Source organism: Pimephales promelas, chromosome 8, assembly GCF_988280905.1.
Source record: "Pimephales promelas chromosome 8, fPimPro1.hap1.1, whole genome shotgun sequence".
NCBI lineage: Eukaryota > Metazoa > Chordata > Actinopteri > Cypriniformes > Leuciscidae > Pimephales > Pimephales promelas.
This window is the reverse complement of record NC_142776.1, coordinates 7,876,059-7,995,275: the sequence shown is the minus strand read 5'-3', so window position 1 is coordinate 7,995,275 and position 119,217 is coordinate 7,876,059. Positions and strand designations below refer to the sequence as shown.

Genomic DNA, 119,217 nt, shown 5'->3' with positions numbered 1-119,217 from the left:
TCAGGTGGCTCATTCAGATGCCACTATTTTTTTGGAACAGTTTAAGTTCTAGCCCAGGAGACTCAACTCAATGGGGCTGCAAAACTAAAATAATCCATCCCTCCAATGACTTGGAGACAGTTGGACAGTTAAACAGAACAGAACTGTGCATAAATAGCACTCCTCAGTTCATCAACAACCTCTTGTCCATGTGCCATCTGAAGTCAGCGCATCACAGCCCTATTTCAAAAAACATACTTCTTTTATTGGCATGGCAACATGGTTGTTATAGTTGCATGGTGCCCACGATATGATGATTGTCTTTGTCTCTCATCTGTTTCTCAAAATGTTTGGGCAAAATAAAGAATAGAACAACAATTAAGACAATAGAACAATTAGAAGTCAATTGTTCTATTCGTTATTTAGGGGCACAACCCTGTTATGTAATCTGGTCTTATTTCACAAAACCAGTTGTGCAGAAAATCTATGATGGTGCAACCGCAGGGCTCGTCACATATATCACATTGCTTTCATCTGCCTATCCGCTTAAAATGACATCACCCTGAGAGTCCGATTGATGTCACATTAAAATGACATTTGATTCTGATGTACACTTTTGGGATACAGCTCTCAGTTTTCTAGTTCCCTTTCAGTCGGCCACGTTCGACTTACGTCTCCGTTCCATCCTTCAGGGAACGAGGGTTACATACGTAACTGAGACATTTTCTTCATTGTCTCTTGCTCATCTGTTAAATCTGGAACCCTACTGGATCTTCCTCGTTTAAAGGGATACTCCACCTTTTTTTTTTGGAAATACGCTCATTTTACAACTCCCCCAGAGTTAAACTGTTGAGTTTTACCTTTTTTGAATCCATTCAGCCGATCTCCGGTTCTGGCGGTACCACTTTTAGCATAGCTTAGCATACATCATTGAAGTGCACAAGACCATTAGCATTTCTCCCAAAAAAAAATTACCAAAGTGTTTCGATATTTTTCCTGTTTAAAACTTGACTCTTCTATAGTTACACTGTGCACTAAGACAGACGGAAAATGTAAAGTTGCGATTTTCTAGGCTGATATGCAGGGAACTATACTCTCATTCCTGCGTAATAATCAAGAAACTTTACTGCCGTACCATGAGTGCAGCAGGCGCGATGACTACACAAACTTAGTCCCGGTCACGTTGGAAGCTGGGCACTATTTTTAGGCGCTGTGTCATAACATTACGCCTGCTGCACTCATGGTGCGACAGTGAAGTTTCCTGATTATTACACAGGAATGAGAGTATAGATCCCTGCATATCAGCCTATAACGCAACTTTACATTTTCCGTCTGTCTTAGTGCACGATGTAACTATAGAAGAGTCAAGTTTTAAATAGGAAAAATATCGAAACACTTTGGTATTTTTTTTGGGAGAAATGCTAATGGTCTTGTGCACTTCAATGATGTATGCTAAGCCATGCTAAAAGCGGTACCGCCAGAACCGGAGATCGGCTGAATGGATTCAAAAAAAGGTAAAACTCAACAGTTTAACTCTGGGGGAGTTGTAAAATGAGCGGATTTCCAAAAAAAGTGGAGTATCCCTTTAAGGCTGCCAGTGCGTCACTTTATTGTTTTACTGTTTTTGGGGACTTTATGAGCTTCATGCAACACATGCTTGTTGAAAGCAAAGCATCAGGTGAATGATTAAGAAGCCCATTCACGTTAAATTGAGTTGTCACAGTAGGAGAGTGATGTTCGTGAATGGGGGGACCATGTGGAACTGCCCCAACACTTAAAAATAAAGCAGCTCCATTCAGCAAGATGAAACAAAAGAGACAAGTTTCCTCTGAACGTGAGGCTCTGTTACAGTGGTGTGACCCCAGCTCACGTCCCACAATGGGAGGCAAGGGATAAAAGGCTGGAGGAGACAAAGAGGCGAGTTCAATACGGGTGGTGTGCTGCGGGCTACACCGCTTACTGGGGGGCCTCTAAAACCTTCAGGGCCTCCAGTGACAGGCATGAGAATACAATGGAGAGGCCAGGGCAGTGGAAACCGCTTCTGGGCTCTGTAGTCTCAATGTCTGCAGCATGCTTCTTGCCATCACATAAATATATGAGCATGAATATTATTTTGGTTCTTGTTGCCAGGAAGCTCGAGCGGTGTCACTACTAAAGCTATCTGACTGCCTAAAATAAAGTTGCAAAAAATTATGCAACCAATCCCCCTCACCTTTTCTCCTAAAAGACCGCAGGTTAAAAGCCATAATGGAACAGGTGGTGCCACTCACATAGCTGATATAACTGAAATCAATAACCTAAAAGGTGTGTGTGTGTATGTGCTTTAGGGTGTAAAATGAGCATTTAATTAATTTAGTGATGTAAGTGACCATAGGGATTTTACATTGTTGTTTTCGCAGCTTTTATTTGTCAGATGATATAGTCATCAATCTTCAATGTGTGTCTGACTCAAACACACATGCTACAGTGTATTGATATACTTTGTTTTGCATGGATTACAATGCTTGCTTGTGCATCATGAATGTCACCCGAGACTTCTTTGGGGTGAAGTTACAGTTATCTTGAAGCAGTGAATCAATCTTTCAGCTTTCTGACTTGTTTTGAAAAAGGGTAACGAAAAAAAGAAGAAAGAAAGAATTCCAATATCTCAAGGTGTTTATTTGGACCAAAAGAAAAAGACTGTGTGTATTTGTGTAGTAGAACGAACCCCATAATTTCCACCCTGAAAAAAGAGGCAGAGCAGAGGTAGTACATTTAAGACAGTTAAGGATCTGAATAACACAAACATTAAAAGTTCAATTCCTAAAAGAGGTAACCCAGTTCTCATCATATTTCTGCTCGATAAATACAGTATTTTAACTCTGAGAATGACATGAAGTCCCACATTGCTCCAGGGGTGCTGTTATTACAGTTAGTGTGCTATTAGGTGCTGAATGAAAAGTGTCTATCAAATGGCTTGTAAGTCCTTATCCTCAGGAAAACCTGCTCTTTGTCTCCCCTAATTGAAAACATCACAAAGATTTGCAACTCTATAGAGTCAGCACTGAAGTTACATTAAGGCTGAGAGCATTTACAGGTTTGTTCTCAAGTGTCTTACTTTTTCTTTTGTTGTGTTTGGACCTTAACATAAAAATAAAATAAAAACACTAAAAAAAAAGGTTTTTCATACAATAACTAGAATATCGTTCTTGATTAAAATGTAAAAAAAAATAATAATAATAATAAAAATTGTCATTTTAGAAATTGCCCTGTACCTTCTTCACTGTGTTCCAGTCTCCTAAAATATTTAATTTGCTATGACATGGTTAGTTCAGATTGGCAAACGCTGGTATAACCACAAATACATTTCCTAATGACTTCTAGTCAAGCAATGTTTGTAAAAAAAAAAAAAAATCAACTTTTACCATACATGGTAAAATGTTTTTAACACCTTTTTAAAAATGAAAATAATGATTGTGTCTTTGTACAGTACAACTATTAAGAACTTCTTTTAAGAACAAATCATTTAAAAACATTGCACATATAGGCCTAGTTTTTAAAAATTGTCATCTTGGACAATTATGTATCAATGAAAATGTTAAATTACACTGTTCTTCTTGGGCTAATGAATCCGGATTATAGTTTATGTCTCTCAAGCTGCGTGGGAGATGAGAGTTTAATGATTTAATACATCTACCATCTGCTTTATATTTGACTTTCATGCAGAGAGTGACCAAACTGGCTCTTAATTTAGTTTGAAGATGTTGCAAATATTGTTTTCAGATTACTCTGCCCTGCAGACACCGCAACACCTTCTATATGTGAATTGATGAGTGAATCTGTTCTACCCCACCCACTTCACGGCATATGTGTCAGTAGTGCTACCATGGAAACCCATCAGAGGCGCACGCAGTACCACATCCTACACATGGGATTTCTGATCAAGATGATGGAATCTGGCTGAAGCTTGTTGTACTGTATTTTAACATAACGCTTTCGATCTCACTTAATATAATGGATCAGTAACGCATCAAAAGCTCACTATACTGTATGCTTTATTATTGATTCAGAGAATAGCTGTAATTTCTGTCATATATTTCTGAGGAGCCATATTTTCTTCATTTTACTACCGGTATGCACGGTAAAAGGGGCAAACTCAGGGGGTTGTCTTTGCGCGCGGTGCGCCGCCCAACCGGAGATGCGCGAGCGGACACTGGCTCATTTGCTCTGGTGCGGACACCGGAGTCTGCCAGGCATGTGTTTGAACACCGGCGTTTCGAGTAAATAGAAAAAGACACTTACAGAAACGAAACACCTGAGCGTTTTCTTTACCCCACCGGCTGTTTTTTTTGTTTTTTGCCAACGGCCGTTTCTCGCGCCATCATCAGTTGTTCGAATTGCCACCTCACGCAGGACTGCAGCTCCCTGCTCTTCGTAAACATTCGTGAATGGAAAGCAACTGCAGAACAGACATACATCTTGTCAAAGGTTTCTCGAATCCTCTGCAGTTTTGTGACTGATTAGCTGGATCCTCTTGCATCCTCTGAGGGAAGATGGAGACCTTCTTCGCAGAGGTGGGCTCATTTTTATAATGAGGGGAATGTGTCATGTCCTCTGTTGTGCTTTATATATAATGCAAAAACAATAGATTATGTGCTATGTTTGTGAAATAATGTCCTCAGGAGTCTTATGGTGTAGCCTAAAGACCGGTGGATAATTTGGCTGTGCCTCAGGATGTTGCATGTAATGCCGTCTCCTCATATAACAGTGTCATTCCGTTTACATATACATATAAACAGACACACGTTTTACAGTTTGTCATTGAAGTGTTTCATTAAAAGCGACCTGTTCGTTATTTCGTTGACAGTAGTCTGTGGTGATGTCGCGTGCATCGGTGTCTCGCGCTCGCCTGGGCTGTGGCGCGCGTGAGGGGGGAAGGGGCTCGCGCATTGAAGCAGAGGCAGGGTCTCTATCTAATATGATGCTTCTCCAAGGGTGCTATGCAAGGTTTTCTAAGTCGCTCACATTTTCCAAATGGTTGATTTTTACGCATCTAGATTTGTTATAAATCAATGACATGAAATCTCTCAAAGCCAGCGCGTGACTGTGTTGTGAAGGCTGTCCTGACATAATTGGGATTATTACCACATTCCATATTCAGAGCATTCACCTTGAGCCTGATAGGAATTGTTCAGGAACATATATGCAAGGGCTCATAATGAACATGCCACCCTGAGTGAATACATGGTGGTTCTGTTTACTTGATCTGAATTCTGCAGAACAGGCCTCGCGATATCATTTTAAACTGTTTGTTTCATTTTTGCTTATCTCTCTATACCATTAGATTGGGATGCCCAAATCTTACTTGATTGGAGGATTTTGTCATTGCTCCTTTGCTCTGACCGCACACACTCTTTGCACTTCAAACAAACACCTTCATTTGATCTAAAACTGAAATACAGCATCCCCATTAAGCCATTTATCCTCTTAAGCACATGCTATGTTTCTTATGGTTTTAAGCAGTCAGCATTTAATCTGTGTCAGAGTGGAAAGCAGACAAGGCTCAGTGAGTAAATTACATTAATTTATTATGCAAAAGTACACTGGATATTGTACTTACTTACTTGAGAGATGAGTTGGAATCTGCGTTTATTAGAAACTCCAAAAAATGGGCTATATGATGGCCTATAAGAAAACGTCCCTGTCTATGGAAGGCTATTAATTGAATTTATGGAGCATTTATGGTGAAACCTGTCTCTGTATAGTTTGTAATTGCAGGTCTTTCCAAGTGGTCCAGATAACTAGGATGCATGTGATACATCAGCTATAGCATAAGTACAATTAGATAGATGGTTCTTGCCCATGCAAAAAATGGCTGCTAAGATGGGAGTTGCAGGCGGATGGCAGGTGTTTCATATGGGGTTTCTAGGTGTTTTGAGTGGTTTTTGTGCGGTTGGTCTCTGTGTTTGTAAATGCATTGAGAGGTGGTTGTTAACTGGACCAAGTCAACAGCAACTTTTTGATTTTCTGGTCCCTATAGAAATGGCTTGCATCCATTAGTCCATAAGTCCAAAATAATAAGTCATATAAAAAGAAAAAGAGTAATAGCCAGTGTTAATGTAGGGGTCAGAGGTTAAACTTCCCCTTCCCTCTGTGTAAACTGATATTTTAAATGATGTAATACATGCAAGATGCAGTGGAGCATACAAGCCCCCCAAAATACACGCCTGACCCACCCACTAATATCCTTATCTCTGCCCAACATTCTAATGTGTCATCGCCTTAAAGCATCTCAGGAGCCCAGGGGTGATTTTTGAGATACTGAAAGCTCAGTGACCCTTTAAAGAACAACACAGAAGCACAAACTCCTCTTTCTTTCAACCTATCTTAACCCCTTTTTCTGCAGTCTGCTCTGCGGTGACAGTTCAGGTTATCATTTTGGTGACTCAACAGTCCACACCTCTTGTCCCCACAGCAACATTAGAAAGGAGGCATGCTTTATTTTACTGGGTCACCCCATGGTCCTAGTGCCTGGAATGTAATATATATAAGTATACTGACTATATATAATAGATGATGGCCTATAAAGTTTTAGAGGTTCTATTTTTATGCACATTTTTAAAATCTCAGTTCAAACTACAATCTCCTCAAACTCCATCTCTTTAAGATTCTTTATTTTATTTTATTTTAAAGCATGTTTAGCAAAGAAGAGTTTATTGGAAGACTTTTTTATGCAAAGAATACCATTGGTGTTGTTGTAACAGCCAAATCAACTGCGACTGAATTTCTCCCAATCTGGCATCTTGTGTTCACAACAATTTGGCAAGAGTACCAGAGTTCCTCTCTTATTCTTGGCCTTGATGAAATGTCAACACTGTGTGAGAGTAGGTCTAAATCCTAAAATCATGGATGGATATTCTTGTCCATTAGAGAAAATATTTATTTTTTGACAACACTCATTACTGAAAAGAGTGTCCAATTGAGAGCGAGTATATGCGTGTAAAAAATGGTTTTGTAGTCATATATAAACATTTTTCCATGTGCACACAAAATCACCTGAATTGTCCAGTCGGGGCTTTTTTTTTTTTGTGATCAATATTTTTTTAATTTTAAGTTAACATACCAGATACAAATCAAGGCTCACTGAACTATATACAAATAGATGCCATGAAAACTCTCCACATATAAGAAAATATATATAAATAAAAATAGTCAGGGCTTTTCTTTTTTCTTTTTTAGGTCAAATTCTGGCTTTAATTCCTTTATAAAATCTTTGAGTCTCTACACTTTTATTACTTATTTTACTTATAATTACTTAGCCAAAAACAAATACTTTCAGACACAATTGTGCCACTCTGGCATGTCCACAATCTGAAGCAACATCAGCAGTGGTTAGTGGAGAGAGCCAACTCAAACTGTTTCTCACCAGACACAGAGACCTATTTATAAACATGTGCTGGGGGGTAAAGGAGAAAAGGACAGGAAGTCAGAGAAAAGAGTGCTGAAGGATTGAGGGGGAAAATGCAGAAATAAAAGAACAAAGCTAATAGAGCAAACACTGACTATCTATGAACTTCTGAATGGAATGGATGTTGGCATGCCATTTACATTTGTATGGCTTTTGGCTATTTTTATAGAATTCTAGAGTATGAAATTTGATATATAAAAATAGGAACTCATGATGTATTGGTGCAAAATTTTATTTATCCTTTAATTGCTTTTATTTGGATATTTTTTGCATTTAATTTGACCTATTTAATTTTACATTAACTCTAGATTAACAACATCGTCCAACACCTACTAATCCAGTTGTTTTAATATCAGCAGTTACATGATCTCAAAATGAACATTCAATTTTCTTATGGATTCTTTTGAGATTTCAGTTGAAAGTACACCTTAGTCTTTAATGGTGACAAATATTCAGGATATCATCCTTCCACATGATGGTGGATTGTCTTTTTGTATTTTTCATTTGGTATATTATAATGTTATTATGCGTAAATTAACTTTTCGTCCTTTTTTTGATAATTTTGTTTAGACAACTAATAGAATTTCAATATTGGCGTTTTGTTGGTTATCTTTATGGTTATTTTCAGTATGAGGCACAATTGTAATATTCATGTTTCCATACATGAAGTCGTTGGTTAGATAAGTGGTGAGAAATTAAATGCAAAACGTTTATGAATGTGATTTGTTGAAAGGTGGCAGAAGCTTCAGCAGATTTTTACAGAGTAGAAAATAAAGATAATTTGATGTGTTTGTGTGTGTGTGTGTGTGTGTTCTTCCAGGTCAGAGCAGAATTCATGTTTCATGATGACATGAATTGGGTGTCCTCTCTCTGTGTCGCTGCTTCTGACAAAATCAGCCACTGGAGATGTGTGACCTATATTTCCTTAGCAGCTTCATTTGGAAGCGAGGGCCTTGATTCGTTCCAGTGTGAATCTCTCTCTCTTTCCCTCTCTCATATTATTCTCTCTTAACACAACATTATTTTACTGCTGTCTCTCTTCTCTTTTGACTCATCCATTGCTGCAATGCACTAATTTCACAGGTTGTTTGAAGTAGTGGGCTCAATATGCACTGCCTTGTTATCATACTGTTGGGCTTTGGAAAAGATACCATCAATTTCTATTCCACTTCATCATCCACTTCTTCCATCATCATCATTCCACTTCTGTCTTCTTTTTATTTTTTTCCCCTTGCACTTGTTTAGTTGCTGTTGAAAAGCCTAAATGTGATTGTGCATCAGAGCTCAGTGTGTGTATCTCTGTGTGTGTGTGTGTGTGTGTGTTTCCTTTCATTAGGTATTTTATTTACAGTGCCCTCAATGTTGACAACCTTGGTGAGTAAAGGCCGCTGTGAAAATAAATCTGCATTGTTTATACTTTTGATCTTTCATTAAAAAAAAAAAATTACAAAATTCTAACCTTTCATTGAAGTGAAATAATTAAAACATTATGAAATGAATGTTTTTCTCTTGTTCACGTTGGCCACAATTGGCATCCGCAATGTCCTATTCCCAATATAACATATCTAAGTTTTCTCCTATAATGCCTGATGAGTTTGGACAACACCTGAGAAGAGATCAGATACCATTCCTCCGTACAGAATCTCTCCAGATCCTTCAGATTTCCAGATCCATGTTGGTCCTTCTTCTCTTCAGTTCAGCCCCTTGGTTTTACTCATTGTGATGAATGATTAAGGGCATTTGGCCTTTTGTGTTTCCTCATATTTAAACTCCTGTGGAACAGGAAGTCACGGCTGGACAATTTCATGCTCCTATAGTCACCCTGATGTGCTGATTTTTAAAATATGAATGGGAATATAATATACTTCAGAGATATTTTACTCGTAAGATTTTATAGGTGTACCAATAATTGTGGCCAACATGCATTGGAGAAAAACATTTATTCACAATGTGAGTTTCCTCGCACTTTTAATTGTTTTACTTTAATGAAAGGTTCGAATTTTGTGATTTTTTTTTTAATGTATGAAAGATCAAAAGGGTAAACAGTGAAGATTTATTTTCACAGCAGCCTTTGTTCATATTTACAAAGAGTGCCAATATTAGAAACTGATAATTGTTCTCAGACATCCAAGGACTATAAGCTGAAAATATATCTTGTTTGTTTTTTACAAAAGACATTTGGTGGTCAGATATGCGCATGCAATATTTGATAAACTGTACAATAGACTTTTTTTCTACATTGCAGTGCTTGTTTCAAGTCTCTAGTATCACAAATAATTTCAACTCAAACCATAAAAAGTAATACAACTCCATAATTTATTTAAAATGCATCTTCATATTGGTGCAACTAGAAATCGTTTTTCCTGGTATAATGGTCATCAGCTGGAGTGCCCTTCATCCCTGATTGCATCCACCTGTGTTACATTACCTTGTCAGTCTCAGCCTTAAACCATGTACATTAAGGCGGGCATACACTGTGCGATGTCTGTGCGATTTCAGCAAGGTACCTACTCACACTGAACGAGTAAATCGCATGCGATGCAAAGGCAAAGTTCAGGATTTATGTGCTCACACTGTGCGGTCCGATCGTCGAGCTGCGACTTCACTGCTCACACTATACGTGTAATATCTGCGATAACCCCCTGGATTGCGCCTATTTACGTGTATGTATCCAGAGATATTGTCAAAACAAGCATCAGTATCAAGATGATTTAGTATTTTCAATTTATGCATTTAATTATTATTATTATTATATTATCATTATTTGGGGAGGCCTATAGGCTAATTTTACTATTAAATTGATCCGCTATTATAATTAATTTGCCACGCAATATTTTCACATAACCAACGTGCTGTGAGGATAATAAAATATTAATCTTACTCATTAAAAATGGTCTAAAACATTTAGGTCGATTACAATGAATTATATAAAATAACTATTAACAGTCTATAATATGTCCGAACATTGCCATTATTAATCATCAATGAAAATTAAAAACAGGTTTATTTCAAAAACATTGTTTGACAAAATAATAAAAGAGGTGTTACATATCAGGTGGCTTGAAGACGGTGGGTAATATTATCCATTTTGCAACACGAACTGGAGGTAAGCAACAGTAATTTGTAGCTCGTTTTTATTTTAATTTTATTTTTGCTGCAGATGAAATGGTTCTGTTTTCGCGCAGGTGCAGTGAGGGAAAAAACACTGAGTTTAGGGCAATCGGTTCGTAGCGTTGCTTCAACTGTGCGATATAGTCACGAGGAGCGACCAAAATTTCTGACATGCCAGAAATTCATCCGACCATCCGATTGTCGATCGTGAGAGGTTAATCGCCTCTCGTTTCCCCCTGTACACTGCACGAACACTGCACGACAAACGACGCACGACAAAGCTGAAAATCGGTCCGACACGAAAATGAGTCGCACGAGTCAGAATTTGGCTCAAAATCGGACGAAAATCGCACAGTGTATGCCCGCCTTTAATTCATTCCTTGCGAAGTCCTGTTTAGTGTTCATACTGCATTTCTTAGCATTCTCCTTGGTTTCGTTGTCTCTTGGTTCTTGGATTTTTGCCTGTTTCTTGGATTCCGTTTTTGCCTCTGACCCCTGTTTGTTTGTGTCTTTGGACTGCCTTCCTGTCTTTGACCCTTTGCCTGTGTTTGATTAAGATTCTGGATTACTCAAATACTGAATTTGGATCCTCAATCTTTGTGTCTCAGAGCAGTTCGTAACATGCTGACTACATTATCCCTCCCTTCAAATATTGTAGCCAGTTTACAGTTTAGTTCCAGTTCACCCACATAACCGTATTACAGGATTTGGAGTGACTATGAAGGGCATCAAAATCAGGATGGAGACAGAGACATGAAAAACTGAGGTCTACTGCATGTGTGTGCACTTGTGTTCTCAGTTAGAGAGACCAGCAGAGAGAAGCACTGAGCAAAGTTCTCTCTCTCCTGACCCAGATCAGCCGCCTCCGCCTGGCTGTGAAGAGCAGATCTGACAGATCGCTCCAGGGAAAAGTGCAAATCTCTTTCTTCCACAGCTGATGCACGTGTGCCCCTTTCCTGTGTCTCCATTCCTCCTTTTCCTCTCGCTATCTCTGTTCATTCATGGCATCATTATATGGTCCAGTCATTGTTCTGGTCCCTTGTGTATAATTAGAACGGTCTCCTATAAAGTCTCACTCGTCTGGAGTGATATACTTTTCTTTTACTCAAGTCATTGTCTTTGAGGTTGTCAGAATATGATCTAAACCCCATGCAGAGAGAACCCAGGGTGCCTCAATCCCAACATTTAATCTCAGCCTCTGATCATTGCAGGGTTTTAACCTGGGCACATTTTAGAACCTGAGGCTCTTTTGCTGTGGAAAATAAGGGACACGATTATTTTCTTAGATTAGAAATGTCTGACTGCAAGTCAAGTCAAAATACACATTTGGCAGACAATCATGATACAAGCAATCAAGCAGTTGAGATTTGCTATAGTATCGCTTTGACTGTGTGAATGTGGATGAAGTTGGACATACTTATCCAACTTCATATGAAGAACTGGGTGATAATATAGTTACATTATGTGACTAAATAAAAGTTCAAGCACTTTAGATTTGACAGAATAGGTAGTACATCCAAAAATGTATATTTTGTCATAATTTACTCACCACAATGTCATTCCAAACCTGTATGCGTAAGCGTAACACAAAAGAAGATGAAATGCTGGTAACCAAATAATTTATGTTCTTATTGACTTCCATTTTATTTTATACCCATACAGTGGAAGTTATTGAGAACCAAAACTGTTATTAACATTCTTCAGAAAACATATTTTATGTTCCACCGAAGGTAGAAAGTCACAAATGCTTGGAACAACATCAGAGCGATTAAATCATAGATGTTTATTGTTTATACATACATAGATTCCTCATTAGCTGCTGTTTTATAAGCCATGAACCCAGAACATCAGAGAGCAAGTTGATTGTGAGTCTGCAACCGTAGTTATACAAATCTGTGAATATCCAATGAAATATCTAATGAGTAGCTAAATAAATGTTGACCTTTCCAAAATGGCGGTTGCGTCAATGTGTGGAGTAGCTGAATTTGGAATCTAGGTTTAAATATATATGGAGTACATGATGACAGAATTTTTAATTTTTAGTGGCTAGGCAATCATTTTAAATTGAGAAAACAATGTTTGTTGCAACCAGCTGATGGTCCACAATACAGGTCAGTCTGCTCAAGAACTGAAACAGAAAGAGACAGTCTGACCTGATGTGACCATTGAGGCTGAGACTATTTGGCAGGTGCTAATAAATTAATAATACTGACAGAGTTGCTGTTATAAGAGGTTTTTCCACATTATAATATAATGTGGCTAATAATGGAAATATTTAAAGTTAGTTTTGTAATACTGTGTAACTGTGTGATAGTGTCTAGATATACACTACTGTTCAAAAGTTTGGGTTCAAATAGATTTGTTTTTCACAAGTCGTTGGCAATAAAACATTTATGATATTTATAACACTATTGTATAAAATAACTCAAGATTTCTGACTCAAGTGATATTCTTTTGAACTTTCTATTCAAAGCATTTTATGTATGTACCAATTTATCATGGATTCCACATTTTTTTTAAGTAGCACAACTTTTCCAACAGTGATAATAATATGAAATGTTACTTGAGCACCATATCAGCATATAGTAATGGTTTCTGACACCGAATACTCAAAAATCAGCTTTGCCATCACAAGAAATACATTCCATTTTAGAATACATTAAATTGGAATACAGTTATTTTCAATTGTAATGTTTCACAATATTGCTGGGGGGTTTCTTAATCAGAAATTGCGCAGCCTTTGTGAACGAAACTTCTTTCAGAAACATAATAAAACTGTTTAAACCAAACTTTTTACACAGCACTGTACAATATATGAACTGAACTCTCTGTATTTTCATTGTTCAGGAAGATGAACTGAGTAAGGTGAGAGTAAGGTCTTAGCACATGCAGAAGAATAAGTGTGTATGTGAGAGGGAGAAGTACCCGTCAGAAATGAGGCGGTTTACGTCGACAGTACAGACACAAACATGCAGGCTAAAAATATACCCATGCTGCATGTGACTTTTCCCTGCAACCTGAACTAGAATAGTTTTTTTCTTGATCCTCTGCACAGGCATCCAATAATCAGTCCAGTGTTAATCATTATCCATCTGTGCCTTAAATCAGTCCAAATTCCCAATGCAATATTTCAATTTTAATATTCAACCTACTGCCCTGTCCACTCCACTGTTGCCCTAGTTCACACCCAACACCTGCTGCCAGGACCCTGCCCTTCTGTTGCCATGGCAGTCGTCCGCTTGTGCTAAACCCTCAGATGGAGAGGTGGCAGCTCGGTGGGATTATAGTAGCACAGTGGGTTATCATAGTGATTATTGTACCTTTATAATGCTCACAGAGGCCAGGGTCGTCTGTCTGCATCTTCCTAGGGACGTTTTATGGGAAGTTATGTTATATAAAAAATTGCACAAGACTGTCTGTAGCCTTTTGGTAGATTCCCAGCTTGTGTGTTTTCTTTCTTGCTGGCTGTATAGGCCTATAATTATCAGAACGCAAACAGCTAGGCTTGCGATGTAATTAACTCCCTTTGTCATTGCAACTGCAGCTTTGGCTTTCCTGATTTAGCATTGTTTCCCCTGTGATTTCACCCTGCTGTGATTAGAGCCAAAATGGATGAGTTCACAAGACCCTGCTGTGCTTTAAAGGACGAATCTTACAATATGTCCACGTCACATTTTTTCATGAATTATTAGCACATTATTCCCTAGATTCGCATGACTGTAATGCATCTAGATGTGTTACTTTCTTTTGTAATTGCATTTATTCTCAATTGTGAATCACATTATAATCTGAATTACTGTAATACTGTCATTTTTGGATGAGTCTAATCCACATAAGTTAGGTACAATGCATAATAAGTATACATAATGAGATTTGAGGAGAAATTAAAGGGTAAGTTCACCCAAAAATGAAAATTATCCCATAATTTATTCACCCTCAAGTCATCTTAAGTGTATATTACTTTCTTCTTTCAGTCGAACAGAAGGAGTTATATTAAAACATATCCTGGCTCTATTAAGCTGTATAATTGGAATAAATAGTAACTGAGATTTCGAAACACCAAAAAAAGTGCATCCATCCATCATAAAAGTAATCAATACGGCCCCATGCTTAATAAAGGCCTACTGAAGCGATGCAATGTGTTTTTGTTAGAAAAATATCCATAATTATAACTCTATAAACTAGTCGGAGTTCAGTCTTCGTGGTTGAACAAGATGCTCGTAAATGGAAGCTAGTGATTCTAGTTTATAAAAGTCATAATTATGTGTATCATTCTTAAAATGCATCGCTTTGCATTTCAATGCATTTGATAATTCATACTATACATGCATACATACAAAAATAGGAGAACTGAAATTGCATTCATTACAAGATTATTAGTTAAAACTAGGGCTGTGCATTAATTGTGCATTAATTTCAAGATTAATTAAAGATTAATTGCGATTAATTTCATCCAAAATAAAAGTTTGTGTTTGCATAATATGTGAGTGTGTTGTATATCATTATTTTGTATATATAAATACATATGCATTGCATACATGTAACAATATATTTAAGAATTATTTGCATGCAAATAATGTATATATATATATATATATATATATATATATATATACATAATCTATATTATATGTAAATATAAATATTTTATTTATGAATAACATATTTTCTTAAATATATACATGGATGTGTGTGTATTTATACAATTATAATTATACACAGCACACTAAAATATATTATGTAAACACAAACTTTTATTTTGGATGTAATTAATCGCAATTAATCTTTGCACAGCCACATTTCAAATTCCACCTGCAGACTATTTTTCCAATCATGAATTTTCTCTTTGAGGATTTCTATACAATATTGTGCAAAAATCTTGTCTCGTCTCATTCTCGAGAACCCAATCTCATGTCTCGTCTCGTGAGATAAGTGTCTCGTCACACGCCTAGTACCTGTGGTCCATGAACACACATTCCCACTCTGTCCAGCATAGAACATATATCTGCCCTTGATGGACGATTAACTCCTCTACTGCCATGGTGAACCGCTTGACCGTTTAGATCTCTGTCTCGCTCCTTTTCCAGATGTATAAATCTGTCAGCAGGCCTTTAAAAAAAGACATACTGGCTTGGCAGAGAGGGCTTCTCAGAAAGGTGTATCATTTCTTAGTCTTCAGTGTTCTTGCTTTTAAATCAAAATGGGGCGTAGGGTTAAGAGAGAGGGAGACTGTGTGAAGGACAGAGTGAGAAAGAGGATTTAAAAGAGAGAGAAAAGAGTGTGGAGTTAGACACTAAAAACAGCCTGTGAAGTGGATAACCCTACACTTTGTGTTTCACATATTGTATTAATGTACTGATTTCTTCAGTATTTTTTTACTTAAAAATTTGTTTAAAAACCAACTTTTTTGGACCAAAATGTTTTTACAGTCAAGTTTATTTGTGTTTCTCAAATTATATTTATACATTTTTATTTAAAATGTAATAATAATAAAAAAAACTACAAAGACAAAAACATTAAACAAAGTAAAAAGATTATTTAATATGAAGACCATATACTTATTCAATATATTTTCTTAGCCAAATATTTTACTTAAAGCTCCAGTCCATAACTTTTTGGGGTTAAAAAATATCCAAAATACATTTTTGAACAAGTGCTTGACTCAAAACGTTAAGCTCATAATAAGTTTTTAATTCCAGTGGCACTGGTGGATTTCTGTGGATTTACGACATCTTTGCGTCATTACGTCACATCTGTACACATAAAGAAGGTGCCTCGGCGGCTATATTGCAAATGAGGATGCTCATGAGGTGGAGGTGGAGATTTATAGCCTTTTCTCACAGCACTTGATATAATTAAACTTTTTAATTTAATGGCGGATCCAGAAAGGTTCAAACGACAATCACCAGTGACAACAGATTCACCCGTTGTAAAATGCAAAAGGACATCGGAGTAGGCGAAGACAAGGATAAATGCACATCTGAAGGGCTTTAAATGTAGTCATGCAATGCTGAATGTTAACATTAACAATTTGAGAACAAATTATAATTTGCATGGTTTGACGATTGACGTGATATGATAAGTGTTCGTTAGATTTAATCAGCGTGATTTACTGCAATGCTTTTAACCCCTTTAGTTGGTCAGAACAAAAGTGGATGTTACCTACTTGTACTTGACATTTTCCGGTGAAATTCTTATGTCGATCATACTTCCAAATAGAATAATCTCTGATTCTGAATGCCAGTATCCACACCGGCGCGGTGACTGACAGACGCACTCTCTCCTCAAAACATTGGATTCATCCGCGCTGTGCCGTGCCGAGGCACAACCCACATAAAGTTGATAACTCCGCAAATAACTGCAATTGCAGATTTCGAACAAAGATGGTGACAAAGAGGAAAAACTACAAAATTGGCTATAGGCCTAATATGAAAGCAGTCAGTAATTTCTGCAGTCAGTAAATCAGTTACTATGTGTAGACACTCTGGTAGAAGACTGTTTAACACACAGTCTTAACATTTTTTTTTTTCTGTGGGGAGTGTTATTTACTTTTAACTGAACAAAACAGGTTCACACTGGAAACCCTGATTTGCAATTGTTTCAGATGACTTGGGCCAGTAGGCAACCACCTAGCAACCAAAAATAAACATGCTTAAAATCCCTCTGGACATTATAATAACTTAACCTTAGCACCACATGTTTCCTTCAGAAAATCAGAAAATCCATTATGGACTTGTCTCTTGTGTTAGTTCCTCCTGTTCACATCAATGACCTTGTTCAGACATTGTTCTGACAAATAAAATGGCCCATAAAACCTGTGTGTCTTAAGTGTGTGTTAGTATGTAGGCCATAAATTAAAGGAGGAGGGGAGAGGTGTAGTAATGTGTAGCATACTGTAGCAAAGCCTCCTCATCATCTCTCTGTGTTCTTCAATATGATAGGAATCTCTCAGGCACAACTTTTAGCCTAACAGCTTCATCTATCATTAATTTCTCTCACTCTTTTTCTCTCTGACTCTCTCTCCTTCTGTCATGTATATTTGATAGCTGCACAGGAAGTGCAGTGTAATGGCATTTTCACACTGCTATGTGTGAACATCCATGAGGTTAGGAGACGAAAGTGAGATAAAGGAGAAAAGGGGGGAAGTGGAAGGTACCGAATCTATTAGCTAATCATCGGTATATGACATTGAGCAATTGTTTATTAACAACCACTGAGTCAGTTATGTCCTGTCAATCAAAAGAGGGAGGAAAACAGGTTGGTTGGAAAATGACAGAAGAGTTGCGATTTATAGCATGAAAAAACTGTTACTCACTGAAAGGTGACAATTTGACACTTTCACAATCCAACAAATCTTTCTACATTGCAGAATTAATCTCTAATTCTTGTTACTACTTTAAACTCATTAGAAGCAGTTGTCATAATTGAATTAAATTAAATGCTTTGTTTTGATTATTTATGCTTCTTAAGGTGCTTTTCGTTTCAGTGTTTCGTTCACATTTGTCTGTCACCATTATTTTCAATATCTCAGCTTTTATAAAGTTATAAAGTGCTTTATGTGTAAACATATTTACTAGCAAAAACGAAAAGTAATTTAATTCAAAGCTGTGTAATTTATTAACTGTTTTAAAAGCAGCAGAAAAAAAGCAGAAGTCACCAAACTATTGGCAAATGTCGTTCAAAATAACTCAACTGGATATATAGGTATTATTATCTCTTGATACCTATTTTGTATTTATTTAATTTCTTTGGCTTTGTTTGAATATTATAGTTTTTAAAACAGTTTAACAGTTTAAAATTTCCACATTTTACACAGTTGAACTGTGTAAAAGTTCATAATGATATTCTTGCAGACATTAAAGGGACATTGTAAGAATTGCTCCCATCTAGCAGTAAAATTGCATTTTGCATTCAAACAAATTGTGCTCTCCAGCGCCTCGCGTTTTTAAATGCGTGTTGCATCTACGGTGGCCGTTATGTACCAAAAAGCTATGACAGGATGTCTTCTAATAGCACTTTGTCGAGTTTTCCTTCAGGTGAACAAGTTTGTTATTTCAAACAAATTTCAAATGGATACAATGAACAAACAAATGTTAGAGTATGAAGTAATGAGTGTCAAAAACATGAACTATTGTAATTAGTAGTTATGCCTTGTTTACTCGTTATATTTTTTGAAGTACGTGCATTGTTAGATATCATCATAAGATGATTCAACAGTAGGAAGAGGAAGAAGTAGAGGTAGAGGAAGAGAACAGAGAGGCAGTGGATCAGTGGGATCTAGGCGAGGAGGTGGACGACAAGGAAGAGGAGGAGAGCGAGAGTCAATACAATGACGACAAAGATGCCCGGCAGCAACAAGAGTCGATCTTGATAGAATTGAAAGTTTCCAAAGGCAGAGAAGAGAGAGAAGCGACTCGAAGAGCCTGTTTAACTTTTAACAGTAAATGCTCTTCTGTCTATATAATAAACAACCACCAAGCAATTAAAAAAAGCTTGTAATTTAAGGCCAATTTATACTTCTGCGTAGGGTGCGCGCAGTGGGTACGGCGTAGCATACTCACAGATGCGTCCCATATCGTGTACCCTTCGCCGTAGCCTGATGCGCACCTCCTCAAAAATGTAACACAAAACCCCGGGCATTTATAAATCTTCGTCTAGCTACTATTAAAATTAAAATTCATTTACGGTGCCTTTGCTTTGTTTCAAATAAGTATTTACACTCATCACTGCGTTTGAAACAAAAGACCTAGAGGCTTTAGTGGTCCTCCACTTGGGCACTCTATATCGCTTTCCTGAGGGAAGCATCTCAAATTCTAGAAACAAAATGTGGGATCCTCTAGGATAGTTAAAGACTTCCTAGAACACTTCTCTCACACAAAGCAGACAAACTCAACTGCACAGATCATGTAATCTTTGACCCTAAATTAATAATGTGCTGCAGCTGGGATCTACTTTTAACATTTAATCCATGATAAAACCAACAGATCATAGCAAATGTTAAAACACTTTCAATAAAATATCTATAAAACATTATCAATATGGATTTATCTACTTCAAAGGACTTAAGCTTTGATATGTATATAAAGATAATAAATTCTTTGTTTACGAGGATAAATCAGATAATTGGCAGAGGTATTTGTACACCATTGGGGACATATTTATAAATAAAAATATTGATTTTAGATTTTAAATTACCTAAAAAGTTACTTATAGTCCCTTTAAGTATTTTGGAAAACAAGTAGAACTGGGTAAATGTGGTTATTACACTTTTCAGCTTTTGCGTTCTTTCAGGCTTAATTTTAGTGTGCAGAGCTGCTGAAATGAAATCCTGAGAGGAACTCACAGGCTGAATTATAGTCGTTTGTGTCTTCAGGGCATTGTGCCTACAAAAAGGACAGAAGCTGCTTTTCAGATCACCTGAGCAGCTAAAATTCTCCGTACGGGGCAGAAAGATGGGCTGAGTTTTGGCATTATAACTGAATGATGTCTGAAATGGAGGAGAAATATCTCAAAATGGTCATGTTGCAGTAACTGAGACTCCACTAGTGAACACTGAAATGTCAGCATGTTTAGGGCCATGGAGGTGGGTGATGGGATACAGCATTTTTCTTGGGCTAATGAGTTTATTTTCCCTTTTACAGTTAATACTTTCTTTTGCCATTTCCCTCTCTTGTCCAGCTGTAGCCTATCACAATATGCTTCTACTCTGCATTTCCAACACGTTGCCAAGTGTGCCACATCCCTAATGCTGTATTAATCCTCACAGAATCATCCAGGCACTGTTCCACACGCCCTCTGTTTCTCATTGTGAATGTTATAGTCTGGTAGAATTGGTAAATCCCCCCATTGAAGCTTGATGAGATATTAAGAGGCTGCCTGGTGATAAATTACGTCGGTCATTAGATAAAGGTTAATAAAGGCAAGTATCTGTGCAGGGAGGTTTTGAAAGCCATGGTTGTCAAGGTTGTGTAAATGTTTCATAACACTTGATGGGTTCTACGGGTCTCTGTTTTACAACGTGGTGGAAGATGACACTGGGTGGGCGTGGTGGCCATAACTTGAGATTTTTCTGATAAAAAATTATGATTTTGTTTTAAAATGAGATTTAAAAAACAAAAAAGATTTGCTGTGCTTGTTTGTGCAGCACAATTCTACCACAATATTGTGATTATATATCAAAATGGCTATATATATATATATATATATAAATATATATATATATAGGCTACTGTTACTGTAAATATAATGCATATATTTCCATTACTCGAAACACAGTTTTTTTTCAGTGTACATGTATATAGGCACTCTTGCATGCTTTCCCCTTAAGAGCATGCTCTCCTTATTCTCACATAGAGGGGTATATGTGAGTGGTTGAGTGTTGCTTTTATATTTTCCAGCTTTATTATAACTGTTTTCTGACAGCTGTGCGAGTGCAACAGCAGCGATATCTGTTGATGAAGACGTTGAATTCTTTCATCTGTGTTCTGTTTATGCATGATTACCCGCTCCTGCTCTCCATAGGGTCTGAGGCTGAGCTCTCATCAATGATTCGTTCATTCAGATCGGGGAGCAGACCTGCATCTGTGCTAATTAGCGGCTCTTGATCCCCGTTAGAGATGCGGTCTGCGCCTGTGCAAACATAAAGCCAAGAGATAAGAACATGAAGAACACTTGAGAGAAAAACAAGTCAAACATCGCTTGAAGTCACTTTCAGTTTCCGAATTTCTTCCCATGCATAGTGGCATGCGTGCGTAGGGCTGCACAATTAATTTAAATAAAACTAACCGAGTTTGCAAAATGGCTGAGTGAAGCATAGCACTGTGATAATTTACGCGCTGGCTGGGTTTCCAGTAATTGCTCTAAACACATCTGCATCTGCTTTGAGTTTGAGTCGTGAGCTTCTCAATGTGCGTGCGCCAAACATCTTTCTAAACTTGTAATGATACATGCTTATAAACCGTCTTTTGTCAACAAAAGAAAAGCTTTAAGGGCTTCCTGTCATTTCCCACCAAATTTAAAGCTGCTGGTTTAATGTTGGAAAATTAAGAAATTAAGACATAATTATTAGCAGGGCTTAACAACTAAAACTAAAATCAAATGATTCACTCTAAGCAGAATCAATGTTGTAATGCTTCTGTTGATTCGTTCTTTCTGTAATATTATCATTCTGTAAATGGTTTGATTAGAAAAAATATCAGATAATAATGTTTTTTTTTATACTGTATACCAAAGTTAGGGCTGCACGTTAACAAGTTTTTCATTAACCGTTAACCGAGGCCCTTAGCGGTTAATTCTCGGTTAACCAGAGTTTGCGCACCGCAACCTCGAGATACAGACACATGAGAGTTCATTTTTAACACCTTAAATAACTGGTTGGACCACATTTGAAGCAAAATTAATTTATAGAAATAAAATGCAGTGGTAAGGACAGAGCTGTTAAAGTAAAGTGCGTTTCCATTACCCTTCAAATTCAAATTGCCAATTGAAAATACACACTATTTCGCAAAAACTCTGCAATTCGAAAAGGGAATATTTCACAAAACTGCAATGCGACATTTTATTAAATGAGGGGAAAAGAATGAGCACAAAACTACACAGACCGTTTGGACATAATACGAACGGTCAGTGTAGTACGAAGCAGAGTTCTCTTTTAAATTCATAAAAGAAACAAGGAATAGCCTACTGGACAAAACCTCAAAGAAATGCCACAATCAAGACCTCGGAGCAGAAACACCCAGGAACTCTGTCTTTCCCTTTGTATAACACTCCATGTCTCCTTCCTTTAATAATAATAATGTCTAGTGCGGTGGCTCTGATATAGCCTACAATGTCCGTTGCTATTTTTGGAATGACTTATCGCGAGAGGGAAAAAAAGATGTTTTAGTCGCATAATATCGTTAATGGAAACAACGTTATTTTGCAATAGTTTTTTATCGACATTTAGAAAAAATAAAATCGCAAAAGTTTTGTGCAAATATGTATTGATGCCAAAAAGTTTTCACTCGGTTATGCAAAATGTAACGGTTAATCGGTTAACCATGGACACCCCTAATTTAACTTAATACTAAGAGCTTGTGACTAAACCTCGTAACTCCAGTGGATCCTCAAACTGTCGGCACTACCTCATTCAGGAGCTCCACCCGCCTCAATCGGGAATGAAGTCATGCACACATTTCGGATACTGTCACTGTTGCAGTGCAATGGTAAATAAAATAAAAAACTGGTTCTTATAAGTACATCGTTTTCTTTTATAGTCATATTGATATATAATCACAAAAAGTGTGCATTTTAAATTGCAATCACAATTAATTAATTTTTTTAATTGTGCTGCAACTTTTTTTCCTTCGAAAGAGCAGGGAAATCTTGTTTTCCATGATGTATCCCCTTTAATGTCTTAATGCAAATGAAATGTGTAAAAGTGTTTTTGCCCAGCTGTCTGTTCTATGTGTTATTTTTCTGCCTGGCTTGGTTCCTTTACCCAGGGGCAGAGCAGCCTGCCTTTTGTCTTCACCACTGTAGTTCCTCTGACTGGAGGTGGGATTGCCCATCACTGTCAACCATCTGTTGATAAAGAGCAGCTTCTGTTTATCTGCCTGTCTTTCGGTCTTCCTGTCTGTCTGCCTTGTCGTCTAGAAATACATGTGGCGTAGAGGAGGTCATCCTCTTCAGAATCAGTGCGCCTGATGTCCATGTCTGGGAAACTCAATCTCATTGTCTAGTTTGTGGTTTGGGGTGGATTCACACATTATTCTCTGTTTGTTTGTTGGGCAGGAGTGAGTATGTATGACAAATGTGTCCAAATTTAAACTGCATGGATGCTTGTGTTCATTAGCAGTGCTGATTTCAAACATCTATTTCAGTAGAATAATATTTTTTAAGTCTGTCTTCCAAGATAAAACTTGTTACCGTTTACATGTTTGCTGATTTCTGAATTGTCTCAATTGTTTTACTGTTACATTTGGTTGGTTTATTTAATGGCATTGTAACAACCTACCTTACACTGCGACTATTAGGGCATGTTGACACAAAAGGTGAACATGTTTTAAATTAATAAAAGGTGGATGTTTCTTCTGGGTCATTTAATGCTTTGGAAGTAATGTGACTTTCTGCTGGAGCTGGTGATTGTGTATTGAGTATCCTCTCTGAAGCTGAGGGCTTATCGATCCATTTCCCAATTATCAGTAGTTAACTTCATAGAGCTGGTCATAATTCAGTCCGGCCCACACACTCTACCTCTGTGGAGAAGACCAGGAGGACACGTCTGAATGACATCAGTGCTCATTGTGCTGTGTGTTATTGCATTTACAAACTATAATGTGGGAAAATTCAATAAAGCACAAACCTAGTCTGAATCTTTCATGCTTAATTTGTACATTTTTGTAAGGTTTCAAATATTTTTTGTTATAAATGTAAGTTTAAATGAATTGCACTGTTGTCATTTTAAGTTAAATTAAAATATTTTAATGTCAGACAGAATATAACATACACTGATGAAAAATGGTGTAGGATTTACTCTGAAATTGACGAATAGGAAATTTCACAAACCATGAAAAGGCAAGTAACACATTGATTTGTTATTGTATTTTTTTTTTAAGTAGAAAGAAATACTATTTTCCGATAATCTTTGTTTTATTTATTGGTGAAAAACTGTGAGTATAATATAAATCCTGTGAGAAAGGTAACAGGATTGAAAATATGAGAGTGGAACAGCTCATTTAAGATCATGAAACTGTTAAGATGTTTAGAAAGAGAAATTAATTCTGAAATTTTGTGCCTTATTTTCAATGATCAATTGTTGTTTGAAATCATTTTAAAAGTCATGGCATTTTAAGACCATATCATTGTTCGTACATAACAATTTAGAATTTTTATTGTTTTTGCTTTTTAAAATAATTAATAGTTTTAAAATGGGGAAAATCTTATCAGATCAGGGTTGATACTGCACGAGTCTTTTGAATGTTATGTTTTCTATACAAGCTAATGTTTATTTTATTTGTCTTTTATATAGACAATTTTTAAATTAGTTTCCGTCAAGATGTGCATATTTGCTACAGCCAAGTGAACAGGCCAAAAAGATATCTTCATGAAAAAACCCCATGGATCTTCATTTTTACAATTCTGTAGATATTTGTTGATATTTTGAAAAATATAGCACCAATTTTCTAGAATGACCAAGTTGTTTCTTTGGGGAACACTGTGGCTGTTTCTTTTTATTCTCTTCCCTTATATATGCTACTTTCTAATGTGCTCTGAGGGTATCAGTTTGGCCTTCACTTCAATGCTCTGGAATAATAAAAGGTAACAAATTCTGACTCAGGCTGTTTTCTTTCTGAGCTTTGTGTGTGGGCATCTGTGAGGGTATGTGTCTGAAAAGCCACCCTAGTTAACCCTGAAAGTTGTGACCTTCAATAGTGATTAGCTTCATGAAGATTTTGTGTTTTATTGTTCTGTAACTCACACAAGCACCTGGGACATATAATCTGGGATTGTGCTGATTTGTGTCTGACTGCTTTTGTGTGTGTTTCGCAGGGTTCTCGAGTTTGGTTGAATCATAAAGATCAGCTGGTTCCGTCTACAGTGAACTCCTGTGGAGATGGAACCGTGGTGCTCACCACCGACTACGGGGAGGTAAGACTCAGCTATCTTTCCTAAAACACACACACATGCAAACATGCAGATGTTGACCTTAATGGTTGAATGGGTGTCATGTGAGTCATAGATTACTCTGGTTTAGTATTGTGCTCTGAATGTCATCATAACAGAGCTGAAGAGCTGTTTGTGTGTGTGTGTGTGTGTATGTGCCAACATCACATCTGAGGCTAAATCAATACATTCACCCTCCCATGAACGTTCATGTGAAAGAGACTGTATCATATAACTCTAATGTACTCCACGATTCTACATGAGATTCTGGCCTGTCCTGGTGTAATATGATATATGCAGACAGAGTAATAATCACAGAAATCATGAAAGAGAGAGACAGTAGAAGAGAGAGAACAATGCTTTTAGTGCAGACTGCAGAGTTATACCCTAATATATGTTGTCATGGTAACAGGGTTGTCTTTAAAAGGTGATGCTGCTGGAGAAATTGACCTGTTATACAATATACAACAAACCAGCTGGTATAACTGGACCTGCAATATCATACAATATCACTGAAAAACATGCTGTGTCATGTTTTTAAATTAGATAGTCATTTGTTCTCTATAAATAAGCAAATTGCATTGCTATTTACAAAAAATACCAATTTTAGTTTAGAAAGTTGAAAATATAAATAGGGCGATATATACTATAGCAAATCTCAACTGCTTGATTGCTTGTATTATCTATTCCAGTGGTTCCCAACCTTTTTTTGGCTAACGCCAGACCATGTATCATTGTGAATGAGACATGGTCTGGAAACCAAATGTTCCTTTTCTCGTATTTGAGGCGTGGTTTACTAATGCCCAGAGCCGTATTATTGGGTGCTACGAATGTCTATCAAATGCGCCTGTATGTAGCTCATAGCCAGTCGGTTCAATGATACCAGATGACGTAGAGCGACAGAAAATTAGACAAGGAAGAAGACGATGGATCTGAGATTTAGGAGTTTCTGTATACACAAATGCTGTGTCAAAAGGTAACTTTGCGTCCGCTGCCAAGATGGATACATAGATATAAACAAAGTAACTGCTTCGGTGTGTCGGATGTGCGTCGCCATTGTCTTGCTGCTACCCCCAAGTTCTGTAATTGGTTCCCTATCTCAGGCGAAAATTTGGTTCATGGTGTCCAGGCTGCCTAGCAGCGTGAATAAAATCGAGTTGCGGCAAGGCAGCATGGGGAAACCCAGGCTATCTGAGACCTCCTTTTTCCCAAGAAAATATTTTAGGGCCCCCCCTCACATTTAATTATGTTATCGCTCTTGTAGGCTTGCATCAAGGATGTCAAAATATGTTTTGTTTTTGTTTTTCAAACAAAGGGTATGTTTATGCACAGATAATAGCCTATAATATTGAAGATACAATAACAAAAACATCAGTAGGCCCTTTGTAATTTAAATACGTAAGCCTAGGAGAAGCCTATAAATTGGCCCTATTTGAAATGCAAAAACAAAAATATTCACACTGTTGTGAGGCTTTATCAGTGTGTGGCTTTATTTTTTACGCTTTTGGCGCTATAGCGAGCGATAATAAACTTGCATTTATTTACAGAATAATGCATCTTTCGGAAAGAACGTGTAGCCGGAACTACTTCTCTCTGTGTACGTCTATTACGAGTCACGTATGCATAGGTACTGGGCTACTCCACAGCGGTCGCTATCCGAACCAGTGTAAAATAGTCCCAATGTAAACACTTAGGTGTACCATAGTGGTTCAGGATAAGACAAAAACACAGATTGGAAAATGGATTCATGATGAACTCGCTCATTAGATACATTTTGTACATTTTGAACAGAAAAAAGTTAAGGAGTTTTAGTTAACGGTCATTGCTCAAACCTTCAAAATATTATGACTCGACCCCCCACAGAGCTCGCTGAGGCCCCCTTGTGGGCCGCAATCCTCCTGTTGGTAACCCACTCTAATCTGCTAAAAAGGCATGAACTCAGCTAACAGGGAACACTCTCCCAACTTTGGCTAATGTTATGGCAAGGTTTTCTCAAAGTTATGAACGTTCTTCTAGTAACGTTAATAGAACGTTCATTCAAAGTTATCTGGTCTTTAATAACCTTCTCATAACGTTGACATAACTTTATTTATAGCTGGTTCATGGGATGTTTTTTTTTTAATCTGAAACGTTTTAGTTGTAAGTTCAACATTTTACTTGTTTCAGAAAAGTTCAGATAACATTCAAAAATAACATTCGCATAATGTTTGTATAATAAAATTAAATGTTCCTTTAACATTTGCATTACCAAGAATACAAAAATCTAAAATCTAAAATTCACCTCATCAGTTTTAGTTTCTTACTAGTTTTCTGAATGTAATGTAATGCAATGCAAGTCTGTGCACCAACGCTCACTCACATGTTGGTAGAACTGTGATGTCAGGCTAATAATAACAGCTGTGCTGGCCTGGATTCAGCTCTGAGGGAGAAACTGCACAGCAGGGAAGGGTTATCTGTATGTACAGATGTATACAAGAAGCCTGTTTGCGTTTGTTTTTTTGTACAAACAATTTTTGTATATGTGTATGTACCTTCATATGCGTGTGTGTGTGTGTGTGTGTGTGTGTGGTGGTATGGGAGAACGTCATATCATATCATATTTTGTTCAGGTAGGATCATGATCCACAATCTCATTGTGATTTTTTTTTTATGTTGGTCTTTAAGATTATTTTTTCAAGTTTCTGAGCAGTACAGCCAAAGTAATTTCAATATTTACACTAAAAGGTAGGTAACAAAACATAAAATAATGACAATTGAGTCGAAATGACAAGTGGTAAAATGTACTGCAGTCCTACATCTGTCATCTAGAATGATTCTTAAATATGACACTGTTGTTAAATCTTAAGGTCTTTCTGATGGAGATGCACATGCAAACTGGGGGCAGGACTTCTGTTTGACCAACCAATTATAGATGGAGGGTGTGTTGGAAAAAACTATTATTTTTTGCATCACATTTGGTGATGCTGGTGATACAGAAGATTTAGCTCTAAGAGAACAGTGGAAAGAGAACCAAACACTTTTGGTGACAGAAATTGAGAAATAATCCTATGGAGAAACCAGGCTCAGTCCCAGTAGAACTGGTCAGACTGTGGATTGATATCATTCAGAATATTTCATCCGGTTCTTTCTTCTGGAGACATCACGCCAGAATGTGGAGGGAGGATGTGTATCAGTGTATCTTTTTTTCACCAAATTTACAAAGGTTTAAAAAGGACGGAATCACTATACCGCTGAACCCAAGGTGGATTCCAAAAGGCTACATTTCCCAATATTTCCTACTGTATGTGCTGGTAACCTTGATGATTCATGCCCTGAACACCAGAGTGCTTGTGCTGACAATATTCAGTAGCTTTCTCTGCAGTGGTCCAACCCCTCCTCCATAAATCAATACATAGATCTAGTACTCTGCTGGGTCTCAAGCAGCTTCTCCAGGAAACCCCAACACTTTCCCCTAGGAGGTCTTTCACCCATTGTTTTAGCCCAGAGCTAATCTGAAGGATTCAGTCCAAAAGGGTTGGGGATTCGTTTTGAAATGGCAACCCTGTTGGAGAATGCTGAATTTTTTATGTAGATTTAAATGCATGTTATAGTACAGGGCTGGATGTTTCTGATTTGGTTAATAATTTAGTTAAGTATGGTTGTAACCCCTCTCCTGCAGTGCTTCTGACCGAGTTACTGGGACAGAAAGCATGCTATGAATACATGCATGATTGTGTCTATTGTACATGCCGAGTGTGTTTTTACAGCAAGCACAAATTGTTTCCCAAACATTGCATTTTTATTGCAGTTAGGTTATGTCCCTTTTTAATATTACATTAATGTTGCCTAAAAAGCGATGCCTGGGCTTACTAAGGGAATTGGGTAAAAGTGTTACCTTAACCTTTTTATGACTTATGCTAACATGGTCTTCTGACTTTGTCACAGGCCTTTGTCTTTGTGTTTGATTTCGTCATATTAGATTACATTGTTGGCCTTGTCCTTTCAGGTTGAATTTGAGGATGTGAAAAAAGTCACTTATGATGTTGGTGATCATAATGTTGGCTTTGTTCATTCAGGTTGAATGTGAAATTAAGTGAAAGAGTTTCCTATATTTCACTGTTTCAGTTGGAAAAACTGTGTGTGTGCATGATGTGTGTGTGTTTTTTTGGTATGAGTGTGTGCATACCCTCCGGAACATTGGTCAGTGAGTATCTCCTTCCTACCATTCACGCTGAGGTGAGTCTTCTGCTTCAGTGCGTCAGTGTGTGTGCGCAAGTTCACCTAAAGAATTCACAGTTTTGTTATAGGATTTAAGAACTCTGAGGCACACATACAGACTGTGACCTAAATTTGAGTTAAGTTAACTATCAGAGTTCACAATCAACTCTGAGCTACAGCACTCAAAGGCTTCTTACCCACCCCCTCCTGAGATCTCCTTTCTGTGTGTCATCATGTATGTGAGAGCTATTTCTAATTCATTTCACATCGAGGCACAACATATCAGCAGATGTGCTCTCTAAGCTCGGTTGATGGGATGAAAATGTAAAAGAGATTAAATCATGCTTTATTTGAGACATCATAGTCTATTAAAAAGTTTAATGCAATTAATTACATTATATGCTGAATAATTAACAGAATTTCAATGTAAGGTCAGTAAGATTTTATTTAGAAAGAAATTAATACATTTATTCAGCAAGGACAGATTACATTTATCAAAGGTATTACTTTATTTTATTTTTACTCTTAACTTTTTTTATTTATATTGATTGCATTTACTGAATGAGCACTGTGCCACTGTTCGTCCGACTGTTACTGTACTTCATTTTATTTTTGATTCTAAATTGTTTTAATTATTTACTGTATTTTATTTTTATTATTATGATTTTTTTATTGTAAACTGTTTTAATTATTCTGATTTCTTTTGATTATTTAAATTTCTTCCATAAAGCACTTTGAATTGCCACTGTGAATGAAATGTGCTATATAAATAAACTTGCCTTGCCTTGCCTTTGATAAAATGTGACAGTAAATACATTTATAATGTTAAAAGATTTCTATTTCAAATAAATACTGTTATTTTGAAGCTCAAAGAATTGTGAAAAAAGTTTTAGGCATTATAGGAAATGTTTCTTGAGCAGCAAATCAGCATATTATAATAATTTCTGAAGGATCATGTGACACTTGGCTATTTTTACATACAATCAAATTATCCATTAGTAATCGCAATGATGGCTCAATCGTAATGAAGAGCCTTCATGTAAACACCTTAATCTATCCAAATGAGCTCGATCCGAATGAAATTTCGATCGGATTGAAATGGGTGGTTTATTCTTTTTCTAATCCAATCCATGTCAGTCTCCTACATGCATCATGTAGTAAACAGTGCAGCGCTTCTGGGTTTTTACGTCAGAACGCCGGTTCATTATTTGCCGACGCTGTTCACGTGATCACCACAATACGTGTGATGCTGACGAAGTAGCTGGCCAATAATGAGCCTGCGTTCTGACGTAAGGCCACAGAAGACTAATGTCGGCTGAAAATGTACCTTTGCCATCACATGAATAAATTACATTTTATATTAATATATTAATTACAACAATATATTAATTTTAAAATTGTAATAATATATTTCACAATCGTTAGGAGTATGCTTTGTGTGACCTAGTTTTCTAGTCTGTCATCCTCATTGAGTTCAGCTGTTGTTAATCAGTTAGCTCGTTACTTCCCTCATTAGTTCTGATATTTATACGTTTTAGTTCAATCCTTTGTCATGAGTCATCTATGATTTAACGTGGTTGTGTTCTCCTGTGTTGGAGTGATTATTAAAGACAGTTTCCTTGGACTTTTCCTGTCATGTGCTTCACTCAGCACAGCAATGTTGCTCTAGTTTTGCTATATTTTTGATCAAATAAATCCAGCCAAGGTGAACTTTTGAAAGTAGTGTAAATATTTGGCGCAAAATTGTAACCCCAAATTAATTCAATCACATTACATTATTGTGACAGGATGAAAGCATTGGATAGACATTACATGGATGGCTTTAGAAATCTATATATTGATTGTTTTATTTTCATATCACTGAACACGCTGTCCTACACTCCACAACAATCTTATTGATCATCAATCTGTCTGAGGTTGAGTCAGAGGTCATTTACACAAGACACGTTCTTGTATTCATTCTGAGATGTATAGTTGTTGGTCTCTTCAGGCTGTTTTTCAGTGTCTTGTGCCATGTGGGCCGTGTTTTTAATTCAAATTTAAAAAAAGGACATCTCAAGACCCCCACGCTGTCCCATTCTGCTGCTCTTCTGTTTGTCTATAGGTGTGAATGTAGGTCACTGGTGCTTATAGTCTCTCTCTCTCTCTCTAGCTTGTGCTCTTTTTTCCAGCTTTCGTCTGAATCATGCAAAGCAGCTTCAAACATCAAACAGATTTGCAGGAATATCCATGTGCTGAGGGGAGAGAAATGGAGCAGTTGTGTGCTTGTGTGAGTGGGTGGGTGGAGAAAATGGAGCATGAAGACCTCCTCATCTCCTGATTGGCTTGCTGGATGGAATATAATCTAATGAATTTAATCCTAATAGTGGCTTTTTTTACAGTAACAAACATATGTCTCTAATAACACACACTCAATTACACTGAAATGATGATTTATTTCATTCTAAATCAGCTTTGTTTCTATATATTTCTGATGTTTGATTGTGATCAGGATTCTGGGAGGTCAATGTCATTACCGTCAGTTGTATTGATTAGCAGCAACTTGTCTCAGCTCATAAACGTTGACCTTTCCTTCCTTCCTTCAGTCTGTCGACCCCAATTTAACAGCATGTAACCAAGCCAAACATAATTCTCTCTGTCTTACCCTCTAGTGATTGTATATACCGTATTGTTCTGAATATAAGAAAAAATGTGGGCGTCTTATATTTAGGGTCTGGACTTTCATGTAAATAATACACCCGTAACAATAGGGAGCGCCAAATACATTTGAAACAAGTGTGCCCCCCAGGACAGATGAATACAGATGAGTCATCAAACAATGCAGCCAAGAAATACGGTGTGTAATAGTGTGTATCCACTGGCATGGATCAGAGTGAGCGTTTTCAGTTCATTCCTATGGAAGTTTTGCCTCAGGCTCACGTGCGAGCATGAAGTTCAAAATCAATAGGAATGAACTGAAAACGCTCACTGTGACACTGCTCGGTTTGCACCAGTGGACGCACACCGTAAGAATGATGTGGCGCAATGGATTAGTTATGCATTATTAATTATGCATTACGCATACCTCCGACTTCAGGTAGAAACTGCTCTCATTTCAGCGCTTTGGAAAAAAAAAAACATTCATATTCCCTGGATCAGATAGGTAATGCGTATCAGACGCCTGTGTTTTTTGACATGCCAACATCTGTCACTGTACATAAAAAAGGTGAGAAATCAGTCATTGTGAAATCAACTGGAAATGAGAGCTTGGTTATTTTTATGGTATGCCGTAAAAAAAAAAAAATTTGTGTGTGATTGTTGGTACATTTGACCAATATTTACCATACTTTACCGTTTTCCGTTTTAATATTTACTATACAATCTTAAGACGGAAAATATGCAATTTGAAAATGATTTTCAAATAAAAGCATTTTCTTTATAAAAGAAAATATTTGTTCCTCAAAATCCTTTTCCCAAAAGATACATCTTGAAAAAGGGGGGTTGTCTTATAATTAGGGTCATCTTATATTCCTAACTATACGGTACATGTGTTTTGTTTGTGCACTTAAAAAGAATGTGGCTGATTTAATGGGTTTGAATAGACCAATTTTGTGTTTGTAAACAGCGATGACATATTTTGTGGGCGGGCCAAACTGGTGGCAGAAAGTGACAGCTCTGTAGTAGCGGTGTCAGGTTTCAGTGGTAAAATCAAATTCAAACCATAAGTGTATGGATCATCCGGATGCTTTCTCGGATTATTTCAATGGTTTGCCACTAGAAGATCGATTATCTTGCATTAACAAGTTAACGTTAACGCTTAGCAACGGGGTGGGGTTTCCTGACCCGTACTCACTGTCAGGGCAATGAGTGAGAGATCCAGCTAAATGGCCAAAGCATCTTCTTATACCTGGCAGTGGCCGGATATCTTCTTATACCTGGTGGAATACCCTTAGTCTACAGTAAAGAAAAACTAAAGGCATACAAGTCTCTTAACGCATAAAACTTTACTTTGCGGTCATTTCCAGAATTGTCAAGAATTGTCTCATGACTTTTTGTATATTACGGACCGACGTTCTGCCTAGCCAGCGGAAAGGACACAAAACTCAACTATTCAAAACGTGGGGCTATTATTAACAAATCAAACAACTGCATACTGACGGCGAACTGCAGTTTGTATGGCTGGGTACATATTAACTTCTTTTGATTGTTTAATGTATGTTAGAGTTTAATGTATGTTAGAACAATGTAAATCACTGGAAACTAAGGTTAAGAAAAAGCATGTGTAACAGTATATTGGATCCGTGCATTAGGTCTTAAAGTGACAGCAGGCTAATAAACCTACTTCCGCCTGTGTCGTTAATCAAAGAACAAAAGAAAAAGGAAATCACTCAATGATCTTGATTGAATAACATTTGTTAATTTAATAAGGATTAAGCTATATTTTATTTATAAAAAGAAAATGCAGTGTTATTTTACATTTGAATTCTATTTCTGAACATTGTTCAATTGTATTTATTTGTGCTATTGCTAATTTGCTTATTTGTTCTTATTGTATTACTGACTGTATTCTTGTCTTTAATAATGTTTGAAATGTATATTAGTTGGTCTAGTTTAGTTGTATTTTGGGCTACTGACTTTTGTTCATTGTTTTCAGCTGCAACAGAATATTATGCAAAATGACACAGAATAAATATGTCTAATATCTAAATGTTTGACATTTTTAACATGTTTGAATCAATTAGAATCGGAAACAATAAGCCGAATCGAAATTGTAATCAAACTAGCTCAAATTCAAACAACAATAGTTCTATCTATCGGTTCTCGGTTGGCTGGAGACAGATGTGAGTGCAAGTTCCCTGTCGATTGTAAGAAAGGGGCATTGTTTAAGAGGACTCAATAATTGAAGTCCGGCATAGTTTACCAGAGAGAATTAAAAAAGGACAAGCTCAAAAAGAAAAAGAAACATATGCATGGATGAATCATTCACAATACGATCAATGGCATGCATTTCGAAGATAGTGTTTCATATATTATTTTACATTTTTATAATTTAAACATTTCACAGAATTACTTTAACATATTGCTATCTTAAGCACTGACAATCATAAGCTGCATATTACAAATGCAAAAACATGTTACAGTAAATGTTACCTCCTGCACCCGAGTATTTATCTCAATTGAGTTTCATTTTCGCTGAATTTAAATAGGCCAGACTGTGCTCTGCTTGGTAAAATGTCTGGTGTTTTTTGTGAGAAAGTGCCTGTTGGGTATAAAGGGTAAAGAAAGGCCTCAGTACACTGAAACTCTGTGGATCAGAAATGCGGAAACCCAGCTGTCTGACTAATGCATTATTTAACTGCAGGCATTCCCTTAAAATGGCCCAGGCAGGTTTCTCCCCTTTTTTGATGTACTATTCATGCATCTGTGTGTACATCAGCGTTTGGGGAACTTTTAAGCCCATTCTGTCTTTCTGTCTTTCAGGTGGTGTACCTGCAGCAGACGGAGGTGAACAGGGAGAAGGTGTCCCCTATGGACCAGAGCAGCATTGATGGAGTGCAGGACATGTCCATGTTGGCAGAGCTTCATGAGGCCGCCATCATGCACAACCTTCATCAGCGGTACCAAAAAGACTGCATCTATGTAAGACTCTTAGAGACACTGAACCTCACAATGCTCCATGAGTGCTTATCAGGGTTATTATTATATGCTACAACTGAAATAACTGTGTTTCAGTGTCTTCAGGTTACTTGTCCTGTCCTCTTAAAAACAGTAAGCGCCTATTAGAAATCTTAAAATCTCTTCTACATTGAATTGATATTTCTTCTATTGTTATCTGTCTCCCAATTAAAAAGTCTCTTCACCTACTAGAGGACAAAAGTGAACGATCCCTCTGAATGTTAATAGCGCTGCTCCACAGAGGTGAACATGGTAAAATCACAAAATGTAACTAAATACACGCTTTATTTACAGGTGAAACTCAAAAAATGTGATTACCGTGCATAAGTTCATTTATTTTAGTAATTCAACTTAAAAGGTGAAGCTAATATATTACATAGACTCATTACATGCAAGGTGAGATATTGCAAGCCATTATTTTGTTTTAATTTCAATGATTATGGCTTATAGATATGAAAGCCTTTTCACAATATTCTAATTTTGAATTTGGGGTTTTCATAAGCTGTAAGCCATAACCATCAAAATTATAGCAACAGCACAGAACCAACAATAATTATTTGTTAACAATAAACTATGCATATTATAATAATTTTATTGTATTGCAATAGAATTTGTCTTCAGACAAGAGTAAAAAATGAATGATTAATCAAAGCTGTAGAATTGTGTTCAGGACTCATCATTCAACACATTGAGCTGTGGTTCTAAAGTGGACAGTGTTAGTTTGAGTCGAGCTTATCATTTCCTGATCTTGTTTCCCCATCATATCCTTTCCACTCTATACATAGGCTACAGGCCAATAAAAAAACAACAACATCAAGGATCTAGATATTTTACATGAAAGCGTTACAACGATTATCAATATCATTGATTTCACCCTAATATAAATCATGTTTCCACATTTTCACCAGGGATTACACCGCTAGTACTATATGAAAAAATAGGTCAGTTAATGCCTAAGTGTTCACTCCGTGTTTCCTGTGTAATCAATCCTGTGTTGTTTTGTATTCTGAGTTTTAGGGTGGACAGCTCTCTGACTGACTAAGAGAGGAACTGGAGTTTCCTGCCTTAGTTTAACAGAGTAATATTAACTCAAAACATCTCAGCCTGGGACTGAAAGGAAACCCTGTTTGATTAAGGAATTTTCCTTCTTCAACGAAAACATCCGAAGCCTAATACATCCCAACCTGGGTTTTCAGACAAAACTATGTGATGCAGGATTTATTCAAATGTGATGCAGGATTTATTCAAATGTGTCAATGTAAATAATAGCCTGAGTAAATGTTCCATTGTTTGCTTTTATTTCCATTGTAAAAGTGTTAAAGTGGGTTTATCAGCTTAGATATCAAGGTTTTTATACAGTATTTATGTTACATCAACAAAGACCATTTTCATTTGGCACTTTTGATGAATGAGGTTATCGTGTGAAAATGATTTTATGTGCAACAATTTTTTATTGGCAAATTTTTTTTACAGAAGATTCAAACTGCACACTGCATGCGCTCAATGCAGTGTTTTTTGAAATTAGGGATTAGAATTTATGCAAAAAAAAAAAATCCCATTAAGTTTTAGTGTATGTGGATAATTAAATACAGAGGTAGCCTATTAACAATCAAACAATCTTACATTTTTAAAGTAAATAGTGACCCACAATGCACTAAATCCAAAAGGATACTTCGACCATCTGTGTTCCCAGATGGTCCACGCACTGTCCATGTGACATAATTTTGGGTTATTCAACCCACTTTTATCCTTCATTATCTTGTTTTGAAAACATATTTTAACAAATTTTAAATGTAAAATTGCAATTTTTTTTTTTTTTTTGGTGGGTAGGTTTAGGGTTAGGGTTAGTGGAGAGAATATACAGTTTGTACAGTATAAAAATGATTATGTCTTTGGAAAGTCCCCATAACTCTACAATCTTCACCAGAAGCAACTGTTAGCTAAAAGCTGTCTACACTGGACACGAAAAAGCATCCATTGCAAATCCATTTGTCCTTTGTGTCAAGTAGCGCAAGCACTTGGAGTATGACATAAATAGAACAGGGCATACGTTTATTATTGGGGATTTGTTGTGTCGTGCCAGATCCAGTGTAGACAGAACCACTGAGCGTGTTTACATTCACATTCTTAACCCGGACTGGAACTGGAACCTCATTTGTCTAGACAGAGCCATACGTCACAGACTGCTGGTTACGAGTTCTGGCCTGGAGGAACTGGTATGACTCACAGTCTGAATTATGATCCAAACATTTAAGCTTCACCTTTGCAAAATCCAGACATGGATTTGATGAAGTGAGGTGAGGCATCATTTATAAAGTATCAGTCCCAGTGTTAGAGGTAATTTACTTGCAACAGTTCTGAACATGACCTGCGCTGTTTAGTTTACTGCAGACTAAAAAAAACATCGGACAGTAATCTAAACCTCAAACACATCATGCCATTCATAGGATCATAGGTCCAATAACCTGCTCTAACAAGTCAGATAATATCTGTATTGTTGTTTATCTCTTTATATTTGTGCTGGTAATGAAATTGCAAGCCTTATGAGACACAGTATGATGAATAGCTTCTAGCTCTCATATGCAATAGAGGAAATTATGTAGAGATGTTTTTTTTTAATAATTAGCACAGGTCAGTATAATGTGTTTTATTAGAGCTTAAATAATATATCTCTGTCAATATCTTATGCATTTCCTTGTTATTTGAATATAAAACTAAAACAGCATGCAAGGCTTTATTTTATTAGCTGTATTTTTGATCTTGCTTTTGACTGCAGATTTGTGTCATGTTGTGCTCAGTGGAGTGAATGTGATGGTGCTCTGCTGCTCTCTTATCCCACTTGGGAAATGGATACTGTAATTTACCTTTCCCAGGATGCATGTATTGGGGTTGATGACTGATAGCAAGCGGTTATCTGATTTATCTTAGACACAGAGACACAGCCAACCTGAATGAGAATGACTCCCCTCTTGGGGTGGTAGTGACAAAATCATTTTTGCTAGCACAACACTGACACAATTTTCAGATCCATTATGATTTTTGTACAATATCAGCATAGTTTATTTTCCTTAAATCGTGTGTTTTGCTTCTTAACAGGTTTGAGTTTTTTTTTAACGCCTCATAAATAGTTGCAGTAGATCACGGGTTCTCAACTTTTGCCCTTGAGGTCTACTGTCATGCAGAGTTCAGCTTTAACCCTAATAACACACACACACACACACACACACACACACCTGAACAAGCTATTCAAGGTCTTCAGGATTAGTAGAAAGTTACAGGAAGGTGAGTTTGAATCAAGGTTGGAGCTTAATGCTGCAGGAAAGTGAATCTCGAGGGCCAGAGTTAGCATTGCCAATTAAAAAACCTTTAAAAACTTTAAGACCTTTAAAAATAAAATTTAAAAAACGACTACCGACATGTAGTCAGTCTCTATATCATACTCTTCCCATTGTCTGATAGAAAATATGTAAATGAGAACAGCTTTATTGGACATTTGGGTGTATGTTGTAGTAAAATACAACAGGTGGTGTAAAACATCAACAGTTGGTGTATTACGTTATAGTAGGGACATTTAGCTACTTTTTGAGCAGGTTTTAACTACTTTCCATTGAAAAGAGGAGGTAACACTTGCCAGCAGACAACAGTAGAAGATAGCCATGTATGAAATCAGTGATTATTATAAGCCTACAATAGATTTTTTTTTTTTATCCAAGCTCCCCTTGTGTAGCATCCACAGTGTTGTTATTGGCTCCTCTCCAGGCATCCAGGAAAGTCGTAATTTAATCTTATCACTGCACCATTGTTAAGATCAGCAAGTCATATTACTGCTGGTGGCCAGTGAGCAAGGGTTTTGTTAGCCTCAATATATACACATTGCAATCACACACCTGCACATAAACACATTACCAAGACCAGCATGATGCATTTAATAATATTAAAAGAGATGGATTTAAGTTGTTACAGTGCGCATTGATAAGGAGACACTTCATCCACAATCCTCTCATGGCCTACTGACCCTGACACAACCAGCTTCTAATGTGAAATGTGACCTGATCACATACTGATTGTTAAAGTTCCCTTTAAATGTCCCTTCATTTGTGGATATAAACTAAATAATCCCTAACTTACTGTCTCTCTTTTTCTGTCTCTCAGACTAACATAGGTTCTATCTTGGCGGCTGTGAATCCTTATAAGTCGATCGGAGGGCTGTACGATCTCTCCGCAGTGGAGCTTTATAGTCAGCATCACTTGGGCGAGCTGCCGCCACATATCTTTGCTATTGCCAATGAGTGTTACCGCTGCTTATGGAAGAGGCATGATAGCCAATGTGTGCTGATCAGGTAATACAACCCTTCAAACTTTGTATTTTTGATTTAGTCAAGCAGACAAACCTTTCTTAAAGACACTTTCTTGAAATGTAGTCTCAAAAGATAAAGCTTTATTAATAAAAAAGTAGCTCTCCAATAATAAAAAAAAAATCTAGTGTGTAATCGAGGGTTGCAATGTTGTTAGTGCTCAGAAAAACAAAAACAAAACACAACACAAACAATGTCCCAAACCAGTCCCCCATTGGCACAGTTGGCAGTCTCTTTTTATAGAAGCATCTGAACCACTGTGACAGGTACTGTATACCCAATGGACTGCAAATTGAAGTAATTTGTGGGCGGAGCAACCAATCACAAAACTCCCAAAACAGCAACAGTTATCACACTTAACCCAAAAAAAATCAGTTATGCTTTGTGTTTCACTTGTATCTTGTTTTAAAGCATATAGATAATGTGAGGAAGGTTTGGCATGCTTTAGGCCTTATTTACTGACTAAGAACTGATGGGGATCCATTATTAGATGTTATCTCAGTGTACTAATTTCATTTGTGTTAAACCTAAAGGCTGAGTTTGAGCAGTTGTGGTTTAGACTTTCCACAAACTGCTATCAGATTTCACAGCATTGCAAATTCAATCAGGGCAATACAAATGTCAGTGAAGGTCATACAGTATATGAATGTGTGTATGCATGTCTTTAACAGTGGTGAAAGTGGAGCTGGTAAAACAGAAAGCACCAAACTACTGCTGCAGTTCCTGTCTGTCATGAGCCAAAACTCTGCCGGGACACCGCCTACGGAGAAGAGCACGCGCGTGGAGCAAGCCATCGTACAGAGCAGGTACTGTATAGCGCATGCCTCAACACACACAGCCTAATCATTTATATGCACACTCAAATGCACAAACCTTTATATTTTTCTTTCTTGTGCAGTCCCATCATGGAAGCATTTGGGAATGCTAAAACAGTCTACAACAACAACTCTAGTCGTTTTGGGAAATTCATTCAGCTTCATTTCTCTCAAAGCGGGAACATCCAGGGAGGATGCATCGTCGACTGTATCCTCCTCACTGTATTCATACATAATTTTTGTATATAGAGATATCTTGACCTTTACATATGGTACCGTACCCTTGTGCAAAAGAAGTGAGCTTAATTGTATTGAATGTACACTTTTAGTGTACTATAAAAAAACTTGCAGATAATATAATGTTACTGAAATAAAACGCCACTTAAGTGTACTTAAAGAGAGTTTACTTTCATGATGACTGTGTTTAAAAAGTCCACTTTGTAATAATTTTAAACTAAGTACATTTTAAATAATATGTTTTAATAATATTTCGCCATGCTTTAGAAAAGTACTGTACATTGTGTTGACTAACATACTAAAGCACATGTACAATACTTGATTATCATTTTAATTGTACTGTTATTCAGTATTAAATTTAAAGTTAACATTTTAAATGTATTAAACTGCAACTTCATCATCACAAATGTGTAATTACAAATATATTTAGATATATTATAGGTTTCCATCAAAATTAAAGTATATGACTGCATGCTTGTCAATACATTTGGCAGTACACATTAATCATATTTCATTAGGAAATTACATATAAAGATGTAAATAAGTCCTAAAGTGTGTGAAAAATGCAACATGCAATTTAAAGACATTTTTTACTATAATATAGTTTAATTTAACACAATGAAGTGTCAGAAAACACAACATTCAGTTCACAGTTAAGTATTATTTTAAAAGTATATTAAAAGTATACTTAAGTGCACTTCTTTCCCCCCCGCATTTCTGGCATAGAAATGAATGAGTGACTGAGATAACATGCTCAACCATATTCACAGTACAGTTTACTACAAGCACAGTTTCATGAAACTGTATTTCCCTTAATTCTTGCCACTTCAGATTTGCTTGAAAAGGTAAACCTTGCTGTCTCCTTTGTGACTCATCCCTAACGACAGTACCAGAAAACAATCTTATGTGATCAACTGTTCACAGTATAAAACCAACCAGTTTTTCTGTTCATACGATTTGGCACTGGATATCTTGTCAAAGGCAGAATCACTCCCCCATTTTGCAGAGAAACAGTGTCTGCCAAAGTGAGATTCTCGCCCACTCATCATATGTGAACTGATCTGTGTTCCAGAATCGAGTGGTGAGGCAGAATCCAGGGGAGAGAAACTACCACATCTTTTATGCTTTGCTGGCTGGGACCAGCAAAAGCCAAAAGGGTGAATAACCACACATGCATTTACACAACGCAGATGATGCTGGTATATAAGTATCAACTAAAAAACACACTCATGTTGACAGACTGAATGATTAGATATGTCTCTGTTTATAGAGACATATTTTCTAGAAGACTCCCCTGAAGTTTTTCATTACCTGAGTCAGTCAGGATGTGTGAAGGACCGCAGTCTCGATGACAAGCAGCATTTTGACGACGTCATGGTATAAAAAATCTAATAGATTAACATTCTTAATGTAGACAAAAAACTAAGAGCAGCATGATTCGTTCTTTTTTTGTCTTCAGGAGGCTCTGAAGGTCATGGAGTTCACAGAGGAAGAGATCAGAGATATGTTTAAACTGCTGTCTGGAGTTCTGCAACTTGGCAATGTAGAGTTCATGACAGCAGGGGGTGCGCAGATCACCACCAAACAGGGTGAGAGGTGTCATTCATCTATAGAGTGTCGAAGTGATGACGTCACTTTGTAGGACAACTCGGAAGGTAGCGGCGCATGGGTTCCCTCGGTCGAAAAGCAATGCATTTTCCCCATAGACTTTTGGAAAATGGCAAAAAATTAGATCTGTGTTTAACAAAGAGTTGTGACCCTTACACGTTTTGTCTATTAAGATGATCTTAATCAAGTTAATCCAAAATTTATACATTTTGAAGCCTATATAAAGATTTTAAAAAACACAATCAGACACAATAAAGTTTAAAAACCACAAGCAGGTTAAAACTGTGTGTTCTATGTCATAGATCAAAACGTGAAAATATTTAGAGGCTTTGTTCACCACAGACCTTATTTCAGGCGATTTAGCAAAAACCCATTCAAAAATCCCATAGACTTTAGAGCGAGGGAATCCGGAGTGCTAAAATGCTAACTCACTTCCACGTTTTGGCCTACAGAGTGACGTCGTAACTTCGGCACTCTATTACGGTTAGATATACCATGGTCTGTCAGAATACTCAATTCTGATTGGCTGAAAAGTGGGCATTCAAACTGATCCACAGGAAGTTTCAGTCAGTTTAATCACTGTTCTACTGTATAATGCACTGCTTTTACTGAAGAACACATATACACACATATCACTCGCACACAGAGATTAAACTCACAGCTTCTTTATTAGTAATGATATAATGCTAAATCATAAATCAGATGTACCTATGTACAATAACATACCAATGTCCAGAAATCGATTTAAATAGTACATTGTGTTTACTGAGATCTAATATGTGTTGTTGGCGAGAATTTAGATCCGACAATCACATGCATGCACTTTAATGGTCCAGTGGCAGAGGTTCTGGGGTCTAATTCGCACTCGTATAGTTTTTCTTTTTTTTTTTCTCATTAAAATTGATTATGTTGATCAGTGGTTGTATATCAAGCAGGGACACGTTTGTGTGCATTTTACTTTGTAATTTCACCGGAACGAATATTAAAGTCTCTGCAACGGATTAAAGCGCATGTCCGTGTGAAGACTGTGCGCAAACGCAGCGCGAGCCACAAGAGAACACTGTATCCGCGCCACTTGTCGCAGTCAACATGCACTTTGATCACTTGATTTAAAAAACAACACATTTCAGGGTGCTAGATCGCCTCTTATTTAACAAACGAAAGAAATTAATGCCCTGCTAGTTAACTTGAGATGTTTTATTTATTTTTTTTAGTTACATCCGTGCCGTGAGATGTTTCAAAAGTGTTGGGGACAATATCAACCCTGGTAAAAAGTGGTGGGGACATGTCCCACCCGCAAATTACGCCTATGACGTAGTGCATTAAAACCATGTAATGCACACCTAGTCGTGGATGATCCCTTACATAGCCTTCACTATTATGTGTTTGTTAGTAATTCTCTTCTCTACTTCCTTTAGTTGTCACTAATGTGAGCGAGCTCCTGGGCCTGGACAGTTTTCAGTTGTCTGAGGTTCTGACCCAGCGTTCCATGATCCTCAGAGGAGAAGAGATCTGCTCTCCACTCACAGTGGAACAGGTACAATCATATTTATATATATATATATATATATATATATATATATATATATATATATATACCTTCTCGTAACAACATGCTTTTATACGAAAAAAAAAACTTGAAGAGTTTGGCAGTTATTCTTTTCTGACTCCACTCGTCCATTTTCTTTTCTCATTTTTGATTGACAGGCGATAGATTCCCGGGATTCAGTTGCCATGGCGCTTTATTCTCAGTGCTTCTCGTGGATCATCATGCGAATTAATCAGAAGATAAAGGGCAAAGATAATTTCAAGTCTATTGGAATCCTGGACATCTTTGGTTTTGAGAACTTTGAGGTTTGAGGCCATACAGATCAAATGTTCATTCACACAGATAGACACATAATACTTTTACTGAGATTCTAAAACAAGTGTTTCTGTCTTCTGAAGGTGAACCGTTTTGAGCAGTTCAACATTAATTATGCTAATGAGAAACTGCAAGAATATTTCAACAAACATATTTTCTCTCTGGAGCAACTGGAGTATAACAGGTAAAGACTGACATCCATGAGTGGAGTGCATGAAAAGTTTGGTCAAGTCCAGTCACCTTTATTTATAGCGCTTTATACAATACAGATTGTTTTAAAGTAGCGTTACAGTGATAAGCAGGAAAATAATGATTCAATGATGCAAACAGTTTTCAACTCTAAAAAGACAATAGTAAACAGTCATCATTCAGTTGAAATTAGTTCAGTGTTGATTCATTTCGGTTTAATAACTGTGTAAAGTACATCAGTTATGTCATCATCCAGCTAAGTTGAGTTCTCATCCAATAGTGTCAGTGCAGTCAAATCAGTAATATTGCTCAATATTAAGTGTCCCCAACTAAGCAAGCCAGAGATGGATGTGGCAAGGAACCCAAACTCCATCAGGTGACAGAAATGGAGGAAAAAACCTTGGGAGAACCAGGCTTAGTCGGGGGGCCAGTTCTCTTCTGGCCAATAAACAAACACGGTGTGATTATGATTCAGGCTGCATCACAAATCAGAAGTCAAATTGTGGATCAATACCGTTCAAATATTTTTCATCCAGTTTTGCTTGAAGATCGGATTCGTCACGTCAGTATGGAGACGAAGCTGGCCATAGGGGTGCAGAGAACTTGTCTGGTTCTTGTGGTCTTTGCTGATGAAACTGTGCCGATGACTATCGTGTCGGCGAGGCCATCTCAGGGGATTGTTCTAGTAGGCACGGTCTCTGCTGACATTCAGTGCTGCGATGAGGTCGTGTCTAGGTGCAGGTCCACCATCTGATCCGGATACGACCCGGATCTGGCTGACTACGGTAACCTTTGGATAAGGATGAGACAGCCAGACAAATGTTAGCGTTGATGCCATTCTTCTTATGCCGCCTAACAATCCTTAAATGGATTTGAATTATATAGATGTTACTGCCTGCAGTCGATTTTGATATTCTAGGTTTTAACTGGCCAGAATTTTTAGACCGCAATAGACTCAAAGGACTATAAGGCGTTAAGAGCTCGATTGAAAAATTTGGTTTTACAGATATTAGAAATGTGGCTTTCAAATTCGATTGGCACACCCAGCTTCCTAACTGATGATGAAGACTTGACAGAGCAGCCATCAAGTGTTAAGTCAATATTCTTGGTTATTTCGTTTGTCAGATATTTAAAACCTCTTTTTTTTAAGTTAAATACTTAACCCCTGAGTTAAGTAGGAAATTACTAGTCATTCAATATTTTGATATCAACTATGCATTTCATTAATTTTGTGAATTTGTATGTTTCGTCACTGCGTGAAGATATACAGTATAGAGCTGAGTATCATCAGTGTAATAGTGAAAACTAACGCCATGCTTCCTAGTGATAGCTCTCAAGGGTAGTATGTACAGGGTGAAAAGCAATGGTACTGGTACTGAGCCTTGTGGTACTGCACCTGTGATTGATATACCTCTTAGTTTACTGCTACAATGGTCAGATAAATATGATTTGAACCATGCCAATGCAATTCCACTGATGTCAACGTAATTTTTGAGTCTATTTAAAAGAAAGTTGTAGTTGATAGTATCAAATGAAATGCACCACTAAGATTATAGAGAGATACAACCTTGACCAGATGATAAGAGCAATAATTTGTAACTCTAATAAGAGCAGTCTCAGTACTATGATACGTTATAAATCCTGACTGGAAATCCTCACAGACACAATTTGTTTCTAAGGAACATAGTTGAGAGGATACTGGCTTTTCTAGAATTTTTGACAGAAAAAGGAGATTCGAGATTGGTCTGTAATTAACTAATTCTCTGGGATCAAGTTTGTTTTTTTGAGAGGCAGCATCATAGCCAGCTTAAAAGTTTTTGGTACATATCCTAAAGATGATGATTTAATAAGGATAAATTAACAATATTAAGAAAAGGACTTCTGGAACTTCTGAACTTCTTATGGACTACTCTTTCAGTAGCTTAGTTGGTATAGGGTCTAACATACATGTTGTTGATTTTGATAATTTGACAAGTTTAGACAATTATTCCTCTGCTATAGCAAAGAATGAATGTAGTTGTCTATAATTTAGCCACTGGATCAAAATAAATACCTAGGCTTGTGTTTTAAGAGAGTTGAAAAGTAAGCAGATCTAGCAGTTTTTAAGACCTGTCTGTGTGCGGTAAAACACTGTCCTTACTTCGAAATGCGAAATACCTCTAGTTCTGTATTCTTCTAGCCGTGCACCATTTTTTGCGCGTTTGCTTTTTATACCATTACATTGTACTATTTTCATTAATCTTCTTTAAGTTGCCCCTATTATGCTATTTTAAAGCTTCCTGGTTTTGTTTTGGAGGTCTCCTACTACAGGTTTACATACATCAAATGTCAAAAAACACTTTCTTTTTTTTCATAATAAACATTGGATATCACTATATTTTTCAATGATTTTTAAACGATTTGTTGGATGAACCTGTCTCTCTAATTTCCTCCTTTTCATGAGCCTACTCTGCTCTGATTAACTATATTTCCCAGTCTGTTGTGATTGGTCTACCCCTTACAGTGCACGTCAGAAACAAAACTCCTATTAACATAAACTTCAGCTCCGGAGGCTTCCTCGATTCAAGCTTAGCAATTGTACACACAGTAAAGACTATGGCGTCGATTTTACCATATCAATCCGAGCACAAATTCAATCATGAAACAATGGAAGAATAAGTTATTCAACCCGAACCTCCGTCGCACTGTTACGCAGTGGGATTACAAACGACTCGATTAGGTGGTTCTGAGTTGATTTTTTCTTTTGGGGGACAATAACTTTATTTATTGTGCACTTGTTTGACTTTACAATTTTGCAGAATGTTTACATTCACAAACATCTATTTTATATACATTGCATAAAAGGGAATATTCTAAAAACCATAATAGGGGCACTTTAAGCGCAAAGGAGCAACCTTGTCTAAAGTGCTGGAAAAGAGAGTCAATAGTTTCTGTTGCAACATTAAGTTCGTCTAAGCTGTCTGCTATGTTGAGGAGTTGAAACTGATCAGGAAGATTATTTATAAAGCAATCTTTAATGGTAAAGGTGATAGTTCTGCCATATTTGTAACAGAGAGATGGTTTTGCAGCCTTGGCTTAATGGTTTATTCGCGAAACTAGATAATGATCTGAGATGCCATCGCTCTTCTGCAGAATTTTAACACCATCAACATCGATTTGGTCTGCTGTTACATCTATTCTTACATGTGTATTGCATCTCTTAAGTGCCAGATCACCTGAAAAGTTATTACAAATGCAATTTTAGACATTTGAAAAGATTTTGTGTAATATAACTAACAAATACTGTCATACAGGGAAGGGATTCACTGGGAAGCCATTGATTGGATGGACAATGCAGAATGTCTGGATCTAATTGAAAAGGTAATCCAATCATGGTTAGACAATTCAGTCTAATTTAGACTGGGCATTTATGCATTCATTCAATAAAAGTTCAATTTGATTATTATAATAGTAAAGGTTTTCAGTTTTGTATTAATTAACACTTATCTAATGCTGTGTTTATGCAGAAACTGGGGATGTTAGCTCTGGTTAATGAGGAGAGCCGATTTCCCAAAGGCACTGACTTCACCCTGCTGGAGAAACTGCATGGCAGACACTCTGTGAGTTATATTATCGTCATACAAGCCAGGGACATGATACAGTTCAACCAAGCATAACATGAATAAACTTACAAATGAGGTTGTTTATCCACAGACTAATCCGTACTATGTGAAACCCAGACTGGCAGACCATCAGTTTGGAATAAAGCACTATGCTGGAGAGGTATACAAAGTGTCTGTCTGTCTGTCTGTCTGTCTGTCTAGCAGTCTAGGTCTGTTTGCCTGTCTTCCTTTTTTAATCTATATTTTTGTCTTCTTTTTTATAGGTCTTATATGATGTTAAGGGGATTTTAGAAAAGAACAGAGACACATTTAGAGATGATATACTGAACATGCTGAAGGATAGTAGGTAAGACACAAACACATAAATACATAAACTTGCACACACGCTGAGGCAATTTTGTTCTTGTGTAGTCTAACCTGTGAGTGATTCTCTGTGTGTGTGTGTGTGTGTAGATTGGATTTCATCTATGATCTGTTTGAGCAAGTGAGCAGCAGAAACAATGAGGAGACCTTGAAGATGGGCACGGCCAGAAAAAAGCCCACTGTCAGCTCTCAGTTCAGGGTGAGATATAGCTTCCATATCAAGATTTTCATTAATAATAGACTTAACTAGATTCACTAGTAAGTTAAGCCAGTGTCTTATTCACTTATTGCTTTCAACTAGGGTGACCACCATCAAACAAAACCAAATGTGGGACGATTACTAAGTTTGTGTGGGACAATGTGGGACATGTTACTGAAAATGTTATATAATGTCTATCTAACTTAATAAAAACATGTGTATTCTGCCTTTCAGCGGATAAAAATACTTCGCTCTTTAGTCCCTTCCAGAAAACCCCATGTAAAATAACATGTTTTTTATTTTTATATTATTATTATTATTTATGTAATTTAAAGGTGCTCTAATAAGCGATGTCAGGTGATATGACTTCTTGTTGACGTTTAAAGTATTTTCAAACAAATCGGAGGCTATGTAGACCCTCCGTCCTCCTCATCTTCACTGACCCCCCAAACCCCTCCCCCAGGGCCTTCTTGTCAGCTATTGGCTGGAACAGTTTGTTATGTTTCGTGGACGGTTTGTCTTTGTTGCCATTTGTGGAGCATGGGTTGTCTGCATAGACCGCGTTTTTTTTACAGTGTGTTTAGGGGACAGGCAGCTAGCGGATAGTGAGGAGATGTTTGCTGTATGTGACAAAAAATGTTTTGGCCTAAAAAACATGTGACATCGCTTAAGAGCACCTTTAAATTCAACATCACTGAGCCCAAAGGCAGCAGGAAAATTATTGAAAATTAGTCCATTTTATTTTAAGTCCAACTTAAATTTAACAAAATAAATAATGAACAAATAAAATATAAAACAACATGAAATTAGTTCATTGACATTCTTATATATTAAAAATATATTAAACCAAAAACTTTCATATTTTTTAGAAAGGAGGCCACAGCAGGCAACCAGTTGATAATTTTTGTTCTCCTTTTGCACCGGAGAGCACACTCGGCTGAAACACAGGAAAACAGCACATACCCATCAAATATTAAAATCCTACTGGAGGCTCACATTATTATATTCTGAATCTGAATAAAATTTTTAATTACAGAATTATCCATTCGTTTTCTGACAGGGAACACATGGAACGAATCACCGCTCCACATTTTAATTGACAGCCGTCACAACCTACTAGTGACCATGTTTACTCCTTTCTTTTCAACCATTGGATTTTAAAAATGGCTGTTGTATTTGTACTTCTGACAAAGCGCTGTTAAATATGGATGAAAAACTACACCGCAACAAGAATAAATAAAATGATTTCTTAAAAAGGCAACATGCGCGTTTTCTTAATATGATAATTAAAAACCAACAGACTGATGAAATTTTCTCAATATGCGGTGTGCGGGACAAGGGGTAAAAATGCTGTGTGGTACAACGCAAAGCGGGACGGGCGGTCACCCTACTTACAGCCCCTTTTGTCTTGTCAGTGATTTAAGACATTTGATTGGTTGTCTCTTCTATCCTTCAGGACTCTCTTCATTCTCTAATGGCCACTCTCAGTGTATCCAACCCCTTCTTTGTGCGTTGCATTAAACCCAACATGGACAAGGTTAGAGCAGTAACATCTACCAATCAGGAGGCAATTTAAAAAATAAATTGTCATGTTATTCCACACACATTATCAATTTCAAAAATGTCTTTTCTCTTCTGTAGAGCCCAAACAAGTTTGACCCAGATGTGGTTCTGAATCAGTTGCGGTACTCTGGCATGTTGGAGACAGTAAAGATTCGCAGAGCTGGATTCCCTGTCAGACGTACCTTTAAAGACTTCTTTACCAGGTAAGGGTTAAAACAGTTTTTGTTGACTCATGTTTTCTGGGAGACGTTTATGATTTTGTGCTTGTGTACATCAGGTATAAGATCATTCTCAATGAAAAGGAAAAGGCATCTGTGGCTAACAGTGGAGATGAGAAAAAAAAGAGCACAGATTTGCTGACACTCCATGACAGGACCAAGAAGGAGTGGCAGTTTGGAAAGACCAAGGTGAGTGACCTTTGACATCTTCCTCTATAAATGTGCTTATTTATATCTCTTTTCAATTAATGGGACGACATTAATGGTTGGCACATTTTCACTTAAGTTTTGTTTGATGGCACTAACCTGTGATAACCTTTGCCCCCTAGGTGTTCCTCAAGGAATCTTTGGAACAGAAGCTGGAGAAGCAGAGAGATGAAGTGCGAAGCAAAGCCGGAATGATAATACGAGCCTATCTTTTGAGATATACTGCCAGGTGTGTGTATTTCTTGGGTTTTTACACAGATTACATTAGATTGCATTTAGTTTCCAAAACATTTCAATACACAACATTTGTTTAATATCCTTTTGGATTTGAACATGACACATGCTTTTACAAAACACACGCATTACCTATATGGTCTAGTTTGCAGCTTGTCCAGATGTTTTATTTGTCACATGGTCAATATGGGAAACTTGAACAAAACCTGAATGTTTTTACATTCAGGTTTTGTTCAAGTTTCCCATATTCTAGTAATTGTTTTTCTCATAGAATCAAACAATAAAAATTTAGAAATGTGCACTACTGTTCAAAAGTTTGGGGTTGGTAAGATTTCTTTTTAATGTTTTTAAACTTATGACGGCAAACGTTTTTTGTATATATTTGTAAATGCCTAATCTTTGTTTGTTAGTGCTTATCTCGGCCCTGTTTACACCTGGTATTAAGATGTGTTTTTGTCGATTGGATCACAAGTGGACGACTCTAAACACAGGTGTAAACAGAGTCTAAAACATTTTGAGCCTGTCTGCTTTCAACCATTTCTAGAGGTAGTCGAATACGCATTCGACCGGTTGTTTTCGTAGTTTTTTAATGAGTTTGAACCGCCACAAAAGACTGTCTTCCTACTCTCCTCCTACTGACCTAATGTGCAAACATTATGGAAGTGCACTAGACAGATGGGATTTAAACTTTGTCGGCTGAAAACAAAAGTTTGGTTTGAAAACGAAAAACGTACTTATCTATGTTCTCGCACTCACTTTGTTCGACGTGGTCTTGCGGCTTTCACAGCAGAAATGAAAGCCACTGCTCTCTGTGCATTTCTCTGTCATCTCCATTCGCATTCATATGTATAGTAAATTATGTAATCTTATTTTGTCTATTTTGATAGAACGATCTGAAAAAAAGAAAAAAAAAAAGATTTTATGCTGCGAAGAAAGCAGCATAGAAGTGGTTGAAAGTGGACAAAAGAGACTGATTTAAACACCAGGTGTAAAAGGGAATGTGTCTCCCTCGTCTACTTGTGATCCGATCGACCAAAACGCATCTTAATACCAGCTGTAAACAGGGCCCTTGACATGACAACAATCAAGTCGTTTTTTAGTGACAACTTTTTAAATAATGCTGTCATCTGCCAGAGACAGTTAAACTGTTACTTATTCTATAGGAAGTTACTGTGAATTTTGTACTGACTACAGAAAGAACTTTAAGAAGGCTCTGGACAGCATTGTGACCATCCAGAAGAACTACCGCGCTCATCTCTATCGGCGGCGGTTTCAACGGAAACGCGCTGCTGCGCTAGTTCTCCAGAAACACAGGCGAGGGCAAGTGGCAAGAGGAGTCTGCCGCAAACTACGAGAGGAGATGAGGAAGAGAGAGGAGGAGGAAAAGAAAAAGAAAGCAGGGGAGGAGAAGAAAACAGACGGAGACCATGAAAAGAAAAATGAAGAGGAAAAGGAAGGAGAGGAAGGGGCGGCAAAGGTAAGATACTTTAATGTTCCTTTTAAAAGCTATTAGAGAATATGCATATTAGCAGTGTTTGTTTTTTATGGGCTTTTTGTAAAATTCCACTCACCCCTTTATATCATGAAATCACCATTAGTTGATTCGCTTTTCTTTTGAAGTTTCCTAAAAAAAATCAGAGTTTTATCTTGCTTCAAACTTTGAAACTTTGCATCATGATTATGCAATATAAGTTTAGCTGAACTTTAAAATGTTGATTGCCTGTAATTTTGTCACATAGATGTTCCTTTTTTCTAAGCCCATTAAGCCCTTGGACACATTGGCCGATTGGCAGTCTGGTATTGTCAGGCTATTTTTGAGTTTTTGAGTTGTATTGTCAGTATTTTTTTGTGTTCTGCACTGTTGGCTCCACTCGGACGGTGTCGAGTTTTTTGGGGTCGATTCAGCATGTAGAATCAGCGTCAGGGTGTCGGTGAGAGAGAGAACTCTGATTGGCTGTTCAGTTTGGTGAAGAATTATAGCAAAACTGTGAACAAAGAAGTCAAGACAGTACAGAGAATGGCTTTTTCAAATTTTTTAGTGGTCCTGGGCGGAATTTTGCCCTGCAGCCTGCAGTGTCGGTTTCCCTTTTTAAATGACGAATCAGAAATAGCTGCAGAATAATATATCTGCAGAAATAGAGTTATCTCCTTTACAAGCAAGCGAAGAACGCGCATGCTAGCTGACAGTCGGTAGTTGTAGTCCTTTCTGTGTGTTCAAGTGAAGATTTTTTGCCCCGACACAAGGCAACAACACAGTTGGCTTTCATCAGGGCTAGTTCTTTGGCGTCGGTTTGGTGTGGCCCTACCTACAGAAAAAATGGTAAATCATAATTATGACATAAAAAGTCACAATTGTAACATAGAAAATATGCTAGTATCAAAATATGAAAGTAAAGCTAAAATTCTGACAAAAAGTATGTGAAAAATGAATGACAATCTTGACCTTTTTTGTCATAATTTACTTTTTATCTCATAAATTTTAGTTTTTGAGTCAAAAAAAATACTTTTTATACAACTTTAGAATAAAATGCTCAAAATGATGGCATACTAGTTGAGTATATTTAGGACATAAAAAGTCAAGCTTTGTGTCATCATTGATTTCTTTGGTTTCATCATTGGTTTCTTTGGGACTTTCAGAATTCCGGAAGGCATTTTAAAAAAATGTAAATAGAGCAACATTTTATTCTCAATATATGTTACATAAATGTGTCTATGTAGATATACGTGTCGTGCAGTCAACTTGTCAAATCATAGTTTTTTTTTTTCAAGCCTTCTGACATTGAGTCTAAAAACCTGTTAGAGTTCCAGACAGGTAGTGTGAAAGTGTTTAATGTTTGTTTTTCTCTAACCAGTGTTTCTGTATCTTCCCTCTCTCCTGCCCTCTTTTAGTCTCCACGCACAGCTGAGGAGGCCCGTCAGATGGAGGAAATTCTGCGTTTGGAGCGAGAGATTGAGCGTCTGCAGAAAAAAAGAGAAGACGGTGTGTCTTTGCTATGTGAGAGCTCGAAACAAGAACTCCGATTGCGGCGCGATGCAGAGGTCCTGCGCCAGAAGAAGAAGGCTTCCCGTGTCGCCACTGAATTCCTCGAACTACTCAACACCGGAGGTCCAGAAGTCATCCCTGGTAATCCTGAACAACCTGCCTCCAGACCGGCAGCCGCCTCTGAGGAAGAGGTAGACGAAGGCTTCCACGCAGAGGAGGAGTGCATACCCCTTCCAGAGATCCCTCCTCCAGCAGAAGGTCCAGTGGATCAGGAGATCTTAGCCACTTTGCCACCTCCTCCTCCTGCTTTCGCCGAAGGCACGGTAGCTTCATCTGCACCCAATGTTCCACCTGGGGCTCCGCCCCCACCTCCTCCCCCTCCTCTTCCTCCACCTCCTCCGCCTCTCCCTGGGGAAACCAAAAAGGAAGATGGAAAGCCTGAAGAGACTAAAACAGTTAAAGAGGAAGATGCGAAAAAGGAGGGTGAGGACGTGGACCGCACCAGCAGGCTGACCGCACCGGAGTCTCTGCCGGACACAGAGGAACCCATCTACAGCATCCCCGGGGACGGCGAGTCGGACTATGACCAAGACGATCTTGAGGATGGACAGAGCAGCATTGCGGCAACAGACAAAGAACACGCACGCAAGTCCACCTGCACCAACGCAAGCCAGGAGTCCTACAACCGCAGCTCAGATTCAGTGAGTTTTGTAGAGAGAATATGCACACATGTTCTAAGGCAGTGGCTCTCCACATGGAAGCCGGGGCCAAACAGCTTTTGAACTTGAATTTGAACGTGGGTCACTGCAGAATTTCAAAGGTAAAACTTCTAAATGAGTCTAAGATTTAGTTAATATTATGATTAATAATTAAAACGATGAAAAACAATTTTTGTTTATAAAACTTTTTTTTTGTTTATTTATTTTTATTTCAAAAGTACAAGAGGTAAAAATTAGCAATAGATAGGCCCCTGTATGGGACTTGTAATTCTTACAGTGTCCATTTGGATCTTCATAATGGTAGCCCTATTAAAGGAACAGTTCAAACTTCTATTCCTTTAAGTTAGCTAGTACGTTTTAAGTTAATAAGTTAGCTAATCATTTTTTTTTTTCTTTTAACTTAGCTAGTGTTGAGTTAACAATGCGTGCATGCATTTGAATACTCGCACACTGGAACAAATGCTGGATAAATAAGCAACTGTGTCATTCTCAACCTTCTTCTGAACCAAAATACTGTCAGATTAAAAAAAATGAGTTAAAAATAAACTCCACAGACACAGAGGTACTTTCCAGGATAATTCATATAATTGTATTTTTTGTTATACTACTAGTAATACTATACATACAATAACCCTAACAGTTACATTAAAAAAAATATTTAATTTATTTTTATATCGTTATTTTTATACCTTAAGTCCCCCAAAATAGGTTTTGTCAGATTTAGCTCACTTCTGGGTATAAAATATGAGTAATTAGGTTCACACACATGCTTTCACACTAGCTGATCATTCACTCTGTCTGTCTCTCTTTCAGTATGCTGAGAGCGATGATGAGCATGATGGGTACGTGGACACAGATGAGGAGGTATCCAACGGTAAAGTCAACATCTTGAATGGGAACGGACCTCCGTACTTCCACAGTTACCTTTACATGAAAGGTAAGAAATCAAATGATTCAATCTTTTTATACAAAATAAAGTCCCTAATGCAATACCTCAACTATTTTGACTCCAAGGCCCCCTGTTATTGTCAAATACATTATAATGTAATACCATCTCACAAAAACAGCTTGGACAATGTTGTTCACATGTTTTTGTCTCTTCTGTCTCATCCACAGCTGGGTTGATGATCCCATGGCGCAGGCGCTGGTGTGTTTTGAAGGACGACACCTTCATGTGGTTCCGCTCCAAACAGGAGTCGTTAAAGTCAGGCTGGCTGTACAAGAAGGGAGGCGGACTTTCCACTCTCTCTCGCAGGAACTGGAAGATGCGCTGGTTCGTTCTGCGTGACTCCAAGCTCATGTACTATGATAATGACAGCGAGGAGAAGCTGAAAGGGACCATTGACATCCATTCAGCCAAGTAAGTTTAAGAGAATTGGGATTATTGAGGTATCATTAGGTGTCTGTGTCAGATAGGAAAACACTTTTTTTGTGATTATCTTACATTTACATTACATTTATGCATTAGGCAGACCCTTTTATCCAAAGCGACTTACGTTGCATTTCAAGGTACACATTTACATTCTTATAATTTCTTGCTTTCCCTGGGAATCGAACCCATGAGCAACCCATTGCAAGCACCACTGCTATACTGTTTGAGCCATATGACTTACATGACTCTGATGACTTCTTGCCATTTAGTTTTTATCAAACAAGTCTTATAGTACAGTTCATTTAGAATTAGAAACCATAGGAAGTTTTATCTAGGTTTTGTTTAACTGTTTTTAGGGAGATTGTGGATAATCATGAGAAAGAGAATGCTCTGAATATTGTGACAGATGAGAGAACATATCAGGTGTTTGCCGAGTCACCAGAGGATGCCAGGTAGAGTTTGCTGACATTTTTATACCAATGTGTTTTTTTTGTAATTGGACCAAATTGCTCTCCCTCACTCTGCAAATTTGCTCTCTTTCTCTTAGTGGTTGGTTTACCGTGTTGAGTCGGGTCCAAAATGCCACACCAGAGCAGCTACTGGAGATGTCACATGAGCAGGCCAACCCAAAGAACGCTGTGGTCAGTGTCCATAGACTTCATGCACTTTAACCGTTAAACCACCTTTCTTTTATGACAACTGTTTTTTCTCTCTTTCTCTCAGGGCACATTGGATGTTGGATTGATTGATTCAGTTTGTGCTTCAGACAATCCTGACAGGTGAGTGTTGTCTTTGTTAAAGAATGCTTGAAGATAGCAAAACTGTGTGTTGTTTTTTTTTCCAATTATCCAATCTTAACAGTCAATGGACTAATTTCACATTTCCGGCATTCTCAGAAGCAGAAGCATTATAGTTGGGTATATTTCTATAGTGGTGAATGGAAACTACTACAAATACAATTTTTTTGCAGTCATATTGACTCAAATAGCCAATTGTGAGAAATTCATTACGGTAGTAAAAGAGAAAAAGACAAATTTGCATTCTCTTTGCTGAATTGGAAACAATTATGCAGTTAATTAGTTTATTTGTAATTTAATTGGTAATATATCACAAAAATACTGTTATTAATGTGCATTCCATTTTTTTTATTTAATTTTTTTAAACAATGTTAATAATTGTGGAAACGTCATCACTATGAAAAGGGTTAATAATGAGTAAGCCATTTGTTGGTTTCTTAAAAAGTTATTTGATGGTTTTAAAATACCTTTTGTTACTATAGCTTTTGTGCTTTTGTTACACTAGTGGCGGAGAAGTAACACATTTCACCTTCAACCTTTAAATTTTACAGTTAAATATCTGAAGATATACAGTGTATTTTTTGCATCTGGTGCTAACACAACTTCCTTCCGAATAGGCCCAATTCATTTGTGATCATCACAGCCAATCGTGTGATCCACTGTAACTCAGACCTGCCAGAGGAAATGCATCACTGGATTAGTCTCCTACAGAAACCGAAAAGAGACTCCAAGTGTGATGGACAGGAGTTCCTGGTCAGAGGTGTGTTACTCATCTGTAACCTGAATTTAGCTACAAAATATAAGTGTACATTTTATGTATGGATGATTGGTGAACCACAATATGTACTTGAATCAACATCTTTGTTGATCCTGGAAGAACGTTCCAATCAACCAATCAGATTTGAGGGATGTCAAGTTTTGGCTTGCATGTCTTACTTTGTAAAATCATGGTGACCGTCGTGGATTAGTTATATTGGGTAGTTGGCATTAAATGTCCATGAGCCTTATTGTATAACGGACAGTGTATATTTTATTTTCTGTAACTTGTGTCCATTTCTTTAAACTGTGCATGTGTGTGTCTGCGTGTCCTTTCATGACACAGGATGGCTCCACAAGGAGATGAAGGCGGGGGCCAAAAGTTCTGCTCTTAAGCTGAAAAAGCGCTGGTTTGTCTTGACTAACAACTCGCTGGACTACTACAAGTCTTCTGAACGTAATGCATCTAAGATGGGCACTCTTGTTCTGAACAGCCTGTGCTCTGTGGTCCAGCCTGAGGAGAAAAAGTTTAAAGAGACAGGTGAGTGTAATGTATTTATATGGAATCCTGGCGCATGTTACTTCTATCATAATTTGAGTAAATCTTAGAGCAAAGTATGTCACACATTTGATTCACCATAGAAGAAGCAAAAAATTATTGTTTGAAATTATTGGGAGGCATTTGCTGTATTGTTTGCAGTCTCAGACTTTACTTTTAAAGCTAGAAAAAGGCCTTAAACCAACAAAATATTTAGTATTTTGTTAAAATAATTTAAATTACGCTACTTTAAGAAGTATTTAATGCTCATTTAGGCTGCATTTATTTGATAAAATACAGTAAAAACAGTAATATTTTGAAATATTATTACAATGTAATATAATTATATATTTTTTATTTTGAAATTTAATTTTTTCCTGTGATGCAGAGCTGTTATTTCAGCAGTTATTAATGTCACATGATCCTACAGAAATCATTCTAATATGCTGATTTGATGCTCAAGAAACATCTCTGATTATTATCAAAGTTAAAAACTGTTGTGCTGCTTAATGTTTTGTGGAAAAAATTGTGATACTTTTTTTCAGGGTTCTTTAATGAATAGCAAGTTCAAAGGAACACCATTGATTTGAAGTAGAATTTGTTTGTAACAATCTGAGAAAGTATTTATTGCCACTTTTACACTTGTGTGAATACAATTCATTTATTTTAGAAAACAAGAAAAAGAATCTTATGGACTCCAGAACGTTTGAATTGTATAACATATATAATCTTACTAATATATTGTACTAATTATACTATATTTGATGTCAAATACAAATATTGAAATAGTTTGTTATATGCCATCATTTTGCATTAGTTTTGCAAAATTTTCTTTCTATAAAAACTATTCTGATTTCACTGCAGGTTATTGGAACATCATAGTTCATGGACGTAAACATTCATACCGTCTGTACACCAAAATGCTGAATGAAGCCATGCGCTGGGTGTCTGCCATTCAGGGCGTCATTGACAACAAGGTGCCCATTGAAACGCCCACCCAGCAACTCATTAGAGACATCAAGGTAATCATTTTTAAAAAGATACGCCTTTGCACTCGAGGTCAGAATGAGTAAAAGTGTTGTTTATTTAAAACGGTACTTAAATTTCTTGCCTTTTCTGATATTTGTATAGGAGAACAGTGTTAACTCTGAGGCTGTGGAACAAATGTATCGAAGGAACCCGATTCTGAGATATACTCAGCATCCCTTGCATTCACCTCTTCTGCCACTGCCCTACGGAGAGGTCAGCGAAAGCCGTGAGTACCTTTCATCGGCTGAACACAAAAAGTGACGGAAAAAGTTTACTAACATATGCGTGTTTATGCTGTTTATTTTTGTGCTGGGTAGCCTTTTGTGTTTGCACATCACACGTCAAACTCGCTACCGCTACCTCATTTTTATGTGGCCCGAAAGATCATTTTATTATTCTGTGATCTTGTCGTATTTCCACCTCATTTCATGTAGCCTGTGAGTTAATTTCTGAAACGTATGAACGAAACAACTCTGTTAGCGCTTCAAAACCAATCAGTGAGTACTTTTTTTCAAGTGCTTGATATGATGAATTGATAAATTCAAATCTGCTCAGCACTTAACATCACAACTAACATGATCATTTAAAAGTGTTTAAATCACAAAATACATTTACTTACACATATTTGAGAATCATAATATCATATCTTGCAAAGGAAAACAAAGGAATAAAAATGTTTTAAGTGACAAGCTTCATCACCATGCAAATATGAATGTGATGCGTTATAAACTTCTTTCAGAGCAGACTTCTTCATAAAAACAATAGACTGTTTAAAAATTCCCATTATTATGTATATGGAATTTTTTATTGTCATCAACCAAACCATAATGAGTTTTTATACCTACTGTACATAATATGATTACTACTGTCTCCTTCTCTCTGCAGTGCTAAAGGCGAAGGGTTACGGAAGCCTGCAGGATGAGGCAGTGAAAATCTTTAACTCACTTCAGGAAATGGAGATAGTTTCGGACCCTGTTGCCATAATTCAGGGCATCCTGCAAACCTGTCATGATCTGCGGCCACTGAGAGACGAGGTGTACTGTCAGCTGATCAAACAGACCAATCACGTGCCCCAACCCAACAGCCCCGCAAACCGTGCACACTGGCACCTGCTCACCTGCATGAGCTGCACCTTTCTGCCCAGTCGTGCCATTCTGCGTTACCTTCGATTCCACTTGAAGAGGTAACAGAGAGGCATGCTTATTAAGTAGCATCTTCTAGTCTCAAAGGTCATTTTACAAACCATATGTCTTTTTTGTGAATAAACTTAGGGTTAGAGAGCGCTACCCTGGCACTGAGATTGAGAAGTATGCCCTCTTCATTGGTGAGTCCCTGAAGAAGACAAAGACCAGGGAGTATGTGCCCTCTCAGGAGGAGATCGCCGCCCTGCTGATCAGACAGGAAATGACAACTACTGTGTACTGCCATGGAGGAGGGTCGTGCAAGATATCCATCAACTCGCACACCACAGCTGGCGAGGTGAGAAGAAGAAAGAGGTTCTTTATCATTTTAACATCTCTGCTTAGAATTGTAAAATGAAATGACACAGCATGCCCTAAGAATTAGGATGAAAGAAATCTTATTTGTGTTTGTTTGTGTGAAGGTGGTGGAGAAGCTGATTCGTGGTCTGGCGATGGAAAACAGTAGGAACATGTTCTCTTTGTTCGAACACAATAAGGTGGCAAGCCGGGCCATTGAAAGCCGCGTAATTGTGGCAGATGTGCTCGCGAAGTTTGAGAGGTAATGAAAATGTGACTATTTGATGACTGACTGTAGAATGACTGAGGCTCATCTGCTCTGCTTTGCTCTTTCAGGTTGGCAGGCGGTGAGGAGGAGGAGGAGGAAGGGCCCTGGAGGCTATATTTCAAGCTTTATTGCTTTCTTGATGTGGAAAGCATGCCCAAAGAGGGAGTGGAATTTGCATTCATGTTTGAGCAGGTGAATTTCAAAAGTATTGTTTACTTTGTATACCAATTATAGAGCATTCTTAGTATTGATTCTCCTGATTTAAAGTCACCATGAAATCCAAATTGGCTGTTCTTGTTGATGACACTGATGTACAGTATGTTTTTTCAATGGAATTTTACAAAAAAAATATCTAGAATATGCCAAACCTCATTTGCCATCTTTGCCATCATGTTTACTGCAAAAATCTAATATTTGTTTTTACAAAAATTGGCAGAAAAAATGCTTTGCAATGTCACACTTCATTTCAGGTCACATAAGAATATCTTTGTCATAAATATATAAAAATATGGTCCTTCATAGTAAATATATATATATATATATATATATATATATATATATTTAGATGTATATATGAAGAGTTCAGATGCAAAAGCCTCTAAGTGCCATTTGAAATTCTCTTCTAGAATAATAATTTTTATCAAGCTTGTATATTTAAATTCAGTAATTTCACTTAAATGGCAATTCATAGGTAATCTTCATTGCCATTTAAGTGAAATTACTGAACTTAAATATACAAGCTTGATACAAATTATCATTCTTGAAGAAAATTTCAAATGGCATTTAGAGGCTTTTGCATCTGAACTCTTCATATACAACCTTATATATAACCAGTAATTTATATATTTGAGATCTTGAGATATATAACCTTATATATAAAACCAGTAACCTTATCTCTCTCCCTATTTTTTCACAATCTCTCTTAGGCTCATGAGAGTCTCATCAGTGGTCATTTCCCAGCCCCTGAGGAAACCCTTCAGCACTTAGCAGCCCTGCGACTGCAGTACATCCATGGTGATGTGGCCCGTACGCCCTGGAGCCTGAGCAGCGTCTACCCCGTAGGACGACTTCGAACACGCATCTTACAGTCCTCTAAAGCAGGGGGGGCCGGAGTACCTGGGGCTGGTATAGCAGGACAGGGACCTCACACTTTGGAACGCCGGAAGACCAACTTCCTGGACGGGACGCTGAGACGCAGCTTCAAGACAGGATCGCTGAAGAAACAGCGTGTGGAGGAGGAACATATGCTGGAGATGTTTGTAAAGGAGGAGATGTCAGCCACACTGACCAGCGTGCTGGAGAAATGGAGTCGTCTACAGGGCATGCCTCAGCACCAGGCCATGCTCGGTTACATGACCATCATCAAAGAGTGGCCGGGATATGGGTCTACACTGTTTGATGTGGAGGTGTGAATCCTTTCTTTACGGCTCTGGGCTTGTGGTAGGATTACAAAAATCAGTAAGGGTTCTTAGAGTATCACGACACCATGTACGTTGTTGGGCCACCATAGTGGTGAAGTGTAGGGTTTACTGATATTTGTTGACCACTATTGGGGGACACATTTATTGACTACTACCCTCTACTACTTCCTGTAAATAGTCAGGAAATGCAGGATTTCAATCAGAGAGTAGTTTTGGCATGTTAAAGAATATATGTAAGGCAATGTTAATGTATTTGTTTGTAGCTGACTAGACTTGTATCTAATGTATATAATGGCAGACTAGAGTGCTATTAGATACACAAACTTTGAACATGTATTATATACTGCATAAATAGACATATATAAATCCTGTAGCAGATCTAGGCATTTGGAGCTGGGACTAGCCAGGACTAGCCAGCAGTGAACATTGAACCATACTATTTAAATGTTGAGCAAGCAGTCTCATTGGCTGCAGAATCAGCAGAGGCCAATCAGTGTGTGCCATATGCCATCTAGAGAAACTCAATTAGAAATATAGAAATATACTCAAATTAAAAGAAACTTTTATCATTTTATTTTAATCCTAAAAACTTTTAGCCAACTTTACCCAAAAAATCATGTTGAATGACCAACTTCAACAGTTAAATTTTACATTTAAACAGCCAAAAGAGCACTGAGCATCATAAACTGTAAGCCTAGTTATGGTAAGGGTTTACATACTGCACACATAATCCATCATAAGCCAGGATTCATGAAATTCAGACTGGTCTAAGCTGCTTTTTCAGCAGTGATATTTTTAGATCTTCCACTATTATGAGAGCAGTCAGTAAGGAAATGTCTCAGTAATGTTAATTGACATTATTAAATACATGTGTTTGTGTTTTTATATATCTGTCTGCAGTGTAAGGAGGGTGGCTTCCCTCATGACCTGTGGCTGGGCGTCAGTGCTGAAAACGTCTCTGTGTATAAACGGGGCGAACCCAAACCACTCGAAACTTTTCAGTATGAGCACATCGTTTTCTTCGGAGCACCTCAACCCAGTACATACAAAATCATTGTTGATGAAAGGGAGATGTTCTTCGAGACGTCTCAGGTAACACGCTTCTGTGTCTCTGTTATAATTTAAGTGCTGCAGAATGTTGTTAAATTGGTTGTTTAAAAGCTTTAGGAGCATGCAAGTCTTATGAGGATGTACACTGCATTTGGAAGATTTGTTTTTGAAAGAAGAGATCTGTGATCAGGAAGGATACATTTATCAAAATACAGTAAAAACAGTCATATTGTGAAATAATATTACAGTTTAAAATAACTGTTTTCTATGTAAGTAAATTATAAAATGTAATTTATTCCTGTGATTGCAAAGAATTTCTTTTTTTATGTTGATTTGTTGCCCCAGAAACAGGTATTATTACAGTATAATGCTGACAACAGTTGTACTGCTTGATATTTGTTTGTGGAAACAATAATAAGTAAAAAGAAAGTTCAAAACAACAGCTTTTTTAAAATAGACTTTAGTAACATTATTAATGCGTTTACTGATAAATTTAATGAATCCTTGTTAAATGAAAGTATTAATTTTCTTTTTAAAAATAAAACTTTACTGAACCTAAAATTCTGATTTTGAAAAGTTTTTAGTGTGCAGGCACTGGACTGTGAAAGTCTCAAGTGCATCTTGACCAACCTGTCTATACATATCTGTAGATAGATTTCTGTTCCCTTAAATCACAGGTTAAGTGACCATATTGTTTTCAAAAAAACTGCTAAACCAACTTTATAAACTCAGGCTGCGTCCCATTTCGCCTAGTTACACCACGCCCTAAAAGTATGTTCTCTTTTTGTGAAAAAAAAGTACATACTTCTGAATGTGTAAGGGAAGCATTGGGACATGCTACTTCGTCATCTTTAACAGACAGCTCTGTCATGTGCATTTGGTTACCATAAACTGCCCTGTCAATCATCTATTCACAGTTAAAATCCTCCATTCAATCTAATTTCTTACCGTTTCAGAGAGAAATGTTGTAGCACGTTCACCTGCCAGTTGTGGGTCTTTCATGCGGAGACTCCTCATGTATTTTCAATTTGAATATGATGATGCTTTTAAAGGTTAATGGCTAAACGTATCTTTACAAAAGTTCACAATGCTGCTGCAGATGCAATATAATGTAGCCAACATTGAATAAATACATTTTTCTCAAGTTAGACACTGATAATTAATCACTCAAACCCCTTTATCTAAACCCCTCTACATAACCGCTGGACTTGCGCGTCCTCCATGTATGTAGTTTTTTTAACACTTTTCACTCGTGTTTGTAGTTCTTTATGAATCCTTGTCCAACTCGCGATGGGTTGTGGGCAATATTAGCCGTTAGAGTGTACATCGATCTGCACTTCGGATTCTGACCAGATATAGTACACCATCCGGGTATCTTTGGAACACATACTACGATTTGGGATGTACTAATTCTATTTTTGAATACTAATTAGGACGGATAATATGCGAATTGGGACGCAGCACTATATTACAACAGAAATTAAGATACTTAATTAAATCTTTGAATCTAGGGCTTCTGAAGGATTAGCATGTGATTTTTAACTAAAGATTAACCAGTGTGTTTGTTGTGTGCTTTAAGGTGGGTGAAATCACTAAGATCATGAAGGCATACATCAACATGATCGTCAAAAAGCGCTGCAGCATCCTGTCCATCACCAGCAACAGCAGCGCCTGGATGAGGTGATCGACAACAGCCAGAGCTCGAAAATGTCCAGCAACACAATGTGACGAAAGTGAGGTATACTACTGACTGTTGATGAATGGTAAAAGAGAAGGAGAGCAGAGAAGAAATACTGGAATCCTCTGTCTGACCCAACCTAAATACAACAGCACACATATTTATTTGGACCAATTTCACCTTTACGAAGCACAACAAAGCTTGGTAACCTGCTCAATGTTCCCACCCCTCACTGCCAGCACTCTGACTTATGACCAAACTTATTTATTTCCTTGTCTCCTCTTCTCTTCTCCATTCTGTTCCCTTCTCTCCATCCTCAGTTTTCAGTCAGTGATGTTGTACCTATCCGCCTACCACCTACAACTCCATTTACTGGTAGTTTTACTGAGGTGTGTATATTGTGCTTGTGTTTGCACACACTCACACACACAGGTGTATGCTTTGTGGAGCACATACATTTTGTAAAGCCATGACTGCTGGAGGCCGTTCAGAAAGCAGCCTGGAGAAAGCTATGGATTAACATCCACACTGAGCTCAATGGCAGCTGCTAGGCTGGTGCAGGACCCCCCCCAGAAATATGCGATTTTTGCTCATGGTCGCCATCTTTGCTCATTGCCGCTCAGTATCACTTACAGGTTATTTTGAGCCATAGATGCCAAGTGACATCGCTGTCTGGAGCCGCAGGAAATGCCATGACATCATGGCAGCACTGATTGGCTGATGGTGTCGGAAGGAACATGCACAGTCGCTTCAAAAATATTAGTCACTGATAAAACATCTACTATAATATAATGAAATGTGTGCTATTTATATGTTGATTCCAAAAATGTGTAGTTACAACCAGAAGAGGCCACCTGGAGTCAGTCAGCCAATGAGATCGCAGTATATCTCGGGCCGGCGGTATGTTGATATCATCCACACGCCAACTCATATTTCACACATTATCAATGCAACAAACGTCCTATTTTATATTAAATGCCAGAGTCTATTAATACATATGCTAAAGTGTTACATTTGATACTGTCTAAAATATTTGTATTTACAGTAATTGCAATGTTTCCGTGTTTCATTATTTTGCCGTGTAACAAAATGCACAAAAGCATTGTGACCAGTCTGGTGATTGCGAGTGTTCAACAAAAAAGTGTGCAGGTTCTAGGCATCTCTGTTTGCTTTTACAGACAGGGATCGGATAATGGTTATTAAGTATTGTGCAAGTATAACCAGGTCTGCCCAATGCAAGCAATGAAATGAGGCCCTGTCAAGTATTAAGCTACAGCAGTCTAGATTCAATAAGCATGTATTTGTACTGTTTCAATGTGTATATGTGATCCAATGATTATAAGAGCCTGTTCCACTACGACATTTTTTTTACAGTATTGATGTAAAAATGCTGAGCCCACTTTATGACAATATTCAGAGTATTGTCATAAACAATATGACTGCTTATTCAGAACGCTAAGCTAGATATCTCGCTAAGCTAGATATCTTATTTACATACAGTAATATTCATAAGTTTGGGGTCGGTATTATACACTGCTTGGCCGAAAAAGTCACTGTTTGGATTTAAACAGGCAAATGCTGAAGAGTTTTTGAGTGATTGGATCATTATTGCAGTGATTATTATGTTTTTAGCATGTAATATGTTTGGCTACAGTTCTTCTTACCCTAATTGATGGAGTGTGTATTGTAGGTTTTCATTTCTTAAACAACTATAAAAACACAAATATGTCCATATTCCTGGATGACAATGTCAAGATTCATCAGGCTCAAATTGTGAATGGTTGGGAGGGAGCATGAAGAGACATTTTCACACATGAATTGGCAGTGCTGAGTAAAGACCTTAAAGTCTTTGGGATGTGCTGAAGGAGAGATCTACAAGATCTTGACCAAAATTGGTTGATGCACCTCTTGATGGAAATAACATCACAACATTTTTTCCCATCAAGAGGTGCATCAATTTTTGGTGCACCTCTGCAATAATGATTCTATTATTGACTCTAAAGCATTTGCCTATTTACATCCAAACAGCAACATTTTTGTCCGGGCAGTATATATAATTATATTTACTGTATATATTTATATATACTGTAAATATGTACCGTATTTTTTTTTATTTATTTTTTTGAAAGAAATTAATACTTCTATTTAAATGCATTAAATTGATCAAAAAGTGACAGCAAAGTAATTTAAAGTGTTACAAAAATGTTTCTCCATCAAAAAATCCGTTAACATTTTTTATAATGTAGTTTCCTGTGCACCAAATCAACATGGATTTCTGAAGTACACTGGAGTAATGGCTGCTGAAATTTTTTTTTATCTCTATATTAAAATAGAAAATATTACTTTTAAATTGTAATTGTATTTCAATATATTTGATTTACTGTATTTTCGATCATATAAATGCAGCCTTGGTGAGCATAAGAGATGCTTTCAAAAGCAATTTACCGACGCCAAACTTTTGAGCAGAATATGTAATCTTTGCAATTTGAAATCTCATATAACTAGAATATGTGTCATCATATTTGACTACAAAGAAAAACCAGCACAAACTGAGTCAAGCGGGTCTTTGAATCCTGAAAATGTGCATATAAATAATTTAAGGATGTACACAATGTGCAGGCATTGATATTACACCCATTTACTGGACTGTAAAAGCCTTGTGATCTTTAAAGTGCACCCTGACCATCTTGCAGATCTGTTCCCTCAAATCACAGGTGAAGTGACCATCTTGTCTTTACAAGAACTGCCTGAGTCAGCCTTACAAATGACCCGAAACATCTCATTTCACAACAGACATTAAGACACATTATTGAAGATCTTTGCTCTGATGACATTTTTTTATTTTGCTTTCTGGCATTTTATCATGGCCATAGCAGTCTTTTCTTGTGTTTCATGTCATGATGGAGCTCTGCTGGCATTCCTGGCAAGGTTTCATTCAAAGAGAGATGACAGACAAAAGAGATAACAGAGGACCACAACACAAAAAAGAGCATCATCATCCACTGGCAAAATGAGTCTTGAGTATGCCTGTTGTTTTTCTTTTTATGTGAGTATAATCCTGAAGTAAACTGCGACAGTACCTGTGTAATTTTGCTGTTTGATATGCAACTATATTTGTCAGTGTAATGCAAGTTCTTTTGTGAATGTGTGTACTGTATGTCTGAATTGAAACCAGGATAATGATGGTGGAATATGTATGATGAAGATAATTTAGGGGGCTATGTCATGTGTATGGGTATTTCTATTACAATATTGTTATATTTAAGAAACTGAATGGGAAGGGGCGGGTGAGGGTTTGCTGTATTTATCTGTTATGATAGTGTTATAGTGATAATTGGAGAAATGAAGGTGTAGGGGTCTCCCTTTAATGCTGATCTTTCCAGAACCATTAAAGTGGATCAGCATTAAAGGGCAGCTTCTGCAGACACTATTGAATTGTGTGAGCACTGTGAAGAAATGGATAGGAATAAGTGGAAAGATTTGAATTTCTTGTGACAGTGTGTTGGTGCACCCAGCTAACAAAAACATGTTCTATGAACGTTTGGCTAAAGTTCCCATTAAGTTATGAAGACCGTATGTATAGAGAAAACATTTATGGAATGTTTTCTATGTTTTATCATTATGCAAGTACTATGGGAACATTATACTTTTACTTTCTCTGAACTATTAACGTTACTAGTTCTCAGAACTATCTGAAAAATGAAGTAGGTTAGGCAAAACAGGTTTTAGAAAAAAAAAACGTTCTAAGAATGATGAAGACCAAATAACTTAACCATATAAATATAAAGAACATTCTATTAACATTTCTGAAAGAGAAATGGTTAATAACTTTAAGAGAACCTTGCCAGAACGTTCCCAGTCAACTGGGATGTGTTGAAGTAACTTAGTTGTGTGCTAAGAGGTTGTGTTTCAAATTTAAAGCATCGATCTGAGAAGACTCTGGTGCTACCTTACACTCTGCCTCATACACACACAATCATAGACATACTATGATCACACACAATGATGAACAATACACTTCCACACAAACATAGCACGGTTGGTTCTGTCTCTCTCACGCATTCACACTGGGGTCCTTGCTCAGCTGCAGGCAGCAAGTAGTAAGGCCTGAATGTAATTTCCTCATTGCCATTGTTATAATATTCTAAATTATAGCTTTCTCGAAAAAAAAAAGAACAGTGCTTGTTAAAATATTGAGAAAAAAAAGTTTTCTTTTGTAACTGGCTTTACAAAATGCTTTAATAAATTATTGTAATTTATCGCAAGTTGTGGTTTCATTTGTATATTTTAATTTCTTGCAGGCTTGACAACTTCTTGTGGTGTTTTATGTATTATCCACCAGAGGGTGCCAAAACATCTGGTTACGTTTTATTGAAGGGATAGTTCACCCAAATTTTTTAAATTGTCTTCATTTACTCACCCTCAAGTTGTTCCAAACGTGTATTAGTAATAGTATATATATAATAACCTGTATTCTCTGTATTATTCAGTTAAACACAAAATAAGATATTTTAAAGAATGCTTGTAACCAGACATTTAATGGATCCCATGACTTTCTCCCATGTTATTATTTCCTATGGAAGTCAATGGCTACTGTCTGTTGATTACTGTCTATGGTTGATTACAACCATTCTTTAAAATATATTCTTTTGTGTTCAACAGAATAAATAAACTCATACATGTTTCGAACAACATAAGGGTGAGTAAATGATGACAACATTTTCATTTTTGGGTGAACTATCCTTAAATATCCCTTACATCGTAAATACATATACAAATAATCAAAATAATTCAAATTATTTATATGTATATTACTTTTTAATTTATATGTTGACGTTATTCTTTATTGATCATTTAAGGATATTTTTCTAAAAATCTCATTCCCACTTATTCTCTCATAGGCTACTTAATTACAAGAGTAATTTCTTGTTGTATACATGCATGGAAAAATAGAGATTATGGAAGGAAACGTTGACTCAGTCTATTGACTTTTTATTATTATTATTATTATTATTATTATTATTATTATTATTATTATTATTATTATTATATTATTATTATTTAAAACCTTACACCGTTTTCAGACTTGCGACAGCCGATTCAGTCGGCTTGCTGCTTAATAATCATGAGCGAGAATTTCCTCATTGGACGATTACATTGGGACGTCATAAACTACTTAATATTCATTCGTCAAGCCACCGTCATTGGAACATTACTAAGCAGCTTTTGTATTATGTACTTAATATTAATAAAAACACGCCTTCGCCGAGGTAGGTATTGTATTTGAGGTGAAAGGGAAACAAAACTACAAAACCTGTTCCACGGTTTCGGATGAAGTTTGAAGCTGAGGATATAAAGGGAGATATTTGAAGGCAAAAAATATATATTACAAACAAAACAGGAGTCCATTTTATTGAAGTATTCGTTCATTTAAAGAAGAAAACATGAATTGTATTCCTCTCGTCCTGCTTCTCTTTGGTTTGAGTTCTACACTGGCACAGACTACAGCACAGATAAATGCAACAGAAAATGCAACACAATCTTCAACTTCTACACAATCTTCAACTTCTACACAATCTTCAACAACACAGACATTGACTCAATCTACAAGTACAGCTACAACGACTACACCACCACCACGTCCAAGTAAGACAACTAAGTTAGACATTTTGTTACTATCAAAATTTTGATTTCATTTTTTTTTGTGTTTAATTTGCGTTAGATCCTCTAGTTTCACTGTTGTTGAATTTACATAGACATATAATTAAAATGTATGTCCTTTGATTACAATAACCAGAATCAATCATTACTATCATTTTTTTTATTACTATAGTTGTTTTACAACGGGCAAAAAATCTAGTAAAAATACGCGTGTTTTTGTGGCCATATATAAGCTGTTTAACCCTTTAATTCCCCTGGAAGACAATGTTGTACTAGTAAATAACTGCCTGACTCTGATTTCCCATGTTGCTTTAGTCTGTTTCATAACTACGGATGGCCAAGGCAACCACTGTCTCTCAAAGGGTCTAATTGTTGCCTAATGTATTAAGTCACATTCATTTCTGCATTAACTAACATGTTCTCTCTCACTCTTCTCACTTTTTCTAGGTTGTGAGAGCAAGAATGGAACAAGCTGTGAAACATGCTTGGAAGATGTGAATGTGAGTTTGGATGACATTTTGTCTCTCTCTAGATATTTACTTGTTTATTTAATACATATTTTTGCCTGTCACTGGTCTACAAAGCAGGCTGGCCTGTTTTATTCACTCTCTGTTCACTGTTTACTTACAACACAAACATATGGACGAGTGTAAATATGCTACAGTAGGAAGGAGGGAGATTTGACCTGTGTAAATGACAAGGAAATAATGAACTCAGTGAGTTGCTGGATTTTTTAAATACACTTATCAGAGGATCACTTACCTCACCTGTGGAACAGGTTTGGTCTGTTCTACTCTTACAACTTTATACTCTCTTTTCTAGAGCTCAGACTCACTTGAGAGAGCCTGTGCACTTCCCTTTCCAAAGTCAGTCAAGTATTTACAAAGGCCACCTCTATTCAGGTCAGCTGCTTATTTAGTAATGTTTGCTAATCTCTAGTTTACAAAAAAAATATGTTCAAAGAATGTTTTGGGAAAGTTCCCATTGAGTTCTCTGAATGTTCAAAACATCCAGATTTTTAAATGTTTTAAAACTGTTAATCAATCATTATGAAATCATTACATTTTATCATTCTGCAAACATTTTGGGACCATTAGTTTTGATTGTTCTCTGAAGTAAATGTTAGATAAATGTCCAACTAAATCATGTTTTTGTGGTAATGTTTTGAGAACATTATTGCACACCAGATAACCTTTATTAATCTATTAACGTTACTGGAAGAACGTTTGTTCATAACTTCGAGAGAACCTTGCCAGAATGTTATCCATTGGATTGAATTGTTAGTATCTTTTTTTAGCGATAGATGTCAGGATATGTGATTCTGACATTCCATATTTATTCAACAAACCTTTGACACGCTTCAGTGTGTCACGCTTCACTCTTTTCAAAGCTTTATAGGCTTCAGTCACGCACACACGGCTGTTTTTCTCACAGTTCCATCAGTATCAAGATTCCCATCAATGTCAATGCTGATGTCATTGCCATCATCATCAGCAGCATTGTTGTTGTGACTATCTGCAACCCTCAATTCAGGGAACAAAATATATTGAGCTTTGAACCTACAGAGGATGAATGCATGTAATAATATTAGTTTTCAATCTATTTTTTCAGTGTCTGTGGTGCATCCCAACTAAAAAGTGTGTAACATACCCAGCCAAAACCATCCTGCCCCCGCATTCCCTCTGCCCACTGAATGATGCTCGATGGGGCCTTTGCACTAGTAAGACATGTTTTCATTTTTATTTCTTGAAAAACCTGCTCAAATACGGAAATATAGAGTGGTGCAGGGATGACGTCAAAAAAAACCCATAGATTTTCCTATGGGTTTTCATAATGGGGTCTGTGGTAAACATAACTTGACTATACTTGAATGTTTTGCTGTACAACCTAAATTACACACACCCATGTTGAAAACGAAGCTGTTATTTTTTCTTTTATTTTTTTAATGTGTGTTTCTATTAAGTAACTAGATAAGAACATTTGGGGTGTGAGTGTGTAATTTACATTGTAGAGCAACGTGGATCTTATCAATTAGAAATTGCCCAAAACGTAGATGAAAATAAATGTGTGGCCATATAAATGACATAACAACTTTGGGCAATCAAGACATTTTTTTTTAATTCAGATAATCATTTTTACAAGTCTAATACTTAAATTTAGCTTACATTTGTTTTAAAGCTACACTGTGTGATTTTTACCCCCATCTAGTGGTGAAAAGGTATATGACCATCCAGTGAATGTTAGTTTTGTTTCCTCTCAATTCCGATTTCGTTTTAACTCCTACGGTGGCCAATGTAGTCCAAGATTAACATGGCTTCCAGTTCGACCTCGTCCATGAGTGTTAACTCAAAAGTAAACGCGAAAGGCGAAGCTTGAATTAACGGGTATGTCCCTCTTTGGCTAATGTACTTTCAAGATGGAGGGGCAACATGGCGACCGACATTAGAACCCCTTACCCGTATGTATTTTCAATGGCATATTATACACTCACGAGAATACTTTATTACTTGAACGAACTAAATATACATTAATGAGCACATATATTTTTGAAAGAACTAAGTGTTTTTAGCTAAGAATAAACTTACACAGTGTAGCTTTAAGTTAAAAATAATTTTTGGTATGGATTTATAATATTTATCATTAGCAGAATTTCAGTATTGTTACATCTAGAATTATTATTCTTAATATATTTTAATTCATGTGTTTTTATTGATGTCTAATAATTTTGTGTCAGAAAACTGAAGAAAAAAAACAATTAAAAACGCTTATGCATATTGGTAATCAGGCACTTAAACATAATTAAAAATAGTAGCAGTCACAAACAAACAATATCAGGCGGACTATAGTCCTTTCTCTAGCCCAAATGACTAATTTATCACAACTAGTTACCATAATAACATGTTCTTGCCATGATATTTTGACACTTTCTTTGACTTTCTTTTTTTTGTGAAATTCAGTAAACTTCCAGATTTTGATCATTACGTTGTCAGTGGCTGCAGCGCTCTTCATCTTTGGTTTTATGGTGTGTTTATTCTGTTGCTGCAAGTGTGAGAATGCTGGGTAAGTCTGAATATACGAAATGTGTTTGACCTATTGTATGTCACATGGCCTTTTATAACATAGTTGACTGACAAACGAGTCGCACCCTCCATTTTGTTGTCTTAAAATACTATGGGGAGATGATGTCACCTGCCTCAGGCTGTAATTACACATACTAGCATAAATGAGAATATTGATATGCATCTCTATGAAATGGTAAAATAGAACTAAGATCCTCTTGATCATATAAATATGGCTCAACAACTTAGCTTTCTCAAAGTGGGACAATGTGTGTTTTACAGATCTGGTCGATTTGATAACAAGATGAACAGGAAGTTAGACAAGAGGAAAACGAAACAAGAGGAGAGGTAAGAGATTCAAATTTTAATATTCAAAGTAGAGATTACATTAGGAAATTCAAGATATTATATAAAACCAGTTTAAAGGTGAAAAATGTATATTTTCATTAAGTATCATTTTCTAATTTCTGCTGTCTATATCCATGCATATACAGAGACCACTGCAATATGTGCAGTTTCACTGGATTTACTATTTATGAACTATTTCTTTTATAAACATGTACTCTTTGCATTAACTGGTCTGGAAACATGGCATCTTTTTGTTTTATGTTGACCAGTAATCATTTTCTGCAAATAAATTATCTAAATGACAATGTTTTTACTTGAAATATGGAAGAAATGTTGTCAGTAGTTTATAATATATATATATATATGTTTTTCACATACATACAACTCATATACATACAGTATAAATCCAGAGAAACTGCTTATTTTATTTCCAGAGCTGATATGCACACACAGATTCATTATGGGTAGTGTACCAACCTTGGATTTGTAATGGCAGACAAAAGATAATGTTATGAGGAACTTAGATGTGACAAAAGATGCCCTATGAGAAACCTGTTTTACAGCTGTAACATCTCTGATTGTCAACATACCTTTAGGGTGTGTGTGTGTGTGTGTGTGTGTGTGTGTGTGTGATTTCACAAGGAATGTTCTTGTGTTTTTCTGCCACAGAAAAACTGAGATGAAGATTAGACACGATGAGATCCGTCAAAAATATGGTGAGTCAACAATTCCCTCATCTCAGAAACTGCATCAATAAGTGAATTTGAACAGGTTGTTATGCTGGCAGTGCATGAAAAATAAAATCAAAACTGTCAATCATTGTAAATATAAGCAGCATATGACAGTGTTTTAAAAATAGGTTTAGCTGCATGTTTTTTAAAATATATTGTATTTGTTATGACTAGTCAAATTTTCATGTTTTTATGAAGTTGTGCTCCCTCTAGTGGTGATAATGCAATTTGACCTCTTGTGTTTCTGCAGTAAACAAATGTATATGTGTACATTGAATTAATATTTATGTTTTATAATAATATTTAACATTGGCAAACATTGAGAATAAATATGTTGCTGTATATTTGATTAATATATGTAATTTTATCTTTTTTATTTCTTTCTGTCTCTCTGTATCAGGTCTCAGCAGGGCAAGTCCTTATGCCAGATTTGAAAACCCCAACTAAAATGATGGGTGCATTATTTTATAGATGAACATTTTGACAATCTGCTGTCTATGCCAACATTATTAAAATGGATCAATGGAAGAATGAGATTCCACTGTGCTCAAAATGATGAATTCAACCTAAGTCCATTTATGTTCATTTATTTTATTTGGCACAATTTTCCACAAAGGCTATGCCTTTTTAATCTCCTGTTATATATAATGTTAAAAATTGTGTATTCCACTCATTTATTAAAACAGTCTTTTAAGTATTATTTTACAAGTATAAATGTTCATTTGTTCATTTCTGTTCTTGTCAGATTCTGTTAGATCAAAATGCTGACACAGAACACATTGCATAAGCATTGATAGGGTCAGGACTTTGCATATCATATCATTCTCATACTGATTAGGCTGTTCAGTGACTGTTAAAAAACTGCCCATCATAATATGAAAGTATAATAACAAATTTACTCTGTAAAGGATTCTCTGAAACCTAAGCTATTCTTTGTACATGTACCTCAATATAATATGAAGTCAAATGAACTCTATTCTGCGTAGCCTAATAGACTTGATAAATGTCTGCTGATGTAATGTATTGATTTATTGAATAAAATAATGAATAAATATTTAAAGTTGCTTGGCTATTTTGCCTTAAATCTAATAGAATTTTTTTTTTTTGAACAAATGGTACATTTTGATATGAACTATTTTATTATTATTATTATTTAATTCACTTTCTATGGGGTCTGCAAACCCTTTACCAAAACAAATGTCTATAGCTCTAACATAACAGTTTTAATTAATCCACAATAAATTCACATCATAGTCAATACAATTTGACAAAATCTATAAAAATAAAATAGATTTAAAAAAAAAAAATTGGAATTTAAAAAACTACACATAAATGGGTATCAGGGCTTCAAATATCTCTTAGTAGGGGCCTGGGGTGTCAAGTTTGTAGTTATTAACAAATCTATTCTTGGTGACAGATTTGAAGGTTGAGAATGATGCATACACAACCAAAAATTGTGTAAAAATGTTTTCTGGGATGGATTCAGCATAATATTACGTTTCTGACTGCATACTAATAAAACATGTATACACAAAGTACAAGGGCAATTAGGTCGAGCCAACATTTCGACACGTGACCAGAAAATGATTGTGTAATATCAAAATGCACTTGCTATCAATCTCTCTGTTTTCTCTTCAATACTTGCAATGGGATTATTTGATCAGACGCCAGAAATGACAGCTTCCTTATCCACCACACAACACAAACAGAACTGGGCCAAGAAACACAGAGCATCATTGTGTACAAATGAGGAAATATATTTTACCTCTGGTTAATGCGTTATGTATGTACATTTTAAATAAAATTAACTGATCCATTAGGCTTGCGGATCTTGCTCGCTCCTGGAAGCAGGCCGGTTACGAGCTCGATGGGCTCGGGCCTGCTTATCTCTAGAAATTCGCGGGGAGCTTTGCTCGCTCCCGCGAATGAGAGGGACGTCATGTGACCAGGCACCAACCAATCGTTGATAAAGTAGGTAAAGGAAAGCGCGTTCCCGCCGGCAGCTGTGTTGCTCTACTGTGTGGAGAGCGCATCTTGTGTTCAGTATATTTCCATAATTCAGACCCAACAGACACCTGCAAAATGTCCGAAGACAAGCCAAAGGTGAGCCTCAGATTTGTAAATTGACCGTGTTTTTAAGCTTTGTTGAAAACGGATGATGCCGAGTTCCAGTTACATTTTAAACAACCTTGCTGTGATAGTGAGATTGCGCATTTGTGCGGGAGAAAGGCGGTCGGCACGCAATCATTGTCTTGTTTTCATACAAATGCCATCGGTTTTTATTTTATAGGCTTCTGTTTTCACCACTACATGTTTACAACCGTCCGCTAACCAGATGCTCATTCAAAGTACGCGATTAATTTGTACTTACCGCGCATTCGCCCCGGTGTAATTCAGCGTTTGCGGGTTTTTCTTTGTGAGCGCGAAGTGGCGCTCACCGGCCACGTTACGCCACTGGCGTAAGGAAATGCCGCAAGTACAGCGTTACGGGATGTAAAAGAGCGTCGTAGTGCACGATGTTCGTCCGCCATTTAGATGGTAAATAAACGGATAAAGTGTATATTCCAAGTTAATCAAAAGTATACACCTCCAAACTTTCATTTGAGTAATCTTTCGGTTACGGATATGGAGTTCTGAGTTGCACCTCGCTGCGCCAGATGCTTAAAAATGGCGCACAGAGCCGCAACAATGTTTGACTAGAAAGCTAACTAGCTGGTCCTACATTTGCATGTCTGTTTCTATGGATTGTTCGCCTTGCTCTGTGCACTGCTGTTATTGTTAAAGAGGTGGCCGTGGTGTACTGAACGTTGTTATAATTCGCTTTTTATCAATTCACTTAGTTCTGAAAAACTTCCACTCGGCCTTGTTGTTCAGTACTTATAGTTGTCGTCTTTGTAAAAAGATGTTCCATAGGCCTCCTACCATACTTCCATGTGCCATAGGAGGGTAGCTTATTTAAAATAAAAAGATTGTTTCATGCATCTTAAGTTAAATGTGTACACTTGATCTCACCAAACATCATGCACTTTATTATTGTTTCAGGAGGGAGTGAAAACAGAGAATGACCACATCAATCTGAAGGTGGCCGGGCAGGATGGGTCAGTGGTCCAGTTCAAAATTAAAAGGCATACGCCACTCAGTAAATTAATGAAAGCATACTGTGAGAGACAGGTAAGGCTCTTCCTGAAATTACAACAAGTTAAATAATCAAATACATGTTGTTGCTGTGAGTCTCGCCGTTACTGTCAGTGTGGTTTTGGAATAAATCAATTGAATACCAGAGAAATTACAATACAAAACATATCTAAATCACTATAGGTTGAACATGATGGTTGAACAAAATGATTAAAACCTGTAATATCACATTCTTGACTGTTATTGTAAAACTGTAAACATTGCTTTCTTTCAGGGTTTGTCAATAAGACAGATTAGATTTAGATTTGACGGGCAACCAATTAATGAGACAGACACACCGGCACAGGTGAGTGAAAGTGCCCCTTTTTATTGCCATCAAATCCCCAGTGTTATCTTTAGTATTGTTTATGTACTAATACAGTATTTATTTTAATATTTTGATTGAGCTTTTAGTTTTATATTTTGAGTTTTAATTTTAGTTTTTTTCTAATTAGTCTTTTTTATTTGTTTGTTTTTAGCTGTATTTTATTTTTATTTCCATTTTAGTACTTCAATGAAAACTAGAACTGTTGCATTGTCAGCTAACTGAAATAAGTTTTTCATCTGTTTACATTTTACTATTTCAGTTTGTTTCAATTAACAAAAATTGTTCAAAGGAGTTGTTCACTTTTTAAAAAAAACTTTGCTGATAATTTACTCACCCCCATGTCATGCAAGATGTCCATGTCTTTCAATCTTTAGTCGAAAAGAAATTAAGGTTTTTGATGAAAATATTCCAGGATTTTTCTCCGTATAATTCACTTTACTGGTAACCAAACAGTTCAAGGTCCAAAAGACCGTTTCTGTGCAAACTGTTCAAAGGGCTTTAAACGATTCCAGACGATGAATAAGGGTCTTATCAAGCGACACGATCGATAATTTTTTAAAAAAATAACAAAGTTTAAGTTTTATAACCTCAAATGGTCGCCTTGCTCTGTTCTGTCATTCACGTTCGTGACTCTACTGTTCGAAATCGTTCATCAAAATGAGCCAATCTTTTTCCGAGTCAATTTGTTAGTTTTGTTCGTTGAATGAACCAAATGACACGAAAAAAGATTCGTTCATTTTGATAAACCAGTTTGAACAGAAGAGTCACGAACGCACATCACAGAAAAGAGCAAGGCGAGCATTTGAGCTTATAAACTTAAACTTTGTTATTTTTTAAATGACTGATCGTTTCGCTTGAAAAGACCCTTATTCATCGTCTGGAATCGTTTAAAGCCCTTTGAACAGTTTGCGCTGAAACTGTCTTATAGACCTTGAACCGTTTGGTTACCAGTAAAGTGCATTATATGGAGAAAATCCTGGAATGTTTTCACCAAAAATCTTAATTTTTTTTCGACTAAAGAAAGAAATACATGGACATCTTGGATGGTGAGCAAAGGCTTTTTTTAAAAAAAGTGAACTACTCCTTTACTAGTTTTACTAAGTAAGGGTTAATGCCCGACGAGGTGTCCATTGTCAGGTTTTAATGGACGACGGCGAGGCGTAAACCGGCCGACGCGCAGCGGAGGACGGTTGCCTCCGCCGAAGTCCATTAAAACCTGACAATGGACACCTCGGAGGGCATTAACCCGCTTATACCATGGTCACTTGCCAAATAAAACATTAGTTTATTTATATTTTAATTAGGCTAAATCTAGTTTTTACAAATAATAACTTGACTGACTGTTTATCCAGCAACCGGAGATATTTATAGTCCGCTTAGCTCGTATCCCTTCAGGTTCACAAATGCATTTTTTTTTTTCATGAAACACAAAGGTAGGCATAGTTTTTTTTATTACACATAAAACAATTAATCAAACAACAATAAAAAAACAATTAGCTCTGAGCTCCAGCGATTTGCGCTTAACGTTATAGAGGGCAATAAATTAATCAGATCAAAGAGAAGGTCATTTGCCTCAGGCTCCTTAGGCTTGAAACGCTGTAACGTTCAGCCTTCTCCTGCCTTGGTTGTCTGGACAGCTGCGTAAAACTCCCGCAGGGTCTCATTCAGGGGTGCGTTTCCCGAAAGCATCGTTATCCAACTATGGTCGCAAGTTACGTCGTTACCAATAGAGTTCAATGGTACAGAGCAGCAGCGGCGTAATTTTCTCCGTTTTATTTACATTTTTTCTTTCTTCAGCAGCATACCAGTCGTCAAAGTTTCCATATTCTCCATAAATGTTAAAAGAAATAGCACGAAGTCGCTCATTGTTGTATTAGGCTATAATATCTAACGTTAGATGATAGAGCATGTGACTGCCTGTTGCTATGGTTACTCACAGCCGTTGTAGGCAGCGCATTTATTTATTAATTTCGAATGGTAAACGGGCAGTTTCACCAGAACTACTTTACTAGGTGTCCTCTATCACTTTTTAACGGACACCCTGCAGCCAATCAGAATCGAGTATTCACCCAGACCATGGTATAAACAATATTAACACTGGAAATCCATGATCATGCTCCCTTGTATGTTATCAAAATGTGATCAGATGATGGAATGTGTATGAGTGTGCACATTCATTCATTTATTTATATATATATCGCATATCATACATACACAACCAAAATGAACAGGTGACAAGCCATACAGTGTTTTCATACCTTAGTCACTTAATTTTTTCTCTCGTTTGCCTGTTAGTTGGAGATGGAGGACGAGGACACGATCGACGTATTTCAGCAACAAACTGGCGGCTCCTGCTAAAACTCCACACCACCCGGACCCCACGCTTATCTATTTTATTCCTCATGATGTTTCATTCAGATGCTTTCACATTGTTTCCCCTTCTCTTTCTCTCTTTGTCTCTCTTCTGCCATCTCTAGCTTTCCTAGAGTGCGGCATCACAAACGTTTTTCCAGTATTTATATGCGCAATGGTTAGACAGCTACTGTGGTGGGGGGAGCAAGCTCGAGAAGGCTGCCAGAGGGCGCAGTTCTTCCAATCGTCCACAGGTCCCTCTAGCCACTTCTGCAGGGTTTTATGTTGCTCAGAACGCAGATTCACTCGACAAACCCCCTGACCGATCACAGCAGGGAACCGCTCCATAGTGTATTCGCCCTATTAAAAGTGAAGAAGCGTAGGTTTTGTTTTCTTTTCTTCGTCTTTCAATTCTTAAGAGCTTTAAGTAGGCCTGTTTCAACTCGGATTGTATTTGCCTGTGTGTTGTAGAAATATGTTCGACCAGTGTAGTATTCATTTGCCTTATTAATGGGGCCGCTTCTCGTATGAGCTCACGGTAGGGGCGGGATCTGTGGATCATCTTGTTGGTCGTTTATAAATGAAGAGATGGAATACGTGACACAATTTACAGTGACCCTTTCTGGACCAAACCCCAAAGAATGGTACTCGATTAGCTGATAAAGGCAGGATTACACCAACTAGTTCTAAGTTTATACTTTTAAATGTCTGTAGAAATCTATCCATTTAAAAATTTCCATTTCCTCTTAAATGTTGGTTGAGGAGAGTGGAATGACTTAAATGGACCAATACATCTCTTTTTCCTTAACTTTTTTTTTTTTCTTTCCCCACTTTTTTTAAATCCCAAATCTACAACCAGGTCTTGAATCAAATCAAAAGGGAATCCTTTCAGGCTTTGTTGCAGAGGTGTATCTGTCATCGCTCACAAGGACTGGTCTGATCTATTTTAACATCTCTAGCCCTCCCACTGTAATTCATACGGCTGAAAGGGAGAGAGGGTTTTAAGGGTCGACGTTGGTATCCTTCTGTATTGACATGTACATTTTTTTTGTCCTTTACTACTGTAAACAATAAATATAGTTTGGTACTTTTTTTTTTTTTTTTTTTTTTTGCTGAGGCTTTTTCCATGTCCACAGAGTAATTGTTTAACAGCATGTCTTTTCAAATACAAAGCATTGTAGAAAAGCACAATGATGCATCCTTTAGCAATATGTCAGAAGTCTCTTTATACACACTTATTACATGTATAAACATATAAAACATGAGATGAAGTGTCAAAGATTAAATATAAAATATAAATAAATTCTGGAGTGTCACAACGGCACTTTGTTTGTCACACATGTAGCTTGTTGCATTGTCTTACAAGATGAGATGCAGTGTCGTTCATGTCCACTTTTAAGATAAAAATATATTTCTAAAAATCTACAGTTACAGAGAACAATGCTTGTAAAAGGATTTGGGATTTTTCAAAACTGCTAAATAAAAAAAATTCTTGCTTTCAGAATGGTAGTGAACAATATTTTCTTGAAATATTATAAAATAAGCAGTCGGCAGTTAATATTACTCTTACTGTGTACAGATTGAATGCTCTCTCATCCAGCCAGTATTGTCCATTTTGTTTGTTTACTTTGGCTGAGAGAAAAAGAAAAAAACAACACCACATCCTACTTGGGCAACTGTACTGTTTTTCTCCCCAAATCCTCTCTTAAAAGCTTTAATTAGTGTCTGAAAACGAGTCTGGACTTTTTCAGGGAATTTCAGGTCAAGTATATGTGGCAATATGTTTGTAAACATATCTTACATGATTTTTCACATAACTGTCTATGAAGAGAACTATGAAACCACTAGAGCTTATAGAATTGTCTTCATTGATTTGTTATAAAACCAAAATTAACTTTAAAACAACTTTAGCAAATTAGCTATTCACATTCACGTTCTTTCACCATGGTATGACTATGGCATAGACAGAACAGACACCGTTTCCTCCCTAATTGTTATGTGTCTGTTTAATTATGTGCAACATTTACAGGTTTCCATCAGCTACACATTTCCACTGAACACTAAGCGCCAATGTTTATCTTCTGGCGGAATGCAAAGGCTTTTCCCTCATTCCTCTTAAGACTTTCATGGAATTACTATGCTCATGGAGATGGCAGTAAACCTGAGTAAACACGTCTTAGCTTAGTTCAGATTGATCAAGCAAACCATTTTCATTTGTGGAGAAAAGTGTAATTCAAGTGTCTGGTCTTTTTCCCTCTTAAAGAACCAGTTGTGTTGTTGGGATGTCTCTGTTCTGCACTGAGAACTTGGAAACAGAGTGCAGGTTCTCTGCTTTCACCACAAGAGGGCGCGAGAAGACAGTGGATGTCTTATAAGAGTCCAGCTTCTCGGCACATGTAGTAAAACTGGCCTCTCTTTGCAATAAGGTTATTTGGAGAATCCATCTCCACGATATGTCCTTTATCCATAACAATAACCCTGAGGAAAAAAAATTGCAGCGTTAGTATTGATGATGAAACATCACATTACAGATATCTGAGCAATGATAAACATTTGTGAAGACCACCAATATTTAAATTACGCAAGCTATTGTGTGCATTAGAATTGAGTAAAATGAAAATAATAATAATTAGTGCGTGAAATGTGATGCATCTAATTCATAATGAAGGTAAGCAGCTAATTCACCTTTTTATTATTTAGTCCGTGCCTATTTTTTATTTGTAGTAACGTTATGCCATTTCTACGCTGAGTATGGCACCAAACAAATTACCATAACTAACTTGTAAATAACACGTCTCCCATTAAAGAGTTCACCCAAACATTAAAGGTTTAGTTCACCCAAAAATGAAAATTCTGTCAGTATTTACTCACCCTTATGTTGTTCCAACCCCGTAAGACCTTTCATCTTCGGAACACAAATTAAGATATTTAAGATATTAAGATCGCTCCTGCATAGTTCATAGGCTTCTTGAAGGAATGACTCTTGCTGGCATCGAAAAGTCATTAAAGACATCGTTAAAATAGTCCAAGTGACTACAGTGGCTCAATTTTAACTTTATCAAACGACGAGAATACTTTTTGTGTTTCGACTTTATTTCAACTATTCACTTTCTCCATGTGTCTGTAGTCAGTTAACGTAGTGTGATTGCGTAGAGGCCGACGCTGGTCATGTGTGTGATGCGTGTGAGGTACAATAACAGAAGCTTAGGCTATTAAACTAGTACTTGACTCGCGCAGAGGGAGAAATAAACGAATAGTTGAAATAAAGTCGTTATTTTTGTTTTTGTTTTTTTTTTTGCGCACAAATGTGTTCTCGTCGTTTGATAAACTTAAGATTGAGCCCCTGTAGTCACTTGGACTATTTTAACGATGTCCTTTAATGACTTTTCGAGGACAGCAAGTCATTCCCTCAAGAAGCCTATGGACTAGCACGCAGGAGTTATCTTAATATCTTAATTTGTGTTCCGAAGATGAACGAAGGTCTTACGGGGTTGGAACAACATGAGGGTGAGTAAATACTGACAGAATTGACATTTTTGGGTGAACTAACCCTTTAATATTCTGTCATTGATTACTCACTATCAAGTCATTCCAAACTCTTAAAGGAACACTCCGACTTTTTGGGACTTTAGCCTATTCACCTTACCCCCCAGAGTTAGATAAGTCCATACATACCTTTTTCATCTCCGTGAGTGCTATAAGTCTGTTTGACGCACCCACCGCTAGCCTAGCTTAGCACAAAGACTGGATGTGAATGGTTGCAGCTTTCATACTAATCCAAATGAGTGACAAAATAACGCAAACGTTTTCCTATTTACATGTTGTGGTTTGTATAGTCACAGACTGTACAAATAAGAAGGCCATATGAGACACAGACATCTTTTGACTGTATAAATACTATATTTTCTGAAGGGGAAGCACTGCTACTTGGGCAGAGTGATAACAATCACCTGAGACGCACCGTGACGAGGAGCAGAGAGTTCGCTTGTTTCATTGATTTCCAACCAAAAACGCACCCAGATTTGTAAATATCACATGAATAAATAATTATTATTACAGGAATCAATATATTTTAAATGCAATTTATTAGTTGAACCAAATGTATTCAACAGTAGCCTATATAATATACAGTATTGCATTAATAGGATAGAATAAGGGAAAAGTAATAGCACAAATTGTTTTTGCACAATGAACTCACAGCCTATCGTACCCTTTTGCACGCTCAAGTTCGTTATTTCCATGGTTATTTCAAATTTAGGCTACTAGGCGCGCCGCGCGCAGGGTGCAAGTTCAACGCGGTGAACGCGCTCGTTTTTTTCCCAAGCGCGTCCGCACCGCATCAAGATAAAAACATATTCATACCCTAATCATATAATAGTGTCACTAACGTTACATTAGATCTGGCTAATGGCACTGTTACAGTAGGTCATCTAAAAACATAACGGAATCACTTACCTCAGCCGCAGGTGATCCACTTGTCCTGTGCTATCGATGGGATGGCCGTATCCTTCAGCACATTATGGTCCGTGTGGCAAATTCCATGTTTTCAAAATAGTCGTCCTCATTGAAATGTACCGAGCAAACATAATGTCCCTTGATAATCTTAGGTGTGTTTGGATAAATATCCAGAGTAAGTTAGCCATTTCTTCATCCAGTCAGCGTTTTTAGTTGAAATTCTGTGAAACATGGTATTACCTCCCCTGTTTACAGTCGCAGCTATTTACAATAGAGCGAAATCTCTAAACTAGCACGCTTTTACTATTTATAAATTGCTGACTCTACCCAAACACCGAGCGAACTCTCCGCTCCTCACCACGGCGTGTCTCCGGTGATGCGGTTATTACGCCGTCAAAGTAGCAGTGCTTCGCCTTCAGAGAATAGTTCCCAGGTTTTATACGGTTAAAAGATGTCTGTGTCTCATTTGACTTTGTTTTTTGTACATTATGTGACTATACAAATTACAACATGTAAATAGGAAAACGTTTGCGTTATTTTGCCACTCATTTGGATCAGTATGAAAGCTGCAACCAGTCACATCCAGTCTTTGTGCTAAGCTAGGCTAGCGGTGGGTGCGTCAAACAGACTTATAGCACGCACGGAGATGAAAAAGGTATGTATGGACTTATCTAACTCTGGGGGGTAAGGTGAATAGGCTAAAGTCCCAAAAAGTCGGAGTGTTCCTTTAAGACTTTCGTTTCGTTCATCTTTGAACACAAATGAAGATCCTTTTGATGCTTTCTGTCCCTGCATAGACAGCTACGCAACTGACACTTTGACGCTTCAAAAATTTCATAAAGACGCGTAAAATTGATCTTTTTTTGATAAACATGCTGAGTAACAAGAGAATAACCTAATTGGTTCTTGCTGAAGCTCAAACATGCTGCGTAACACATGAGAATGAACCTCATTGGTTCTTGCAGGTCCTTGAGCTTCTGTTTAACACAACTGATGTGTGTGAATTGATGAATGTTTAAAAGCCTAAATTTAATCTGTTAATCATATAAAGTGATCATGTCTCTTCAGAAAATTGGGACTAAACAGTTCAATTTATATGGATTAGTTTTACAATCTCTATCTCTTTATATTATGCACTTTTGAAGTGTCAATGTGTCAGTTGTGTAGCTGCTAAATTCCAATCGAGGGACAAAAATCTCTCAGATTTCATCAAAAAGATCTTCATTTGTGGTCACGAAGATGAACGAAAGTCTTACAGGTTTGCAATAACATGAAGGTGAGTAATTTATGACAGAATATTGGGGTGAACTACCCCTTTAAGGTGCGGTTACATTAGCAAAATGTCATGGTCATAAAGGCCCATTGTCTATTGTCAATTGCACAGCAATGAAGCACAGCTCACACAAAAGTTAGTTGCACACCACACCAAGCATCATTCTGTTAGTCAACTCAGCAAATTCACGTAACCAACTGAACCCGAAGCAACATCTGCAGGGCCTCGGTTACAGTTGTACAGTATATTAAAACGGGATGTGAGAAAGTATTACACGTCAGCTTTTTAAGCTATTTCCTGATACACTGAAGATTGAGATATAGCTGTGTGGTCTGAAAAGTTTAGGAACCACTGTTTAATGATCAGTGTATCATGACATACTTTGTGTAATCCATAATGGTATTGAGGCGGTGTGCTATGGTAAGAACAGCACAATCCTCAAACTGGCTGCGGATGGTATACTGGATCAGGGTGTCGGTCTCCAGGTCCAATGCAGCTGTAGCCTCGTCCAGCACCAGAATCTTTGTCTTTCGAAGAAGAGCTCTTGCTAGACATACCAGCTGCCTCTGGCCAAGACTGCAGGAAGACAAACATTCGCCATTGTTAATCGAAAGTCTCTTTTGCAAGCCATTGGTTATCATGGTATAAAGACATTTCAAAACCATTCATTTAAAGCTACACTGTGTAACTTTTTTAGTTTATTCTTAGCTAAAAACACTTAGTTCTTTCAAAAATATATGTGCTCATTAATGTATATTTACTTCGTTCAAGTAATAAAAGTATTCTTGTGAGTGCATAACATGCCATTGAAAATACATACGGGTAAGGGGTTCTAATGTCGGTCGCCATGTTGCCCCTCCATCTTGAAAGTACATTAGCCAAAGAGGGACATACCCGTTAATTCAAGCTTCGCCTTTCGCGTTTACGTTTGAGTTAACACTCATGGACGAGGTCGAACTGGAAGCCATGTTAATCTTGGACTACATTGGCCACCGTAGGAGTTAAAACGAAATCGGAATTGAGAGGAACAGAAACTAATATTCACTGAATGGTCATATACCTTTTCACCACTAGATGGGGGTAAAAATCACACAGTGTAGCTTTAAATGGTAAAAGAATAGCACTATTGGATGCACATACCTGAGGTTTTCCCCTCCTTCTGAACACTCATGATTGAGTTTATCTGGAAGTTCAGACACAAAGTGTTTAAGGTGCGCCAATTCCAGGGCGTTCCACACCTCCTCATCAGAATAGGCATCGAAGGGGTCCAGGTTCATACGGAGAGATCCAGAGAACAGCACTGGGTCCTGGAAAGATATTAAAAACAGATTTGTCAGTTCATAATAATTTGAAATACAGCAAAATATTTTGGTTCCATTAGCTAGAGTGTCTTAGTTATACACACTTGTGGAATGATGGTGATGCGGGATCTCAGATCGTGAAGCCCGATCTCTGCAATATCGATTCCATCGATGTAGATCTTTCCTCTTGCTGCTTCCAAGATCCGGAAAATTCCGAGGGCCAAAGATGATTTTCCTGCACCAGTTCTTCCCACAATCCCAATCTAAAAAGGATAAAACGAAAACAAAGAATGAGACTGTGGGATTTTTTTCAATATAACAAGGTGTCATCAGGAACACTTTGTATAAATCCCATTAAATGTTTGTCAAGTTTAATTGCAGAAATATACTTTCAACTTTTACCATCATAGTTAGAACATTAAAATGGTTATATTTGGGGTGGACTATTTCCTCAAGGTGTAGAGAAATCTAGCCTTGCTCAGAATGAGGCAAGGTATAGACCATTTTGCGAGATGTAAACAACACTGGTCCAGAAACACTTCCTGTTTCAGTTTGTAGCTGTTTTCTTTATTTCACATGTAAAGAAAATATCTTAAAGATGTTTTTCTAACTTTTTGATTCAGTTTTATATGTTCTGTTGGTTGTATTTTATCCCAGCTTTTATGTAGTGTTAAAAAACTGAAACAGGAAGTGCTTCCGGACCAGTGTTGTTTACATCTTGAAAAAGCAATAATATTTTATAGTAAATGCTGAGGTGTATGGACCTTCTCCCGCTCCTGGATGTGAACGGAGATGCCCTTCAGGGCCAGCTCAAGGCCTTTACGGTATTGAAGGCCATAATCTTGAAACTCTATGGTCCCTGTTTGAGGCCAAGTTGGTGGCAAAGAACTTCCTTCTATGCTCCAAGCGGCCTGTAAATGATGATATAGAAGGTAAAGAGCTATGAATAAAACATTATTGCGATTAATGACCAACATGATTTTTGTTTATAACTATTAACTAGGCTGTATAGCCTAGGGTTGGGTATCGAGAATCGAGTATCGATTGGAACCGAGAATAACTTTTCGTTTTTCCCGGAATCGTTCAAAAGTTAAAATTTCGATTCCTAGTTTCGATATTCACAGTAGAAGAAGAAAACGCTGAACAACACCAACGAAGAAGCGTCTACCGGAAGTGTTGGCATAACCACGCGAGTCGAACATGAGTACCTTACGTCGGCGATCCAAAGTGTGGCTTCACTTTTCTAAAAATAACAAAATCTCGGCAAAATGCAAAACTTGTGACAAAAGGAGTATTTTTACAGAAGGAGTATTTCCTTCAGAAAGGCCGTTGGTTAGCAAGGTTAGCTAAACTTTTTTGACCCTGCCTCTTAAAAGAATCGGAATCGAGAATCGTTAGGAACCGGAATCGAAACAAGGAATCGGAATCGGAATCAGAATCGTCCAAATTCAAACGATACCCAACCCTAGTATAGCCACACTCACCTCTTTTGGTGTGTCTGCATACTCTTTCACTCTCTCAACTGACACAATGTTGTTCTCTACATCTGTCCATGACCTTACAATCCAGCTCAGGAAACCTGTCACCTGAGAGACAGTAAAAAGCATTTTAAAACAATAGAATCAATAGAGGAATCTTTATGTAACACAGAACAACAACAAATAATGGCTGCATTTTAATTCGAAAACGTCTGACCACAAATGAAAGATACACCTTTTAACGCTTGTGCAAGCGTTTATAGCAATTTTGCAGCTGAAGTTTGAGGGTGAACATTGCAAGAGCAAGTTTCCACATGCAATATCTCCAGTAGCCCTCATAATATTTGTGTCGGATTCTGCATGGAAACATTTAAATTGATTCACACCTGAAGTGAATGGGACACGGCCAGACCGACCATCCCAGGGCTCAGGGTTCCTTTTGCCATCACGGAGAGAACAGAAGCAGCGAGAACAATGCCATTACCCAGAAACTCCAAATTCACACCCAGCCACCTGAACAAAATGACATCCCAGAGGTTATATAATCAGTACAATGTCAATCAATCAAAATATATCATAGGACCAGCGATATTTAATTCTGAGTGTACTAGTAAAACTGAATGTTAAGGAGTGCCTCACCTTGTTGCTATGAATCGGGGGAAGTAAGCAGTTTGGTTAAGATCCACCTTGTGATTGGCACCTATGATGAAGCGCGACTGCTCATTGAACGCCCGGATGACACTGGCACCCTGCACAGTCTCGTTTAAGTGCGTGTAAATGGGAGAGCGACTCACTGACTCCAACCGCCGCAGCTGGCAGGAAGTGGCCACGTAGAAACTCTGTGAAAAGAGTAAGAGAAAGATTATAGTCAAAACCCAAGTATGACTTTAGATGATTTCCAACATTCCTGTCAGATTCAGGTATTGTTGGTGTCAGCAGATGGCTTCAAGAATTAACATTTTTTGGATTACAAATGAGCCTTTTTTCCTTAAAGGAGTAGTTCGCTTTAAAAAAAACAAAACTTTTGCTGGTAATTTACTCACCCCCATGTCATCCAAGATATCCATGTCATTCTTTCTTCAGTCGAAAAGAAATTACGATTTTTGATGAAAACAATCCTGGTAACCAAACGGTTCAAGGTCCAAAAGACAGTTTCAGTCACTGCAAACTGTTCAAAGGGCTTTAAACGATTCCAGACGATGAATAAGGGTCTTATCAAGCGAAACGATCGCTTATTTAAAAAAAGTTCAGTTTTATAAGCTCAAATGGTCGCCATGCACATTCATGACTCTCTTGTTCGAACCCGTTTATCAAAATGAACTAATCTTTTTTCGTGTCATTTGTTTCATTCAACGAACGAAATGAACGAATTGAGTCATGAACGTGCATCACAGAACAGAGCAAGGCAACCATTTGAGCTTATAAAACTTAAACTTTGTTCTTTTTTTTTAAATGAACAATCGTTTCGCTTGATAAGACCCTTATTCATCGTCTGGAATCGTTTAAAGCCCTTTGAACAAGTTGCAGTTTGCACTGAAACTGTCTTTTGGACCTTGAACCGTTTGGTTACCAGTAAAGTCCATTATATGGAAAAAAAACCTTCATTTCTTTTCGACTGAAGAAAGAATGACATGGACATCATGGAGAAAATTATCAGCAAAAGTTTTTTTTAAAAGTGAACTACTGCTTTAACCCCTTAAATTATAGACGTACCTGTATGAAACCATAGAGGAGTGCCATAGGGAGGATGATAAGGGCAGCGAAAGGAGTGGCCATCAACACAATGATACAGACTTCCAAGAGTTTGAAGAAGTAACTTAGCATCATCTTTAGCCCATCTGGGACCATATTGTCTATGGCATCTATCTCTTTAGCAAAACGATTGAGGAGGTTGCCGCTGGGAGTGGACTCAAAGAACGACATCGGGGAGTGAAGCACGTTGTTCAGAAGTTCCAAGTGAAGATGACGGGAGGCAATGATACACCCTAATGAGATGGCAACCGTGGTACCAAATATGGCAATTCCTAAAACACAGGAAATGATGAAAGTTGTTTAGTGTACTTGAATCATAACTGAAGCTGGGGTAAAACACTAAGAGCAAACAGATTTACAAACAGCCTGTTAAGACCTCAAGACTCTACTAACCTTGTGCAACGCCAAGAGCGCCATAGACTCCAAGTTTCAGATCCGTGTTTAATTGAGTGCCGTTGATCACAGGCTGATCCGCCCACAGGCTTAACCAGTAATTATTAGACAGAGACGCTGCTTGTTGGAAGGCGTACAGGAATACGATGGAAACTATTAAAGGCAAACCAATGGTGCGAAAGTATTCAATGTACATCTCAAGTTTGACCTATAGGGACAGAGAAAATGGAGACAAGGTCATAAGCCAAACTTACGTGGTTAATTAAAAAAATGAATGTCATATTTCAACATGAGTGATCTTACTCTGCCTATCCGTGCTTTATCAACCGTAGTCAGTTTCCCCATGTCGTCTGGGATGTGGTTCTCGTCAGATTCAGGTAGTGGCTCAATTGTAATGCTGTTTCTGTCACCACTGAAAGAGATTTGAGAATGAATCAATCAACAAACTTTACGTTTGTCATATTTAGTGAATAACTGATACGGCTGACCGTTACAAAAGCTAAGTGAGCTACAGATATGATGCTAAAATTTGGAAATGAGTTAGCATTTAGCACTTCCGGTTCCAATCCTGAATTCAATGGGTTTTTTCAAAGGTATAATTTGTTTATAGCCCAGCTTTACTTCTGTTTTTACTTCTACCGATTGTATGTATGCTTCATAGATCATAAAGTTTATCTTGATAAACAAAATGTACAAGAATCATAAACTTTTGTTAGTTCCAGTTATGACTTTGTGTAGAAATACACAAGTTAGTTTCAGTATTTGTTTCAGTTTTCTGTGTGTCATTTTTATTTGAATTGAATTAGCATATTTAAAATCCCATACCCGATGAGCTGCTCTTGGGACAGATCCCTGGAAAACCGCATGTATTCAGTAACACTCAATCTTACTGATTTTCTGGAGCCTGCAAGTGGATTAATAAAAAGTTCAACATTAAAATGATCAATAATACTCAATCTATCATGAGTTTTTCCACAACAACTGGATTTGACAGATCCCTGTCATCTTAGAAGATCATCTCAGACCACCATGAATTTTCATACTGGTCCTGGTTGTTTTATGATGAACAGGTATCAGTCTAGGTTATAGTACAACGCTAGTTTAAGCAGGGGAACTTTAGAAAAACCATGCTGTTCACCTTTGCCAGTGAAGCTTGAACCCCTGGTTAAACTAGTTAAAAGCATGATGGGGACACCAGCATCCATAACATATTACCTCTCTGGAAGGCCTCCGAAAAGCACTCTTTCCTTTCAGAGCTTGCAAAGGTGTGGATGAAATCAGCAAAAGCACCATTTCGGTTCAGAAGTTCTTGATAGGAGCCTCTCTCACTGATCTCCCCGTCCACCAGAACCAGGATCAAATCCGCCTGGGGCAGGAAGCTCATTCCGTGGGTCACCAAAATCCGTGTCTTTATTGAAAATGTTGAATGTTAGAGGTTGAAAATGCTGAGGAGCAAGAAAATGACCCCGTACCCCATGTGTAAGGTAAACGCTACAGTGAAAGTCACCTTGTCTCTCAGAATGCCTTTGGGCCCAATGACTTTGTTGAAGATGTGCTGACCAACATGTGCATCCACAGCAGACAGGGGGTCATCAAGCAGATACACATCAGCTTTCCTGTGAACAGCACGTGCCAAGCTCACCCTCTGTTTCTGTCCTCCAGACAAATTCAAACCCTGGAAGGAAGTTTTAGATTCATTTCAAGACATTCTATAGAGACGCATGCTCAATGGTGATTGGTCTCGTGGATGCTTATTGAAACAATGTCTCACCTTCTCTCCGATCTCAGTGGCGTCTCCTGCAGGCAGATTATCCAGATCTGGCAGCAGGGCGCAGGCTTCCAGCACTCTCTGGTACCAGCTTTTCTTTTTTTCCCGTCCAAACAGAATGTTGTCCTGCAGACTGGCATTTTGGATCCAAGCCTGCTGGGGAACGTAGGCAATGGAGCCCTATATGAACAGAAGTGAAGAAATGCTGAAACAGACAATCAACTGCAAGGATGAAATATTTTGCAGTTTGATTAATGGCCTTGAAATAACACAGAATATTAAAGAATTATTCTTTACCTAATATTGTTTATTTTTTAAAACCTAAAATGTGTGTTTATTTTAGATTTAAACTGGCTTAAATTAGATTTTCATATGTATTTTATAATTGGGTAACACTTTACTTGAAGGGGTGTGCATAAGACTAACATGACACCATCATAATCATGACATGACACATGTTATGAATATGAAGGAAGTTTTATGCATGTTTATGACAACTGTCATTAAGTGTCATTTGCTCAATTAGATGTGTTTCTTATGACACCTTGACATAAACCAATACATCATAACCTGTCAGTGACTTTGTCATGAGACTTGACATTACTAATACAACACAACCTGTCATAAACGTGACACAGCAGGTTAATTATCAAACTTAAAGGGATACTCCACTTTTTTTTTGGAAATAGGCTAATTTTACCACTCCCCCAGAGTTAAACAGTTTTTGATATTTAGAAGAATATCAGTAACCAGACAGTTTCTGGTCTCATTGACTTCCATAGTATATTGTTTTCCTACTATGGAAGTCAATGAGACCAGAAACTGTCTGGTTGCTGATATTCTTCTAAATATCAGAAAATCGGCTGAATGGATTCAAAAACGGTAAAACTCAACTGTTTAACTCTGGGGGAGTGGTAGAATGAGCCTATTTTTCCAAAACAAGTGGAGTATCCCTTTAAAGGTGCCATATACAATAATTGAGGTAACAATATACGAAATATGAGCTACACGCATCAAAAGAATGAGAAGAAATAAGTGCAAAGATGTCATTAAAAAACTGACAAGTTATAGTGCTGCCGAGATATTAACCTGAATTAGCATGCTAAATTACTAGCCCCGGCCCGGCAGGTATCGTAATACCAGTTCCGGCCATGGGAGGCGGTATGCGGACGGGCAACGTTAGCACCAGCCAAACTGCAATACGCGAGTGAGTCGCGCTCGCGCCGGCTTGTGTGTGTGTGTGTGTGTGTGTATGTGTACTTGAACCTGATGTCAGTCGGGTGGAAATACAGCCCACTACTACATTTCAGTTCAGGGAAGAGTTCAAAAAATGATTGGTCGACATTATGCATGAGGAATACATTTTGGTAAGTTGTAGCATACTGTATCTTTCAACAGAGTTCATGTTCTTTTTCCAGCTAGTAGAGACGATCGGTTCACGTGCGCTTAGGGTGACCACCCGTCCCGCGTAGCGCGTGCGCGCACAGCGTTTGAAGCCCAATTCATGCGTCCCGCAAATTGAGACCGTGTCACGCATAATCAATGGTTGCTCAAAAAAAAAAAAGTCGGTCAGTCTATATCCTCGAGACCTAGGCAGCCAAACGTTGTGCCTGAACACGTTCACGTTCATGAACTCGTTCATATATTGAACTGAACGTTGTGAAGTGAACGTATTGTTTTACTGCCTGTCCCGATGAACGTGTGAACTCGTTCATTCTGGTGTCTGTGAAGTGAACGCACGCTCTCTCAGTTTAACTTCGTTCAATGGGGTGCCAGATTTCTAGCTAGAGCCTTCCAGGCGAAAACCCGGCTAAAACGTATGATCATTTAAACGGATTTTATAACGAGGTCGGTGAAGATGGGAAAAATCTTACATTTCTGTGCAAACTTTGAACCGAACTAGTTCATTTTAAAATGTGTGAACTGAACTTTGAACTAGTTCATGTAGAAAGTGAACTTCCCAACACTGGTTGCCACTCCCACGTGACCTGCTGACTAGGTTGATGTCAACTTTTTCATTGTTGTCATGACAGCGCAGCTTCTCGTTCCGTGAACCTCTGGAGTTGTGAGTTTAGACTTTTTTTCGACTTTTTTAAAAACTGTTCCTGTGGTGTTGAGCAACTATAATTCCTGTTAATCCTATAATTTTATATTTTTATTTATTTAAAGTGAATTAATTGTAGCTAATGAAAAATAAATAAAATTAAATAGCAAAAGTAAATCGTAAGTGGAAGTGCATCTGTCAATTCATTGAATGTTCAAAATAGTCATCTTTATTTAGAAAAAAAAATACACATTGGTTGGCCTATTCATGAGCATATATCAGCAATTAGGCTAGTTTAGGGAATATGGCATTATTAAAGTATGTGCTAAGGTATGTGCTTTTTTTTTTTAATAATTATTCATGTACAAACAGTAAGGCAATAGTAATAATTCTAGATAGCCTGTGGGTAAACCACTATCAGTGAGTCTGCCTGTGGGGTGGGGGCGCCGCGCCAAGCAGTGTCCCACATTGTCCCTCAGAAACATACCCCTTGTCCCCCCTTGGGCTTATTAGCAGTTGGTCACCCTACGTGCGCTAGGGATCTGTAGTGTAACATGTACAAGTGCCAAAACGGTATTTATTCTTTGAATTGCGTAATATAATTGACAGAATCTGAGAGCTTAACTAACCTGCTTGCTAAGTGTCAATTGCGTGTGTCTCACGGTGAATTCACGGCGCTAGCTTGATCAACATCAGCGAATGCTGTCTGTCAAATTAATTCACTAACAATAAAAGTGTAATATGAACAAAACGAATACCATAAACTTCAAATAATTGCCCAAGCTTTTATTTTCCCATACCGTCGAAATGCACCAGCTTGTTTTTGAGATCTATGAGGTGGTCTTCATCATTTAGTGTTGAGATTCATAGTGTTTAGTTTAGTTCACTCTAGTGTTTAGTTCATTGAGTCTCTGATCTCTAAAAATCTCCAAATGTTCCACGTGAAACTGCGGTCTTCCAACCTTTTACTATCATGTCAAATGATTTGAATAACATGCGCGATGGTAGGAGCACAAGTCATTTTTTGGAGGTATACTGCCCCCATCTGTTATGGAATATGGAGTAGGATTTGATTTATTATGGTAGAAGGCACCTTTAATGACAGTTGTCATAAACACGCATAAACCCTACTTCATACTCAAGACATATGTCATGTCATGGTTATGAAGGTGTCATGCCAGTCTTATGCACACCCCTTCAAGTAAAGTATTACCTTTAAGTGCAATTTATTATTCAACGAAAGACAGGGCTCATATGGTCACCTACTCTATAATCATAACACGCCATTAAAAAAATGATTTCATAAAATATATACAATTTGAGTTATGGTTGATTATTGCAAGTACCTTGACTGAGACAGACCCGCTTCTTTTTTCAGTCTCCCCAAGAATGGCTGAAAGCAGCGAGGATTTTCCACTGCCAACATGGCCGACAACAGCAACCAGCGAGCCACAGGGAACTTTAACGCTGATCCTGCCCATACACACACACATACACGTGAGGGGTAAGTTGCTGAAACTTGGACACTTATTGCCAGATTGTGAATTCAGGTGCCTTGTGGAAACTTTCAGGATAATGATACCTTTTTAGACATGGGGGGCCATCCTTAGACCAGCTGAAGGTTCCATTGTCAAACACTACGCCATCCACATCTGACAAGTATAGGGCGACAATGAAAGAGCAGAAGTAAATTATGTAATATCATGCCTTAATCACCTACCCTAACATGCAATCTATGCAGGCAGACTATCTGCACACATCTATGTCACAAACACAAATTGTTCTGGAGGAAAGTGCAGATAAAATTACAGAGATTGCTTCTGGGAAACTAGATTTCTTCTGCAGCTTGTGAAATTATAGACTCGCTTGTCTAATTAGCTTCATCTTCATAATAACGACTTTCAAAGGCTATCTTGAACACATTTGATGAATTCTGCCCATCCCCATCAAGTTTGGATAAACTAACGTATACGGATGTATAAAAGATAACTTTAAATACAGGAAGACATGTTGAAATGTAAAAAATAAAATAATAAAAAAAACGGAAATAGAAAAGTTACTAACAAGTCCATATAAATGTGATTTGGATTGAGTTAATAATGAATCAATAATAAAGTTAATATTATTATATTGTTGCAGTGTTCATATTTTTAATGTACTGATGTTTTGTGCAAGGTCTATGGTAATCTAATATAAAACAAAATAAGCATATTTCCCAAGACATTGAACATAGAAAAAGCGGTTTAGATTGATTGGTTTAAATAAAAATAAAATAAGCAGAATGTATTTTTTAATAAAATAAAATAAAATGTTATGTAGTAGGCTACACTGCATTCAAATGTAGGTAATCCAGTGAGTTTTTAGAGATCTCTAATTGTTTGTGCCAGGGAGAGGAAGTGAGACATCAGTATCACCTAACTGTGAAATTTAGAGGCTATTATCAAACTGTTGTTAATCTCACTCTTGCTCATATTTTTACTGACAGGCGGAAGTGAAGAAGGGAAAGTCTCACAGGAACATTCGGTCTGTTTTTAGCATAACAAATCTATTGCACGATAATGTTTGTCAACAAGTGGTCTCTCACCTGATTTAAAGGATTCTCTTGTTACATTTTCCGGTTTGATTTCGTCTTGACAGAGAAATTTCCCCAGACGCTTTAGAGAGACGAGAGCCTGCAACACAAGAATAAGTTGTACATTTAATTCAAGATCAGTAGAATCCTGAAATAAAGAAGTAACAACACATAACAGAATATGATGGTGTTGGAGTTCATATAATTCTCACCTGCATGGTTGTGCTCATGGCAAAAGGAAGCTGGCTAAGGGGTGTTTTCAGGATGTTGATGAGAGCCATTGACACAAAGATTTTTTGAGCATCCAGAACATTCTTATCATCAATGAGCACATAGACACCAAACATGGCAAAAGCAATCTGGCAAAGAATGGAAATATTAATCACAGTCAAAACTGTAATATCACATCTTGTCGTTTAGGTAATTAGTCATTACCATAATGCCAGTTTAGATTTAGGCCCTTCCCTCCAGTCCAAGAGCATATTTTTTCAGATCATTTGGACTTGGCCTTTATTCAGATTCATAAATATTGTGTCTGGATTTTTCATAGAAAATATGGTCTTGTATTTGGACTCCACTCAAAAATAAAAATGATGTCATCATTTTAGGGATGCGCGGTATACCGGTATTGCAAAAATACCGGTATTTAATAAATTTAAAACGGTACAATATCATCATTTTGTTAAATTCGGTATTTGATGAGCTGCTTTTCCGAAGTTCTCCACTAGGCGGCAGTGCGCTACCGAAACTGACGCAAGTCACGCGAAACTGGCAAACGAAGGAACACGGTGGAATAAAGCTCATTCGGGTTTTTACACGCCCGAAATTATTAAATAGAGAGAGCAGTATTAGTGAAAGGCATTACTTTGCCTACTAAAGTAATGAGAATAGTGTAGAAACAGACCTCAATGAACCACTCTACAAACTGCTTTCAATAATGTGTTGCCATGGAAGGCAACACATCAAATCTGCCGAAGCGCTCGTCAGTTGCTCATCCTGACTTGTTCAAGAGATCGACTGGTGAGTTCATTATTCAACTGATTTAATTTAGACTTATATTGAACACTGAACAGCGCACATACCTAAGAGCTTATCAATTAAATATGATATGGTAAACACGAAAGCTCAAATCTTCTTGCATGACACGCTATACCAATTCAGTTTACGTCTCATGATCTCAGTTTACGTCTCATGATCTCAGTTTACGTCTCATGATCTCATTTTTGCAATTTATTTCAAACAAATATATTCATTTAATTTAAATTAATAAAGCATAAAAGTGATAAATGAATGGCATTACTGAGGCTGTGGCGAAGAGAGAGAGAGAGAGAGAGAGAGAGGGGGGGTAGTAATATAAATATTAATAATATTAGCCTACAATTAAGCTACATTTGTCAACATTCATTAAGGAACCTGGCCTAACAATATAGCATTGATTAATCTAGATCAATCAGTAATAAAATGACCTAAAAATGTAATATCCTAATATATGTTTAGCATCATAACATTACTTTTTGCAATGCATTATATGCATAATATGAGCCCAAAGACAAACAGTAACCAAACCAAGATGAATAAATGCAATAAATGTTGATAATTCTCTGTTGATGCATGACGGCTAATGGTTAACGTCATTTCATTATTCTATTATGTTAATCTATTATATTAACCTATTTTAATTGTGTAATATCAGTGGTTTTCCCAAATCAAAATTTTACCTACACATAATTTTATTTTTAAAATTTTGATACGTTTTTTTGTTGTTGTTTTTTTGGGATACTTTTCTTTGCACATATGGTAGTTGAGAGTTTCAAGCAGTGTTTAATAAAATTGTTTCAATTCACTTAAATTTAGACTCTTTTTTTTCCGACTGTGGTATCGATTTAGTATCGATACCGAGGTATTAGGTTCTGGTATCGTACCGAAGCCAAAATTGTGGTATCGAGCCATCCCTACATCATTTACTCATCCTCAAGTTGTTCCAAACCTGCATGAGTTTCTTTCTTCTGCTAGAAGATATTTTAAAGAACGATTGGAACCAAACAGTTGTTTGACACCATTTACTCCCATAATAGAAAAAAAAAATTACCATGGAAGTCAATGGTGCCAAAGTTCCAATCGTTCTTCGAAATGATGACAGAATTTTCATTTTTGGGTGGAGTATCCCTTTAAGTCCGGAATTGAGTACAACAACACATGGTTACAGCCCTAAAACATTTGTTAAGAATCCATCTTTTCTTACCAGAAAGGACGAGCAGTTAAATGAGGCAATAGACACAGAGTATAAGATCTGTGATTTCTTCAGAGTTTTAAGCTCCTTCTCTCTGTATCCCAGGACCTGCTCAAGAAATGCTTTTTCCCAGGCGTAGAACTTCAAGATCTTGATACCATTCAGAATCTCGTTCATTAACTTGACCCGTCCATCCATGTACTTCATTTGTATCTCCTGCGGGATGAACAGAAAACAGCCATTTGTCATCAAAACACCACAAGTTTTGGCATGACACCACTAAATAACGGAGAGGGTTTGGGCTTTTTCTTTACTTGATGTCTGGCTGCCCTGCTTACAAAAAGCTGCATGGTTACCAGCCTTGTTCCTACAAACATTCTTGAATGAACCAGAAAGACACACATAAAAAGGAGTGTTTAGCTGATGAACAGGATGGTCCACCAGTTGGACCAACATCAAACCAATTTGTGCTGGTTTAAAGGGATAGTTCACCCAAAAATGAAAATCACTCACCCCCATGCACTGTTGCCACCCCATGTGGCAACAGTGGCTCGAGTATACGTTTATCAAGCGACGAGAATACTTTTTGTGCGAAAAAACAAACAAAAATAATGACTTTATTCGACTATTCCATTTCTTCCTTGTAGGCCTAAGACGAGACTTCAAGAGATTTCCACGACGCATGCGCGAGAATTGCGATCTTATTCCACTACGTCTTGTTCAGTTCTCGCGTATGTGTCGTGAAAATCTCTTGAACTCTCGTCTCAGGCCCAGAAGAAAGAAAAGGAATAGTCAAATAAAGTCGTTATTTTTGTTTGTTTTTTTGCACAAAAAGTATTCTCGTTGCTAGATAAACTTATACTTGAGCCACTGTTGTCACATGGAATATTTAAACATTTTCTTCAACGACTTTCTGGGCCATCAAGTTTCGATCCCTTAGGCAGCCTACGTATGTAGCAGTGATCCACCTCTCAAATTTAATCCAAAATATCTTCATTTGTGTTCCAAAGACGAACGAAGGTCTTACGGGGTTGGTGCAGCATGAGGGTGAGTAATTAATGACTTAATTTTTGGGTGAATTAACCCTTTGAGCTAGTCTTTTGAGCAGAATCGGTTTGCGTCAGAATGATTAACATTGAAGAAGGCAAAACATTTCCAACTGCATGTTAAGATATTCTAGAACACAATAGCTATGAGCCAAGAGATTGACTCAGTCAGTGGCATGCCAAATGTCTGTTTTCTGAAAAATAAAAATTGAAACTTTTATTGCCATTTGCAAGCATTGTGGTTGCTTTGCTTTGGAGGAAGCATGGGGAACTTCAAAGGAGCAAGAAAAGCTTGAATCCAACCCGCACACTCAAGCTGCGCTCACTTCACTATCTAAACCAGCTGTGGATGCTTCACGCTGACTTACTTTAACACTCACTCATTCATTCATAGCACTCCTCAGCAGTCTGTCTCAGAAAGCATCCTATTGGGTGAGATAAATGAGGATCTGAACTCATTTTGATCTCCTTTAATGAGAAACCCATTCAGAGCTATTCCTCTTTGAACTTTAAGGGTTTTGGGGTCACAAAATGCATTTTCAGATCTTTAAATTATGTTTCTGGAGATTACGTAAGATGGTCTTCCTCGACATCTTAAGCCTAGTTCACACTACATGATTTTAAAACGTCGGGCTGAACTGTGCAGTTCACACTACATGACTTGCTCTCTGTGAAATCAGGAGTGTTGAAGTTGTTGAGCTGTTCACACCACACGACACAACGTGTTTGATCCGCAACAGGAGATAACGCACTACACGAGCTGACAACAACTCTGTCACCCAACGATTCTATCTTGTCTACAAACCATGTTTTGTCATGAAAAATCACGCGGAAATGAAGCAAAACAGCACGTGCGTCAATACCCAGCGAAGAAGAAAAGAACATAACACGCGAATATGGACGTCAGACAGAAACTAGTGCACAAAAAAAAAAGAAAAAAAAGCAAAAAAAAAGAACAAATAAGATTTACCCGGTGACCTCAACCCATGCCTTGCTCTGATTGGCTGTAGCTCATCATGACATCACTAAGATTGAGTCGTGCGACAGCTCTGGATATCTAGCATGCGAGATCATTTTCTGGGCTCAGCGACGCGTCTGCGAGGCGTCTGCGAGTGTCTTTGATGCGTTGTTGGCTCTTTCATACTAACAGATTGGCGAGCGTTCATCGCCCGCTAATCCCCCGCGATTCGACCTGTCCGCGAGCTGAGCTCAACAATTTGCATATCGGGCTTAAAATCATAGGCTTTACCCACACAGCAGTATCGTTCTTGTGATTGATGGACAAAAATGAGTTGTTACATACTCATGTTAAGGGGCATGTTAAACAAAAATTCATACTTTAAACTGGTTAGTTAGCTTTGAGGTATGAAACTTGCAGTATGTTTTTATTGTACAGTAACCTCTTAAATGTGTAAATATCAAACACATTTCGATTTTTTAAGGAGTCTGGGCATGTGAATGACAACACATGAATTCTGAGTTACAACATTACAGTACCTGGAGTTTGCTTCTCTTCCTGGCAATGAATCCATTCAAAGGGAAGATGAAGATCACGGTGGCGATGCCCGCTAGAGCAGACGGTCCCAAAAGCTGAAATAAGACATGTCTTGTTTATTTCTCTTAGAAAACAACTATTCAACCAAAATGTTAAGAATGCAATTCAGACTTTACTTATATTACTAGAATGGAAATAGTTTACTGGAGAGGAATATAAAATACACAAATAATTATGTGTGCCCTCACCTGCCAAAGAAAGAAGAGACAGAGTGTGACCTCAATGGGTGCCAGCCACACTGCATTGAAATACACCACAAAATCCATCAGCTTCTGGGTATCGGCAGAGACCAGATTGACTATCTCCCCCACTGTGCATGTTCTGCGTGCTGCGCTATTCACGACAAGAGACTGGGGATAAACAAGATGCAGCGACAAAAGCAGAGAGACAAATTGATTAAAAACATCTCATTGAATCCTTTTTCATTATTTGAATTGAATTGGCCACGAATTGAAATTACGGGAATTTATTGATAAAATGAATTACAAGAAATTGAACACAATGTTGTTCTATCAAGAAATTCATTAGTCTAGTAAAAACACACATATTATATATATATTTATACAAACACTAAATGTACAAGAGTATTAGGACACCTGACTATTACACTATCAGGGACATCGCATTCTAAATGCAGACATTAATATGGAGTTGGTCCCCCCTTTGCAGCTTTAACAGCTTACACTCTTCTGAGAAGGCTTTCCACAAGATTTTGGAGTGTTTCTGAGTTTTGCCCATTCAACCAGTAGAGCTTTTGTGAGGTCAGGCATTTATGTTGGACGAGAAGGCCTGGCTTGCAAACATCCCAAAGGTGTTCATGGGGTTGAGGTCAGGGCTCTGTGCAGGCCAGTCAAGTTTCTCTACACCAAACTCATTCAACCACGTTTTTATGGGCCTTGCCTTGTGCACTTTGGCACAGTCATGTTGGAGTAGAAAAGCGCCCTCCCCAAACTGTTCCCACAAACTCGAAGCAGCATTGTCCAAAATGTCTTGGTATGCTGGAGAAGTTTAAGATTTCCCACCACTTAAAAAAGCCCCATACCATTGTCCCTCCGTCCTCCATCAAACTTTACAGTGGCACAATGGAGTCAGGCGGGTAATGTTCTCCTGGTATTCGCCGAACCCATCAGAGAAGCGTGAATCATCACTCCACAGCACACGTTTCCTTGCTCTTGAGTCCTCTTTACACCACTCCACCAATGCTTAACATTATACGTGGTGATATGAGGCTTGCATGCAGCTGCTCGGCCATGGAAACCCATTACTCCCACCGCACTGTTTTTGTGCTGATATTAATGCCAGTGGAAGTTTGGAACTATTTAGCCATGGAATCAGCAGAGCGTTGGTGACTTTTACACACCTCAGCCCTTGTTGACCCCGCCCACTCTGTGACTTTATGTGGTATTCCAGTTTGGGGCTGTTGCTGTTGTTCCTAAATGCTTCTACTTTCCAATAATAGCATGCCTAGGTGCTTGATTTTATACAAAAATGGGCAATGGGTCTGATTGAAACAATGGAAATCAAAAATTTTGAAGTGTGTCCCAATACTTTTCCATATAGTGTATATAATATTAGGATATATATATATATGTACTGATCTTGAAACCTTCTGCATTACTCCCATTAATAAATATCATTGAACCAAATGTTCATAAGGTTTTTGTGCTGGTGAAATGGCCTACCTTTCTGTAGACCAGACCCATGACAGCTGTTTTAACCCTCATGCCCACAGTAAAGCAGGTGTATGTGTATTGGTGGTTGAAGACAGACTGCAGGCAGGACAGGAGGAACACAAGAGAGGCATAGAAATAGCCCTTCCACAGCGGAGCATCCTCATCCTTCATAAAGCCTAACAGGAGACTTTAAAAAAAGACAAAAAGGGGTCAATAAAGGCACTAAAGAAATTTGCAGATTTTTTTATGTAACTAAGCATTTGGCTAGATTCCTCGATAACAGACCACATCCAACCATTGTGGTTTGGCTCAAGGTTTGCAGTAGCGAGTAAAGCCGCAGCTTTCTTTGAAAATGAAGAATGGTAGATTTGTTGAGATTAACAAGACGTAGCATGTTCAACAGGAAAAATGTTTTTCTGAATGCTAACCAAATGCTACAAAATCCATGTTGGTTACTCTGAGGGTAGAAGACCTTGAAAGTTTCCATAGTTCCCACTAAAGTCCACCTTTTTTGACACAAGATCCCAGTACAATACATCTACTTGCTACAGTTTGCTGGTAGCTGACTGAACCTCCCATTTAACTGGCAGCTTTCCTGTAGTAACCACAACCCCGACAGTGTTCCTCTACCCTCCCCGAAGCTAACACGTCTAGGGCGGACGGAGTGCTGTGGTCATCTCTCGCTCTCAAGCTTTCAGACTTGAAGCCATAATTGCTTCTCTGTGGGCATAAACAGCATGATCTCTGTCTGGCTGGTATGGCGTCTCTGACTCAAGCACCTGCCGCACACTGCCACTTCCTGTTTTCATCCCAAGATATTGTGAACCGTAAGATGTCTCTTCTAAAAATATTTTGATAACCTAGCGAGCTGTCTTTAAAAGCACAAAGGGGCCATCTGTGTTTATTTGAAGAGAACTTTTCATAAACACAACTCAAAGCCTAACTTACTGGGAAAAATCCCAAAGTTTGAGAACTAAAACTAAGGATGAGGCCAAGAACCTGTGGAACCTGTCTCACCTTAGAACCTGTGGAACTGAAAACATGAAGGCATCATGGACCATGAGGCACAGCGTCCCGGTCAGGAAGTAGGGTCCGAAGCTACGCGCAAGTGTCCGTAACAGATAGAATCCCGAACTCTGCTCTTTTTGAATCTTCCTGAGGAGTTGGGCCTGGTCTGGTAGTCGAGATCCCAAGGCAACACTGGTGCTTAGGTGGTTTTCCTGCCTGTAGATGGAGAAGAGGCAAACGGACATGTGCATAAGGAATTGGTGCTGAAGCCTAAATGCAGTTGTTAAGCTCGTTTAATCCCTCTTTGTAAGTTCTAATTGAAAACAGAATGACATTAAAACATCCTGCGGCACAATGCAAGTTTCCACAAATTGTAAAACGCATGTGAGGCCTTAAAAGAGGATTTGAGAGGTCTTGAAAACACTGCATGTTCAAAGCAGAAGAGTGTTAACAAGCAAACCAATTGATACAATCCTCCTGTCTCGACTGTGTATGCAGAAGGACTCTTTTTTTGTCTTATTTTAGGTCTGTCTTTTTGTGGGCATCTTTCAGATGGAAATGTGATCGCACTGATCAACGCAGTATTCACGTGTCTAAAACTTTTGTGTGAGAAAAAAACATGTCTGATGTTTTTAATGGAACTCACTGCTGTAATTTGGTACGCTCCGCCGTCCATTCTTCCTCCAGGTCGGATATAATCCTTTCTGATGTATCTTCTTCCCTCAGACTCCACAGATCTTCTGCTTGCAGAGGAGAACGATATCCCTTAAAAACCAACCTGGAAGCATACACAACACAAATTGCATTTCTTTTACTGGACCAAGAAGTATTTATTTTCACAAATTAGTAATGGGGTTTAAATCATTTAATTCCATACCCGCTAAACCACCAGAAGAGGATCTTTGACAAGAACGACGCATCTTGAACAGGACATGCATTCTGAGAAAACGACAACAACAAGTTGATTACAAATACACTACATGGCCAAAAAGTACAGCATGTGGATATGTTTAAATGAATCAAAGTAAAAGGTTTTTGGTTTAACAAACAGTAGGCCAACTAGAAATACCATTGGTTCCCATGAACATTTGGCTATAAGATATTGGATGTTATAAATATCGGCCCAATTTGCTACACTCTAAACAAAAATGGTGCTATATAGCACTAAAAGTGGTTCATTTGTAATCATAGGGGAACCACTAGCACTTATCTTTATCAAATGGTGCTATGTAGAACAAGAGGTGCAATAGAGCACCTTAACCACCCCAGAGAACCACTGAAGAACTGCTGAAGAACCAAACTGGGCTTAACAGGTTCTTTAAATGGTAGTGGTGCTATATAGCACCATGACCACCACAAAGAACCCCTGAAGAACCTTTTTTAGAGTGTAATTACTACACTCTTAGAAGAAAAGGTTCTATATAGAACCTTAAAAGGTTCTATCAGCGCTACGTATTTGGAACCCGTAAAAGGTTCTATACACTCTTAAAAAAGGGTTCCTCTGGGTTCTATATAGAACCCTGGGGTTCCATACTTGGCCAATAGAACCTTTTACCCAAAAAATGGTTCTATATAGAACCATTTTGGAGTTCCATATATGAAGCAGGGGATGGAACCATTTCTGGTTCTAATAAATATTTTTACTAATCATATTTTAATTAACAGGTTTGGGCCAAGCCAAACTTGTTAATTAAAATATGATATAGAAACAGATTAAATTATCAATTATAACAAGGCTTGTTAAAACAGTTTTAACATTTTAGACATAAATAACCAGTTGTGAGGCAATCAGCTTTAGAAAGAAGAGTTTCACAGTTTTGCTTTCTTGGATGGAGCAGTAGCTAGAAATCATATCTGGCAACAGTGAACTGAGAGTAAATAGAGAAACACTGTGGAAGCATCTGTGAGTAAGAGTGGTAGACCTCTATCTGTGTGTGTGTGTATGCCTTAATGTGCCACAGTAACACACTTCCACCCACTGCTGACCTCAGAGCTGCCCCTTTGCCCATACAGCCATCCAACAAAACACGCACTCTCCCCCGCCTCCTCGGCGGAGGTCTCACTCTTCAGGATGCAGTGAATAACCCTACACAGGAAGTGACTGAGCCAGGAGGGGATCAAGGGGTGTGGCACGACATCTGTGGCTACAACCTCATCACAAACACTCTAATTCCTCTCTAAGCTTATTTCCTTGTTTTTCTCCATAGGGTAACAGTGAGATGGACCACTATCTCACAAGATGTTATGAGATTACGTTCTGTGTTGCTCTGCTCGCATTCATAACAACCAAACAGTGGGCAGAATGAGTCAAGAATTTGGTTTAAAAAAGGATATATCATTATCCGGGAAGGAGGACCACAGAGTGTCCGTGTAGATGAGTCAAGCTCTTTTATCCAATCATGAGTTAAGCTAATATCTAAGTGGAACATTCTTGCGGGAGACAGTAGTTGGACATGCTACCGCCATTACCATAATTCACTTTAAAATGGGGGGTTGGGTTCTACATTACTGCAAGACAGAAGTAAACACCACAGGATTGTTTGTGAAGGATTATTTTAGTTGATGAAGAGCTTGCTCCGTTCGTACCTTGATGGCGGCTTTGCCTGAGGGTGCTCGGTCTGCAAAACAGCTGAGGAAGAGCTGCGCCAACTGCAGGGCGAAGTGAGAGAAAAAGGCCAAATACCGCACAATATCCGGAGAGAGACCCTGAAAAGCAGAGACAACAGAAACAGCGGATCACATCCAGATTAAAGAGAGAGAGCACAGGCAGACTTTCCCATTTAAATGAGTACCACAACCAGGGATTTCCCATAATGCTACTGTGATGTTATTTCAGTCCTGATCCGCAGACTTCCCAACATGCTGTTTACATGCTGAACATTCTGTTCCTATGGAACTCTCTGGAACACAACTTGTTGTTGAATTTCCAGTCCAAGACAACATCTCTTAATGAACCTTGACGTGCTTGTTTTCTGGGGACAATCAAAATGCCAAGCGACTTCCTGACTAGGCGTAGAAGAGCTAGTTGGTGGAGAAAGCAGGAGACATGTTGTTTACTGAGTGATATCATGTCCCAAACTAGGATTAAGATCTGCTGTTTATTGTATAGGAAATCATGAAGTGCAGTGTTCCTTAATTCGGCTAATGCCAGAAAACATGGGTGTGCAAGAGCATTAACAACATAGTAAAGCTTATTTTGAACAGTTAAGGGAAATCATGGTGAAAACCAAACTCTTTAATGGCCTGCTTTATATAAATGAATTACGTATGAAAAGAGCCATAAAAGGCCTCGAGTCACGCTACAATCTGGAAACTCATAGATTGCTGCTGTTCAAACCTCCGGCCACTATTTGCTGGTGAGGAGCCAACGGCTATATTTACAAACTTTATACATGTGCTGTTCATATGCTGCTCATGCATTTCTAAATCTATGCTAGATACTAAGTTTATTTTTCTGGTGTCCTGGATATAGCGTCTTGGCTCCACTTTTGGAGCACAGGCCATGTTGAGACAAATCTGTAGTAAACATCCGTTTGGCCATGGAGTCCCTTATAGAGGCGTTATTCTTTACTACACCACAAAATAAAAAACAAGGCCAGAGTGGTTTCGGTGGTCAAAATGTAGATCAGTCAAAATGCCATCCCACTCTTATTCAAGGAAAAAATCAGCATGCCAGAGAGAAATATGCTTATCTGTCTTTATGTTTCGACCCAATTTTGCACGATATGGGTCAGAACTGCCTAGTCTAGTTTCTAAAATGTTAAACCTGCTTTCTTGCTAGGTTGTTTTCTTTAGTTATTGTGTGTGGCAAATGAAATTGATTAAAAATACAAGCACTTAAGACAACCTGTATTTATCCTGTATTTAGTTTGATCCCAGTAATTTAAACCTCCACAACATTTTTTTTTAACAAAGGTTTGTCTCAGTTATGTCTTTGTTGACTACTTAAGTAACCTTTTAAGTTGACATCCACCCAAAAAAAAAAGTATTTACAGACATTAAACATTGAATGGGGTCAAATTGACCCCAAGGACAATAAGACAGCAAATACAAAAAAAGAAAAAAACTTCGGCTGAATTTATTTAACTTGACAAAATAATTAGCTTAACCCAAGTGAGTTGTTCACCTAATTTACACTGAGACAATTGGAATTTTGTCTTCTTGAAAAAAGAAAAACACTCATACTGTACTTCCGCATATTGTAAGGTTCATTAGGAGCACAAACACTTTCTGACATGTGTTTCAAACTATCACCTGTACTTGGACTTCACCTGAACTCAAGATATGAATGTGACAAACCAATTCCAAACATGAGGAGAATCAACAAGTTCCAAAAGTAGAAACTGCAGGAATGCTGAACTGCCATGTGTTTGTGTGAGTGTGCTGCAATGTATTTGCTTGTGCATGTGTGGATATGTGACCATGCATGTTTGCATAGGGCACCGACCTGTGTTTCATCCATATGTTAATACACCCATATGTGGCTGTATGTGTAGGCTTAGTCCAAGGTGTTGTGAATGTACCGTGAAACTGAAATTCTCTGTCAGTTGTCATTTTTCTCACCTGCTCTGCAGCCAGCTGGACCTTTGCATGAAGTGGAATGAGGGAACAAACCACGCCCAACAGCCAGAAGAAGAACAGGAAGGCAGAGGAACGGCATCCCCGCACTCTCTCCCAATGAATCACGCACACGGCTAACACCTGTCAAACACACAACTGTCAATGACATTATTCTCATCTGCTAAAATTAAAGTTAAAAAAAAAAAAAACAGTAATAACAAATAACTTAAAAAAGAGTCTATTACAGATAGCCCTCCTTCTGCTACTGAATGATGCAAGTTTACAAGGCAAAGTATGTATTTTTTTTTACATGTAAAAAGCCTAAGCCATTCGTAGGATACAGCTCTAGAAAGTGTAAACACTATGGTTCTCTTTGAATGGCCAATGGTGTGAGTTTGGGGACAAGACCGTCTGTTTGGCCGACCATGGGAAAACAGGGAAAGTGTTCAGGGAAACTTCATTACTTCATCCTTTTTGAAATTACACATTTCACCGTTATGCAATCTCATTGTGAAGGACTTTAAATAGATTTAATTACATTTAACATATTTAAATGACTACTATCGAGGCCATGACCTTTAGAGCGAAGGAAGATCGGTAAGCAAAACAACACCCAACCAAGTTAAAAAAAAAATAGTAGATGAAATCTGTTAGGGAAACCTTACTTTTAAAATTGTACTATGCTTTCTTGATGACATGAAGACTAATCCATCATTAAATTTGCTTCGTTTTTGTTTCAGTTGTTTTGGTCAAGTTATATTGGAATTTTTCCTGTCTACCACCACAGCTGTCTCCTCTAATAAAACAACATAGCCTATGTAAATTGTGGCAATGTTGAACCCACATCTTTCTTAATTTCTGTGTCTTTTCTTCATCCAAAAATGTGACATTCTGCATGTCTCAAAACCAGACTGTGTCAACCAGCGGTTCTTGCCGATCCCAAGCTTGATGTGATGTTAATTTGTTGCAGTATCTCCAAGGTAGTGCAAAAACATCCTTTGATTACATCAAAAGCAGCCTCCTGGTGCGGTACAGACAGATCAGGACTGGATCCAAAGACGCCTCCTCAAAACCAAACCAAATAACCCCAGAGAAATGAGGTGAAACCTTTAAAAGGAACCCTTAATCACGTCCTAATGAAAGACGCCTGCGGAGGTTTGTTGCGCTACCTGGAAACAGAACATGTAAACCACATGTAACATCTGCATTGTTGATGTTGACTTCACGTCAAAGCCAAAGCTAGCAATTATACTGGAGAGTTAAGAGTGATAGAAGACAGAGACAGATCTGCTTCCTGCAGCTTAAATGAGAGCACACATTGAAACCGGCAGCAGCTTATGATTGGTAGATAAAGACTTGAGCTCCAGACAACAATATCAAATTCAATATTGAGGGTGGCCAGATATAAAAATGTAAGACTGTACCATTAAAAACCAATATTGATGGATCACTAATCTGAATATTGAAGGTATGTGTAGTGGCCACAGCCCATGGTTAAAGGTCTGTATCAAATTTGTTAAAGCAAAAATTCAGAGACCCGAAAAGACATTTCAGGTCTCTGAATCTGGTGGACTGATGGTATATATAGTCCCAGCAAAGTCTGATGTATCTTCCTCAAACTAGGTAGGTTTCATAACTAACCTGAAGATAGAGAATTGCGCATTGCCAGTTGCGTTTGGCACAGATTTGTGCAAGTTTATGGTGTTCCTAGTAAATCAGGTGCTACAACAATCCAGACAGTGTTATAAATAAATTGCAATTGGCGGGGTGCTCTTAGCAAATTCCCCCTCTAGGTTCAATAGAATTGTGGTGGTTGTTGCTCTCTAAACTGTTCATTACATGAGCCCAAATATTATCCAAGAAAACCCATAGGTGGTAAAGGAGGTTGAGCAAAGCAGCGAATCAACATTTAAATATTAAAAGCAATATTTATGCACCTTCATAATAAATCTCTAAAATTGCTATTGAGCATTTCTACCTACACTCCAGCCCCTGCCCAAGTTATGAGACTGCTTTATTTCACTTTTTGACCAATTAAGATCACAATCTGTTAAGGAAGGGGCCGTTTAAGGACACGATCACACTGTTTAACTCTTTAAGTGTTTTTACTTTGTCACTAGCCAATGTTGACTTAGGTGTCTGAAGAGACCACAGATGGGTCATGAGACTGGTCTGGAGCCCAGAAGGTGATGATGAGATTGTGTTCATTAGGCCATGTGTAGGTGTGCCCCTAACCTAGTTTACCTCAGAATGTCACAGTCTATTAGATGAAAAAAGATCCTGCTGTGTTAGGGGTTAGTTACAAACATAAGCAGGTGTGTTGTGAAATGAATGTAGGTGTGGAATGAATAAAGCTTAAAGGAGTAGTTCACTTTAAAAACAAAAAAAATTGCTGATAATTTACTCACCCCGATGTCATCCAAAAAATGGCCATGTCTTTCTTTCTTCAGTCGAAAAGAAATTAAAAAGAAAGGATTTTCTCCATATAATGGACTTCAATGGGGTTCAGAGCATTCATGACTTTCCTGTTCAAACTCGTTGATCAAAATGCTAAGGGTCCTAAGACCCTTATTCATCATCTGGTGTCCTTTAAAGCCCTTTGAAGCTGCACTAAAACTCTCATTTGGACCTTGAACCATTTGGTTCCCAATTAAGTCCATTATATGGAGAAAATCCATATAATTTTCAAAGACGTGGACATCTTGGATGACATGGGGGTGAGTAAATTATCAGCAAAAGTTTTTTTTAAAAGTGAACTACTCCTTTAAATCTTTAATATATATTTCCATATGTGGGCTGATACATCCATCCTTAAGATATATGCTTATGTTTTGGCTACTGGTTCCTAATATCGGATGCTGATGTTCTTAACTAGCTTATCACAAATGAAACTAAAGATCCACACACTGCTGCATATTCCCACAGTTCCACTTGATGAAGATCCTTTGAATCAAAACACTGTTGAATAAATGGAAATTCTACAACAGTGAGCCAATCTACCTCTTTAATCTGTTGAGATGTTTGACAGATTGTCTAATGTCAGACGTACATACATTTTCTTCTCATTTCTTATCTAGCTTCACCAGCAAGGACCTCTTTGGTCAACCAATTCTAAAAGAAAAACAAAGCCAACTGGCGTCACAAGCTAAAACCCTACATTAGCATATAATTTACGTTATGCTGGCAAACCTGAAACACCAAAACACTGCTATTATGTTAACCAGTCCAGACCAAAATGGAAATATATTTTGGTCTAATTAAAATTTTGGTGTTGTTATGTAAGAAGCACAGCTCACATAGAGGTCACTTTCAAACCAAGCAGCTTTCTTTTGCACAACACAGTGAATTCAGGCGAGCGACTTGAACCTGTTGCAAAGTCTACTCGTGGAAATCTTTCAGCCTAATTCCTGATCCTCTGGAATCATATCAATCCTGATAGGAATTCCTAGATTCCTATTGAAATGACTGGATTTTTATCATGGCAAATGAGACCACACCTCAAGCCTGGGCACCAATCTTTACCATGCTAAGACAAAATTCTAAGATTACACGTAGAAAGGTAAGCAATAAAACCCTGAATTGTTGATTTGGTTAAAACAACCGATTGGGGCCGACTTTTTCTTCAATAAACAGTTCTACACAATTTTTCGCGCTGATTTCAGCCTGCACTGCTACGTTTTTCTCATACAATTTGGAACTTAGAGTTTACATTACCACGGTCAGACTGCGTATGATAGGACTGATCAAGAAGACAAGGTGTTGCTGGATTTCCTGTCTTCGTTCCAACAGGATGTAGAAGAATTCCACAAAGCCAAAGGATGCCAAGAAAAACCCCAACAACTGTAAAAGAGCAAAGAGGAATACAATTCATATCAGAGTGAGAACTTGAGTCACTCTCCCGGAATCTCCGGTGGTCAATGACTGTAGAGAAGAGGTGCGATTTACATTATGATAAGACTGGATTGGAATCTGTGTGGCTCTAAACAAACGGAGAAACAACTGTATTTCAAACAAAAGAGTTTTAGAGCGGAAGAGTGAAAAGTGACATCACAGCTCACTAGAGTGCTAACCACACTCACACCACAAACTGAGGTTACACACACCACTCTCTCTTTTACTGTCTTCCTCGGCCACTAAAGCGTGAACTCGACCCCTCAGTCTACCCAGACCACCACGTTCACTTTGTTTTGACATTCTGGTTTGAATTTTATAGACCACAAAGCTGGTACTTTTGAGACCCGGACAGGCTTGTATAACATTAACAGGTCGTAGCGGTCTGCCTCACCAGCTTGGCATTGCAGAGTGAAGAGAGGGGCAGCCGACCTCGGCCGTGGCAGTAGAGATGAAGGCAGTAGAATGGAGAGAGGACCCACAGGTAGATGCATGGAGCCCACACCAGGACTGTGTTCTGGAAGCAATTGCTCAGTTCAGGGTTATGCGTGTACCATGTCTGGTTCCAGTCCTGGAGATAAAGAACAGGGTGTGCTTAACTTTTCAACAAGTCTTCATTCTTTCAGTGGATCAATATTGTCTTGATCCAAACCCTCTCCACAGAAAACCAGATATTGTCTTGATTCAAACCCTCTCCACAGAGAAACCAGGTATTTATATATAAATTAGGTTATAATTTTGAACATTTTGTGCTTTGTTTACCCTGTTGGTCAATTTTTCTTATTTTTTTTTATTGCTTATCATGGCCAAGCTCATCACTGACTTTATCTTGACTCTTTATATGAATGGGTTAGAGACAGCTGAGATTGAATTACTTATTAAAGACTTGAGACTGGACTAAATCATGTAACTGAAATGTAATGTAACTGAATGAACAGATCAGTTAAATTGTACATTTATTTGCTAGTTTGTTGAAAATATGTAATGTCAGGTCAAATTAATCACATTCTAAATATTAACCACAATGCATCACCATCATCTGAACTTAATTCAACACATAATAAATAATAATAATCAAATAATCGAAAAGTCATACAAAAAACAGATATATTCTGGTTTTCTCGCTCTTGGCAACATACAATGTTTCCAGAGAAATTTCAATATAAATATCACACATAAAAAATAACAACTCTTTATGGGTATGTGACACAAACAAAATGACATATATATTTATATTCTTGAGTAATATTCAATATTAGAGGTTTGCTCACCCATAGTGGGTCAAGTCCACTTAGACTGCAAAAGGTATCCATTCACTCGTCTGGTCCTGAGGATGTACTTATCCCTGCTGTGTATCCTGGTTCTTTAGACTGTTCTGTCACTCTGTGCTGTGCCTGAGTCAAACTCTCCCTCCTTCCTGGGATCTCACACACTCCCTTATTCACTTTTGTCACTCCTTGTTTCTGAGAGTGTCTGGACGTGTCTGCTTTTTGACCACCAGTCTAACAGTTGCTTAGGTGGGTGGTTATATTCACTCTCTCCTCCCAGCAGTCTTCTTTAAACTCTCTGTCTCTCCCGCCTTCTCTATACTCCCACGTACTTTAGGTTCTTTATCAAAACAGTAATGTGGTTTTGCAAAACTTTAAGACACCACCCGAAAAACATAGACTCAACCCTTAACATGCGCCTCTCCCCCTTTGCCTCATATAAAACACAATCAATCTCATTTTCCCCCAAGCAGTCACCTCCACTTCAGTCCAAATGCAGAAAGTGCTAGCGCTAGTAGCGCTCCAGTGCTATTTGTCCGTCTTTATTGAAGTGCTATTTTTCACTTTTCCTGCATGTACCTGAGAAACACTTAGTAAGATCGCACACACAACCAAGCACCACACTCTACCTTGAGGTATGCGTTTTTGTCCAATGTGAGATACTGTACACTTTTTATACACACTCAGTCCAACCTGGAGTTCAGTTCCAACCTTGCCTTAAATCTAGTGGAGTTTGACTCCACAATCTTTCAGTTGCCAGTTTATACCATAGGCCAGTGGAGCTTCCAAGTGATCAACTTCATGACAGCAAAATAAATGTCACTTTCTAGAAGCTAGACAATCACATGCCTTCATATATGGACACTATTAACAAAACTATGACCCTACATTAAATACAACTTTACTGGAATATTGTTGAGAAATTTTAAGCACATTTACTTTCACTTTTGAACAATAAACAATTGTGGAAGCTGTCACCACACATAAAATCTGGAACCTAGGCTAAACCATTTATGGTTTCACTTTATTTTGATGGTCTTTTTAACACATTCTGTACGCTGCTTTCACACAGCCGTCATTTTGAAATTGCTCCGGTGGGAGCATAGGAGAGTCGCAAATGCGATGGCGCATTAATATGTTTAATATAGAAATTAGTTATTCTAAAAATGTAGGCTACATACATTTCTTTCATACTTTAGGCTATATACAGTGAAATTCGATTATAAATAAAAACATTTTTATATATATAATTCAGAATGTAAAAAAAGAAGCAGGAACAAACTATAGACATATCCTATATTGGATATTAACATCCAATAGTGTAAATCGCGGCAGCAGCTTCAGGTTGGCAGTCCAAGCCTCCTTAAGGCATTGTTGTCTATTTGTAGCCTACTTCCAAAGTGAATGTAAAAAAAAAAACAACAACATTTAAAACACAATAAATTGTTTTTAAATAGTACACACAATAACCAGCAGTACTTATAGGCAGCGTTTCGGCAATTTTATTTTATTTTAATTGATACTCAAATACATTTTTGTTGGGTTAATTAGCCTAGTTATTCAATTTCTCACGCAATAGATACAAAATGGCTTCACAAATGATTTGCTAAGGCCACCATGAGTGTTGTGAATTCTTTACTAGGTTTAAGTATTATCTACTGCTGTAGTTTATATTTACAGAGTGTATTATGTAGAATACTTAGTATGTGGGATGTGGGTAGTAGTACGCAATTTGGTTGGACGCTGTTTGAGCGGAAGTGACGGGGTTAAGTTGTGTATACAGCGCAGTCAGAGTATGACGTATTTTTCCAGTCGTGCAGTATTTCTGAGTGCAGGGAAAGTTCTTGACGAAGTAAGTTCATTTCCTGACTATATTTATAATATTGCATGTTTATCTTAAACATTAAGTCTGTAAGCCGCGGGTGTTCCGCGATCTTTCTGTACATTAGTTTGTCGCGTGAGACGCGTGTGACGCACGTGGAAGACGCACCATAGCTTTATGGCTAATGTGGATATTTTCGGATATATCTCGTTTAGTTATGTTCATGCATCTATATAAGATATTATACTCATACTTTAATACTACGAGGACGCTGTATAATATACCTTTAAGTTTTATATGCTCTGTTATCTTCTGTTTTCTTATTTCTGTTATGCTAAACTCACTGAGAGAGAACTGTTAAAAGTGTTTAATTGTTAATGTGCCATTTATCACAACTCTATGTGAGTATGTATGATTAACATTTAGTTATTTATGTTTGTTTATTTGTTTATTGCAGAAACTTAACTACCTCAAAAGCATAGCTCATATGTTTTAATGGTGAAAACCTGTACAGAAATAAAAGGTGGAAAATATCTGATGACTCCTACTCCTTGATCAGAGTACTGAAGCGGTTAAGCACAATAAAGAATCGGCATTCAGTGGGGCAATACCCAACAATGAGTATGTGATTTCAGTTGCTTCAAAAATTTTCTTCAAAATTAGTAAAATAAACCATTTATAAATAACTTATTGATGAATCGTAATTTCTTGGTGAAAACCAAGGCCATAACTGTCACCTTGTAGCCTAGGACTGTTTGCCCACTGAAGCTGGGTTGAGCCTGGTCAGTACCTGGATGGGGGACCTCCTGGAAAAACATTGGCTGAATCTGAAATCACATACTTGCTTGAGTAGGTACTTATTCTAAATAAGTAATTACTTCACGACAGCTAAAAAAAAAGTATATTGTATGAATGAGTGTAGTATGAATCTAATCCGGATGCATTACATTGCATGTTGTCATTATCATGTGACCTACCAGAGTCAGTTACATTGCTTCACTGCCAATCCTCTCCCATGGCCTCATGGGATAGTAACGTGTCCAACATATGCACACTTCAGAATCTCACTGGAAGAAGTAATATTACCCAGGTACTTTTTGCCTACTCTGTTATGAGTACTGTGAACATACTACTTTTGTCACATACTGTTTTTCACCAACAATTTAGTAGGGAAGTATGCAATTTTGGATGCAGATGCTGGAAGAGGTGTTAGGTGTTAGTGCTCACGATGTGGTCTGTATGGGTCCTAATGCCCCAGTATAGTGATAGGGAGACTGCCATCCTTCAGACAAGATGTTAAACCGAGGTCCTGACTCTCTGTGGTCATTAAAAATCGGGGGTGTAACACTGGCATCCTGGTCAAATTTGCCTCTGTCCATCATCATGGCCTCCTAATCATCCTCATATATAATATACACTGATTGGATTTCGCCACTCCACCAGCAAGCTGGTGTGTGGTGGGGGTTCTGATGCAATATGGCTGCCGTCGCATCATGCTGGTGGATGCTGTACACTGGTGTTGGTTGAGGAGATTCCCCCTTCCATGTGTAAGGCGCTCTGAGTACAGAGAAAACCGTTATAAATTACTGAGATTATTATTATAATTACTATTTTTATTATTATTATTAAAATGTTTGTACACAGATTTAATGCACAAATATATCCAGTATATCTGTGCAGAAAACTATTGGCCTTATTGGCTAGACGTGTCATATTATAAAAAGTCTTGCTGTATATTTGTTCTCAAGCAGAACATGCGAGAACTGCAGTCCTGCATCTGGCTGCCATGTCAAATGGGTCAAGTGTGTTTAAACGAGAAGTGCTCAAGCATTCTCCTAGAAATAGACCAAGAGTAATGCACTGAGGCATAGATTTAAGACAGATCTACTCACGCAATGCAATACACATTTTCACACACAAGAACTCATTCACATAGGCACCCAGACATTCTCACACACACGTTTGTATTACTTGACTGGCACAAGTTAAACACACGGTCAGACTTATATTATGTCTGTCTCTTTTGAAGCTCTCAGTAGTCTGTTAAGAAGTAACATCAGTCCAACAGAAACTCTGGAAAAGGCCCGTACACTGATGGAAATTTTTAGTTTTAGGTCGACCTCAGTCAAGGAGCTTCTGCAGACACATGGAAAAAACGATGGATGGTCAAATCTTCCCACAAACGGCCAGTCATGTGTGTGAGGAAAGCTGTTTTGAGTTATCCTTCAAGGTGAGAGAATATTTATATATCAAGGCTTTTCTTAGAAGATGGTTCTTTTGCACCACCAGGTCCTATTCTTCTTAAATCTCATAATAAAGATGATAATAACAAGACTCATTTCTCACATACATTGATTTTACCAAGTCTAAGATCTTCAAGAATCATTCCTAATGACCAGAAGAGCCTGTAAATCACTCAGAGAAAGTGATAAAATATAGCAAGAAGCCTCACTGCTCATGGCTGTAATGACTTGGAAGGAGGCGCAAAGGAAAGAGATGTAATCAGTCCTGGTTTGCTAGTTTTCATTGTCTTTAGTTAAGCTCACAAATCAAGCAAGAACTAATGCAAAATGACCAAACTCAAGATGTTTTTCCAATTATTTTGAAGTCATTATGAAGCAATGTGGTGTTGTGGTCAGAAATGAAAATAGCAAGACTCCTGGTTCTAAATGGTTTTCTTTTTTGGTGAACTATCCCTTTAACTAATGTTGCAAAACAACACTGAAACATTTTTTAACATTCTGAGAGCTGCTTTCATGTATGAATGTTTATAAAACTCACACACTTTTCAGTTGCATATCGACTCTCTCTTAGGCTTTCAGTGACCAGACCACCTATAGAAAAGCCAACATTGCACAAACATACCATTATACTGTCAGAACAACTAAACAGAGAGAGAT

At 37.6% G+C, this 119,217-nt stretch overlaps 4 protein-coding genes and 1 long non-coding RNA gene across 7 annotated transcripts; 4 read left to right on the top strand and 1 right to left on the bottom strand.

Moving 5' to 3' along the window:
* Positions 1 to 3,877: 3,877 nt before the first annotated feature.
* myo10l1 (myosin X, like 1) lies at positions 3,878 to 66,039 on the top strand. Its single transcript, XM_039689465.2, has 40 exons — positions 3,878 to 4,532; positions 25,067 to 25,165; positions 34,838 to 34,996; positions 39,185 to 39,372; positions 40,059 to 40,193; positions 40,286 to 40,410; positions 41,271 to 41,284; positions 41,512 to 41,596; positions 41,710 to 41,816; positions 41,899 to 42,028; positions 43,466 to 43,584; positions 43,755 to 43,901; positions 43,995 to 44,095; positions 47,394 to 47,460; positions 47,607 to 47,699; positions 47,794 to 47,862; positions 47,966 to 48,048; positions 48,156 to 48,264; positions 49,721 to 49,801; positions 49,906 to 50,030; positions 50,105 to 50,234; positions 50,375 to 50,481; positions 51,681 to 51,963; positions 53,376 to 54,170; positions 55,002 to 55,125; positions 55,305 to 55,548; positions 55,917 to 56,012; positions 56,108 to 56,201; positions 56,284 to 56,339; positions 56,975 to 57,117; positions 57,460 to 57,654; positions 58,516 to 58,673; positions 58,783 to 58,906; positions 59,566 to 59,863; positions 59,952 to 60,159; positions 60,284 to 60,420; positions 60,495 to 60,618; positions 61,353 to 61,832; positions 62,748 to 62,939; positions 64,477 to 66,039. Exons 1-40 carry the CDS (start codon positions 4,512 to 4,514, stop codon positions 64,579 to 64,581), a joined length of 6,150 nt encoding a protein of 2,049 aa, XP_039545399.2. The 5' UTR covers positions 3,878 to 4,511; the 3' UTR covers positions 64,582 to 66,039.
* Positions 66,040 to 69,828: 3,789 nt separating this feature from the next.
* On the top strand, positions 69,829 to 75,074 carry pttg1ipa (PTTG1 interacting protein a). Its single transcript, XM_039689610.2, has 7 exons — positions 69,829 to 70,221; positions 70,684 to 70,736; positions 71,848 to 71,956; positions 73,194 to 73,296; positions 73,578 to 73,643; positions 74,313 to 74,359; positions 74,775 to 75,074. Exons 1-7 carry the CDS (start codon positions 70,020 to 70,022, stop codon positions 74,819 to 74,821), a joined length of 627 nt encoding a protein of 208 aa, XP_039545544.2. The 5' UTR covers positions 69,829 to 70,019; the 3' UTR covers positions 74,822 to 75,074.
* Positions 75,075 to 76,325: 1,251 nt separating this feature from the next.
* Positions 76,326 to 81,315, top strand: sumo3a (small ubiquitin like modifier 3a). The gene is made up of 4 exons (XM_039689128.2): positions 76,326 to 76,477; positions 77,417 to 77,545; positions 77,784 to 77,855; positions 80,172 to 81,315. The coding sequence occupies exons 1-4, from the start codon at positions 76,457 to 76,459 to the stop codon at positions 80,232 to 80,234; spliced, it is 285 nt and encodes a 94-aa protein (XP_039545062.1). The 5' UTR covers positions 76,326 to 76,456; the 3' UTR covers positions 80,235 to 81,315.
* A 32-nt stretch (positions 81,316 to 81,347) lies between these two features.
* abcc6a (ATP binding cassette subfamily C member 6a) lies at positions 81,348 to 114,765 on the bottom strand. Of its 2 annotated transcripts, XM_039689129.2 has the most exons (31): positions 114,499 to 114,765; positions 113,622 to 113,798; positions 113,051 to 113,176; positions 109,340 to 109,477; positions 107,363 to 107,482; positions 105,654 to 105,715; positions 105,423 to 105,554; positions 104,786 to 104,992; positions 103,778 to 103,955; positions 102,284 to 102,445; positions 102,038 to 102,130; positions 99,507 to 99,710; positions 97,477 to 97,623; positions 97,277 to 97,364; positions 96,275 to 96,344; positions 96,039 to 96,165; positions 92,652 to 92,828; positions 92,388 to 92,555; positions 92,096 to 92,288; positions 91,706 to 91,784; positions 91,184 to 91,292; positions 90,881 to 91,088; positions 90,449 to 90,759; positions 89,375 to 89,574; positions 89,122 to 89,248; positions 88,742 to 88,843; positions 88,022 to 88,168; positions 87,362 to 87,520; positions 87,097 to 87,263; positions 86,338 to 86,532; positions 81,348 to 82,706 (listed from the first exon to the last, which is right to left on the bottom strand). In XM_039689129.2, the coding sequence occupies exons 1-31, from the start codon at positions 114,538 to 114,540 to the stop codon at positions 82,598 to 82,600; spliced, it is 4,524 nt and encodes a 1,507-aa protein (XP_039545063.2). In that variant the 5' UTR covers positions 114,541 to 114,765; the 3' UTR covers positions 81,348 to 82,597. The 2 variants fall into 2 exon arrangements, with proteins under 2 accessions (XP_039545063.2, XP_088989965.1); XM_089133839.1 differs by lacking the exon at positions 113,051 to 113,176.
* On the top strand, positions 83,384 to 109,441 carry LOC120491368 (uncharacterized). 2 transcript variants are annotated; one of them, XR_016169450.1, is made up of 3 exons: positions 83,384 to 83,735; positions 96,071 to 96,196; positions 109,351 to 109,441. It is a non-coding gene; the product is annotated as an uncharacterized LOC120491368 (long non-coding RNA). The 2 variants fall into 2 exon arrangements; XR_016169451.1 differs by lacking the exon at positions 83,384 to 83,735 and adding an exon at positions 93,503 to 94,015.
* Positions 114,766 to 119,217: the final 4,452 nt, after the last annotated feature.

Bases quoted from the DNA above. Each gene is read 5' to 3' on its own strand.
- pttg1ipa (XM_039689610.2), top strand. From the start codon at position 70,020: ATGAATTGTATTCCTCTCGTCCTGCTTCTCTTTGGTTTGAGTTCTACA. The intron at 70,737-71,847 runs GTGAGTTTGGAT...CTATTTTTTCAG, and splicing joins CATGCTTGGAAGATGTGAAT to TGTCTGTGGTGCATCCCAAC. The intron at 73,297-73,577 runs GTAAGTCTGAAT...TGTGTTTTACAG, and splicing joins TGCAAGTGTGAGAATGCTGG to ATCTGGTCGATTTGATAACA.
- sumo3a (XM_039689128.2), top strand. From the start codon at position 76,457: ATGTCCGAAGACAAGCCAAAG. The intron at 76,478-77,416 runs GTGAGCCTCAGA...TTATTGTTTCAG, and splicing joins TGTCCGAAGACAAGCCAAAG to GAGGGAGTGAAAACAGAGAA. The intron at 77,546-77,783 runs GTAAGGCTCTTC...GCTTTCTTTCAG, and splicing joins AAGCATACTGTGAGAGACAG to GGTTTGTCAATAAGACAGAT.
- abcc6a (XM_039689129.2), bottom strand. From the start codon at position 114,540: ATGGATACCTTTTGCAGTCTAAGTGGACTTGACCCACTATGG. The intron at 113,799-114,498 runs GTGAGCAAACCT...CTTTATCTCCAG, and splicing joins GTGGACTTGACCCACTATGG to GACTGGAACCAGACATGGTA. The intron at 91,293-91,705 runs GTATGGGATTTT...AATCTCTTTCAG, and splicing joins TCCCAAGAGCAGCTCATCGG to TGGTGACAGAAACAGCATTA.
- myo10l1 (XM_039689465.2), top strand. From the start codon at position 4,512: ATGGAGACCTTCTTCGCAGAG. The intron at 40,194-40,285 runs GTACTGTATAGC...TTTCTTGTGCAG, and splicing joins CAAGCCATCGTACAGAGCAG to TCCCATCATGGAAGCATTTG. The intron at 57,655-58,515 runs GTGAGTGTAATG...ATTTCACTGCAG, and splicing joins GAAAAAGTTTAAAGAGACAG to GTTATTGGAACATCATAGTT.